At 41.8% G+C, this 128993-nt stretch overlaps 1 protein-coding gene across 1 annotated transcript; it reads left to right on the plus strand.

Moving 5' to 3' along the window:
* The first annotated feature begins 332 nt into the window (after nt 1-332).
* MTNR1A (melatonin receptor 1A) lies at nt 333-60986 on the plus strand. Its single transcript, XM_060246430.1, has 3 exons — nt 333-456; nt 9044-9240; nt 59916-60986. The coding sequence occupies exons 2-3, from the start codon at nt 9177-9179 to the stop codon at nt 60782-60784; spliced, it is 933 nt and encodes a 310-aa protein (XP_060102413.1). The 5' UTR covers nt 333-456; nt 9044-9176; the 3' UTR covers nt 60785-60986.
* Nucleotides 60987-128993: the final 68007 nt, after the last annotated feature.

Below are 128993 nucleotides of genomic sequence, written 5' to 3' on the forward strand. Positions count from 1 at the left end.
CACCTGGAGGCAGCGAGGCGGGGCTGACGCTGGCTGAGGAGGGGGCGGAGAGGCGGCGGGGCCGGCGACCTGCGAGGAGGAGAGGAGCCGCTGCGGCAGTCACCGGCTGGGGCCGGCGGCGGCGTCCACACGTGGCGCGAAGGGGCGAGGAGCGGCTGGCTGCGAAGTGCGAGGGAGAGGAGGAGAGGAGGGGCTTCCGAGAGCCCCGAAAGTGGCGCCCGCGCAAGTTGGCCGGGGCGGCTGGCAAGTGAGCGGCCGGGGCGGGCGGCATGCCGGGAGGCAACTGGAGCGGGCCCGACGGCTCCGAGCCGCCGCGAGACTCGCTGGCTTCGGACAGGCCCCCTTGGGTGGCTTCCACCTTGGCCGCCATCCTCATCTTCACCATCGTGGTGGACCTCCTGGGCAACCTGCTGGTCATCCTCTCCGTCTGCCGGAACAAGAAGTTGAGGAACGCGGGTGAGCAGCGGCCGGCCGGGGCACGAAGGCTTCGCAAGCCCGGGACACGCCCGCGAGCAGGAGGAGACGGGGTGGGGGAGCGGGCCTTGGGAAGACCTCTGCCCCCCCCACCTCCCCGGGATCGCCCCTTTCCTCTCGCTGCCTGCTTCGGGGGGAGGCAGAAAGCCTTCTGGGTCGCGCGCCGTCGAAGTTGGTGGGGAAGCGGGGTCGTGGGAATGCAGCCCGGGACGCGCGCGCTGGCACAGTCTGCGGCCCAGAAGCCAGCAGGGGAAACAAGGAGGCTTATCCCCGCGGACCTCTCCTTTTGAGAAGTTTGTGTGTCTTCTGAGCTCTGGGAGAGGGCGGTGTTGTGCGGCGACTTCCGCGCAAGCAAGGCTGGCTGCTTATGGCAGCCCCGTGGACTTTTTAGCACCTAGTCTTCCCCGTGGACTTCTTAGCAGCAGCCGCGGAGCCGGCGCTGCATGAGTGCAAAGAAATGTGTTTTGCTCTCCAGCAGGAGACGAGCAAATATTAGAAGGGGGGGGGGGGTGCTCATGCTGTTCTTTGGCGAAGGAGCCGAGACCAGGCTTTTCGCTGGAGAGAGCGCGGCGTGGAAAGTTCTGTTCATAAAACGATGGGACCTGTCAATTAGTCAAAGGGTGCTGGGAAAACGGTTTGGGGGAAAGTCAGCGCTCTTAAACTCTTTTTGCCCACTATTTACTGCGTTTACAGACTGAAAGCGTTTGATGGCGATATAGGTTTCTCTCCTTTTTGTGTTGCTTTAAACTGTGCTGTTAACAGATCCGTGGCCATCTCTTGAGAGCAGAACTGCTGCTTTCTGGGTTGGCTTGAGAGGCTTCCAAGTCATCTTGCTTTACAAATTTCAGACCATGTTCCTGTAACCATTCTGAAACTAACATTTTGGGAAGAGAAGGATGAAAACATGAAGGGCATTGAATCGCCAAAGCGGAGTGTTTTCCACTCCAGCTACAGTCTTATGAAGGAAGGAGAGTCTTCTGCCTTTAATGGCTTGCAGGATTTTTATATTTTTGGTTAATGCTTTGGGACCTCAGCTCTCCTTGCAACTATGGGGCTTTATAGTGCAGTCCTAAATAGAGTGAAATTAGAAGAATGTACAAAATCTGTTTAGGATTGTGCTGTTAAAATGTGGTAAAACAAGTTGGCTTAGGCAAGCTGAGAACAGTTCTGAAACGTCTATTTGCATCCAGCTGGGATGTGCCCTGTCTCAAATTCAGGATTCTGTGCAGTCCTAGAATAAATCTCATTCATGCACCGGGTGAATGGGTTTTTGGTCGCATTCTCGTATGAAGGGAATAGTGTTTGTTATGTAATTACCTGTCAGTTGGGATATCATCTGTTCAGCAGGATCCAAAGTCTTTCTGATGTGCAGCAATTCTGTTTTAATTTATTTCTCTGATGTATGACTATCCTGTGACAGGTCTATGAAATAAGAAACACAATAAGTGAATCCCTTTTGGAAGAAAGATTGGTTCACTCATTTGTAATCTTCTTAGAGGTGCAGGATGCATAACATTTTTTTTTTTTTGCTATATGAAAGCATTTCCATGTAGCAAATGAAACACAGAGTGTGTTGGCTCCTTGTATGGGTAATGCAACATCAGCTGGACACTGCCTGGATATTTGTGGTTGCTTGCAGTTTAGGAAAATACAGAAATGCAGTGGGGGAACCACACCTGGGATAATCTTTTGTGGCAATTTAAAGTGTATTGTTTGTTATTTCCTTCATTCAAGTGTTTAATTTCTAGGGGAAAAGTCTAATGAGGGTCTTAGTGAAATTAGTAAACACATGTGGAAGTTTATGAAATCTAAGCTACCTGCATTCCTGAATTAGCCTTCTAGACTTACCCACTCAGGCATCTCCCATATTGAAAGGCCATAGCATAATGAGGAGCACAAAATGCTGGGTTCCAATCCTGGCTCCACAGTAAAGATATCAGATAGCAGTTGTGAACTTGCAGGGTTAGGATACAGTCTGTTGAGTATAACTGTCTTCACTTCCCTGTATAAATTTACAGCCATTTCTTGTGGATCTTGATAAATCAGATGATTCTTTGGGCTTTGGAACATTCTGAATGAGACATAGATCACACCTGTGGGATCCTGAGTGGGGTTACTATATCTTGGAACTCAGACTTGCCTAGAAACTATACTGTTTGCATTGTTCAATGAGCAGATCTGCCATATTCAGAACTAGGATTCCTCACAACATTCTGCTGCTGTTATCATGCATGCCTCTTTTCTCAGTCTCATCCCTTTTTCTTGTTCCTTTGATTTTATTCTCACAGCTGAAATTGAGGATAGACAGGAGTTGTGCTAACTTACTAATTGTGTACCATTAGGGAAAATATGAATTCCTGCAAAGTATCATTTGGCAGGTTTGAGGTCAGACAGGTGACTAGCTACTTTAAACAACTAAACTGATAGAGTAGGACTTTCACCCCAGTATAATTTTAAAATTAAGCATAATATAGTAAAATGATGCAGAAAGTTTCCAAGCCAGTTAAACTTTTTTTTATGAAATCAAGGCTGTGCTTTGTTATGAAAAACATTTTTCATTGTCAACCACTGAAAATGGGAATAAGAGTTGGATTCATCCAGTTTATGGCTAAATCTCATCTGAGTCCTGTCCTCACTATGGGCCCTCCTCCATGTGGCTTTTGTCCATTCAGGTCTCGTAATTCCCTCCGTAGTCTTTTTGGTAATCAAAGTGGACCCCTTCTCCCTTTTGGAAGAGTGGAAAAACAGGTTAAAGCCAACCCACAGACTCTACACTAGTGAAATTTCACACCTATGAAAAGGTAACTGAGGCTGGCCATTATTTATTGTTTTGTGTGTGTAAGTGGGAAAGAGAACAAAGTTTCTTAATCATAATTATTTATGTATACATATATATATTCAATTTGTTCAGTACAAGACAAAGTACAACTGTTTGCAGAGCCACAATGGAACCTTGCGTATTAACGTTGTCATCTGGTGACTTTTCTTTTGGACTCTGGCTGGAAGGTCTGCCTGGATTAGGTGAGGGAGGAACAGAAGAGGCCTCCTGAAGAAAATAATATATAACTGAAGATCATTTTGCCCAAAAGTGGATCTGGTGGTGGTGAATGGGGAGGCTCTCGTGTGTCTCTTTGCAAAATGGTTGGAAGACAACTTCAGAATGGATTATTGGACTTCTTAATGGCTCTGAAAAACAAAAGACCTGTACACAATAGGATGGCCTTTAAAAGACCTTGGCAAGAAATGGCAACCTTCTGTTTGGCAGTGAGAAGGTTAGTGAGAGCCCGTGTTCTCAAAGCAAGAGAGGAGTATGTCATCCAAAGGGCTCCTTCCTAGTCACATACATGGCTTCAGTAGATGCTCTTCTAGACACAGAAGCTGGTGATACTCCTGGTAGGACCTTTTTACTTCATGTGCTTGACTATAACAAGTTTCATCTGATTTTTATTTTATTTTTTTTGTTTAGGATTTTACATCCTCTGGGAGAAAAGTTCAGTCCCTGATGCTAGGACAGCTAGGGAACTGCTTATTGTCATATCCTGATCCTGATATGTACTCAGAGAAGCCCTGGATACATAAGCTGTCCTGTTCCATTCAAGTAAGAGAGAGCAGATTTGCACAGAAGGCACACAAAACTAATGTATAAATGTGTTGCCTCCCCTGAAATGCCTGGGGCAGCCCTTTGTGGCAGCAGACATTCTGTGTGTGCACACAGCCACTTCCATTTGTGGAAATTATTTATTGACTTCATTTTGTCTCCCCACTTTATTCCCCAGGCAGTGGTGACCCAAAGTGGCTTCCATCAGTCTCTTTCTCCATTGTATTCTCACAACAACCCTGTGAGGTAGGTTAGGCTGGGAGGCATGACCAGTTCAAGGTCACCTAGCAAGCTTTCATGGCAAAGTGGGAATTCGAACCTGGGTCTCCAAGATCAAAATCCAACACTAACCACTGTACCACATTGGCTCTCAGGATGGATCAGGGTTGAAATAATAAATGTTGTCCTATATGGGATTTAACTTTTCTGTAAATTGTTATAGAAGGCATAAGGATTTTAGGATGTGAATTACAGTCATCTGTATCGTATCATTCTACTGTCCCTTTGGAGTAAACAGACTTTGGAGCTCTTAAGTGGCTCTTCAGCTGGAGAAAGAGCTATGTTAAGTTGGAGAAAGGCTAACTAACCTAGTTAGTTTCAGATTTTGCAGGGTTAAGATACATTCCGTTGAGTATAACTGTCTTCACTTAACACTCGTCTGTAAGTTGATGTCTCTTGTCATGGATGATTCATTATTATAAAACATCAACATATCATAGAACATAATTATTTTTCTTTAGTCAGTATCTCTCAAAACACAATAGATTCTTCTCCCTTAAAGTTCTGTAGCTTTGTGCTGTCTTTCTTTTTTAATAAGCATCCTTGCTGAAGGGTAATCCCTGTTGAAGACCAGAGTCTCATTCCCATTAGAGCTTTGGAAGCATCCTTACTATGTTTTTGTCATATTTTCCCACTTTTTCACACCACCAGGGTTAAGAAAGTTTTGCAGCTGGTCGTGACTTAACCCAGGGATGTCTTAGAAAGCAGTTCTATTTGGCAACCCTACCCAGTTATAATAAGGAAGAGAAATTGTCAAAGCTGGCATGAGATTCCACATTTAATGTGAAGTCTGTTTTGGGATTGTTGTTCTTATATGTTGCTGTTGTTATTTATTCAATTTATTAATCGCCCCATCTCTGAGCGGTGTGCATCAATAATGTGGGAATACATAAATTTAAAACCAATAAAACAGCTCAAGCGAAAACATCTTAGATCTTTCAAACTCCTAATGGTGCCCTATTAATTTCTTCTGTTCCAGACTGCTGGATGTCGCATAGTAGGAGTGCCAAAGAGATGTATTCTGTAACTCTAAAATGTTTATGGTCTGACCACTCTAAAATGTTTATGGTCTGACTGTGTACTACAGATTAGAGTTGAGGCCTATGGGAAAGGAAATAGCCCCTCAAAATACAGCGCTTGGCTATTTTTTTCTATTATAACTTTTGCAGTTATGTGCCCTTCTCTTTTCCTCTTGTCTCTGTTCACACATTACTTCTAACTGAGCCAGGAAATGAGGGCCAGCACACAAGGGGCACACGTGTCCATTTTTCTGCACTGAGAACATTTCCATGTGGGAAAATTCTGTGCCTGCAGTGTATACATGTTAACATGTGACAAATGAACATAGCCTATTTGTGGCTTCTTCACTCCTCTGACAGACATGGTGAAACAGACATAAATGAACATATCATACATTATGGTGTGTACTACAAATTAAACTTGAGGCCTACGGGATACCATCATGAAAGGAAATAGCCCCTCAAAATACAGCGCTTGGCTATTTTTTTCTATTATAACTTTTGCAGCTATGTGCCCTTGTTACATAGAAGTGATGTTAGTGCAAGATGTGTGATGAAGCCCTGAAAAGCTGGTATACTTGTGTGAGCAATCTGTGATGTGGCAGGAGTGGTGTTGAGGAGTGCTTCCTTTCCCCCAGAATGCATTTGGAAACAGATTGTTTGGGGATAGGTCAACAGGAAACCAAAGCAAGGTTGGAGATAATGAAGTTCTTCAAGAAGAGAAAGCTTTGCTATTGCTATAACATTACAGCATTTAGCAAAAAAGGGGGCGGGGATCCAGTGTTGCACAATCCTTGCTTATTTATAGGATTGTTTCAGTGTTTTACAGTGATTTGGAAGAATCAGGATCAGATGGACAGGTTAAAAAAACCAGTAGTTTAACAACGTGACCGAGAAGGTATTGTGAACGAAGGACAAGCCATCAGCTACTTATTTCAGCCTTCTAGGGATCTGCAGTCTTCCAGGCTACCTTTCTGCTGAGGACTCAAAAAATGGGAGAGATGCAGATCAAACCCCTCTGCAAGGCACAGTGCCTTGCCTTTGAGGTTGTGTTGGGTTAGGTGGAGTTGTGCAGACCTGCAGTAGGGTAGACCACACACTTGCTCTTTGAAATGAAGATTGACACTAGAAGTCTATGAATTTGAAAAAGCATGCTAGATGTATTAAAGTGCTTCTCTCATTGATTATATCCTTATGCCTTCAGTGCTATTTGTGCAAAGAAAACAATACATCAAGAACAAGGGAACCGAACAGTTGCAAATCTTGATCTATGGAACTGTAATTAAAAAAAACAAAAACAAAACCACGTAATCAGAATGCAAGGTCAGAACCCTTATGATAGCTAGCTGAAATGTTATACAAAAGGTTTCTTTCGTGCCCCATCACAAAAGAAGTAGTTTTCAGGTATTATTTTAATTTAGAAAGAAATTAGAAGAAGCCACTAAGAAACAGAAACTTTGCTTGCATTTTTAAAGTAAGGATTTGAGACAGAAGACCCCAATTTCACAGATCACTGCTTCCTTAAAAGTCTCTCTGTATTGCGTTATTGTTGGCTAGTACAGAATGCAAAACTGGACAATTAACATTTAGGCAGCACCGTGTTCTTCTGTATGAGCAGCACTTAAATTTTCTGGATTATTTCTTATATGTATATTGCTGAATTTAACCTGCACCTGGCAAAACAACAAGATACAGTTAGGGTGCATTCACACTACACTACACTAATGCATTTTACATCCGGGTTTTTGCTGTGTAAGAATAGCAAAAATCCGGATGTAAAACATATTAGTGTAGTGTGAATGTACCCTTATCAACCAAAACATAAAATGTTACAAAACTAGTGAAGCAAAGTTTTTTGGATGTGTAGGATCATTAAAAGCAGCCCCGTGGTGCACAGTGGTAAAGCTGCAGTTCTGCAGTCCAAACTCTCTGCTCATGACCTGAGTTCGATTCTGCAGAAGCTGGGTTCAGGTAGCCGGCTCAATGTTGACTCTGCCTTCCATCCTTCTGAGGTCGATAAAATGAGTACCCAGCTCACTGGGAGAAAAGTGTAGATGACTGGGGAAGGCAATGGCAAACCACCCCATAAAAAATCTGCCGTGATAACGTGATGTGATGTCACCCCAGAGTCGGAAACAACTGGTGCTTGCACAGGGGACTACCTTTACCTTTTTTTTTTTTTAGGATCATTAACCTTCTTTTGACTCACACCTTACCATGGTGCTGTACAGATGTTATGCTATCTCCCCATGTTAAAATCAGGTAGCAGTCATGGGATCCATACTCCTTTGCTCCTTTTGTTTCATGTTCAGATGTCTGTGTTAACAGAGGTTTGGCTTTACTTTCTTCACTGTCATTTGATCAGCTGTAACTGAGGTCTCCTCTTAGCCAGGGCTTGCAAATCCATTTCTGACCCTTATTGGTGTTGATGGTGGTTAGTGTTGCTGCAGATACTAAGCATAGGAGAGGATGACAAGGAAAGAGAGAGTTGTCTGTGGTAAGTGAAAGCCCAAGGAGCCCTCAGTCTGCGCATTCCCTAGCCTGCTCTCAGTTTCCAAACCATGGTTTGTAGAGAAACAAGAGTTCTCCAAGCCTTTTAAAACAGTATTGTGAAAAGGTATCTAAGCCAGGGGTGTCAAACTCATTTGTTATGAGGGCTGGATCTGACATAAATAAGACCTTATTGGGCTGGGCCATAAAATGTAATGCTAGGTAACGGAGATATAAACTTTATAAAAGACACAGACAAACACAAAAGATTTTTTTAAAACTCCTAAAATGAAACGTGCTTCAAGGATTAGCATTGCTGCAATACTGTGGTCAGTATCAAAGCAAGCTCTTCCTCCTGCTCCACTTCCTCCCCAAGAGAGGAGCCTCAGCTAATGGGGAAAATAGAGGCTTTGCTCTGTGGCTTCTGTGCAATTGAGAAATCCTGGCAAAGCAAGCTGTGATGCGGAAGGAAGCAAGAGAGAGGGAGAAGGAAGCAGACCTGCTTGTGGGCCTGATAGGAGCCCACAGGCCGCACTTTTGACACCCCTGATCTAAGCTGTATGATCAGCATGATCATGTGAGGCAGTTGTGCTGGATTGTACCACTTCAGAACTCAAATGGATAGTGGAATGGTTTCACATCTAAAAATGTTCCTGTCACATAGAACACTAGCATCTTTTTCTAGTATTATAGTTTTGTATGTCCAGGGAGGTGGGGGTTTTTAGAAACAATGTGGAGCATTTAGTTACCCATCTGCAGTCTAGAGTAGTATAGTCTGCTGAGGACTGCACCATGTCATTCCACTGATTGTCTAGCTTGGCTCTCATTGATCTTTGTATTTCAAAAGGCTGAATAAGTACTTTAAAGCCTACAGCCCTTATAGTCAAGCCCTTAACAACATTCTTGATCTTCTGGGCTTGCAGAATTGGATCTTGGTTTCTTGTAAAATATAAGTGATATAATAATCTGACTGATGAAAAGTCTTCTATTGCAGGGTAAGAATGCTCTTCTGATAATCAGTCTGCCACTGTTATCCATGTTGTTCTTGATGGTTTGTTTTTAAATTGAACAAATTGGTTTCTGTCAGTATTTTTCATTGCCTGATTTTTTAAAAAAAACCCAAAATACATAGATTTTGTTGTTCTTTGAGTTTTGAAGTAAGAAAGGCCTTGTCTTGTTACAGGTATCTTTTGAACCCCTTCCGGATGGCCTAAGGCCACATAGAAGACGCATGGAACATCTAGAGCATTGGAAGTTCAGTTGTCCTCCAGCAAGACATCTAATAAAACACAGATTCAGGATCTGATGAAAAATGGATGGACAGTGGGATGGCAATGAACATTGCTATTTCAATCTTACAAATATCAGGTAGCAAAAATGGTAAGCAAATTGTATACAGCAGAAGTGATAGTGGAAACGTCTGCTTGATTTGTAGAATTTCATCAACTGTATATGAAAAATGAAATCCAAAGTACATTTTTATATGCAACTTTATGTCTAATTCTGTATTTCCTGCTCTTTCTCAAATTTGAAGGATCACTATAGCTTATAATGGACTTCCTAATGTACAAGCAATTAAATATAAAATTGTTCTGTGCCAACATATATATGAAATGTGTCTTGATTTCTGAACTGATCACAGAATTGAATTGATTTTCGTCTGTAACACCAGAATGTCTATCTACTTTCTTTCCTTCCACCTTTGCTGAGCTGTACTTCTGTTATCCTTTATACCTTTAATGTTCTGCTTTCAAAAATGCTTTTTGGACAATGACTGTTATGGAACATCTTAATGATAGAAATGTTCTCAGCAATGCACATATGGCTGCTGGGCTTTCCTTGTCATGGGCAGTATAAATTGTGCATTTTTTTAGCTGGGGGGGGGGATTACATGTTCTTGTTCTTGGCAGGTTTTTTCTTTATGATCTGATCAAGGTATCATCTTGGTTGTTCCAATTTTTGGTGAATTATGGGGCACAGGGAACTATTTTTAAAAAAATACTTTTTTAAAAAAATGTCTTTTATCATATATACACATTTATTGTTGCACATTTTTCTCTATATATGCAAAAATACATTACTGTATATGTCTGATGTAGTTTCCCCATGAGAGTTTTATGTTTGGACTAATGGGCAGGAGTTGGTTATGACTTGGTCTTATTGCAAGCACAGTGATTTACTTATGTGTGTTCACTTAGTGCCTAATGATATGATACACTGTCCTCGTGATCATCCTAGGTTGGATCAACCAGCCATGTGCTGGGCATTATCCTCAGCCCAATTCATATGGAGATTACAGTGTACAATAGAGTGGAGTTCAATCTCCCCTTCTTTTAAAATGTGAAAGTTTCAGTGAATCTTGCACTTTGCCTGTGAGTATGCATGTATCCTGTCAATACACAGTGCAAACAGCTCACCCCTTGAGCTGTTTCAGGTCAGGAAAATGGCATAGGGTTGAAGTAGGATTGCCAGGCCTATCTGGCAAGCCTCTCTTCTTGCAGCTGCTCTGAGAGGCAGCCAAGAAGGGGAGGGGGCGGAGGAAATGCTGTCAGGCCAACAGTGTGATGTCATTTACAGGTTTCCCCTGGACATTAGACCTTTTAGGAATTGCAGGGAAGTCTGTGGTTTTATCATAGAGTTTCAGGAGATTCCAAGGGAGGTGTGATGTCACTTCTGGGTTCCCTTCGGAAGTGACAACATGCCATGAGGGACAGAAGGCAGTCCTGCCTCTGACAGGAATAACAGCCACTCTGTTGTTTCATCCTTGAGCCTGTGGGAGTGCTTCTCCAGTGTCTTTTAAGGGAGGAGTGGAAAGTTGGAGGGAAGCACAGCGGGAGTAAATTTTTGGTCTGTTTCAGCAAGAGAGCAAACAGTTTGACAGGTAGCAGTGCCTAGTAGCATGGCATACTTCTGGGAGAGAACAGAATACCCAGTTGTGATGCCTCTCTCTCGTGATAAGCAGACCTTGTATTATTTAGTCTGAGTCTTGGGAAAGGGCATTCTGGTGTGCGTGTGGAATCCTATAAGTGTGAAAGGATCCAACCCAATGGCTAGTCAATTAAAGCCTATTTGTACCTGAAAGCATTAAAGAGAACTCAGACCACAATCTGAAGCCATAACTAACTTAAATTCATGTGCCTTAGCCAGGTTTCTCCTTTGACTACCTGAAGACCTGGGCTACTTATCTGTTCTTTTAAACTAATCGGAAATAAATAAATCTTTGTTATTTGCATACAACTCCTGCCTCAATGATCTTTGTGTTCTTATTGCTCACCACAAAATTTACTTTACAGCAGTGACCCTAAAGCCTTTCCACTTGCTGCCTTAGGAACATCTTGTAACTGAGAAAGATACACAGTTCTAAACAAATCTGGTTCCCCAAAATCATAAGAGGCTGTGTGGTCCCCTCAGTTGGTAGAAAGGGCCTGTCACCAATGTCATGTGGAAGACTTAAGCCCCCCCCACCGTACATCATGATCTTAATCTAGATCAACCTTAAAACTCCATACACCCCTAGGAATTCAGTTCTTAGTGTAACTTCTAAAATCAAAACTCAGAGAGATTTCAAAAAGATCTTTCTTAAGTGAAAGAACTGAGGGAGTTCAATTGAGTTAATGTCTTTGGACAGTTTGATCCCACCTTGTCTTATTTATATTAATGAGATTAACAATAAACAAACTTCAGTTATCCTTTTCTCCTGAGATGACGAGGTATACCAAACAATGATTAATGTAAAATAGTTCAGCCCAAACAGACCATGGATTTTACAATCACAGTCTCTTCCAACTTTAATCAAGCCAGTCTCTTAGAGTTGACTGTAACTGCAGTTCTTCTCTGCTTTGGTGTTTCCATTCTTTTTTTTTCTGAGGGTTCCTTGCTGTCATAAAATAGTGATGTAAATTTTTATAAACTGGAGTCCTCCTGAGAAAAGCTGCCTGCAAAGATTGGCCTTCCAGTTATTCAAGGAAAACTAGTCAGGGTTTCACAAGTTCAGAAATCCCAGCACACATCTGATTAATTGGAGCCTGGGTGGGGGTTTTGTGTGTGTGTGATAAGTGTGAAATGGCACAAGAGCAATCTGTCATGCAAATGGGATCTCAGGGGCACAGAGTTGGAAGGTACCTCCAGGGTCATCTAGTCCAACCCCCTGCACAATGCAGAAAAAAAAGTAAGTGTATTCAATGGGTTTTGCTCCAGGAACATGGGTTCGCAGCCTTAGTCAGAATTAAGTCCTGCGCTGTTCCTTCTAGGGGTGTACATTCAGCTAAATCTGAGCCCCTCCCCCCCAATTCCAAAAACTACCTTATCGGTATTTTCTGGATAGTCTTCCGGCCACATATAGATTTGGCCATTTTTCAGTTATTGGGATTTTTCAGGACCACCAGATAATGGAAGTTAAAGGGAACATGGTCCCTTTAAATGCCTTCCAGGTGAACTCATAGTTTGAAGAAGGTTTAATGGGCTTGTGAGCCCTTTTAAATGCCTTTGGAGTTCACTCTTAGAATCATGGCTTGGAGAAGGCATTTAAAGAAACTGCAAAGCGTTTAAACACGTTTTGGGTTTTTTTCCTCCATTGAAAACAGTGGAGAATGGGGGCACCATCTTTGGGACGCATAGAATTGGAACCCTGGTCTAATCTTTTGGAAACTTAGGGAGATTGAGGCAAGGCAACAAATTGGCAGCATTTAAAGCAGGGGTGTCGAACTCATTTGTCATGAGGGCCAGATCTGACATAAATGAGACCTTGTTGGGCCAGGTCATGTCGGGTTGGGCTGGGCCATGTGTGTACCTATTTAAGATTAGGTAGCAGAGATATACATTTTATAAAGAACACAGACAAACACAAATATATATATATTTAAAAAAAACATGCTTAAAACTTTAGCACTGATTGGTCTTAAAGATACTTTCTTTGTATCTTTCCCATGGCATCCAGGGAACTGGGCAAAGGAAGCTCTGACTTTTTCCTTCCTTCCCCAGGGAACCAGGAGGGAAAGAAGCCTCAGCCAATGGAGAAAATAGAGGTTTTTCTCTGTAGCTCCTGTGCAATTGAGTAAGCCTTGTAAAACAAGCTGTTATGCAGAAGGAAGCAAGATCTAGGGAGAAGGAAGCAGATTACAGCCAGTTGCTGGGGGGCCTGATAGGAGCCCTCTGGGGACCTGATTCAGCCCCCGAACTGCATGTCTGACACCCCTGATTTAGAGCCTCTAACTAAACAAAAAACACAACAGCCCCCCAACCCGTTCATTATGAGGGAGTGTACACCAGCATAAGAACATGGTGATGCCAGCATTATGTTACGTTGGTGTTGTGGGTTACTATTGCTAGTTGGACTGGAGTATCACTCTGCTAAATTTTGAAGGTCATGATTTTTACTTGAAAGTTTTATGCCAATAAAGGTAGTTGTTGTTGTCATCGTTACTTGAAAGTTTAAAATCAGCTCTTCTCAACAATTTTGACAAAAAAATTAAACCGGAAATATTCTTAACCAACCTCAAGGTCTTATGCAGTTGAAATGAATTCACAGACATTTACCATCCTTTGGTCTGGATAAAATTGTAACCAAAATAACATTTTTTACTTTTGATTGTTCAAAATAATCAGGAGTTACTGTAAAACAAGTTAAAGGGATATTATTCTGAACAAATAAAGTTCATATCTCCGGTACCTTGTGTTATATTTTATGGAACACATGGCCTGGCTCAACAAAGTGACAATCATGTCAGATCCGTCCCTCAGAACAAATGAGTTTGACACCCCTGCTTTAAAAAATTGTTTCACTAGTGATTTGGGAGTAGTTATGTACATGTACAAAATACATTTCAGATATCCACTTCTGGTTCTAGCTTGGAGAGAGCAAGACACTGCTGTGTTCTCATTGTAGAGCTTTCTATTTCTTTCTTTCTTTCTTTCTTTCTTTCTTTCTTTCTTTCTTTCTTTCTTTCTTTCTTTCTTTCTTTCTTTCTCTCTCTCTCTCTCTCTCTCTCTTTCTCTCTTTCTTTCTTTATTCATTTATTTATTCTGTCTTTTCTGCTTTTCTTTGCTAGCAGTTTATCTTCCTAGTCTTTTAATTTAATTGGGCTTTCTTTCTCTCTCTTTTTCTTTCTTTCTTTCTTTCTTTCTTTCTTTCTTTCTTTCTTTCTTTCTTTCTTTCTTTCTTTCTTTCTTTCTTTCTTTCTTTCTTTCTTCTCTCTCTCTCTCTCTTTCTTTCTCTCTTTCTTTCTTTATTCATTTATTTATTCTGTCTTTTCTGCTTTTCTTTGCTAGCAGTTTATCTTCCTAGTCTTTTAATTTAATTGGGCTTTTATCTGGACCTGGAAGGGAGGAAAAGATGGAGGGATTTCCTGGGTTGTGTTTTGTCTGCGCTCCACAGAGTGGGGGTTTTTTAAATGCTATTTTACCTATATAGTATATATTTTAACTTATAAGTCCCCTGTTCCTGGAGTATGAGATTTATAGAAGACAGTGTTTTATATTATTGGTAGTTGTATTCCTTGGGACTTTCTCACTTTGTGTAGATAAGGCTAACGCTGAACTTGTGGTTAATTGCTACATCTACTCAGCATTACATCTGAGCGGGGAGGAATAGTTAGTAATTGAATGATTGGTTGGTTTTGGTGGGAGGAAGAAAGGTTTATTCAGATTGGTTGAGATTGTTTTACTATTTGGTTTCTACTTTTTATACTTTATATAAATTAGTAAGACTGATAAATAAGCTTGGTGCAGAACTGTGTGACCTGGGAAACTGAGAACAGAGAATTGTGATGAGGAAGTTTATTTAACTCTCATGTCACTATGTGACTTTTTTTCCTTGCAAGGGATAGGTTTAATTAATTGCAGCATCTTTTTATTGCACATTTAACCCACATATTAAGAGACTGAACTGATAGAGACCTTTTGCAGGGGTGTTGAACTCATTTGTTATGAGGGCTGGATTTGACACAAATGGGACTTTGTGGGGCCAAGCCATGTGCATCATAAAATGTAATGTCAGGTAGCAGAGATATAAACTTTATACAAATAAATGCAATTAAAGATTATTTTTTTAAACTTTTTTACTTAAAATACAAACATGCTTAAAACTCTTGTGATGTTTTGTTTAAATTGGAATGGAGAATAGTGGGATTTGGCAATGAAGTCTTTAAAATAAGACATCAAGAAAAAGCACAAGGATCGCTGCAGAAACTAAAAATATAAAATGCTCTGAGTCTGGGAAAACATGAAATAGCTGGGCATTGCGAGCTTCTCCCCCCCCCCCCCCACCTTCCCAAGGTCTGCTCAGATTGGCAATGGCTCTCCAGTGTAATATCCCTCTTGACTGTGGGTTCCCATGTTAGAGTACTCACTAGGCTCCTTTGTTTGCAGGGAGCTTCAACTGGCCATAAACACTGCAAAAGTGAAACTTTTAGCTCTACAGTACTGAAATATATTGTGGCACAGACAAAGTTGCAAAGAAACCATAGAATGGATCTTCCATTAAGGTCTCTGGGCCCAGACCAATCTATCTGGGTGCAAAGACCTTAATGGAAACTCTGTTCTGCATTTTCTATGAAGCTTTGCAAGCTCAGAAGAGCTTCCTGCTGAAGCAGGCAAAAACAAGGCAGAAGGAGCTGGGGATTTTGGCAGCCTTGGAGCTTCAAAGAGTGAGGACAGAAGGTGGGGAGAGAAAATTGCCATGGGTCTAATTGAAGCCCTGGGTGGCCAGGTGTTTGGCCCTGTTTGACAGTCTTGTATTTTACTACAAGTTGATATCATATTTTGACTCTACAAGTTGGTAGCATATTTTGATTCTACCAGTTGATACCATGTTTTGATTCTTGGTTAAATGTGAGAAAGAATATAGAATGTCCTTTTACAGGCTCTCAACCGATTAGTAAACAGAGCAAATTAGATGACTATTTTGCCCATGTTTCCTCATTAGTAATGAATAGGATTGCAGAACTGAAAAGGGGCATATTAGCACCTGATACTGAAGTTAAAAAGATCTGTCCTCAAATCCCTCAGATTTTTTTACTTGATACTGACATTGACACAGGTTTGGAAAAGATTATTAGGAATATAGAAAACCTGAAACAATTAAAAGATCAATCTGGAGATTTAACTTTGTTGGCCAATCAGACTCTAATAATTGCTGACATCTTAAGTAATATATACTTATTCGATAAACTTTCTTCCTAAATAGTTTTTTAATTCATTATAGAGAAGGTGTGATACACAAGGTTCACTCTAAGGTTAATCTATTAACTGAGAGTGATGAGCTGATAGATATCTGTAAGGTACCCGTTTTCTCTGGATCCATACAGGATTGTAATTGAACAATCTGGTTCCCAAGGTCATTAGCAAAAACACATTTAAGGTTTTTGCACAATTTGCATTATAACTCAGTTGATTTGAAATGTATTAATAAATTTCCAAATCCTCATGGTAATGATTGCTATTTGCTTTTTACTCATTAAGAATTCCTCATTGAATTATGTCACTTGAATAGTTATGGAATATTTCCCTCTAGATCATACAAGCAAACTGAGATTTTGCCTCTGTTGCATCTGAAGAAGTCTACCCAGCTTGCAAGCACCTCAGATACTGGACTTCATCAAGAAATTTATCTAGAGGGGGTAAAAGAATTCCCCCCCCCCGCCAAAATATAAAGTGGAATACAGGAACAGAGAAACATCAACAGTGAATGAACTATTGAAATCATTTAGACATCTTCCATCATCTTTTTTACACAGCTACAGGGACTGTGTGGCACCTTCGAATGTAACATTCATCCATCTTTTCTGATGAGAAACAGCTCTTCTGGCCACATTGATAACAAGGGGTCTTTTCTTGATATTAAAGTTCCACTAAGAACAATGCAAGTCAAATGATTAAATGCCAAGCCTTCAACGGTGACATCAGTAGATCGTTTGCATAATCTTTCCCCCTTGTAACGGGACAATTTAAACAGGAATTGGCAGGAACTGGACTTATTAATACAACTAGTTTACCAGTATGCTGAAGTGTCAATTATGATTGTAGGGGATCAGGGGTCATTTTGTAGAAAAAGAGGTGCCTGAGCTCATTGGTACAGCTCATTTGCATAATTAATTTGCATATACCACACATTCCTGACATCACCAGAAGGTATACTAAATTATATTAGCTCAGCATCTACCTTAAAATGCTTCTTGAATTATAATTGTCATAAGAAAGCCTTATTCCCATCATACTTTTTAATTACTGTCTTCCGTGTGGCCACACTGGCATGATGTCTGCATTATATATTTTGCTTATTTTCCCATTTTTTGTGGAGGGAATATTAAAGTTTGTCAAATCTTGGAGTTCAGCAAAATTCTCACAGGGGTTTTGAACAATGGAGCCTAGAAGCAAGTATTTGGGGGGAGGGTAAGAAAGAAAGCACAATAAAATTTAGAGGTTCTGGAGCTCCACTCCTGTGAGCTCCTGCCCAAAATGAGGCCTGCAAGTTATTATAACAGTTGAATTGAGAGCTGCATCAAATACTACTTTAGACTAACCATAAAAGATGGGAATCCCCTTGGAATTTTGGATAATCTTTATATGGTGTGAAACTCTTTAGATGTGGTGCTTAACAACGTTGGTCATTATCTGATGGTCTTTGTCTTGAAATGGGGGTTAGGTATTGCTAACAGATGTTTCCTTTTTGATAGAAAAGGTGATTACACCTTTATAAACTCCCAAACAGCAAGTGTAGTTGATTATTTTATTCTGTTTCCTGATAACGTTTTCATTGATTAAGAGATTGATGACTATGTTTTGAGTGATCACTTACCACTAAATTTAATCCTTCAAATAAAACGATGATAACATGGTTATTAAATGTAATCCCCAGATTATTATTGGGGATTCGGCTGCATTATCATAGATGGGCAAATGAAATATTAAATAATGTAGCTGAGACGTATCTTACTCCAGCCTATACCCAGTTAAAAAAGGGAATCAGGTTTTCATCTTCTGTTCAAGAGAACATAGAGAAATTATTCATGCTACACTAAGTTTTTTAGCACTAGAAAAATTACTGACCAAAAGTGGTTTAATGAAGATTGATGCATGTTGAGATGTGCAGTGTGATATGCTTTGGGGCAATTTAGGAAGTGCAATACTCAGGAAGTAAGATAGCTATCTTACTTTGAAGCGAGACTACAAAAGTCTTAATAGTGAGCTTCTCTTGAAGGAAGCAAGTTGAAAGTTGGCATAATTTAATTCATTAAATAGAGACAAATAGAATAGCTTTTTGGTCCTTAATATCTAATGGACTTTTAAAAACTTGACTTTTATTTTTTCATATATCCTCAATAGTTTGAGAAGAATTTTATAGGGATTTGTATAAGGCCACCTCGAAGTCGCTGGGAAAGTCTAAGATTAATGAGGCAGGCTTGCCAACTAGGCCACCAGTATCCAAGAAACAAATACGTGGATTGATTCAGTCCCTTCCTTGGGGCAAGGCATCAGGGAATGTCCGTATTCCCACCAATTTATATAAATAAAATCCAGAATGGTGGGCAGATCTTCTATCTCTTATATTTTTTCAGATTACATTCCTGCTACTTGAAAAGATTCAGTTACGTTACCTATATATATTCAGTTATGTTACCTATATATACAAAAGCAAGGCCTAAGAACTTTGAAGGAAAGCTGAGAGTCCTGAACCTTTCAGTGGGTAATTCCTGCAAAACGTCAGGTGGCAGCAGCCAGTTACCAGACAGAGAGAAAGGCATCTCCAGGTATTGGAAAAACTTTGGAGGAGGGTGGAATAAGGCCTATAGATCAAAGCAGGTCTGTTCTGCCATAGGTTCCTAGAGGAGAAAGAAAGAAAAGAAAACTTTTTTATACGCACATACCCCCCCCACACACACACACACACTCATAGCTAGGCAATGGGTTATATAAGCAGGTTATCTCCTAAGCTACCTTTACCGCTAGGATGTTTGGTCAGAAGAGAACATTGCTCAAAATTCACCAGGTGCCCTAAATAAAAGGCATTTCCTTCTGCTCCCATATATGATGCCAGAATGTGACTGGATGAGCACAATATTTCCTTATATTGAGAGAAATTCATAGACTGATAAATAAGAGCTGTGAATTGATTTTTGAAGATCCTTTTCTATATTATCTCTCCAGGCCATATTTGTTCAAAATCTTTCTCAAGTGACAATCTACAGTGCTCTAGCTTTGGCTTATTGGATTTCTGGTGACAAAAGAGCAATGTTAGGATTCCTATTTTATTTAGTAGCTATACATGAACATATGAAGCTGCCTTATACTGAATTAGACCTTTGGTCCATCAAAGTCAGTATTGTCTTCTCAGACTGGCAGCGGCTCTCCATGGTCTCAAGCTGAGGTTTTTCACACCTATTTGCCTGGACCCTTTTTTGGAGATGCCAGGGATTGAACCTGGGACCTTCTGCTTCCCAAGCAGATGCTCTACCACTGAGCCACCGTCCCTCCCCAATGCTCTTCCTTCAGACCTGCTCATCAAACATACACTGCTTTCTGTCTTTCATGTTCTGTGGCCTTGGTTTAAAGATTTGTGTGTGTATCAGTAACATCTGTAGAGAAGGATCATATGAGTCACGAATAGAACATGATTATTTTCCATGGTAGCACTACCCTTTCTGGTGATGCTCTCATAGGAGGAGAAAAAACATGTATATTCATCTCTCCCGGGATCTCCTTACAGATGCAGAATCCGGCCATAGGGAAGCATCAACTGCAGTCATCTAGAAGTCTAAGCACCCCAAATATAATCAGCATGATTAAAGTGGGCTCAGTCTGCAGTTTTCTGTAGCAGCCATTTGAACAAGCAGATGAGAACATAGCTGTATAGAATCTCTTCCTATGTGGAAGTCTTCCTAATACACTTCTTAAGCGTTTCCAGACCTAGGACTAGGGGTGGAACTCTAGCAGAAGCTGCTTTGCATATTAGGCCACACACCCCTGATGTAGCCAATCCTCCAAGAGCTTACAAGGCTCTTTTTTGTAAGCTCGTGGAAGATTGGCTGCATCAGGGGTGTGTGGCCTAATATGCATAAGAGCTCCTGCTAGAATTCCGCCCCTGCCTAAGACCCACTTTTAAGCCCTAGGCAGCAATGTGGAACCCACTCTGTACATGCCATCACAGCAACGTGACAGGAAGAAGGGAAGCCAGGGATTACAACCTTATCAGTATCAAAGCCAGGACAATTGGCGGCAGCAGCAGATTAAGAAAGCAGGAGACAGGGAAGAGATGCTGAGCAGCAGGATTTATACCATAGTGAGGGATAAGGCAACGATTGGAGTCAACTTGCCACTGTGCTGCTTCTTTCAGTGTGTGTGAAAAGGCAGGAGGCGGTGTGGCACCCTTGATGTTTACATATGCACACCAGCAGCAGATCCTTCTTAAAAGTAAAACACATGGCAGTTATTTAGGGGCTTACAGCCCTTTGGGAATCCTGATCCATGGGCTGAACACTTTCCTAGGGGGATCAGGTTTACTGAACACACATTGCACTGTGCTAAACATTCAGAATTGTAGTGCATGTCCTGAATATGAAGAAGAAAGCCACTTAGCTGTCCACAGCTTTTACATGTAGAGGATATTGTGAATATAATATATGTTTTTCTAGTAAGTTCCATAGTGGCTAAGGAAAAAGAAGAAGAATTGCAGATTTATACCCCGCCCATCTCTCTGAATCAGAGACTCAGAGCGGCTTACAATCTTCTATATTTTCTCCCCTCACAACAGACACCCTGTGAGGTGGGTGGGACTGAGAGGGCTCCCACAGCAGCTGCCCTTTCAAGGACAACCTCTGCCAGAGCTATGGCTGACCCAAGGCCATTCCAGCAGCTGCAGGTGGAGGAGTGGGGAATCAAACCCGTTTCTCCCAGATAAGAGTCCACACACATAACAAACTGGCTCTCCACTACACCAAAAGGGTTGGAATTTGTTAGAAGATACAGGATGATTATAAGAAGTCTGTACATGATGCTATACAGTAACAGGCTTTGGAATTTTTTGAGTCATACAGTGGCTTGCGCTTCTCCTTCCTGTTTTGAGACTCCATCTGCAATATGAAATAAGTCCTTTTTTAAAAAAAATGAAGGCAAGCAAATTCACATGTATGAGTTCCACATGTATTCTCCTCAAGTGACTTCTATATCAAATCAATTCAGCGTGTAGGTCATTGAAGAACCCCCAGGAATAATTAGTCATTTGCCTCACTGGTAGTATTGGTAACAAGTATTATGCTTACAGTTGCAATAATGACTGTATCATTATTTTGCCTTGATTTAAAAGGGTCAGAAGAAGAGAGTTTGGATCCTAAGCCAGGATCAAAGGCCTGTTGCTGGTGGGACCATGAAAAAAATCTTCATTCTGGCCCCTGCTTGCTCAAGACATTGTACAAGTAATTTCTGGGGGAGATGAAGGACAGTGCAATGTGTTACACAAGTGGAAATTTCTGTTTCTGAGTTGATGTGTATGCATGTGTGAATCTGTTTTAAATTAACTCTGTCTGGCTCACCTGTTTTCTAGAAATTTACTGCTGTGAGATTTGAATTTGGGGCTAGGACTGGGAAGGCCTGGGTTCAAATCCCTGCTCAGTTGTGAGTCTCCCTGAATGACCTTGGGTCACTTCTTGAGTCACCCTGTCTCCATCTACCGTGCCCTACTGAGGGCTTTTTTGCATACTTAACTTATTCCTGATTTTCTTCGCTGTTGATCCATAAGCACTGGAATCAGTTTGGACATGGTTCTTCTGGACATCTGCCCTGCCTCTGCATTTTCACAGTTATGGCATCAATTTATTTTCTTCCTCACATGCCTTAAATAATCAGGATTTTTAAGAGAGGGTGCTATTGTCATCAGTAGCATATATCCCTTTTATTTTTTGCATATGCTTATATCGGTACATCACTATCATGGCTGAATTTTTTAAAAAAAAAACCAAAACAGTAAAATACCAATGTATTCATGTACCATTGTATTGATAGATTAAGCAGATTCTCTGAATTCCCAGCTTTCATTTTCAGCAAAGTAAGTCTATTGTGTTTTTCCTCACACTAGGGAAAAGGCATCTCTCCATAAGGGAAGGTGCTAGAGATTCACTTTTTTTTATATAAAAAATGAAAACTGGGAATTCAAAGAACCAACTTAATCTATCATTACAATGGTAAATAGTTTAGTGCCTTAAAAGTCCAAAATGACACCATTCATCTTCAGGATGGGAAGACCATAATTAAAGTAGAGGTGGGTGGGACAAAAAAACACAACTGAAACATTATGCATGAGGAAAAACGTGACTTAAAATCAGCTTCCAGAAAAGGATCAGAGTACAAGTGGTCTCAAAAGAACTGAAGGGAAAAACAAAACAAAATGAAGTTATAGGCAGAAAAATGTCTGCCGAAATTGGGAATAAACCCAAGCAGTATGGGGCCAGAACCAATGAGAAATAAAAATCTGGAAAAGCCCAGAGTTATAAGGATAAAATGATGGCAGGGGAACATGGTATCAGTTGCCTCCAGACTTTGTTCAGCACTTGTGGGCTCACTCCTTTGCCAGAATAGGAAACTGCACGCCTGGATCGTTGCATTTTGAACTGTGCACATTTTTAATCTGTAATGGCAGAATGCTATCAAATTCAGGGTCCAGTAATCCTGTGTCATGTTGCCAAGGATTATTGGACCTTGGGTACCATTCTGCCACAAGTTTAGATAGCAGGAGAAGTATCAAGAAGTGTCTGTGTCTCTAATTATGAGGGGCCATTCAATTCAGGGCCTCTGATTATGAGGGACCATTCAATTTTTTAAAATATACAATTGGCACACTCCCAACTGTTTTGAAAAAAGTGGGCAGCATCAGATGGACTTGCACAGAAGGGCTTCTGAATGGCTGTGCAGATTTCTAAAAATGTTGCTTTGACAGCAGCTGCAACCACAACACAAGCCTCTTCACTGCATGTCTGAAGGTAAGTTATATATATATAAGAAATCTTAGAACAGTAAGTTCTTTCTACAAGGTGTCCTGTTAAACAGAGTTACTGTTTGAGTTCTGTATAACCTCACCGTGACACTTTGTGGTTGGCTCTGCCTCTCACAGAAGCCATTTTGTAGTTGCACCCATCACACTGTTCCATAATTACAAAGGCACCCACAGGCCCAAAAGGTTGGGGACCCTAGTTCTGTACTTTAAAAAAAAAACCCTTTACCTTATCCAGATTCTGTTTTACAGTCACTGGACAGTACAGGCAGGCCATTATCTTTGCACCATTCAACCTGTCACATTTCATTAGCTGCCTGTCTACAGAGAACTCCCTCTGTAACCAACTGCTTGTTAATTCATCTGCAGAAAGCTCTAAGGAATTTTCTTTAAAAGCCATTTTAGGCAAAGTATTTGATTTATACCTCCTTTGGCATCACTTAGCAAAACTCAGCAAGCAGATTTTGCCCTTGCTCACAAGAACATTGTATGAGTGTTCTCAAAAGCTTACACTGAAAAAGAAACACCATGTTTGTATGGAGGCTGGGGGGGCAAAGGTTACATTATTAGAATCTGTTCTTCTCTATGATGTTATGCAGGATACCACTTAGAACGCCTCTCTTCTTTCTGTTGGTACTCATTAAATTCTAAGTATAAAATGACTGCCGACGCGTTGCTTGAAAATGTTGGCCAGAATTGCTTGAGACAATATGTTTCTTTTGGATTGCTACAGAGAATTTTGGAGCATTGTTTGAGCTACTCAGCTATAACCTTTTGATGCTGTTGTTTAGCTTTCTGCCTGATCAGGTCCTCCACCTCAGTTAGCTTCAGCAGCTAGTACACTGGTAATAATACTGCTAGTACACTGAAAATAATAATACAGCTCCCTTAGAACATTATAATATGGGTTATTTGGTATGCAGAATATATATTTTTCTTATTATCCAAAACTTCTTGACTAATTCCTATATTTAAAAAATGGAAGTCTAACAAGTCAACTGTTTGACAGGGAAGAGGAGGTAGGGACTGAATCCAGCCTCTATTTGCTCCCTCCCAAACAGCAGCTTAAATAGATTAGTTTGTTTTGTTTTTTAAAAAGGGGGGGGCTACATGTACCTTAAGATGTACTCTAAGAGCTGCAGCGAGCTGTTGAATCGTGTTCGTAGTATCTATGTGTACAAGTCATCCATCTTACCTGTGTTAAACTGGCCAGCAAATGCAGCCTGTTTGTTCTTACTGGTTATGTCCAAAGTCATGTTTCGAGACTAATAATAGTTGAATTAAAAAGAAAACGAAAATTCTAAACCAGAAAAGGCCCATGGTATTGAAGAAAGAGTTGGCACAGTGGATCTTTCCCTGCCTCCCGCTCCCAGCAACCTGCTGCAAATCCTGGAAATCCTTTGAAGGTCAGGGTGGCCAATCAGATAGATGTAGTCGCCCTTTCTTCTCTGTTCCATCAGCACAAGCTGCCATCAGGAAGCAGTGTTACCCTTACTGGAGTCTCCTATACTGCGGTGCATTTTGTTCCCCATTCTCAAAGAAGATGTTTGGAACAAACTGTTCGGGAATGTGGATGGTGGGTTGTAATCCACTCCACCAGTTCCTTCTGTGAGCTTTTATATGGGATCCAAAACCACATAGGTAGACAGAGAAATGCTCATTAATATGTCATTTCAAGTGAAAATATGCTTTCCCTTGGGGAGTCTCAATAAGACTGAACACCCTCCCAAACAATTTTCAGCATCCAGAATAACTTAAAGCGTATGGGACAACCCAAATTAAGTATTTGTAAATCCTGCACTAAGTATGGGTTTAACTCCCTTGTTTAGATCTGTTTTACAGTACTTGAAATAGTTAACTTTGGTTGGATGATGCCTAGAGCACCTTAATAAGATGAAGAAGTAGATGAAGAAGATATTGGATTTATATCCCGCCTCAGAGCAGCTCGCAATCTCCTTTATCTTCCTACCCCACAACAGACACCCTGTGAGGTGGGTGGGGCTGGAGAGGACTCTCACAGCAGCTGCCTTTTCAAGGACAACCTCTGTTACTTCCAGGCAATCATTTTAGGGTGTTGTAGTAGTCTTGTATTTGTTTAATCAGGCCAATGAAATTTCCCACTACCATTGCTAAATTTCTGTAGAGAAAATGAGAAATCTTCAGTAGCACAAAGATAGTGAACTGAAAATGTACTTTTTCTAGACATGCCACATACTTGATGTTACTTCTTAATCTCAGCAGTAGGAGCATGAAAAAGGATTAAAGGCTTGGAAGTAACATTAAATACTCTGGTAAAATTTGGCAGAATACTATAATAAAGTATGGAGTATTATAAGTCTTCCAGTACCAGCCTAAATCTGCCAGTCTAAGCAGATTTCAATTGATTTAGAAGGGTTAATTCTGCTTAGAATGGCGCTGTTTGCCTAGTAAATATTCTCTGTTTTCTATATTATTTGAGGAGATTTGCAATATTGATAAATGAGATATGGCTTAATTGAATTATCTATCATTATCTACACATCACTTACTCTCATCCTGGAGCAGCAGTTGACGATCAGCAAGATGAATGGTTTTCCAACAGCATTAGACTAATTACTGCTTATGTGCCTCCATTGCTGGTATGTTAATGGTGAGCTTTTGATGTGACTGAATGTTCGTACATCATTATACCTCAAGGAATACAAGATGGATGTAAACTGTGCAATAATGGATTTGCTTATATATTTCTGTGTACTTGGGGCCCTCAAGTGAATAATACCCTGTCAAGGAAATGCACACACATAGACAACGCTTAAAAGAAGCATGCTGCAACGTTTATTAAACATAACAATGTAACATTCCATCAACAACACTGCAGGGGCTTACTGCCAGCAAACAAGTACTTGGGTTAATCTGTCAGGCTGGAGTGGGACAAGGTTGATGCGGGTTCATATACTCAAAATTATGAGGAACAGAGACCATATGTATGCTCTCCTTCCACTTTTACATATTCAAGATTGAGTATTTTTCCTGGAGTCCTTTAAACATCTACTTATTTGCTCTTTGCTTTAAACATCTACTTGCTACATAATTATCCTCCTTTATCATACTGCAAGAAGTGTTAAAATTTGTTGAGAGGCATAGCTCATTGGGTGAATACATGTTCTGATCAGAAAATCAAGCCCAAGCATTTCCAATTAAGAAACCTCTAGTAGCACACCTTGGTAAGACACTGTCAGTTTATGACCAGTATACAAGGTAAGCACAAACCCTCTCCTTGATGCATACTTACAGCTGGAAGGATAAACATTCTTGATACCCTTTTGCATGGCATTGGACTGAGAATCCTCTATTGCCTAGTATACCTTCTTGTAGGTAGAGAGATTCTTGGCATCTATCAGGGATGAGGCTTCCTTTCTTAGTGATGTTAGCTATTTCCAGGGTTTCATCCATATAAACTAGCATATAAACTATTTTATGGGTTTTTAATCTGTTGTTCTTCTACCAAGCTGTTCATGGAAAAGCTCATTTTATCCTCACATTTGTGAGATTGGTTTGGCTCAGATGCAGTGACTGGTCCATGAGTTTCAATGGCAGAGTGGAGACTTGAACCCACATTTCCCTGATCTTAATCCAGTACTTTAACCACTGCACAGCGTTAGTCTATGACATGTTCTGTCTGTCTTGATCAAACCTACTGGGACCTGACTGGGACTTGAATTTCTCAAGTAGTTTTACCTGAAGTTTGAGGCAGAGAATATATTATTATGAGGTCAATGCCAACAGTCTGCAGTTCTGCCAAAATGTGCCAACAAACAGCTGAAAAGGTGATGAGACACCTGTATCTTTATTTAAATACATGGAATTTTAAGCATATTATATATAAGGTAGCGAAGCACACAGCCTCTGGGCTTTCCTGCTTTTTCATATATCCAGTATAAGTTTGAGTCTTCTGTCTTCTTTCATTTGTCTGGCCTATCTGAACCAACAGCTCTTGCCTTGAAAACTCTATGGGGTCACAGTGACTTGCCAGCACTTTTCACCACCACCCCGTGAACTGAATGCTAACTTTGAGCCAAGTGGCAACAGTTAGGTTATTTCATGATGATGATATTGCAGAGAGACAACTCATTAGCCCTTCTTCCCTTGTTAACTAATCTTCTTTGCAGGCCTTTCTCCAGAAGTCTACCCTCTCACTTACACTAATGAGCAGATATCCCCACAAACTCAGCAGCATTCAAATTAAAAAGTCTAATCTGGAGTTAGCATCTTGTAATTCTGCTGACTCTCAAATCTGTCCAGAACTTGAAAAATGCCTCTACCTATTAGCTATCGCCACACATTCCAAATGACCATATAGATAGAACCTTTTCTTTAAAATTTTAGTAAGCAATCAGCTTGGGTAATGCATGAATCTGTTTTATTTGGGCATAAAATCTGACAAAATCATGCTTATACATGGGCATTGTCTCAGTTTGTATGCTTCATCTTGGTTATAGACACTGCTGGCTGGATGTTTTTTGTATTGTCATTTTTTCCCCTTTAAGACTATGTATACAGATGTTGCTCGAGCCCATCCTTCAGAAGTATCACTATTTTTCTGTAAGTGTCATGAATATTGCAGTGTTACAATGTGAACTGTAGGACATTTCTGGATTCATTTTTGCATGATTGGAACTACAGTCCATCTTGTTCATTGTTTTTTTTGCAACTGCACATATATAGTTATGTGTTTGGCAAAACAAGAGAGAACTTAATGCAATTTTTCACTATATCTTCAGGACATTTGTCTCCTTATCTGCTTACAGAAATAGTGATGAAGGGTATATCTAAATGAATAGTGAGCCGGGCCTCAAGCAGCATAGCTTCAGTCTGAAACTGGAATCCATGGGAACTATGTCAATGCTTCTGCTGCAAGAAGAGTTTGAGGTCACATAGAATGGATTCAGAATTAGCTGTCTGCCATAATCTTCCTATAACCAACATCACACATTTAACCAGATTGTGCTTGATTGGTTACTGGAGTTTGAAACTGGCATTTTGCAATTAAAATAATCAAGCAGATTATTTTGTGCAATTTTTATGTGTATTTATTTGCTTAATGTATAGTGCAGTTTTCTCAAGAGTGAGAGCCATGGCACATTACAAAATGAGGAAAAATGCGATAAAAAGTGGATTACAAAAATTAAAACAATACAATAAAAACAAGGTGATACAATAAGCTACAAAAACAAGGTGATGCAATAAGCTAAAACTTTACTTCCTTAATAGAAATGCCCTCATGAAACATCTTGTGCAATGCACACAGACTGGCCATTTCACCAGAGAATGGATGGGAATGGGAGGAGAATGTGACTTCTTTTGTTAAGGCAATGCATGTAGCTTATCCTGTCTCCATGAGACTACTGTGCATGTGTTTTATCCCCTGCCTCCTGCAGCCTGCTGCTTCCCATGCCAATTATATGGATCCAGGTATGCAGAAACAAGCTGGTTTGTTTTGCAACTGCCCTCTTATTTTTCCTTCCGAAAAGGAAGAGGAATAAAACTTGGATAAAGAAAGGGAGATGGAGTTCTTCCTATCATTATTGGCTAAAGACTGGGAGATGAAGATCTATGAGGCTTGGAGCCTTCAACTGAGTGAGTGTTTCTTATTCAATTAGTCATTTATAGGGCAACAAGATTCTCTTTCTAAGAGTTGGACCATAAGGAAGGCCGAGCGCAGAAGAATAGATGCTTTCAAGCTGTCATGCTGGAGAAGAATCTTGAGAGTCCCTTGGACTGCAAGAAGATCAAATCAGTCAGTCCTAAGGGAAATCAACCCTGAGTGTTCCCTGGAAGGTCAGATGCTGATGCTGAAACTCAAATACTTTGGCCACCAAATGGGATGGGAGCACTCATTGGAGAAGACCCTGATGCTGAGAAAGAAGGCAAAAGAAGAAGGGGATGGCAAAAGATGAGATGGCTGGACAGCACTACTGAAATAACTAACAAATTTGAGCAGACTTCAGAGGATGGTGGAAGACAGGAGGGTCTGGCGTGACTTGGTCCATGGAAAACAAAGCGTCAGACTCGATTGTGCGACTGAATAACAAAAAAGATTCTCATACCCTGTCTTATTTTCCAAGAAAAAGCTTTGTGGAAAACAAACTGTAGGAAGCAGCCTGATCCCCTCGTCTGATGAAGTGTGCTTAGAGAGCACACAAAAGCTTACGTTCTGAATAAAACTTTGTAGGTCTTAAAGGTGAAACTTGACTCCTGCTTTGTTCAGCCTTAGGCTTCTTAGGGCTTATTCTATGCACATCTCCAGCCACATGGTTTGGATCCAAACTAAATTTTCCACTAATGGAAGGTGCTTCAAAGTGGAATGGAGCTTCCCTGTCCTCAGGAACAGCATGAATCACAAATTGGGGATCTACAGCAAAAAAGGAGAACTTTCAGGACTTTATTCCTCCACTAGCAGAAAATTTAGTCCAGATCCAGCCCTAAGCCTTAGAAGGAAGCATAACTTTACTGTTAGTGGTAGTGGTGATTTCAGTGGTGCTGTGTGTGTGTGTGTGGGGGGGTGGAATCTCCTGCTGCATTCATCAATGGAAGTGCTGGCTAGATCCAATCTTCTGTGACTTAGGTTTTAGTTAAATCTACATTGTGCTCTGAAGCAATATTTCAGACTTTAGAACTCATTAAAACAATGGCTTAGAAATGCATTCAAGCAACTGTAATTTATAGCATCAGTCACTAGAGGGAAAAATGGTCCACAATTTTTGGGATTCTGAAGCACAATGCGACATCCCACCTTCTCCACTGAAACTTTGAGAACAATACAAATACATTAGTTTGTTAATTTATTTTATATTTATTGTTCACTTTTCTTTGTCTTCCCCTTTATTTGAAGAGTTCAGATATGGTAAATGTTTAAAAATATATGTGGCAATTAACCATATTATTCACATTTTAATATTGCATATTTAATCAGCACTCTACAGAGCTGTAGTTAAGATGGGAGAACAGGCTAGCATTAGGATGGTTAGCACTTGGTTAAGGCTAGCAAGGGAAAAGAGGTCAAATGGGTCAGAGGGGAATCACATCAGCCCAAACCCAGTGCAGAGTGTGCTGCTTATGTGTCTGTTTCCTCTGGAAAGCTTTCCAAATTTCTCAACTGAAAGTTGTCTTTTGGAAGGCTGTGGTCTTCAGGCCACATTTTAATTCTTACGTAACTTAATTTACAATTAGATGCAGTGGTTATGCTCTTCAAATCATTTTATCCTCACTTTGCCTTGTGTTGATTGTCTATTTTCCATTAAATCCCATACTGCAGAAAGTTGCGCTATAGCAGACGCAAGGCTGTGTTGTTTGCTAGGGTTTCTACGCAATCACCATTATCATTTGCACAGGGGAAATCATATAATGATCTTGATTTCTGGGTTGCATTTTGCATGCTGTTGTTCATTCACTGGGCGGTGGGGGGGGGGCAACTCTTTCCAAAAATGACCCGTGCCTCTCACAGAGCAACCATAGGGAGGTTAATGGTTTTTGTTCTGTGGACAAGTGTGAGGAAGTTTTGATCAGGCACTCCATTCTGTGTTAGGTCTTCCACTATAGCAATTTACTTCCATGTAATCTGCAAGAAACAAGGAGTGCTCATTTCGTTAATCCGGTCATAAGATGAAAGGCAATTTAAGAGAGATTAGCCCACATCATTTAAATCCTCTGTGTACAATGTCAAGCTAGGTGCCTCAGAGCACGGAAAGTAATTCTTAATGAGCAAGAATGTTACCTAAAGAATCAGAGAAAGAAACATGGTCTGTCTTTTGCTTTTTTTTTTTTTTTTAAGACAGAATCAATACTTTACAAGATCAACACTGTTACAATAATTGGTTTGAATTTACACAGTAATGTTAAGAACAATTCTCTTCCCTTTGGTAATTTAGTCTGCTTTTCAACAAATGCATTCACAAGCCAGTGATGTGTTACTTTTTCTATGATTTAGGGGTGTGTGTGGGGGGGGGGAATCTTAAATGAATCATCCCGTCAGAAATTGCCTGTTATGTCAGCGAAGCCTCAGGGTTTGTTTGTTTTTCTTGCATATACCTGAACCAAGGCAGTTAACAGTGATGGTAGCAGAAATTTTCCAGTGGATGCCTGTGGCACAGCTCTGTAGGTGTGTGGAATGAGAAGGGAAGGGACAAAAGACTAGAAAGTGAGAATTTCTATGCAATTCCATAGTAATATGCAAAGTACTGTCACATCACAGCGAATTTATGGCAACCTCAGCAAGGGGCTTTCAAGGCAACTGGTAAACAGTGGTAGTTTGCCAATTGCCATTGCTTTCCTCCGCAGAATCTTCTAAGGTGGTCTCCCTTCCAAGTACTAACCCTTGCTTAGCTTATGAGATCAGGCTATACCATGCTGCCCCCTCTCTCCAGTTATAGCAGTAACCAAACATAATTAATGGCCCCAAATGCTAGCATACAGAGAGATAACAGAAGAGATGGAAACAGCTGTGTTAAGTATATTTTGTTATATATAACACCACAAAATATATGTATGAGAGATTCTGCATTTTAATTAAAACAATTTATTTAGAACATTAAAAAAAAAGAACAATTGGCAGACATTCAGTACAATCCTCTGCAAATTTACCCAGAAGTAAGACTCATGGGATCTAATGGGGCTTACTTTCTAGAAAGTGTGTTTAGGATTGCAGCCTAGAAGTTTATTATCCTAATATCTATTTAAGATCTCTGTTTTCACCAACTTGTAGTCTTTCTGTTCTGTCCTGTTACCTGATTCCAAATCTGCTGTTTATCAGAATGAAACACATGTTCTCATCTTAACCCTTACAAATATATTTAACAGCAACTCCGATTGTTTGAAATCCAATTCGCCCACTATGATCTATCTACACCAATACATTTTTCAGAGTTTAAATAGCATAGTTTCCAGTAAACTTCTTATATATTCTCTATATGTCTGCAGGTATGTCTTTTCAGTTTCTTCCATATAAGTGGGAGAGAGGCTTGCCAAATGGGCTGCAAAATTTCTGGAGATTTGGTGTTGAAGGCCAGGGAGGGTGGAGTTTGAGGAGGGGAGGGACCTCATCAGGGTATATTACCTTAGAGACTACCCTCCAAGTCCACTATTTTCTCTGGGGAACTTATCTCTGTAACCTGGAGATCAGTTGTTATTGAAGTAGAACTCCAGATCCACCTGGATGTTTGCAACTCTAAGCATCAGAAAATAGTGAGTATGGGGAGTTTCATACTTGAGGTAGTAGTAATCTTAGGTTTGAATGTCAACTATGTGCAAAAATAATATTGGGCCATTCTGTCCTGCCCCGCCTTATTTCCATTTCCCTCATAGTTACCTTCTAGTATCAGTGAAGGCTAACCTCAGGCCTTCAGTAGCCCCCTAAAGTCTTACCCATAGTAAGTTTCCAATGGAGAGACCACGGGAAACTATATTTTGTCAGGGATTCTGGATCCTTACTAAGTAGTCTGGGGACTCAACAATGGAAAAGAGCAGGAAAACCAGGTGCAAGGAATACTGAAGATAGTTGCTTATTGGTAGGGATGTCAGTTTGGATATATGCCTCTCCCTTGATGGACCCAAATAATTGTTTTTCTTGAAGAGCAACTCCTTATGCCACAAGGAAAACTGGTTTTGGTTACTACAGAAGCTTTTAAAAAGCATGATGTGGTTCTTGCTATTCATAATATGCTATTCAAAGAAATGGAACCTCCGGCATGGCTGCCGGGGAGATTGCTTGGAATCCAGCTGGGATAGAGAGGGCTCGTTACAGAGCGAATAAGGAGATTCGCAAGGCATTGGAGGGTGGTTTGGGCCACTATTTGCCTCATCCGGATATTTCTTCGGAATGTCTTGACCTCTACAGAGGGGATGGGGTGCATCTCTTGGAAAAGGGTAATATGCTTTTCCTGAGGGATCTTCGGCAAGGGCTTGTGTTGGCCTTGTGCCTTTCGGTGGGTGCTAAGCCCTAAGCAGAGACTTGGCCTTAGTTGTGACAGGTTTTGCTGGGTTTATGGCGCCATGCGGCCTGGGGAGGTACGGTTAGCCTCCCCCTTTTGGGGAGTTAGGGGTCTGGCAGGATCAACCTTTGGGTATTGGTGACCTGAGGTGTGTGAATGCAGACTCGATTGGATGGGTGCCTTTCACTAAGACACGCGTCTGGTGTCTGGGCCCTCCGGTGCGAGTCTCCCTGCTGGGCCTGCCTGATGGAAGCTGTGACACACAGCTCCAGCTGGGGGGGCTGGATCTCTTGCCCGCTGAAAAAGGCAGGGGAGCGGTCTGAGGAGACACCTGGCCCTGACCTGGCCGCAGTTTGGTTGCCCTTGTCGTTGCAGTGTTATTTAATAAAGTGGCCCATAATTTTACCAATATATTTGTGTCCGCCTCTTTATTCCGCCTTCGGGGGGCAATGGAACCTCCAGCAGCCCGCCACATCGTGGCATGGCTGCCGGGGAGATTTTGCCCCTCCCGGTGGAAAGAGTGGGCAATTTTGTGTGCTTTAGGTGCATCTTCAGGGGGCGGGGCTTCAGCGTGCCTTCTGAAGCTTCCGCTCCCTTCTTGTCAGTCCTCATGTGGTGCTCGGCCCTCCCGCCAAACCTGTTTGTTATGTGGGCAATTGCTGGTCGCCTCTTTTTTGAGGGGTCGGGTAGGAATGTTTTACTCCCCGGCTGTTTGGCTGATGACTGGGGTGTGTTTTTTGCCTACCCTTCATAGCATATCAGTGGATTGAGGAATTGGCTTCAGGATGGTGCCTTCTTTTAGATTGGTCACTTTTTAGGGCAGGTTTTGCTGGGTTTATGGCGCCATGAGGCCTGGGGAGGACTGGTCAGCCTCCTCCTTTTGGGGAGTTAGGGGTCTGGCAGGATCAACCTTTGGGTATTGGTGACCCAAGGTGTGTGAATGCAGACTGTCCTGGAGACTCGATTGGATGGGTGCCTTTCGCTGAGACGCGCGTCTGGTGTCTGGGCCCTCCGGTGCGAGCCTCCCTGCTGGGCCTGCCTGATGGGAGCTGTGACACACAGCTCCGGCTGGGGGGTGGGTCTCTTGCCCACTGAAAAAGGGAGGGGAGCGGTCTGAGGAGACCCCTGGCCCTGACCTGGCCGCAGTTTGGTTGCCCTTGCCGTTGCTGTGTTATTTAATAAAATGGCCCATAGTTTTACCAATGTATTTGTGTCCGCCTCTTTATTCAGCCTTGGGGGGTGGGGCAAATGCCCTTGTCCCTAGGTCATTGGTTCATAGCCTACTGGTTTGTTCATGCCTGTTCATAGAATCATAGAGGGACCTTCCAACTTCTTGCTGTAATAAGATAGACTGTTCCTGGCTCATTCCTGATATCCATTTGGTCAGCCTCTTGAAAACATGCAAAGAGCTATTCTTTGTGAAGCAACAGTAATCCATCCTGCAGTATCAATTTTGCATCTCTTAACAATTTTAAAAAATGTTATTAGTCATCATACAAGCAATGTCGTTATTCTCTCTTGAGCTCAGTAGGCTGCAAGAACAATCTTGCTGAGGACACAGAAGGGAGAAAGGGAATTCTTATGTTTTATGTTTTTCATATGATATGACATGAAACTTGTGTTGAACTGGTCATGTTAAGAGCCTGGTTCCAGTGCAGTTTCTCCCTGCACTAGGTTTCCATAGTATTCACTGCTGATTAAAAATATCAGGATGAACCTATAACGCAGTGGTAGAATCAGGCATCTATCAAAATGCTGTGTGACTAGAATATCACACTTGGCTCTGGGAGACCCAGTTTTGAATCCCAACTCTGCCTTTGAAGGTTGCTTGGTGACATTGGGCTAGTCTCCCTTTGGGAGAAAACTAGGGTATAATTATGCTTCCTCTTGCTTTATTGCATGTGTGTGTGTTATGTGCCATCAAGTTACCCTTTCCACAATTTATGGTAACCCTCTGAATTAAAGACCACCAAAACTTTCTATCATTAACAGCCTTGCTCAGGTCTTGCAAACTGAAGGCTGTGGCTTCCTTGATTGAGTCAATCCATATCATGTTGGGTCTTTGTCTTTTCCTGCTGCCTTCAGCTTTCCCTAGCGTTATTGTCTTTTTCAGTTATTTTTATCTTCTCATAATGTGACCAAAGTACAATAGCCTCAATTTAGTAATTTTAGATTTGAGGGAGATTCCAGATTTGAGTTGACACAGGGCTATTTTTGTAGGGAAAGCCCAGCAGGAACTCATTTGCATATTAGGCCACACACCCCGACATCACCATTGTTTCACACAGGGATTTTTGTAGAAAAAGCCCAGCAGGAACTCATTGCATATTAGGCCACATCCCCTGGCACAAAGCCAGCCGAAACGGCATTCCTGTGTGTTCCTGCTCGAAAAAAGCCCTGAGAACACACATTAGTCTGTTTGGTGTTCCACAGTATCCATAAAACACTTCTCCAACACCAATTTCAAATTAATCAGCTTCCTTTCTGCCAGCTTTCTTCATTGTCCAACTTTCACAACTATACATAGTAATGGCGAATATTATAACATGTATAGTCTTGATTTTGGTCACCAGCAGCACATCCTTAAACTTCCGAATCTTTTCTCACTTCTTCATAGCTGCGCTTCCCAGTCTCATTCTTCCTTCTTTACACTAATGGATCTTTTCTAGCTCCTTCATGACTGCCCTGCCCTTCCCAATCGCAACCTCCTTCATTATGTTTCTTGGTTGAAGTCTTCCTTTTGGTTGATAGAATAGAATAAGAATAGAAAATCTTGAACAATTTCTATTTCCTCATTGTAAAGCTGTGTAGTTCCTCTGTAGTCATTTTATCTTCTTCACGTTCAGCTGTAATCCTGCTTTAACCTTCATCAGTAGACAATTCAAGTCTTCACTGTTCTCTGCCAGCAATATGTGCTGTCATCTGCATATCTGCATATCATTTCATTTTAGCTGCTACCTTTTCTCCTAGAGGCTACCTATAGAAAAGATAATGGGGAAGAACATTCTGTCCCCTCTGTCTTTTAACAGCTGAGAAAAGGTTGATCTGTTACTCTTCTATATTTCATTGCTTACCATAACAGTTTGTCACTGAAGCAAAAATTTATTAATTGGCCATTTTAGTGGACTTCAGGTAGATTTGTTGGATGCGATTTATGCCACCCTCATCAGATGTGCAAAAACTGAGAATGTGATTACACACTTCTGTTGCACCACTGACCTTTGACTACAGTAGTTTGCAGTCAGATATATGTATGGCTGAGCCTCTTTCCTGTCAGGAAACTGCCTTGATTTTAATCTTACATTTCTTTCCAACTCACTAGCATCAGGTACACTGCATGGAAAAGAATACCTTTTAACTATTCAGTCAATCATTTTATAACATAATCTCTCCCCTCTTTTTGGAGGGGGAGTTATAAATTTGAATGAGTAAAGGAAGAGGATGTTAAGTAGGGATACTAGACGTGAATCAGAATGACACTGAAGACATCTGCTTTCAAATGAATTGCTTTTGTATAATATGAAGTATTTAAAAATCCACTTTTTACTGTCTCTTGTCAGGATGTACACCTGTGAGAAATGATGGAGCACTTTGAAGAGCCTATCATTATTTGATTAAAAGCAGTACATGAGACTGTGTTTGATTGTTTTACTAGGTCTAATAGATCCAGGAGTTCATCCCAATTCATATATAAGTCTGGACCAAGCATTCAAACAACTTGACATCCTGACACTCTTTGAAGCATTATAGAGGAGTGCGCTAAATAATTGCTAGTCACACTGTCCTCAGCTCGATTCAGTTTAGGTGAACTTTCTCTAATAACTGCTGGAAAAAACTTCATCTGATAGTGCCGCAAGTGTATAGCTTTCCACATTGCTCTCTGGGAACTGCAATTTTAATAATAATAATAATAAACTTTAATTTGTATCCCGCCCTCCCTGCCGAAGCAGGCTCAGGGCAGCTAACAAGACATGGTTTCCCATGATTTACATAAGACAATTTTAAAATACAATTGATACATACATTTAAAAACAGTTACATAAGGTTAAAACTACATAAAAGTTAAGACTACCATAAATTAGGTGCTATTCAGTAGATATTTTTCGATGGCAAGGTATCGTTTTCAGGAGTCCTTATATGCTTGCATAAAGAGGGTAGTTTTGCAAGCCCCGCAGAACTGACTAAAGTCCCGCAGGGCTCGCACTTCCTCTGGTAATTGATTCCACCAGTGGGGGGCCATTACGGAGAAGGCCTGCTCTCTTGTTACTTTCAGTTTGGCCTCCTTTGGTCCAGGGATCCTTAAAAGGCCTTGGGAGCTAGATCTTAGTGCTCTCTGGGGAACATGTGGGCAGAGGCGGTCCCTAAGGTAGACAGGGCCTCGGCCATATAGGGCTTTAAAGGTAATAACCAGCAGCTTGTAGCGAACTCGGAATATAATTGGAAGCCAGTGCAGCTCCTTCAGCCCGGGCCGCACGTGTTCCCACCCATTTTCAACTATCCCTTAATACATAAGAACATAAGAGAAGCCATGTTGGATCAGGCCAATGGCCCATCCAGTCCAACACTCTGTGTCACACAGTGGCAAACATTTTTATATATACACACACACTGTGGCTAATAGCCACTGATGGACCTCTGCTCCATACAAAGGCACCCAATAAGGGTGCTTGCAAGTTGTGCAGAAAAGTGAGTGACAGTGCTCTGGTGCAGGATGAAGACAACATTGGATTTATATTCCACCCTCCACTCAGAGTCTCAGAGTGGCTCACAATCTCCTTTATCTACCTCCCCCACAACAGACACGCTGAGAGGTGGGTGGGGCTGAGAGGACTCTCGCAGCAGCAGCCCTTTCAAGGACAACCTCTGCCAGAGCTATGACTGACCCAAGGTCATGCTAGCAGGTGCAAGTGGAGAAGTGGGGAATCAAACCCGGTTCTCCCAGATAAGAGTCCACACACTTAACCACTACACCAAACTGGAAGGAACCACAAGTAGCATGTTTTGCTGTTTTGCACCAGTACAGGAGCGCAGAGTAAAAGTAAAATGTGAAAGTTGTTTATGCAAAGACAGATATGGAGACCTGCAAGGAAATGGAGGAAATGTCACCCCACTCCTAACCACTTGCTTTATCCCTAAGGTTGCCAGACCCCCAGTAGATGTAGGTGTTCCCCACTGCCAGGCAGGCTGGAGGGGGGACTTACCCGAAGAAGGAGAAAGACCCAGGCCTCATGGCAGCGTCACACAGGAAGTGACATCATCACACCAGCAACATCTGGGTGAGTAAGTTCTTAGAGGATTGACTAGATCAGGGGTGTGTGGCCTAACATGCAAAGGAGCTCCTGCTAGAATTCCACCCCTGAGCTGGACAATTATGTATTCTGCAGCAGGTAATACAGTGCTGCACTACATGTGATCTGAGTAAGATAATGGAATTCTGAAGAGTCTTCTCCTAATTATAGCAAATCTATTTACATGTATTTTCTTCCTCCAAATGGCAATTTTCTAAACTTTCGCCAGATGCATCAGGTATCCATATTGTGTTTTGCTTTGAACACACCAGTTAACATTATAATATCAGCTCTAAGCAGTCTTTCATTTTTTCCACATAGGTGGGTTTTATTTAAATTGTCTCTACACTATTACAGCTGGTGATGATGTTCTGATCCATTTCACTTGAAGCTACTTTCTTCAAAACAGTTTCGCTTCTCACATAGAAGGTTTGGGTTGGATCCATCTAGTTACTTAGTTTAATTTCACACATTTCTTCTTCTCATTACTACACCCCATTCCATATTTTTTGTCCAGGTAGTTCCTGTGATCTTCAGACCTCATGTCTGTTAATGCAGTATGATGCCTGATATGCAGACTACTATGTTTTGTAGCAAAAAAATATGTAGCCCATGACTATTTTTGTCTAAGGGAAGCTTCTTATGGTTTATCAACCCTCTCTGCCCTTTGTATTTTTCTGAGAACGTGCATAGCTTCTCTGCCAGTGGTCCCAACTAGAAAATAAATTCAGTAAGCTTAAAAAGAGACTAAAATAAATGTTCCAGGTCATCTGGCTCATACTTGGTAAAACAGGATTGTGTTCCTATTCACCAAACAAACATTATTAAATGAAGAGTGGTTTAGCATAAATCCACTCTGGGACTCAGCTATTTTTCAGACAAAACACCATATTTTTTTCAGATGTCAGCATTACTTTTGACTTTTCTTTGAGCAATTAAATTTGTAGCACATGCCCGCCTATTAGTCTCACATCAAATGAGTGCCTTTTGGCAGGTGCATTAAAATTGTGCATAATTTATTGCATGAGGAAGCAAGGGCCTAGAAGAAGTGCTTCCTTGGCTTTTAACTCATGACTCAAAGCAGGTTAAGGCTTAGAAAATATATTAGTCTTGTAAATTAAAAAAATTCACAACACAGTGGGAATCTGCTTAGGGGAACATTATTTGCTGAAGTAATGAGACATCTGAAATGGTAACTGAAATGGTAATGGCATGTGTCCCTAATAGCGATCAGCAGAATGTTTACCATTTCCCACACACATTCAACTCTTAAACGTGCAAATTAATATCTCTAAAAATGACTTTAAAATTTGAATTTGCTTTTGCAGAAGAGAACGTTATTGTTTTCAGCTGTTCAGAATGACAATTTTTAAAACCAATTAAAGTAGCACACCAAATGGAGTCTACTTCCCAACTGACAGATGATGCCCTTGTTTTTTGCTAACACCATTTTAAGTGGAGCCAGTCTCCTGGTAACTTTAAACAGAACTGAATTCCAGGTGACATTTTTCAGAGCAAGTCTGTTCTAATGGTATTACACAAGCATTTAACTTGTAAACAATCATGACAGTTGTTCACTAAATTATCCCTTTGGAAGACTGTTCACAAAACAAAATTTCAGTCCTCCAGTTGTATCACACAGGTAAAATTGGTCATAGAGTACCACAATAACTTTGTATTGTATGCTTTTTTTGTAGTACATGGCAAGGTAGTATTCAGATGGTAGACAGATGTACATACTTGCTTTGCAAGAAATGGAGCATTGGAATCCATGTCTGCCTACCACTTAATAACATGCTTTTATTTAACTATTTATTTATTTAAAATTTTTGCATTCCGTGCTCTTAATGTTTTAAATCCAACCTGCAATATCATTAAAGCAATAAGTAAAGCAATAAAACCAACAGCATAAAGTGTAAAAGAAGCAACCATGGACATTGTTTAAATCTGCAATAAAAGCCAACAGATGAAATGACAAAATCCGTGAGATTTGAATTACATGTGATAGCTCAGCAACCATGAGAACCAGCAGAGATAAAACATTAGATCAGCCATAATACATTCCAGCAACTCAAGAGGAATGAGTCAATAAGAAACAGATTAAGGAGACTAAAACAAATGTTAACCTAAAAGGCAACAGATTTAGCACCAGCTGACTTTGTGGGGAGGAAATTCCACACAGAAAGTCTTGCTGCTGCTCTCCCACCTGGAAGCACACAGAGCCTTAGAAGACAATATAGCCATCAGGCGGGTTCATACTGTCCTTTGAGTATCCCAGGTTCAGAATATGGGACATGGAATGTGGGATCCTCTGGTTTGGAGTACTTCCCCTCACTTCAGGGTTATCAGAAAGCAGGGGCAGGGGAGGGAACAGCCACTGGGCACTCCATTTTACCCTACGGAGACCAGTCCCCATAGGGTATAATGGAGAATTGATCTATGGGTATCTGGGGGGGCGGTTAGGTAGAGGCACCAAATTTTCAGCATAGCATCTGATGCCTCTCAACCATCATCACCCCAAGTTTCAAAAAGATTGGACCACAGGGTTCAATTCTATGAGTCCCAAAAGAAGATGCCCTTGTCCTCCATTATTTCCAACAGAAGGAAGGCATTTAAAAGGCATGTGATCTCTTTAAATCTGATAGCCAGAACTCCTTTCAGAGTTCAGTCATGCTTGTCACAACCTTGCTCCTGGCTCCACCCTCAGAGTCCCCAGATATTTCCTGAGTTGGAACCTGGCAACCCTAAACTCATTCTTGGTATAACCTTGCATTTGGCTTATCTGAGACAGTGTGGGCATAAACACAGGAATAGCATTTGTTTGTTTGTCTATCAAACTTATATCCCACCACTCCTTTCGCAAGAAAGGCTCAAGGTGGCTTACATCAAAGTAAAATACAATTGCTGACGTTCCTCAGAGTTTCTTGGGTTCAACACACTGACTGTTGTATAGACATTCCACACATCATTTACCATTATTTAAAAAATAATAATTAGGTTGATCGACTTGGTATATCCTACAATAGGCAAAGATAATCCCTGGCACATTCAACAGAGAGCAATGTGTCAAACCATTTGGCTCAGCATGAAATAGCAGTTGGAGAGCCAATTTGGTGTAGTGAAGTGTGCGGACTCTTATCTAGGAGAACCGGGTTTCATTCCCTGCTCCTCCACTTGCACCTGCTAGCATGGCCTTGGGTCAGCCATAGCTCTGGCAGGGGTTGTTCTTGAAAGGGCAGCTGCTGTGAGAGCCCTCTCCAGCCCCACCCACCTCACAGGGTGTCTGTTGTGGGGGAGGAAGGTAAAGGAGATTGTGAGCCGCTCTGAGACTCTTCGGAGTGGAGGGCGGGATATAAATCCAATATCTTCTTCATCTTCTTCCTTCCGAACATCTGAGACTGCACTGCCAGCACCACTGGGGCCAGTGGAAGAGGGCAGGTAGTAGGCATAGCTAATGCCCATCAGGACTTCCCAGACCTGCTTTGCCATCATCCAGGGCTGAGGTGGGTTTTGGTTTGTTCTTGAGAGTCTTTAGCTCAGTACCACTCACCACCCTGCTTCAGTTTGCCAGCACATCAGCATCTTCACAAGTAAACATTTAATTTTTTTTCTCCTGGCACTTGGGCCAGAAAGCCTAACCGCATCCTAAAATGTCTAAATTTTCTGGAACTACATATCGGCAGTATTATTTTTCCTCACTATGCCGATATACAGACGCAAAGCACTGACTTGCAGAAGATGATGTTTTATTGGATATAGCCATGCACTCACTTGCTGATGAGTAATGAAAAGTGATTGTTTCAAGAATATATGCAAAAGCAGGAACTGCATAGTTACAGGCTATGGTATCTCAAGACACTGCACAGGGCACTTTTGTCAGCTATGTCATTCCCCCCTATTGTATTGCAGTTTTGTGTCCATTTCAATATTCTCTTTGCATACGAGAACTGACACAAATGGGACCACTAGCACAGAAGAGGGAGGGAAAGCATTTGAGAAATGCTTCAAACCAGAAGAAGATAAAACTATGTATGGGATTGTTAAGGATTACTGCAATAATTGACATAAACTGCCTTTGATGCTCCAAACTGTTATATACATGCTAACTGTTATTATTTGGTATGTTTTATCAAGAAGCTATGTAAACTTTTAATGTTAGACAATAAATAAGGTTAGTGTTGTGTCTGATAAATATTCACAGCAATTCGACTCAAAATAAAAACAAATGATTGGATCCCAGTCAATTTTTTAATTCAATCTGATTTAATTATCCTTATTATAGCCCCCCATCCCATACTACTATTGTCTCATGAACACCCTATTAGCATAGTCTTTTTCCTTCTGTCAGCAGTTGAAAAGCTGTTTAGCTCCAACACAGTGGCTGATTTCGCACTGTCCTTTTACTGGCGCGACCACCCTCCTCACGCCGGCGGATCTGCAGGGATTTCGCACCAGAAGCGCCGGCGCAGCCAAAAGAGCCGGCAACTTCCATCCCGAAGCCAGCTCAAACGGAAACCGCCAAGAAGCAGGAAAACGTTTGAGCGGGTTTCGCGACGGAAGTAGCCAGCTCTTTTGGCTGCGCCGGCGCTTCTGGTGCGAAATCCCTGCAGATCCGCCGGCGTGAGGAGGGTGGTTGCGCCAGTAAAAGGTCAGTGCAAAAACGCCCAGTGTCTTATAAGCAGCAGGAATTTTAAAGGGCAAGAATTTTAAGGAATGATTGAATTCTGGATTCAAATACAAGAGCTTGCTTATCTGAATGTCCATATTTATGACGTAGTTAGGAAAAGAATGACAGTCTTCTTGGTCTTCCACCAGTAACAGAAGTTGAAAAGTGTGGTCATTTATTGAGTAAATTCCAGTTAGAATGTTCTAGGGTTGCCAAGTCCAATTTAAGAAATATCTGGGGACTTTGGGGGTGGAGCCAGGAGACTTTGGGGGCGGAGCCAGGAGGCATTGGGGGTGGAGCCAGGAGACATTAGGGGATGAGCCAAGATCAAGGCTGTGACAAGCATAACTGAACTCCGAAGGGAGTTCTGGCCATCACATTGAAAGGGCCATCACTTTTTCAATGCCTTCCTTCCATAGGAAATAATGAAGGATAGAGGCACCTTCTTTTGGGGTTCATAGAATTGGACTCCCTGATCCAATCGTTTTGAAACTTGGGGGATATTTTGGGGAGAGGCACTAGATGCTGTACTGAAAATTTAGTGCCTCTACCTCAACAAACAGCCCCCCCCCAGAGCCCCAGATACCCGTGGATCAATTCTCCATTATTTTCTATGGGAATAAATCTCCATAGGGAATAATAGAGTTCCCAGGAGACATTTCCCTCCCCTCCTCCCACTTTCTGATGACCCTGAAGCGGGGGGAGGGCCTCCAAACTGGGGGATCCCCTGCCCCCACTTGGGGATTGGCAACCCTAGAATGTTCTATCTAGAAAATAGTGGGTGCATTGTCAGAGCCAGTTCCTAGTTCCATCTCAGTTTGTAGCTGTAGATCTAAAAATCCACAAAATCATAACTACATGGGTTTCTGTAAATCCAGGCTTAAAGAAAAACCTTTTTTTAATGGGCAGGTTATACCCCTTTCCCTACAAACCATAAAAGCAGTTATCTACACACAGGTTACAACCCCCTCAGGTACATCTAATACCATAATGCAGAATCTCAGTTGCCTTGACAACTCCTCAGAATTATGAGGCCTCCAGCATCATATTGTTTCACCAACGTAGAATAATGTGACAGCAGCAGTCATTGAGAAGCATCAGATGTAGGATGTAAGGGGAGAGGAAAAGTGGGACTGCATCCAGCAGGATGTGGGTTGCCAGAAGTGTGGGTTGAGAAGAGAAGGCTAAACAATCAAAAGTGACAGTGTGGAAAGTGGGCAGGAGGGGAGGGGCCAAAAAGGCAGAAAGAAGAGAAAGAAGGAATAAATGGGTGGGGAAACGCAGAGCCACAATGGAGAAAAATACGGGTCGGGGAGAGAGAAAAGCCAGAGAAAGGTGGGAAGTGGGTTCAGGGTTGCCACTTTCGGGAAAGTCAGGGAAATGAAAATTGGTCAGGGAAATTGGTCTGAAGTCAGGGAAAGTAAGGGAAATTGTGATTAAAATATATTCAAGCAGTGGGTTTTTGACCTGCTGCTGCAAGAGCGTGATCTGTTCTTGTGGCAACTAGGATACAGAAGTAGCAGAATACAAGTAAAAATGATGCCCTTTCCCAGCACCACCTTTTTCTCAGCTCCACCCAAAGCAACCAGCCTAATGTGTTTGTTGAGCTCTGTCCCTGCATGATTTCCAAGGTCTGCCTGTAGCATTTGCAAAGCAAAGCTAGTTTAAACGTTTAGCAATATACAAACTTTAAACATCTAACTGTTTTCATCCCTACCTGCTAGTACTGCATTTAATTTACATATAAAGATAAGCATGTTTTTGGGTCATGCTTGTGTATGGAATGGATGTTTTGTCTCCTGCTAAAGTTGCAAATGAGTTTTGCCGCTGTTGGATTTCATAGACAACTAGCACTTTCTACTCTGCACCATGCAAAGTTAATTTTGCAAATGTGATTGCTTTTTCCTGCTGGAGTTTACAGAGTATCAGCTCTCTCACCCTCTTTCCTGACTTCTTCCGGCCATAAAGGTTGCAAATGAGGGTTGTCTGCTTCTCTAGATTGCAGAAACTCTACCTCCTTTCTTGCTGCTGATCTGCTCATAACACTTTCTGGAACCAAGCTAACTGCTTGTTATCATTCAGAGTTTACTTGAATTGAAGTTTGTATCTTGGTGTAATTTTTGGTGCAATTACAAAACAGAAGTTGCTACAGTTAATGTTGAAAGAAGCTGATATTAAATCTCTTACTTTGACAAATATTTTTTCAGTTGAGACTTGTGTAGTTGTAGAGTGGAACATTTCATTAAGCCTTACATTGATGCAACACAATGTCATTTTTTTAACTTGTGGTTACAATTGAATGGTTGTCAGGGAAATTGACAAATGTTGGTCAGGGAAGGTCAAAGAAATGAAAAATAAATGTTTAGTGGCAACCCTGGGATTGTCTAAAGGAAACAGGAATTCTCTGCTTATGAGTCTTTGCTAATGAGTTTTGTGGTTCTCTTATCCCTCTTCTGACCTAGGTCATAAATACAGAGATCAGACTAACAAGCTAATTTCTCATGACAGTGACGACTGTTCTGCTGGTTTTACAGTACATTCTTCAGATATATCTCCAAAGAAGCACTCTTAATAATGCCCATTTCTGTCTAGCATTTGGCATTTTTGTCGGTTGTTATAAAATTTGTTTCAGCATTGACCTGGTTCATGCTTCATTTCAAGCAAATTTAAAAGTAGTCTAGTTTCTCTATCCTTTGAATTAATGTACTGAATAATAACCCAAAGCTACTGTCCATAAAAGCATTTCAAGTGGCCCTCATGAAGATGAATGTTACACTGGAGCAAAATCTAACATTTTTATTCCACTGCTTCAAGGCATACTATTCAATGATAGAGCATCAGAATTCATCCTTAGTATTTTAGTACTGGAAATGAACAGTTTGGAAAAAGCAAAAACATCCAGAATAAAACGTTTTCTGAACCTCTGCCAAAGGCAAAGCCAAGGAAGAGATATGTTAATTACACATGTGGTAATTACACAAGTGGTAAAATAAATGATTTACTTTTTTTCTTCTTTAATATATTTGTTTCCTGCTTTTCTACAAAATTGACTCCTCAAGATGACTATTAATAGTCTCACACACACACATAAAAACCCAAGCAGATGCAGTAGCCAAGCAAAAACAAACAATAAATACAAGTGCTTCCAAAATCTCAGGTGAGCTGAATGTTCATAGTTCATACTTTAAAATTCACACTGTGTGCATCCGGAAAAAAAAAATCTAGAAAGAGTATTCCAAAACTAGGTACCACAGTGAAAAAGGCCCTGTCTTCAGTAGATAGCTGCCTGACTTCTGAAGTTGGTGTACCTGCAGCAGGGTCTCAGCAGATCTTAATATACTGGCACCAGATCTTGAATATGGGATAAGGCAGGGCCTTCAGATGCCTTGTCCTAGAAAATTTAGAGCTCTATAGGTCAAGATTCCTTTATGGATACGGATCCCAATCTTTGTCTTGTATACAGTTTGCTTCTATGTCCTCCTTTCACATTGCTTAGACCTTCAGTCTCTTCTCCACGTGGGCTCATAGCTGGAGGCTCATGGCCAGGCATGCTAGACTTCTGCAGCGGATCTACATTGCATGCCTTTAATGGGGAGGGACCATGGCTGGGGAAGGTCTGTGGCTCAGGGAGGGGCCATAGCTCAGTGTTAGAGCATCTGCTTGGCATGCAGAAGGTCCGAGATTCAATCCCTGGTATCTCCAATGAAAAGGATCAGGTAGTGGGTGATATGAAAGACCTCTGGACAGCCACTGTCAGTCTGAGTAGTCGATACTGACCCTGAGGGACCAATGGTCTGATTCAGTACAGCAACCTCCTGTACTGACGTGTTCATTTTTTGTTTTTCCAGTCTCATTACACGCACACACATGTCATATCTTCAAGGTTGCACCATGCATTATAGAAAAGATGGGTTCTTAGTTTTGACAGCGTGTTGACAATGTTCTGTATCATTTGAAGGGTGCTTTTTTATACTATGAACTTATGCTGCAGGAGTGTACCAGGGTATATATTATTGTAACATGTGATAGAAGCATCAGGATATACCTTCTTGTAACATGTGGCAGTGCTGGGAACCTAGTGTATCCCCATGTGAAGGGAAAGGTCATGTCTAGTTTTTTAGATACTTCCAAGAAAAAGAATACTTGTTCTTTGTAGGTCAAGGCAGTAGGCCTGAAAATAGGGGGAAGGTTTTGTTGGCTCACTATACTGGCTTCAGCACCAGAGCTGCATCAATGGTAAAGAGAAGTAAGTGGGCAGCAACCAGAAACCAGTCATTTTCAGTGGCGGCATTCTGGTTGTGATCCTTCTCCACAGATTTTTACCTGGTGACTAGTCTGTTTGCATTTAGGCACCAGGTGAAGATGTTTTCCCTCTCCCAGGCCTTCTGATTTTATGTTGCTGGGAGACTTGCTGACATAGTTTGTTGCTGAAACAATTTTATGATTTCTTGACTGCTTTCTTGACCAATTCAGCGTTGGTTGTTTTGCTGCCAGAACTGTTTTACTGTGATCTGAATTAACGGTGTTATTGTACTTGCTCCTCATAATATCTAGATTGATTGACTGATTCATTAAAACATTTATATCCCACCTTTCCTCTTATCTCAGGGCATCTTACAATAATAGATAAAACATTCCCAGCTAAAACCAAAGATAAAATAGCAAGCCTCAAATCCCTCCCCTCCCTTCAGGAGGCACTACAAGGCCTGACATTTATAGCCCCTGCCATTTACACATCGGGGGGGGGGGGCCCTCAGGAGGGCCTCCCCTCTTCAGGAAGCCCATTATACAGAGCCATGATGGAAAAGACCTGGGCTCTGGTCAGTGCCAGACAGGCCACCTTAAGTGGTGGGATAGCCAACAGGTGGCTGCCTGAAAACCAGAGTTGGAACACAGGAACATATGGAAGGAGATGGTGCTTCAAATACATGGGTCCCAGGTCATGAAGGGCTTTTAAGGACATAACTTGCATCTTGAATGGAACTCGGAAACAGACTGACAGACAATGTAGCTGTTTGTTGCAAAATGGGCAATACATGTTCTGGACCAGCTGTAGTTTCTGAGTTGCCTTCAAGAGCAGCCTTACTGTGTTTGTATTTATTCCTTACACTTGATGTTTATATTTAGTAGCTGCTCATTTTTTGCTGTGAATTTGCTGCTTTATTGATTTCTGTTGTTGGTTTTTATGCATTCCTGAGTGCTGTTAGGCCCACCACTTGCCTACTTGACCTTTGTCCCTCGTGGCTGGTTAAGGCTGGCGATGAGAGGATCCGGGGCCTTATAAAGGAAATCATCAACCTGTCCCTAGAGACAGGGGTGTTTCCAGAGGGCCTCAAGGAAGCAGTGGTTTCACCGCTCTTAAAAAAGCCATCAATGGATCCTTTAGATCCAGCCAATAACCACCCAGTTTCAAATTTGCCATTTCTGGGGAAGGTAATTGAGAGAGCCATGGCCGAGCAGCTTCAGGGCTTTCTGGAGGACACATCGGCACTAGACCCATTCCAGTCTGGTTTCTGCCCTGGCCATGGGACTGAAACTGTCCTGGTCACTCTAATGGATGACCTCCATAAGCAGCTGGATCGAGGCAGGTTGGTGCTTCTCTTATTGTTAGACCTTACAGCAGCGTTCGACACAGTTGACTATGCATTGTTGACTCGCCACCTCGCCAAAGTGGGAATATGCGAGGTGGCCTTGCAATGGCTTTCCTCCTTTCTGCACAGTCGGGGACGGAGGATGGCGCAAGGTGAGGATGTGTCCACTAGATATCCCCTTTTATGTAGGGTTCCACAAGGGGCACTCCTCTCCCCAATGTTATTCAATATCTACATGCACCCCCTTGCCCAGCTGGTATGGAGCTTTGGGCTGGGATGTCATCAATACGCAGATGACACCCAGCTATATTTGCTGTTGGATGATCGGTCGGCTGCGGTCCCACCAAATCTGGCTGAGGGTTTGTAGGCCGTGGTAGGCTGGCTAAGGAAGAGCAGTTTGAAGCTGAACCCATCAAAAACGGAGGCTCTGTGGTTACGGAGAGCGGGGTTGAAGCTGGAGCATAGACTGCTGACTCTTGATGGGGTGCTACTAACACCAGCGCCTACCGTCAAGAGCTTAGGAGTGACACTGGATACATCACTTTCAGTGGAGGTCCAGGTCACACATATTGCCAAGGTGGCATTTTTTCATCTTCGTCAAGCCTGGCAGCTGGCTCCCCTCCTGTATCGCTCAGACCTAGCCACAGTAATCCATGCAAAGGTCACCTCCAGACTAGACTACTGTAACTCGCTCTATGCTGGCCTACCCTTGAGTCTGATCCGGAAGCTCCAATGGGCTCAGAATGTGGCAGCACGAGTCCTGACAAGAACGCCACGGATGGCACATATTCTACCTGTGCTGCGCCAGCTAAGCTGGTTGCCAGTTGAGTACCGGGTCAGATTCAAGGTTTTGGTTATGACCTTCAAGGCCTTGAGCAGTCTGGGATGATGTATCTACGGGACTGCCTCCTCGACTATGTCTCTGGAAGGGCGTTGCGCTCCAGTAGTCGAAATCTGCTGCTGAAAGAGGTCTGGCTGTCCTCAACAAGGGCCAGGGCTTTTTCAGTCCTGGCCCCAACTTGGGGGAACACTCTGCCAGAAGACATCAGGGACCTGCGGAATCTTTTACAGTTTCGCAGGGCCTGTAAGGCAGAGATGTTCCGCCAAGCCTTTGCATGAGGACAGCAACAGTTGCTGTGCTGGCACCTTTCCTCTCCCCGATCTCCCCACCCCTGATGTGATCCAATAACTGAATAAGAGCACTTTAAAGACGGCATCAGGGTTTGTAATTTTTAATGTAATCGATTTTACATATATATATATATTAATGTAACTGATTTTACTGTTGTACATCGCCCTGATCCTGGCACTGGCCAGGATAGGGCGATTCATAAAATACAATAAATAATAATAATAATAATTTTAGTTGAGTGTGTGCTTACTGATTCCCGTTGTAAATTGCCTCAGATTTCTATATGGAGTAGGCTTACCATTTGCTTTGAGCAGCCTTCTGGGGGATGGCTCTTCCCGCCCAACCTTGCTTCTAGGTAAATGGGAAAAATGTGGGTGAGTAGTAGTGGTGGTCAGAAATGACACCATCATCCTATCAGGCAATGTTCTGGACTTTCCCCAAAACTTCCTTAGCGTTGACTGATTTCCTGATGTCACATCCAGAGTTTCACCCCAAAGTGACTGCGGCACATCACACAACATCATTTCCATGTCTTGCCCCATCTCCATCCCTAATATGGAGAGAAGCCGTGTTAATACTCCACATAAATAAATAACAAAAGCTCAAGACTACTTTTCTTGGAAAGGGAATAGATTCTGCCTTTTAGGCCCAACTAGTTTGTGTTCAAGCAGTTTTGATGAGTCACACCATCTAAAGGCCAAGCATGCAGGTCCAGTTGCTTGTTCTTAAGACCTACTGACTGTAAGACCTACTGACTTGTTCTTAAGACCTACTGACTTGTTCTTAAGACCTACTGACTTAAGACCTACTGACTTCTTCTGGCTTTCTGTTATTACTGTAAATGCTGCACCAGCTACTTAGAAAGTATTTTAGAGTTTGCATTTTCATAAGTAGATGATCAGTACCTATGTAAGAGCTTCTGCCCTAAATGATCATAGTTACAAAATATTATAAGACCAGCATTTCAGAACCACATTGAATAGATCCAATTTTAGATCAACCACTTCTTTCTTCCAAACAGAACTAAGTGGCCAGAACATACAAATGTAACAGTCTCCACAGTCCATACAAACAAGAAATTCTTACCTTAACATTGCTGAGTCAAGAATTGTCAATGGCTTCTGTACCTTATGGCCATCATATGGTGGTGGCTTTAGGGTGCTCCAAGGCAATCACTACAGAGTTTACAATGGCTGAACGAGCAGTTTAGGCATTTTTTTCCCTCATGCTCCTCCAGCTGTTATATTTTTAAGCTCTTCATAATGACACATGACTGCAAGTCATTTCAGGTCTCCATATAGGAGGCCATAGGACACACACTGATTCTTCTGTGTTTCACACAATAATATTTTTGCGTTGCCAAGTCCCCCCGGCCACTGGTGGGTGGATATGGGGGTAGGGTTGCCAGATCCAGGTTGAGAAATTCCTTGAGATTTGGGGATGAAGCCCACTGGTGGGTGGATATGGGGGTAGGGGTTGCCAGATCCAGGTTGAGAAACTCCTTGAGATTTGGGGATGAAGCCTAGGAAGGACAGGGACCTCAGTGGGGTACAGTGCCATAGTGTCTACTCTCCAAAGCAGCCATTTTCTCCAGGGGAACTGATCTCTGTAGTCTGGAGATGAACTGTAATTCTGGGGGGATCCCCAGACTCCACCTAGAGGTTGGCATCCATAGTCCAGAAGTTCATTTTCCCCACTGTTGGATACATTTCATTTCTATCCCTCTGTCTTTTAACAGAAAAACTCTCACTGTTTGTTATATTTGTTTAAATTTAAAATATGCTTGCAGTCCTGAGGCAGTTACTGTGAAGGAGTCAAAGAGCATTTGTTGAACTGAGAAAAATACCTTGGAGACAAGCTGTCCACAAAACTGCCCTGTTGACATTATACCATATGCCAAAAAAGAAAGGAGTTTATCAAACGAGATTTGATGCCACATTATTACTGGGTGCCCATGCATCGCCACCAGCACATTTAACATGACTAAATGTCACCATAATTTACTTCCCTGAAGTGAAATTCTCAGCCTTTATAGAAATCCTTTTGTTATCTAGTAGTTTTCCACTTCATGTCTCACAGTGACATGCATTATTTGAGGACAAGAGAATTGGAGCTCCCAAGAGGGAAATTGCCAACAACTGTTTCTATGGCCTAAGTCTCCAGAGCAGATTTCATTAGATAGGGACCAAAAGCCTCAGATGATACCACAGAAGACATCCCATCTCTGAAAAATGGTTGTATGTATTAATTCACATACTTTCTCACAAGAGAAGTTGTAAGACATAAAGTGTATAGTGGAGAGTATAGCCTACTTGCAATTGGAAGGTGCTGGAGGCATACAGGCTTGCAAATCACTCCCCCTCATCTAGAAACTCATCCCCTAACACCAGGTAGGAAAACATGTATGCTTACTGTAATGTGAGGAAAAGTCATTCTGTGAATGCCCAGAACATTCTCTTCACCTGCTTGCAGCACTGACTTTCAAAATGGGAATGGATTTTAGAACTTCCCAAAGACTTTTTTTGAAGTGAAAGGTACTGTATAGTAGATACGATATCCACTCAGTCCTTTGCCCTTCTGCAATGAAGCATTCTTGTTTTCTTAAGTGACAGCTTCTGGGGTTAAATCTGGCAGAATGTTTTATATGTCTTTTAGCCCTCATTCCAGATCTGGGGGGAGATGAGGATAGGAGATTAAAAGGGGATTGAATCATTTTGCGCAGGCTCCACATTCTTTCATTCAAGGAAGTTGCAGAAATATGGCTTGTAATAAATGAACAAGAACAGGTGTCAGGCTGGGCATTTTCTTTCTTGTGTGTGTGTTTTGTGGCCCCACCCATCTTGTCCTTAAGCAGGGGGGGGGCACGTACCAGCACGGGGAAAATCCCCGGTGTTACTGACTGCACCTTTCTTCAGCCTTGGCTTGGATGGGGAATAATTATGCTCACAGCAAGCTTTCGCCCTGGCCATTTTGCTAACTCTGTCCAGTAGATTATAGCTTGACCACACTGCTAATAGGCCTGTTGTGTCACAGATCATAATTATATACAGAATTCAATCAAACAGAGAGTTTGGCCCCAGAATGTCTTTAATGTACACACTGTGCTAATTATTGCAGTTACTTGTCATTCATTTCCCCCCTCCTTTTAGCTACATAAGTGGTGAATGGCCTGGTTGTTTTCTGCAGTGTTAGATCTTCTTCAATAATAAAGCAGGTCTCGTAGATCCTACATGTGCAGCTATAAAAAGGATGGTGAACTCAAAACTAAGGTAAAGAGGGAGGACAAGTGATTTCTTACTGAATATTTCAAAGGAAACTATCTTTAGCAGTCTATATATAGACCTACAGAGTTTAAGGGGGGAGTTTTTTGCAGTTGCTGCTTTTTTTGGCCTTCTGCTTGTATTTATTGCATAAGACACAATTGGCTCATCATCTCACTGCTTTAAGCCAGGGCAATGTTGACTAAAGCAGGACCTGGTAAGTGGGAAATCAAAGGCCTTGTGGCTGGGTGTTTTGAAAGCTGGAGTTCCCAGGTCCAATCCCTGGCATCTCCAGGAGCTGGCAGGTTTTGGGAAAACCAGTTTTCTGCCTGTGACCTGGAGAGCTGTTGCCAATCAAAGTAGATGGCATTGAGCAATGGATTGACTTGTTTTGAAAAAGTAGAAGGAAAAGCTGGTTCTTTCCCATCTCACCCCCCACAAGTTCTTCTCGGCAGAGCCTTGTAATCTCTTAGCTCTGGCCTGGGAAATGAAAGAGAGGCTGGAAGATCTAGGTTCAAGCCACTGCTCTTGATGATTTCAGTTAGATAACCTTAACTCTTTTGTGGTCTCAGTTTTCTTGTATGTATTACTGGCTCAAGTTGTCCACACAGCTCTCGCTCCTTCTCCAGCTGACCTAATGGCTCTAACTGCCAGCTTTCTTCCCAACATGCTTGAGAGGCAGAACTGGATCTGTAGGTCACAGAGCCGAAGACTCCCTTCCTCCTGCTATTAGTCGCATTCTCAGTTACAGCCTCCACGCCTATATTCCATTATAAAACCAGTGGGGGAAAGAATTGCACCACTGCATGTCACATGGACTGGATTTCTTCATATTGGTTACAAACTGAAAATCTATAGAGCTATGACATTTTCTGCATGCTTCTAACATGAATCGCTGAGATAAACAAAGGAAGGCAATAAACTATTCACACTGATTGTCATAACAGTTAGAGATATACACCTCAGTACTTAAAATATCTGTCAGACAGTAATTAAAGTGTGTTGTCAGTGATTAATGCAGCGTTTGCAAGGAGTCGCTGGTATTGGAAGCTTTCAGAGGGGACTGGGAAATTCAGAGTACAGTTTAATTAATATAATTAATTAAACTGTACTCTGTCCCCCCCCCCAAAAAAAACACCTATTCTAACTATTCAAATGTGAAGCAACTTTTTTTGGTAGTGGAGAAGTGGCACTGTGCCAAATGATGACAGTTTAGAAACATTTACAAGCATTGGGTGTTTTCTTGCACATTGTGCTAAAATTTAGCTATGCACCCATCATGTTTCTAATGCTTTCTTCAACACTTGGTCAAATTTACTGCCATCATCATTGTAAACCAAATGTCAGTATATGCTCTGAAAACTTTGCCTGATTATCTCTCATCAGACATAATGATTGCATATTTATTTGTATCCCACTTTCTCCACATTGGGGACCCAAAATAGCTTACATCATTCTCCTCTCTTCCATTTTATAACATCAACTAGATTAAGATGACAGAGCAGAAGTTGTCCAAGGTCACCCAGCAAACTTCTATGGCACAAGTGAAGATTCAAACCTATATCACGACCATGCCAAATGTGCTTATCAGGAGTATATGCTAACCGTGATCTAAAAAGCCCAGTTGAAGGGAGCAATGCATTTTGCATGCACATATAGCCTTGTATATGCTGAACAAAACCCTGATATCTCAGGGCTTGCTTGATGTGGAGTGTGGCGTAGTGGTAACACTGTCTAAATCAGGGGTGTCAAACTCATTTCCTATGATGGCCAGATCTGACAAAAATGAGACCTTGTCAGGCCTGGCCATGTCAGGTCGGGCATGTGTGTGTACCTATTTAAGATAAGGTAGTAGAAATATAAACTTTATAAAGGACACAGATAACCACAATTAACGTTTTTTTTAAAAAAAAAACAAAGGAAAATCTTAAAACATGCTTAGAATATTAGCACTTGTTGGTTTTAAAGGTTCTTTCTTTGTATTTCTCCCATGGGATCCTGGGAACTGGGCAAAGGAAGCTCTGGCTCAGCCAATAGAAAAAAGAGAAGCTTGGCTCAGTAGCTCTGCTGTGCAATTGTGAGATCCTGGCAAAGCAAACTCTGCCTCCCCCCTTTTTCCCCAAGGGAGGAGGCTCAGCCAATGTAGAAAACAGAGGCTTTGCTCTGTAGCTCCTGTGCAATTGAGAAAGCCTTGCAAAGCAAGCTGTTATGCAGAAGGAAGCAAGAGAGAGGGAGAAGGAAGCAGAGGACAGCCAGTTGCTTGGGGGCCTGATAGGAGCCCTCCAGGGGCATAATTCAGCCCTTGGGCCGCATGTTTGACACCCCTGGTCTAAATAATATTTGGAGACCCAGATTCCCCATTTTGCTATGGTTTTACCTGACATTTATCATAAAGTTTCCAAGAATTGCTAGAGTGGACTGATGTCACATCCTGGTTTTTCCCAAAAGTGACATAACACCATTCATTGATAATCTTTAGAACTTTTTTTCTCCCACCAGCTGCCATTGCAGCAGTAGGAAGGAAGAGCTGGAGGATCTTTTGCCCCGGCAGGAACCTGGCAGCTCTAATAGCAACCATGCATAGTAGGATTTGTGCTGAATCAGACCAGTGGTCCATCTCCTGTTTCACATAGTGGCCAACTAATTGCCCTGGAGGACCAAATGAACAAAGCACAGAGGCTAAGGCCTTCAGGAAATGGTTTTACTCAGTAGGGATCATTCTACTCAGTAGGGATCACGGAGTTTGAGCCTCACTCTTTGCCAAGCTCCCATTTGTTAAGTCTTCATCCTGTGCTTTCTTCAGTCAGCACTCCTAGCAGTTCAGTGATTTGTTTCATAATCCCAGCCTTAAATGTATGTGTGTGTGTGGGGGGGATGATCTGTCTATTCAGTATGTCCCAATTAGGGTTGCCAGCTTTGTGTTGGGAAATACCTAGGGATTTTGGAGGTAGAATCTGAGGTCAAGGTTTGCGGGGGGGGGGGGGGGACCTCAGCAGGGTATGATGCCCTGAAGTCCTGTTAGGGTTTAGATATACGATTAGCAGAGTAACGTGGAGAGAACCACAAATAACAGCCAGGCACACGGTTTAGCTTAAGAATAAAAGTAATTTACTTTACTAATGAGGAAAGGGATGACTGGGATTTCTAGAAAACAAGATAGGATTCAATATCCTATCTAGCTTCTAAGCTATATCTCGATTCTCTCGGGTCTTAACTTCAACTGCATGGAGATCTAATGGCTTAACACAAAGGGCAATAAAACTGACCAAATGTTTTCCCCCAGACTACCACCCAAATATATGGATTAGCCTATTAGGGCTCTCCCTCACTAGTCACTATGCATATTGACACCTAACCTTGGTGGGAAGTACGTGCAAACATTCTCATTGGCTCTACCAATCTCACTGGCTAAACATCAACATGCATATACGAACACTTAATTAACTCATGACAACAGGAAGTGAAATTGCATCAAAAACCCAACAAGTCCATGCTCTAAAGCAGCTGTTTTCTCCAGGAGAGCTGAACTTGGTCATCTGGAGTGCAATTGTAATAGTTGGAGATCTCCAGGTACAAACCTGGAGGTCAGCAACCCTAATCCAAATCAAAACAGTAACTAGCGTATAAAATACACTGTATTCTGAATTATTCAAAAGTCAGTCAATGATACACATAACAAAATGGAAATTTATGACAAGCAGTTAAGCTTCAAATACCATTAAGAGGCCTAACTTCAAAACAACTTGCTCTGGTCTATGATTGCTTCAGGTTAAACACTAGTACCATGTGGTTCCTCCACAATTTGATGATCTATTTACTCCAGGCATGAGGAATCCTTTGTCAGCTCCAAAGATGACAATCATAAGATCGAGTCCTATGGTTACTGATTCAGTATGGCCTTAAGAATGTGATCTGAGTAACATATGACCTCAGAATACCATCTCCCTATACTTTTCTCCATCTAATGATCAGAAATTGTTTCCAGTTTTCTTCCTTAACTAAAGTAAACATTATTAATGGTTCCCTATAACATGTTCCTATGGCTGCTGCTACAATCTAATCCTAGACTAATTATAAACTAGGATTAGCTATAAGCATACTACATCATACTTCCATGAAAATCTTACATCTATCCACAGTTTCTGCATAGGTTTCTGTGCCATATTCAAATGTTTAATGCTCTTTACAAGTCACATAGCACTTTCAGAGTGGTAAACTGCAGTAATGCAGCCCAAGCTCTGCTCACAACCTGAGTTCAATCCCGTTGGAAGCTGGGTTCAGGTAGCTGACTCAAGGTTGACTCAGCCTTCCATTCTTCTAAGGTTGGTAAAATGAGAACCCAGCTTGCTGGGGGTAAAGTGTAGATGACTAGGGAAGGCAATGGCAAACCACCCCATAAAATATCTGCCATGAAAACATGATGCAATGTCACCCCAAAGTCAGAAATGGCTGGTGCTTGACAGGCAACTACCTTTACCTTTTACCTCTCATTGCATTTGTTTAGAGGTGATTCCAGGACAGGAGACCTCCAAAACCAGAGTTCTAGGCTACTGTTGTTGTTGTTTAATCCTGTATAAGAAGAGCTTAAGATGCACTGGAATGGCCCTCTCCCTTTTGCATGGCTTTTCCGCCAGTCTGACCAAGCAATCTAAACTGGAAAGGTTTTGATCTTGACAGTTAGAAGTTTGCGTCTGGAGCTGTCCAGCTGTAGGTCCGTCTGGGTCACTTCCTTCAGGATACGCAAGGCCCGCTTCTAGCTTCTGCATCTAGCCACTTGACTGAGTTAATTTACTAATGTGACAGCTGCTACCACAGTGTAAAAGTCTCTTGGTTGAGCTACCAAAATAGAGCCTTGTAAAAATTGCTAAATAATGTAAGTGTTAAGACCTATTTTTAGATGGAGAGAAAGGAAGAGTTATTGAGGCATGCAAGCTCTGTGTTGTATTGTACAGTCTCTGGGCTTCAAGCCATTCACATCCTCTTGCATGGTTACCTGCAGTACCAGACTTAATTTGATAATCTGAAGTAAATCCCCTGCCCTCGCCTCTATCACATAATTAAATTTTCATATGCACCCAGAAGCCTTTTTATATACAAGCTAAGTTTATATTTAGAAACTTGCTTCTAAAATAGATATTTCACATCTGAGAAATGGCATCAGTAGATAACATTTCCAAGTGTTAGTGGCAAGGCTTTTTTTGTAGCAGGAAGTCCTTTGCATATTAGGCCACACACCCCTGATGTAGCCAATCCTCCAAGAGCTTACAGGGCTTTTAGCATAGGGCCTACTGTAAGCTCCTGGAGGATTGTTTGCATCAGAAGTGTGTAGCCTAATATGCAAAGGAGTTCCTGCTACAAAAAAAGCCCTGATTAGTGGAGTTTACAGGACCTATATATCTTTTGATCAGTTGGGTGCCATTTTAGAGGCTATCAAACCAGTTATCCCTGTCCAGCTGTGGCCACACATAGTTAAGAATGATTAGTGTAAAAATGTAGAAGAGAATGTCCATTTGAATAAAGATCAATTGCTGACATCATCCAACCTAGTTTACATACCGGATACATGCACATTCCCATCCACCATTTAGTTTGTTTATTTACAAATTGTATAGCCCAACTTTCTGCCATCACCAGGGCCACCAATGTAGCTAACAGATTTAAAACATACATAATGAAAACACATTTTTAGTTGTTGTAAATAACTATGTGTTACAACAACTGTTTTGAAGTGTATCAGCTTTCTTACTAGTGGTCACATACAGCTCTCAACTCAAAACAGTTCAACACGTCATCAGCAATTTAAACCTCTATGAGGTAATGACAGTTCTCTTTCACAAGTACTGTCTTGCCCACAGACAGCCCCCCCCCCAATCTTAAACAACTCCACACCTACAATAAATGCAACATCTAATTTGAACATGGACACTGGTACCAAAGCTTGCAGTAAACCCAGATGTCAACTTTGTTACTATATATACAAAGACAATTATTGGACCTAACAACATCAACTACACCATCTCAGGCTCATTCACTTGCTCATCTTCTAACATAGTACATGTTGTTAAATGCCAACAGTGCCCTTCAGTTCTTTATATAGGGTAAAGATGTCAAACCCTATACCAAAGAATAAATGGACACAAATCTGATATCAAGAATCACAAAATTGAGAAATCTGTAGGAGAACATTTCAACCACCCAGGGCACTCCATGGGGGACCTCAAAGTAGCTGTTTTATTGCAAAGGAATTCCAGAAACAGACTAGAACAAGAGATTCCTGATTTACAAGATATTATAACACTCAGGACAATGGAAGCCTCCAGGACTTAAGAGAGATCTCAAGTTTTCCTCTCACTATAGTCAGTCTCAGTTCTCATATCTGTTTAACTCTTTTATTATCTGTATGGTCATTTGCATATTAAGCCACACCCCTGATGGCACCATTGTTTTAAGCAGGGCTTTTTGTAAAAAAAGCCCAGCAGGAACTCATTTGCATATTAGGCCACACCCCAGATACCATGTCAGCTGGAACTGTGTTTCTGTGCATTCCTGCTCAAAAAAAAGCCCTGGCAGATTCTGATCTGGAGAATCAGATTTTATTCCCCACTCCTCCAATTGATGCCAGCTTGGTTACCTTGCGCCAGTCACAGTTTCTCTCAGAACTCTCTCAGCCCCACCTACCTGACAAAGTGCCTCATGTAGGGAGAGGAAGGGAAAGCAACTGTAAGCCACTTTGTGACTCCTTAGGATAGAGAAAAGCAAGAAATAAAAATTATTATTATTCAGAGGTAGTGAAAAGACTATGTCAGTTCAAATTCAAAATAAGGGAGCTGTTGAAAATATTTCCCTTTTTTTTTAAAGGAAATGAAACATTTCCTGCAAATAGAAAATTGCAGGGGAAGGACTGCTTAGATCTGTCTCCTTAATGTGCTACATTTTCTACACACGAAGAGCTTTTACTGTAGGGGAGGACTGACAAGTTATATTCTTCCTGCTAAAGTCTGAAGTAGTTCTGTCACATCTTCTACCTCAGTTCTACTACCTCTTGCTGCTGCATGATGTGTAAACCAGACCTATCATATGACAACATTGTTTCAGTTGCATGAAATAGGACATTCCACAGAAATGTGGCTTCATGAAAAATTACTGTCATAATAAGTCTGCATTCTTCTTTTTCAGGAAACATCTTTGTCGTCAGCCTAGCCGTTGCTGACCTGGTTGTGGCAGTCTACCCATACCCGCTGGTCCTGACATCTGTTTTTCGTAAGGGATGGAATCTGGGATATGCCCACTGCCAAATCAGTGGCTTCCTTATGGGCCTAAGTGTTATTGGATCCATATTCAACATCACTGGAATTGCTGTCAACCGATATTGCTACATCTGTCACAGCCTCAAGTATGACAAGTTGTACAGTGACAAGAACTCTTTGTGCTATGTCATTCTTATCTGGGTCTTGACTTTTGTTGCGATTGTGCCCAATCTCTTTGTGGGATCCCTTCAGTATGACGACAGGATCTACTCATGTACCTTTTCCCAGTCAGTCAGCTCTGCATATACAATAGCAGTTGTGTTTTTTCATTTCATGTTCCCGATAGCCATCGTTACATTTTGCTACTTGAGGATATGGATCCTTGTCATTCAGGTACGAAGGAGAGTTAAACCTGACAACAACCCCAAACTAAAGCCGCATGATTTCAGGAACTTTGTCACCATGTTTGTGGTCTTTGTGCTCTTTGCAGTCTGCTGGGCCCCTTTAAATTTTATAGGCCTTGCTGTGGCTGTCAATCCAGAAACAGTAATTCCCAGGATTCCAGAGTGGTTGTTCGTTTCAAGTTACTATCTGGCATACTTCAATAGCTGCCTTAATGCTATCATTTATGGACTTCTGAACCAGAATTTCAGACGAGAATACAAACGAATTATTCTGTCAATTTGTACAGCGAAGTTTTCTTCCCAGGACAGCTCAAATGATGTTGTAGAGAGGAACAAAAGCAAACCCTCACCACTGGTCACAAACAACAATTTGGTGAAGGTCGACTCTGTGTGAAAAGAGAAACACGGTTACCATCGATCCACAGAAATAGTACTGTACAATACATAAATGCGAAATCTGCTCATTTCATCACTGTAATGAAACACTCATCCCCTTAATGTACAAATACACTTAGATGAAGTTCTGTGTACAATGTTTTGAGCCAAAGTAAGTGTTTTCACATAAAGATCTTTCTATTGGACCCTATGGAATGTTGGAAACTGGGTATGGTTCTCTTAAAGTTAAGGATTTTAAAGTCCTGTTCATGCTAATGAGAAAATTGCTTAAATCTCCCACTGAAAGGAGGGAACAAGTGTTGTTCTTTTGTGGAAACATACCCTGTCATTCATTGATGATCCAAAATCATAGAATTACAGAATAAATAAGTTGCAAATGTTTTGTTTCATTTATTTAACAACTAGAGATGGATTAGGGCTAATCAAGACAGTAGCTGTAAAGAAGATATGGGGGCAGTGCCTCCTCAAAAATATGCCATGCCCCCTGTTTGAATTCCCAGTATCCATTAAAAAAGCAAATTAAAACTTTGTGAGGAAGGCCCCATTCGCATGGATGAGGAAAGGATTGGGCTCAGGGGGAAGAGCAAGACTCACCTGCAAGTACAACTCAAAGGAGAACCCATGACCCAGTCCAAATCAGAATGGATGTGAAAGATTTTAACTACAAAGTACTGAGCAGAACAGCCACAGTGGGCCACCAAGCAGTCCACCTCCTCCTGCAGGCCACATCCCAACAGGATGACTAACCGGAACAGTTAGTTCCAGTGGGAAAAGTGGGAAAGTGTTGAAAGCTGAAATCAGCTCCCCATTGCAGACAGAATTATGGTGGAAAAGTGTTGTTTTCTTTGCCTACATCATTGCCACCAGGGCTTTTTTTGAGCAGGAACGCACAGGAACACAGTTCCAGCTGGCTTGGCACCAGGAGGTGTGGCCTAATATGCAAATGAGTCATTCCTGGGCTTTTTCTACAAAAAAGCCCTGTGCGTAACAATGGTGACGTCAGGGGATATGGCCTAATATGAAAACGAGTTTCTGCTGGGCTTTTCTACAAAAGAAGCCCTGATTGCCATAGAGTATACTTGAAAATGAGCTTTACCCTGTGTCCTATCACAGGGGTGGCCAACGGTAGCTCTCCAGATATTTTTTTGCCTACAACTCCCATCAGCCCCAGCTAGCATGGCCAATGGCTGGGGCTGATGGGAATTGTAGGCAAAAAAACATCTGGAGAGCTATCGTTGGCCACCCCTGTCCTATCAAATTCATCTGGTCTTCTTCCATTGTCACTCTATCATATGTGTTAGGCTATGGGATAATGGCCACTTAACAAAGATGAAAAACTTCCCCCTCAACACTGACACTGAAACATGAAGAAATCAGACCAGTGACTAGTTTTTCAAGAACACAACTGCTGGTCTAAGGACAGTCTTTTCAGTCCTAGAAATTTGTAGGCAGAGCTCTATATGATGTATTGAAATCACTGATTAAGCAGAGATTACATATTAACTTCCACTGTGACCCTTTGGTTCATAAATGCCTTTTGATTAGACTAGAATAACATATGAACAAGCAGAGACCTACAGGAAACTTTTGGGAGTGGGGAAATCCCCCCATGCTAGTTCCCTCAATCTCCTTCTTGTTCATTAGCAAAGGCTCATGATAATCTTGTGGGGAAATTATCTTTCGCAGAGGTAGAACCACAGGCTGCCTGTCTCTGAGTTCCCTCAGCTCACACTGCTTTTCTCAGAACCCCCTTCTTCCTTCAAATATGGTTAACAATGCACCATATTAGTTCTATCCATCTCTGTGAAAGAAAGAAATAATGACTTTTGTTACATTAAAATTTTACAGGCAACTAAACAGATTTAGTTTAGCTATATCTGGTTTTCAGTACTTTGAAATCTGGTTTTCAGTACTTTAGATCCAGCAACGTGCAATAGGAAACATCCAAGATCTTGTGCAATGCCTTGTATGGTCTTTGCTACACAATATAGTGAGCAGAAACTGAATTGCACAAACTCTTGTGGAAGTGGAAAGAGAATAAGGGTACAACAAGTTTGACTTAGCGTAACATCCCCACAGTCTTGAAACCCTCAGTTACATTTGGGCAAACAAAGAGAATCTTTGTATCTTAAATTTGGTTTATGCTGTTTTTAAGTTTGTTATGGAATCTGTTAATAACAACAAACTTTACATTTTTAAACAAGCCGATCGATGCGTATCTCAAGGTACTTGACTTCATCTTTGTTTACACTCAATCAAACCACTGTGTAAATAACCCATGCTGACATTATGTGATATGACTGACAAAACAAAATCTGTGTTACAGCTTTCTTCACTGTGAATCCATCCTTAAAGGGTGCTTCATTGTGTACTGACATTACTTTGCATGTAGTGATATCAGACCAGTAAGGGTGGTTAGACCATCTGATTTTAATTATATAAAAATATGCTATTGAAATTCTTGCAGCAACTTTGCCTTACTGAGGATTATGCCTATTAATAAAATAATGTCTTATGATGCATATGAGAAAGTGGAAATGTTTCAGTAGCCTGATCGTTAGTGTTTTTAAACGAAGATTTTTCATTTCCTCTGTACAAACTAGGAACCCATATTGAAAGTGCACATGCCTTGAAATATTCCCTGTTATTGGCCCTCCTGAGTAACTCGTTCGTCGCTGTGCAAGACAGAATGCTGGACTGAATGGACCACTGTTCTGACTCATCAGGGTTCTTCTTATGTTCTTAAATTTGTTTTTAAAAAATGACAAGAACAGCAGAATGGGCCAAGATTATGTGTTGTGAAAAGGTGCATTCATCAGGACGCAGAGTAATTTATAATTTCAAACTATTCAGCTGCACAGCATCCATTAATCACCACTTGGTTGACTATGAGCATTGTTCTTTTCTTTTTTGCTCAGCGTGTTCAAACACTTTATTAAAGGCCCAAGTAGTGTAAGCAAATCAGTAACTAATTTGTCAGACAAATGAGTAAGTAGCCTACTGTGCAAATTGCCCTGAATTATGAAGAAAACAAGGGCTAAATAGAATATCCATAAAAATGAATATGGCAAATTGCAAAACTATTGCTGCAGTTCAGAGAATCATTGAATATAACAACAGATTCATGGACTAAAATGTTACTTGCTCAAACGATAAATGAGTAGTCAGTCATGTATACTACACTAACTGAACCTGATATGACAAGGGATTATTTGCATATAGAACACAGTTGTTCCACCTGGAGGAACCTGCTATAAGTGGGGAGGGGAGTATGAAATACCGAAGTTCAGGTGAACATGATATAAGTGCTAAAGTGTGGGATCAGAATTCCTAAGGGTATATTTACTGTTCAGACTTTAAGACATGTTCACTACACTTCTTCAATGCATGGTGCACAAACATACACCTAGATCATTTTAAAAAAATACAAAAATAAAGTTTAATAAAATACCAAAGTCATGATAGCTCCAAAACAACAATGTAGCATCATAAATGAACCCTACATGAAATCTTTCCAATACATGCAGTTGCCATATTTTTTCGTACCTATAAACACAAACCCTCAAAACACCTGGGACTCTAATCCACGTACTAAAGTTGGAAAATATACACCTTGGGTAACACAATATCCCCTTTTGTGAAGTTTGAGCACTAACATTAGACCTGTTCACAAGTTATGGAGAATATTTTTACAATCTGTGTAAAGAATGCCCTTGATTGTTCTTTGTCATGTGTGCTCAGTAATTCTCATTCTCTTGGTATTTGACAAAGGGTGTTTTGATTCTTGAAAGCTCATACCCATCAAAATCTGGTTGGTCTCTAAGGTAGTACAGTCAGTGCATGTTACTGGACTGGAATCTAGCAATAATTCTCATGTTACAGTCAATACTTGTTCAGATGAATGTATCCAGGTACTGGTCTCCAGTTTGATTAAGTGAACAGATGTTGGTTTTATCTTACAAACATTTATGCACATACAGGTACTGTAAGATATGAGCAGAACTACCTTAACTACTGAAGAGGTCTAGCAACGTTCATCAGTCAAGAGAAAACACTCTGAAACAGGACTAACTTGCAGTAAGATTGGTACACATTTTCAAGTAAACCATTACTTAGCATTGGGCAAGGTAGGAAAAATGCCTGCTTTCTAGCCAGGAAGGATTTCTGGCCAGAACGCCAGACACAAACACACCAAACATGTGGAGGGAATAATCAGAAGAATGTTGGAAGTGAAGGACTTTCTCTTAGCCTCAGACTTCAGAGGGAAGACTACAAGAGAGTCAGAGATAGGCCAGGACACTGATCATCCTTTTCTACTGCTCTGATGCTATCCCTTTGACGTGTAGATTGCTACTCTCAGGGAATCTTCCTTCCTTCCAGTCTGACACCTTTTTTCCACATTATGCTAGCTTTCTCCATTTTGGCACCATGGGGCAGAACATGCTTCCTACATCTCTTTCAACCCTAGCTAGATAGACTAGATTAGACTCCTATCCTATCCTGTCTATCCTGTCTAGAATGGAGTTCTTTACAATAAAGGACTCATAGTAGCTTTGCAAAGAGAAGGCGGCTCTGTGTGTTACTTTGTAAACCAGATAGTCTCCGCTGCAATACATGCCTTGGGCACTCCGCTAACCTAAATAATTCTTCAAAGAGAACATTGGGCAGATCTAAGACAGCTCATGGGTTCATAACAAGAATGGCTTAGATATGATTGATAGTCATTCTCTCCATCCAGAGAACTCTGGGAATTGATGTTCTAGCACATGTGGTGCTTATACTTTAGCTAGAGACTAAAAACTAAAGCCAGATCAATCAAAGCAGACGTAGTACCAAGCTGTAGAACAAAGCAGTAGACAAGTGCACCTTTAAGACCAACTAAGTTTTATTCAGAATGTAAGCTTTCATATGCTCTAAGCACACTTCATCAGACAAAAATGGCAAGCAGTCCTTAATATGGACTGGCAAGGAGTCCTTAATATAGAAAAAGCGGGCAGTGTGTTGGTATGTAGAATGGGAATGTTTTTAGCAGATTAAAAGAATCACAAATTGGGGTCTGTGTTTGTTAGTGCTGAACTGGGCTGAAACAACAGTGGAGGGTGATAAAAAGCAGATTGATGTCGTAGGTGTGAAGTGCCATAAAACTGGGTATCATTCTGGCTTTGTTAGTTCTGGGTTTAAATAGAAGGCATAGTTTCTCAAGAGGTTATCACATCACTATAGTTTGCCATTAGGAAAAAAGGAATACATTTAAAATATAGTTGAAGATGGGTTAGTATATGTAATAAGATAAACAGCCTCTATCCCTTATTTGAGTATGTCAATAAAAAAAAAACCACATTATTCTGATACAATGTCCTAAAAGAGAAATACATTGGAATACTGTGGATGTATACCTATACTCAGTGAGAGTTGGTTTAGCATATGTAATGAGATAAAAAAAACCCAATATCCCTGTTCAGGCCTGGGGAGGTGTTTGTTCCAAGTTTCATAATAATTTGTAATTCAGCAATTTCTCTCTCCATTCTGTTCTTCAAGTTCCTTTGCAGTAAGCTGATACCAAGCTGATATGGCTGTAGCACAAGTATATCTTTCAAATACTGCTCTGTTGAACAAATGGAAGACAGCAATAACAAAGACAGGATATTGGTGACTATATTCAAAGCTATATTGCCAGCTCTTTCTGGCTGTGCAGTTCAATGTGTGTAGGAAGAGTGGATTCATTACAGAAAGCATGGAAGTTGTTTAGATAGTTTGAGTTGAACAGCTCAGCAGGGACTGTCATCTGAAATTTAAAAGTAAGGTTTTGCAACAACCATCCTTGCAAGTTCAGAATTGCTCCTAATAATTTTACAAGTCCAGTGAAAGAGGAAAGGGAATAAACAGAAGAGAACTCTAGGCAGATATGTGGGTTAATGGATTCATAACAGGAATGACTGGGAAACCTGGGAATTCTAAATGTTCTAAAATGGGAGCTAGATTTTTCTGACATGCAGCTACAATTATTTGGCCATTGTCCCTTGTGGAAGCATCCAGAGAAAGCAGAAGAGAGAACAGCAGCTCAGGATCATATTTGAAGCTTCCAGACTCCATTTCAATCAGTCTAATTAGCTGGTACCTGATTCAACAAGGTTTGTAAGGGAGAAAGAAGAAACATATATTCCACTCGATGGGTAGGCAATGTTTAGATAACTCCCTGAGTCCTGGCTCTAAAAATGCAATGCAAAGAACACAGCTGACTTAAATCCTTGGAAAAGAGAAAATGCTGACTGCTGTCAGTTTGGCAAGCAGTGGCTTATATTTGCTTCAGGATATCACAGAATTGAGATTAATATAGCCCTATGAGTCCTTCTCCTTTTAAGAATCAAAGTTCAACCTTGGGGAAGCATGCAAATATATATAGCATCACAGTAGAGTGACATCACAACCAGTTTTGCACTAGACCTTTAATTCTGGTTTAGCCCTGTCCCCAAGCTGACATTCTACACTAAAATCATAGAATCATAGAGTCGTTTTCTATTATTCTAGTGCAGAATGTCAGTCTGCGGACAAGGCTAAACCAGGATTAAAGGTGTAGTGCAAAACTGTACTTTAAGAGGGTGGCTTTAGAAATCAGGTTACAGGATTAATGACTTTTGATGGTAGGGTCCTTTTACTTCAAGGAGCCTCACATGCAAGGGGGAAGGGGCAGAAAGCACAGGTTTAAATTATATGATGTGTGCCATCAACCAACAACTCCCCAGTGACATGACATTGTAGAGGGTTCAAAGAAAAAAACCTAAGAGGTTCAAAGTAAAAAAAAACAACATTGTGAGATATAAGGAAATGTCTTTTTAAAAATAATAATAAAAAACATCCTTCATTTATATCTGCCTTGGGATCCAAAGCAGTTTACACCAGTTTGGTGTGGTGGTTAAGTGTGCAGTCTAATCTGGGAGAACTAGGTTTGATTCCCCACTCCTCCACATGCAGCTGCTAGGTGACCTTCGGTCAGTCACAGTTCTTGAGAGAGCTGTCTTCTCAAAAGCAGTTCTTTAAAGAGCTCTCTCAGCCCCACCTACCTCAGAGGGTGTCTGTTGTGGGGAGGGGAAAGGAAATTGTAAGCCACTCTGAGAGAAGGGCAGGGTATAAATCCAGTCTCCTCCTCCTCCATCATCATCAACATTCCCCTTTCCTCTATTTTATTCTAAGAAACCTGACAATGTGTAACTAGCTCAAGGTTCCATGGCAGAACTGGAATTTGAACATGGCTTCCTCAGATCCTTATCTGACACTAGATGACCTTCAGTCAGTCACATAATGAGATATTGTGTGTGTCAGAACATTTAATGGTACTTTATTAGCCCATACTGTCCTGGGAAAACACTAAAATTCCTTTTATGTTTCAATTTGCACAGGCAAATTACATTTAATTACTAAATAATGAACAGTTCCTTTTAAATAAGGGACTGTAACAAAACTATTCATTGAATTAACATTTTCCAGTCTCCTGAAAGTGGCATTTTTGTAGTTTGGGCTTTAATTTGTAAGAATAAATAAACTGCAAATGCCACATAGCACTGTGTTTCTGTACATATCTACGCGGACATAAGCTGGAAAACACTGTAATGAATTTTGCCATCAGGCAGGATTATTCTAGAATGACAATGACATTCGCCAGTAATGATTTAGAGCCAGAACCTTAAGAAGAAATTTAAAATTCCTTGCTAACTCTCAGAAGCACTGAAAAAAAGGCAATGTTACTGTGTTACTTTCAAAAAGGAAGCCAGTTAACAGAGAAACCACAAGACCTTTTGATCTTGGGCTCGGTAGAAGAAGCAAGGGCTAGCTTTTCCACCTCCCCTCCTTCCACAGTCTTCAATTACCCCCAGAATGTGCTTCTCTGTGGACCCCCATATCATCATGGGCAGAAGTGGGGGGGCGGGGGCTGCACTGATGGAGGATGAGCAAAAATCACCCTCACCTATTCAATGTATCTCGATGGGCTTGGTTCAGACCCAACTCCTGCTTAGATCTGCTTTTCTGCCATCAGTCCAGAACTGCTTCAACAGGACACGGCTGCTGCTTTGAGGCAGCAACGCTTCATGCTGCTGCGGTTCAGATTTAAAACTGAATTCTTGAGGGGTGAGTTGCAGTGTACCTTTTCCCTTAGGATTTGACCTGGCTGTGCTGTAACACAAGGAGAATTCCACCAGCATATTAACAAGATGCAGAATGCGAAAATCACTAGGTACACATATAACTTCATGCCAACCTAATTTATTGCCTCTATCAAAAATGTGTTGGAGTGACTGCTGATTTTGCTCCTTCCTCTATCATGTTATCCCAGTGCCCGAGACAAGGTCATGCTGGCAAAAGAAGAAGATGCATCATCACTTATTTTTCCACCATGGCCTTGGGGTTTTCACCACACTGCAATGACTACCATGCCCTCTGTGACATTAAAAGCAGTCTATTCTAGCTATTGGTTGGAGAGCGGATATGAAAGTCATGACATTACATTAGATGAGAATATTTGCTTCAGACAAAATTTAAAATCATCCTGAATAACTTATAACTATTCTCTGAGGAGGCAAAAACTGTACCCTTTAACTAATTATTAGTCTTCTCACAGGGAGAAATATGTCTTGCCTGGCTCTGGGATAGCAGATGCCAAAAAGGGTGTTTACTTAATTTAGATATTTATACCCCACTGTAGATGACTGGAGAAGGCAATGGCAAACCACCCATTAAAAAGTCTGCCATGAAAACGTCATGATGCGTGTCACCCCAGAGTTGGAAATGATTGCTGCTTGCACAGGGGACTACCTTTATCTTTCCTCCCCTCTCCACTGGGAACCCAAAGTGACCTAGAACTTTTCATCTGCACAACAAAAACTCTGTAAGGTAAGTTAGACTGAGAGGGACTTGTCCAAGGTTACCCAGTGAACTTTCATGGCTGAGTGGGGTTCAAACCTGGGCCCTCCTGACTCTAGTCTAATATTATGACCACTGCACTTTCTTTCTTTCTTTCTTTCTTTCTTTCTTTCTTTCTTTCTTTCTTTCTTTCTTTCTTTCTTTCTTTCTTTCTTTCTTTCTTTCTTTCTCTTGTATTTGGCAGTCCATTTTGTGATCTGCATCCTTCCTCCAGCTACTTTGTCTATAAGCTTCCTGCCCTATTAAACATCCCACTTCTCCCATCCATGGAACAGACTTTTTCTCTCTTTCCATGCTTCCAAGATCCATGGTCCCATCCCCACCCTGCCATGCACTGTGTGATTTTTTCTCCACATTTATGAGTATCTTGTGCATAAAAGCCAACCAATTTATTTCAGAGGCTTCACCACTATAAGCACAATGCATTCATTATATATATATAATTAGGAAACACATCTTATTAGTGGGTGACTGATGAGGTTCCAAAACTTGGCAATAACAAAGACCAAGCAGTTTCCGGGAGGTAATGCATCAGGCCTCTAATGTTATTTGTCTTCAGAGAGACTCAGAACCTTTAATGGCATAAAAGAATGAAACAAAAACATAGGATCCAAAATGGGCAAAACGTGGTAAAAATTGTACTGTCCAGAAAGGCAATCAAGATGACACACAGAAAAACAATGTACAGGATGAAACCAATCAAATATTCATTGCCCTTGCCCCAAAATATGACAGCCTCTATGCAATAAAACAGCCAAACACCCAGCCACCAGCCCTACCAATCTGGGGGATCCACCAGCAAGCAACACACTGGATAACTCCCACTGGAGAGCTGGAAAGAGTAGAGACAACAGGATCATGTTCTTTGTCATGCATTTCTAAGGTTGCTGTCCTGTGCCTGGCAACTGCCAGGAGCTTGGGGACAGGGAAAATAGGAGGCACTGCATGCATCATTACATCACTTCTGGAAATTTAACAAAAGTGATGTCATCTCTAGAAATCAGAGAAAACTAGTAAAACCATAGAAATGGCAATTCCTAGAGCAGAGTGAGGCCGAGTTGGGTTTTTTTCTCCTGCCGCCACTCTCCTGTCAAACCTATGCACTTCTCTTGTGAGGTTCTGACATAGGTAACACAGACGATGTCCTTATAATATTTTTTATATTAAACACTGCAAAGTAAATGTGTTTTCATTTAAAGTTATCTGCACCTCTGAAAGGCTTAGACTAAATACAAGGTGGTCTGTAGAAGTTTTCCACCATCTTTAGTTGCTATGGCAATTGTTCGTAACTATCACAACAGAAATATTTCAGGGGAAAAGTTGACGTTTTGTTAGCTCTGTCTTGTCTGAAATACAAAATTCAGGAAAATTTTGACTTTCCCAAAATAAATCTTTACTGAGGAGATCTGAACTGCTATAGTTCTCATAGTTCTCATATGTCTTTAAAGACACTATATAGATTTGATCGGGCAATATAGATCTGTCCTTGTATTCCATCCAGTTTCCATTCCACTACTACTGAAAGGAAGTTGGAGATAAGCTCTTGATTCAGACAGGAACACTAGCAATAGATTAGAACAGTGGCTCTCTGCCAGTGTTATGTATACAACTGGTGGGATACAATCTAGTGTCAAGGGGCCTTGCCATTTGGCTGTTTCTGTGTATGGGATGTTGGAAGAATAAGGGGGCTAGCTTCACCTTATCCTTGGTAACAATTGCATGTATTCATTTCAGCCCTGTAGAAGCCTATACCTCAAGGCTATGGTTATCTTTTCTCAGAGACAGCTCAGCTGCAAAGTGTCTAGTGGAAACAAGGCGTTGGTGGTGTCAGACCCCAGAGTCAAGGAACACGCAGCGAGTTAGTTCAGACATTTTATTCCAAGCATCTTAAGGCAATGCAAGAAGTTGCTGAAACTGGGGTATCAGTCCAGAGGTGCCACCTATATTCCCTCAGTGGACCGTTATTAATTCAAGCAAAGTGCGGCAAAAAGCAGCGGGTACATTTGGTGGGCATTCTACGTCCCTCTTCCCCCTCTCCTCATTCTAGTTTAGGTGCCCTATCTATTTCTCCTGGTCTCCTCCAGCATGACCTTGGTTACCATGTTAACAAGCCGCAGAGATAACTGTTGGGGATGCGCTGTCTAGCAAAAGCAAAAGCAATGCAAGCGAAGCAGCAGACATATGTTTCAATTTAGAATGCAGATCCCCTCCCTTCCTCAGTACAACTTACTCAGGGTCATTCTAATAACAATGACAAATGGTTACATGACAAGAGGAAACAGAGAATACAATCTGGGGTAGACTCTTGACATTCTGTCCCCCCTAAGATCCCTTCCCCCCAGGTTTGACTGGATATAAATTATAGAATAAATAAATAAATATTTATTATGAAAGTCTTTAATCAAATTGTGGCAATTGGTCTCAGAGGCTGGGACCCATTCGGTTTGGCTGATTGGGAAGTGAGTCTACTTGATAAGGTAAAATAGGTCACCCCGTTTTACCTTGGAATCCAAAATCTCCTGCACCTCATGATGAATTTGACCACGTATCAGAGTCGGAGCTGGCGCTGGTTGCTGCAGGTGCCAGGGTGAGGAACCAGGGCTGTGTTTGAGGTAGCTGGAATGGAAACAGGGGCGGACATGTTTTAAGTTCTTAGGCAATTCCAGTTCAACAGTTACCTTATTTATAATCCTTTTAATGGGGAAGGGTCCCAGATATTTCATGCCAAGTTTTTTACAGTTTTGCGTGTTAGGCAGGTGCTTGGTGGAGATATACACAGTATCTCCCACTTTAAGGTCCAAAAGAACGCTTTTTGTCATATTGTTCCTTATACCCCTCTTCGGCTCTGACCAACTGTTTTTGGATTCTCCCCCCCCCCCAACCCTGAGAAATCTTAGACCACCATTCTGTAACGTCCACAGGGGCGGAGGGAGGAGATGGCAATTCAGGAAAGGGGTTTCCTTCATACCCATTCACAATTTGAAATGGTGAAGCTTTGGTGGCACTATGCACACTGTTATTATAGGCATGCTCTGCAAAGGGCAAAAGATCCACCCACCAGTGGATGCTTTGCTTCTTGTGTGTTTGAGTATAACTTTCCCTGAAGAAAGCATAGAATTTCCCCTCCCATTAGAAACAATAGCTACCTAAATAGTCTTCAGCAAATATTAACAGATCCAAAATTCACACATCTGAGTCCACAACAGTAGCAAAGACCAGCTGGGTCTCTCAAAACTGCAATAAACCTTTTTGTTAAGGTACACTTCAAAAATGAAATTGTATCACACTCCATCAGCAGCAGTCCAAAATGAACCTCCTCAGATTTTGGCAGATTCTGCTGAACATGGCATAATGTTCATGCTGTGAACATTGTTCATGCTTGTTCCTCTTTTTATGTACAAATATTAGAAACAAAATATAGGCCCCCTATTAGGGTTGACAACTTTGAGTTGGGAAGTACTTGCACATTTGGAGGTGGGATCTGGAGAAGTTGGGATTTGGGGAGAAGAGGGACTTTTGCTGGGTATAACATCACGGAGTGCACCCTCCAAAGTAATTTGTTGTGATTCAGGAGATTTCCAGGCCCCACCAAGACAGTGCAATCCAACAAACTATATGTAACTTTTAGGCCTGTCCTTTATTAACAATAAGCTCCTGCCTCCTGAGGTCTTGAGCCATATAATAAATCACAGTACAAATATCAGCAAATGAGGGGTGACATGATAGAGGTTTACAAGACTATGCATGGGATAGAGAAGGTAGAGAAAGAAGTATATTTCTCCCTTTCTCACAATACAAGAACTCGTGGGCACTCAATGAAATCGCTGAGCAGTCGGGTTAGAATGGATAAAAGGAAGTACTTCTTCACCCAAAGGGTGATTAACATATGGAATTCACTGCCACAGGAAATGGTGGCAGTTATAAGCATAACCAGCTTCAAGAGGGGATTGGATAAACATATGGAGCAGAGGTCCATCAGTGGCTATTAGCCACAGCCTGTTGTTGGAATTCTCTGTCTGCGGCAAGCGATGCTCTGTATTCTTGGTGCTTGTGTGGGGGGTTACAGTGTGAGGGCTTCTAGTGTCCTGGCCCCATTGATGGACCTCCTGGTGACACCTGGGTTTTTTTGGCCAGAGTATTGGACTGAATTGGCCATTGGCCTGATCCAACATGGCTTCTCTTATGTTCTTAATTATGATGGAATAATTAATAAAAAATGTCACTAGTTAAATCATGAGATTGTCATATTAATACTTAGTAGGGGAATATCTCAAAGATATTATAATAGACAAGAGTCTGGCCACTTGACCAGTCACATAACCAGGACTAATGTCAGTCAACAAAAAGGAAACTTCCTGAGGTTCAATGGCAAGTTGGTACTAATTTTAGAGCTTTAATTTTCTATAGTTGCAGGAAGAGGAATAAAAACCTGAAGAATAGTAAATTTCACACAGTGCTACCTGAGTTTTAACCCCACATCTTCAAAAATCAAATACAGATACAAAGTAGGAAAAGTAATCCAGCAGTAATGAAAACCAGAACATAGGAACTCTACCTGGTAAATAAAGATGCTGGAAGTATCTGCAGGGCATATTTGCACAAGTGGTTTTCCACTTTGCTTGGGATAAATGGGATGAAAGCTATTTCCTTCTTTTTGTGCCCCGTAGTTGACGGTGTATGTGCAGTAATCTGTTGACATATTCTGCACTATATGAGGGCCCATTGCCATGCTACAATTGTACTAATAGTAGAAGACTTTGTGGATCACTGCAGCTGACTTCATCATTATACTGTAGTCCTTGAGGAATTATAGAGATGCCATTGAGGTACGTACCATTTTTGATTGCATGCTAAGTTTCAATGCAGATGGGGACTAATTAACATATACAGAAGTAGAATACAATAAATTGTGGGTTTTTAATTCTGGGTCTGCTGACCACCATTTATTTAAGATAATTCTATTTTCATATGAGGGATATTCTTTTTCCTTTTCAATATAACAAAGTTTCAGTCCAGTGGCACTTTTAAGACCAACAATTTTAATTTGGGGTATAAGCTTTCATGTGCATGCAAACCAACATGGCTACCCATTTCAATCATTTTCAATATATAATTTCTACCAAATTACTTTTGTAAATTTTTTGTAAACTTTTGCAAACAAGAGACTGAAATATTTAACAGTGGCAAGGAGAATGAATATTTGCTTCATTATATCTGCACAGTAAAATAAGGTTATTTTTCAATTCATGTGTTTTATAATCCTGTATATTATAATCAACAATATACATGTGTTTCAAATGCCTTTTGGTAATAGAAACGTAACAGCGTAATTCTATGCAGTTACTCCAATCTATTCCTATTGATTTCAAGAAAGGTTAATTTTACAGATAGCCATGAGGAAGAGTCTACTGTAATAGATTTCTTCTTTGCACTGTTTTAAAAGATGTGAATTAATGTATTGCTTGTATGGCCACCATTTGCAAACATTATGTGAAACCATGGTTAATTTTAACTATGGTTAGCTTCTGAACTCAGGATTCATCTCACAGACACCCATTCAAATCTTTGAAAAATGCTAGGTTCATCAGTAAGAGAGACTATTAGTAATAGAAGGAGGAGTGGAATTTATAGCCCACCCTTCACTCGGAGTGACTATTAGTAATAGGAGGAGGAGTGGAATTTATAGCCCACCCTTCACTCGGAGTGGCTTACAATCTCCTTCCCTTCCCCAGTTTGGTGTAGTGGTGAAGTGAGTGGACTCTTATCTGGGAGAACTGGGTTTGATTCCCCACTTCTCCACTTTCAGCTGCTGGAATGGCCTTGGGTCAGTCATAGCAATCACAGAGCTTGTCCTTGAAAGGGAAGCTTCTGAGAGAGCCTCTCAACCCCACCCACTTCTCAGGGTGTCTGTTGTGGGGGACGAAGGTAAAGGAGATTGTAAGCTGCTCTAAGACTCTGGGATTCAGAGTGGAGAGCGGGGTATAAATCCAATGTCGTCTTCTTCTCCCCACAACAGACAAGTGAGGCTGAGAAAACAGCTCTGAGTGAACTGTGACTGACAAAGGTCACCCAGGAGGCTGCATGTAGAGGAGTGGGGAATCAAACCCAGTTTTCCAGAATAGAGCCCACCGCACTTAACCAGTACACTAAACCGGTTCTGGAAGGCAATGAAAGGGCACATGCTCTTGAGCCAATATAGCCAGACATCTCTGTAGCCTGGGGAGTATGGAAAGGTGGTTCTGGGGAACAAACCAGGATTAAGAGAAGACATCTGTACTCATAAATTCCACAAGACTAGCTGTAGTTAACAAACCATGGGTTCTGATCCTGGTTTGATGTACACTGAGCAACCATAGTTTGTAGAATCCATATTTATTTATTTATTTATTTATTTGATTTTTAAAAGTTGCCACTCATCAAAGTGGCATCATCAAAGACTTACATCATTAAAGCTGTACAAATAAGGTAAAAACAATATAAAGACAATTAATAAATTTAAAATATTAAGATTAAAATGATAAACTATTAAAATATGTAGCTAAAACCATACCTCTAATACAAACATCCCTAACATGTGGATTACTCTCCAAAGGCCAACCTAAACAATTTGTCCTTGCATGGCCTGTGGAAATTGAACAAGTCCATCAGGGCACTGGTGTCATCCGAGAGCGCATTTCAGAGAGCAGGGGCCACAACTGAGAAGGCCCTTCCCCTGGTGACAGCTAACAGAGCCATCCTGGGGCCATGCACCTGCTAGAAGGTGATTGAGGCGAATACAGGGGTTTGTAACGGGAGAGGCAGCCCCATAGGTATGAGGGTCCCAAACCATTAAGGGCTTTAGTTATTCCTTGAAAGGGAAGCTTCTGAGAGAGCCTCTCAACCCCACCCACTTCTCAGGGTGTCTGTTGTGGGGGACGAAGGTCCCAAACCATTAATGGTCCCAAACCATTAAGGGCCTAGCTATTACCAACAACCATAGAAACATCAGGACTTTTTTTGAGCAGGAACGCACAGGAATGCAGTTCCAGCTGGCTTGGTGTCGGGGTGTGTGGCCTAATATGCAAATAAGTTCCTGCTTTTTCTACCAAAAAAGCCCTGAGAAACATTGGGCGTCTTTGCACTGACCTTAATCGGCAGCGACGTCCCTCTTCACTGCGCAGGATCTGCGCGGATTTCGCACCAATTGCTGCGGAGCACCCAGAAGAGCCGCAAAGTCCCGCGGCTTTTGCGGCGCAAATGGAAACCGCCAAAAACCAGTTTCCATTTGCGCCGCAAAAGCGCGGGACTTTGCGGCTCTTCTGGGTGCTCCGCAGCAATTGGTGCGAAATCCGCGCAGATCCAGCACGGTGAAGAGGGATGTCGCTGCCGATTAAGGTCAGTGCGAAAACGCCCATTATGTGCATTTCTGCACTTATCTATACATCAACACTGCTATTCCTGTTGTGTTTCTGTGCAGTGGTTCCCTGAAAAATAAGCCACAAGCGTTGAATCTGCAGAATGCCAATAAACACAGAACATTGTTATGTCTTTCATTCCCTATAGCCCAATAGCAAAAAGCACTCTCTAGTTCTTCTTCTAAGTAAATAGTCAATAGCCTCTAAATTGCAATCATCATCAGTGAAGACTACATAATATATTAGGCATCTGAAAAGTAAACTGCTGGCTTCAATACAGAATAACCAATATCAAACTTAGCAGTAGGAGCAGTAAGAGAATGAGAAGTAATAACAATACTGTTACATATATGTCAGAGAACACAAAACTACATAGACACACTATAACCACATTTTGCTATGGAAGACTGAATTAGAAAGAATACAATATATTAAACCAAGACAGAAAGGAAGTACATTCTGCTGTGAAACAGAATTCTGTAAGTAGGTCAAGGGCTCCTTGGTATCAAAGATCACTAGAAAGGGCTCCAACTGAATCCCCCAAACACAAAGTATTTTTTTTAATATTAGCATCAGTATTCACTCTGTTATGAAGTAGGCCACTCTGATCTGAAGAAACAGATATAGTAAAAGGAGATTAAAACTATTGTGAAACCCTTTCAGCCATACTTTATTCTCAATATTTAATAAAGTTTTAGGTTGATAAGAAGTCTAGACTGCCAGCATTTTTTCCTTTTCGAGGGAAGACATCATTAAGAGTACGGTATATGAAAGAGATATTTTCAAGGAGACCACTCAAAATAATGTGGCCTTTTAGATGTTAAAATGTCCTTGAGTTAGTAGGGAAGAGCAAGATAAGACTGTTTCAACCTGTGCATGTATAATATGTTAGCTATGTCCACCAGCTAATACTCTCATATTAAAATCAAAGGACAAAATACATTTAACTGTATGATATCCTGACATTTTTCAGTCTGGTCCATTGATAAACCTCTTGGGCACTTTCATATTCTTATTAATTTAAGCTAAGGTGTTGCTTTTGTGTTAGTATATTACACGTGACCATTTTATCCTAATGCTTTTCATCAAATGCATGAGTTTTACAGTTTGTTTTAGAATGTATTGCTTTTGGCACAGGGGGGAAAATAGGTCATGGTTCTTCTTAAATTTAATGTGGTTAGCAGTTTTTTCAAAGCCCTCAGCAATAACTGTGGAGAGGGAAATGTCAGAAACGCAAGGAGCTCAAAACTAGAGATACAGACCAAGAATGTAATCGGAATAATGTATTTACATGAAATGAATACAAGGATTTTCCTGTAGGAGTATCATCAAGAGTAATAAGGGTTTGTCTTAAATGTGCATGTATTACAAGTTTGTAGTGTGATAAAAAAAAAAACTAGTTGTGTATCACCTTTGAAGGGGGAGGAGCTCTTCCAGAGCCAGTTTGGTGTAGTGGTTAAGTGTACAGACTCTTATCTGGGAGAACCAGGTTTGATTCCCCATGCCTCCACTTGCAGCTGCTGGAATGGCCTTGGGTCAGCCATAGTTCTGGCAGAGGTTGTCCTTGAAAGGGCAGCTGCTGTGAGAGTCCTCTCAATTCCACCCACCTCACAGGGTTGTTGTGGGGGAGCAAGATAAAGGAGATGGTGAGCCGCTCTGAGATTCAGAGTGGTGGACGGGATATAAATCCAATATCTTTTTCTTCATCATCATCTTACATTCACTGACGGTCATCTTCCTGTTAGGTAATGATGGTATATGTACTTGTGCAACCTTTCCTTGTGCATGCAGAAATTCTAGGAGAAATCTTTGTCTTTCAAGGCCAAGTTTAAGAAATGACAATTGCTGGCTTTCTCAGAGATATATAAATGCCAGTCTTCTTATCTTATGTTCTGCATGGGAAAAAGAAAATGGGATATCATGTGCTGTGCCACTGATGTGTCTAACCAGAACTGGCTTTGAATCCATGTTGCACTGGGAGTGCCACATTTGTTTCTGTCCAGGAGTAGGAAAATAAAACATCTGGTTTCTCGGGCCCTTATCTGCCAGTGTCTCCGGTCATTAGGGCAGACTTAAATTCTACAAAGTCCTCAAAGCAGCATTGGATCATATGTATCCTATGCTTGTAGGGCTGCCAATCTACAGTTGGGGGCATGGGATCCCCCGGTTTGGAGACCTTCCCCCCATTTCAGGGTCATTAGAAAGTGAGGGAGGGGGAACATCTACTGGAGGCCAATTCTCATAGGGTATGGAGGATTTATCTGGGCTCTGGGGGGCAGCTGTTTATTCAGAAAGAGGCATCATATTTTCAGCATAGCGGCTGGTGTCTCTCATCAAAACAACCTCCCCTCCAAGTTTCAAAAAGATGGGACCAGGAGGTCCAATTTTGTGAGCCCCAAAAGAAGGTGCCCCATCCTTCATTATTTCCAGTTGGAGGGGACGCATTTAAAAAGCATGCAGTCCCTTTAAATGTGATGGCCAGGACTCCCTTCAGAGTTCAGTCATGCTTGTCTCACCCTTACTCCTGGCTCCACCCCCAAAGTCTCTTGACTCCACCCCCAAAGTCCACAGATATTTATTGAGTCAGACCTGGCAACCCTTTATGCTTTCCAGGCATGCACTGAAGCATATGTGGAGAGGGGCTGCAACCTCCCACCTACCCCCTCCATGCCATTTCTTAACAGTCCCAGGGAGCCACTCTTTGCTTAATTAGGAAGTTTATCTGCAATGGCTGTTCCATGGCACAGTTGGGAAGCATGAATTATGTGATCCAAAGTCCTTGTGGCAGCCATGAGGTCTTTTAGAATGCATAAAGCAGGCTTATATATTATATCATTCTCCATGAAAGAAGAACAGAAGGCAATTAGGAAGTTTTGCAATTAACCAATAGAGTGTGGAATTACACTTTCATTCCAAAAGGAATAATTCAACTATTTTATTGCTGGAAAACAAATGACAAATGATCTGGTGGGAAAAGAGTAGCAGATCCCTTCAAACTGGTTATAGTAAAAAAAAACCAAAACCAATTTCACACAAATGCCTTATTTTAGGACTTGTGTCTATTTCCCACTCCATTTTTCTATGATTCTCTGTTGGTTGCCTTATTCTAGTGCCCAGCAATAATATCCCAGCTGCTTTGATTTCAAATGGCAGCATCTCTTCCACGCTCAAATAACTTTATCAGGTGAAAATTATCTACTGCTCACACAATCTCTGTTTCTTTCTCTCTCTTACATGCTCACATAGACACCCCCCCAAGCAATGAGAATATTCATTTATTTCATGCAGAACTGTCCTTTCAGCACATCTAAACATCGAGTTGTCAACATCCAACTGAATGTCAAAAGCACAAAAATATACATTAAATAAATCAGATATCATCTAATCCTGTTTAATATTCTTTCCTCAGCTCTGCCCCTCCCCATCAGGAAAGGGATTGCATTCCTGAGTTGGCTGGTTTTCTTTCACAAATGGTGATCTGATCACTGACTGTAACAATAAATATTTACTTATTTATTTTATTCAACATATCCCACCCTTCCCGCAAAGCAGGCTCAAAGCGGGGTCTATCAGAAAGTTAAACAATACTACTACTGCTTCACAGATGGTATTCCTATTTGATGCCCAGTCCTGTTTAGCTGTCGCCTTTAATTTTCACAGATGCCAGAGGGGTGCCAGCAGAATGCTTCAAAGGGCACACCATGTCAGTAGGTAAAAAGAATTCTGCACCACATCTGGAACTCCAAAAAACCAGTTCTCTGTGCACGAGAGAATGTTTGCAGCTGCAGTGCATAGTAACATCTTTCAGGGATAAAGAGATAAAGTCTGACTTAATCCTTGTAGCTGGAGGCATTTGCCATCAGTTTGGCAGTGGACTAAGTGGATCGATGTATTACTTCTCAGGCTTTCTGATGCAATTAAAGAAAAGAGAAAGAAATTTCCTCTAGTTATGCAGGTTTTTGGAAATAGTGAGGTAGTGTTGGAAATAGTGTTGGAAAGGGCCCACCCTCCAACAGAGGAGAGAAAGGAGCAAAAGCCATCTCTCTCGCCATGGCAGCTGCTCTCTTGCCATGCACAGGGCGACGGTTATGGGTACAAGGGTCACCCTTTGCTTGGTGGCCCTTGTGGAAGGACAGCCCCCCCCCTCCAACCATGGACCCATCAGGACTTTTCCTGGTGTCCTTCCAGTTGAAGGCAAGACTAGAAAAATTATCAGAAGCATCTAACTAGTGGAAGAGCCAAGTGGAGGAGTGATGTGCTGGTTTTACAGTGGGCAGAGGTTGTTCAAATCAAGCTGAATTCTATGGACTCAGTCCAGTATTATGCTGAAAGAGCAGAGCTATGCCAGATCTCTTTGCACCGAGCACAGCATTACTCCAGAGAGGGCAGTAGAGGTAGTAAGAGGGACCAGTCAGATTCCCCTCTGTCTTTCCCCTTGTCTTTTCTGCTGTCTCTTTGATTGATTCCTCACTAGCAGTTGCTCCGCCCTGGGCTTCTCCTTTCCCTGGCTCAAGCAATCAATTCCCCACCAGTTGCTGCATGGGTGCATTTTGATCTGCGGCTCCCTCCAGTTTCCCTCACAGTTTTTGCTCTTGTTTTTTAGAGATCCAGAAGCTACAAAGGAAATTGGAAGCAACTGCGGATCAAAATGCACCTACACAGCAACTGGTGGGAAATGGATTGCTTGAACTGAGGAAAGCAGAAGCCCAGAGCAGAGCAACTGCTAGTGAGGAATCTCAGTTTTCCTAGAATGCTAATCTCAGGTATTTCTTTCCTGCTAGCTGCCTCTCCTGCCTGCTGTTGCTCCCCATCTCTTACCTCTGTGACAGCAATGTATGCTTTCAGCACCTCTCTCCATTCGATAGTTATGCAAATAGATAGAATGCCTTTATTGCTTTTTTCTATCCCAGTATGGATTTCTTTAACAATAGAGAACATCCATTTCTTTCTTAAAGCACCCAGCATTGCATGGGCAGTATTCTAAAAGCAGCCCCCTCCTTGCTGGCAAAGCCAGCTCCAGATCATGTATTATGCTCCAGCTCACATATTATGCTTCTGCAGCCATGCCCTCTGCTTCAGACACAGCTGTTTCACATAGCTTTGTTCTGCTGCACTGCCCCCTGCCCACCCAAGAGCTAGAATAGCTACCATGTAGTCTCTAGATTCCCATTTGGGCTTTCCAGTCTTTTGAATCTTGTGAGAGTTCATTAAACTTTGTGGGTGTTAAGGGAGTTAGGAGTGCAAGAGCCTTTCCTGCAACTCCCATTCCCAAAAATGAAAAACAGGCAGGGACCCTAATTGCATCAGAGAGAGAGATGTTCCAAGGAATCTCTTATTTATTGAACTTCAAAACCACATTGCAGAAACTTTCAGCTATATAACATTCTAGTATGCAGCATACAACATTAATCAAATACCTGAATTAGAGTGCACTGTAGTTCAATAGGATGTATTATGTCAAGGATACCTCATGAGCTGAGTAACTGACATTCAGGTTTAGAGACGGGAACAATGGACTTGGGAAAATATAATCTGTTTTCTAGGGCAGGGTGCATCAAAGAATCCACTCTTGCTTGGAAAAATACAACACTTAGCCAGACTGCAAAGCCTTGTGGGACTCTCAGCCAAAGAACCAACAGACTAAAAGCCAGAGCTATTTCCACATGGCGAAGAGAGAAAAGGGATGAGAAAGATGTGGGCAAATGATCAGAAAGTGATAGCATATTGGGGATTGTAGAAAGCAAGCTAGTCTGTTCCAACACAATCACAGTGTAAATTTGTAACAAGGTTAAAAATGATATGTATCTCTACTGAATGGCCTTACTTTTGACTAATTTTTCAGCTCACATCCAGATCAAAGGTAGGTTATTGTCACAATTTAATGTTCAACACATTGTTTGGTCACATCCAAACAAACATTTTTTATTAATAAGCATGCACCATTACATATTATTGTGCTGCAGCTGTATACCCTCCAGCACTTTGGCTGCGGCTGCCATCTTCAATTTTTAAAAGGCCCGATGTTAAAGGGGGGGCGGAATTAGATTAGATGCTGCTTAGGTGTTCATGGACCCCTTATGGCATTATTATTCAGTGCTTAATGTCTGTTGAACTGTCTGGATTCATATTAATTCATGCATATGAATCTCAAATTGTCCTACATGCTACAAACCCTCCCATGCTACTTTGTAAAGTATTTCTTTACAACTTTTACATTACTAAGGGGGGTGTATCTTGGACCCTCTTTCTACACAGTCTTTCTGCTACACATAATCCACGCTGAAAACTAGAAGGGAAGGCAACCAAACTTTCTCAGTCAAGGATAAATTCACCATTGAGATTCCTCACAGTGCTTCATGGGAGTTTTAGGTAACCTGAGGAACAAAACTGATTAAATAGATGATAGACAGACGGACGGACAGACGGATGGACGGACAGACGGACAGACAGACAGACAGACAGACAGACAGACAGACAGACAGACAGACAGACAGACAGACAGACAGACAGACAGACAGACAGATAGATAGATAGATAGATAGATAGATAGATAGATAGATAGATAGATAGATTTAAATCATTCATATGCTGTCTCCTCAGAGGGCCACTCAAGGCAGCTCACAAAATAAAAACAAAATAAAATTATGAAGAGCATAGAACTGCTTGGTTTGGTCCTTGAATCAAACATTGAAGAACAGCATGGAAGTGATAGGATCAAGGGGCCTGACTTAAGTATGTAAGATAAGCTCATCAGTCTCTTGAATCAGGCCACATGTAAAATGATTATCATCAAAGAAATTTATGACAACATGGTTATCAGACAAAGAGTGTGGAAGGATACAGCCCAGTATTGATATGGGCAACGTATTCCAACACACACACAGAGTATAATGCTATATATATAAATAAATATAAGTTATACTCTTTGTGTGTGTGTGTGTTGGATATATATATATATATATATATATATATATATATATATATACACACACACACACACTTCAACAAACAATACTCAAGGCAAATGGAATAATTTTATGTCTTCAATTTATTTAAGAACTGGGGCCTTCCTATGAGCCATTCCCCACATCATTCAGACAGGCTTTTTAATTCCAGGTAAGCAAGGGGGGAAATAGTAAACATTACTTCTTAATCTCTGTTAAGATGAACCATGAGAGTTCCAAATAGGCACAAACTGCTTCTTGGATATAATTCAAATGACAAGTGAAAGGCCAATGTATCCTGAATGCTCCCATTGTGAAGAGTGCAAATATACTTTTTATATTGAAGAATTCATGCAAAAGGTAGCTAGAAAAGAAGATAAAGGAGATATGACCACAAATTGCAGATAGACCTGTTTCTGGAGTGTCCAGACCATAGTCAATTGCTCCTCCTTATACCTATAACATTTCCTGCACATATAAACTAGCAAGTCATGCACAAAGGTATGATGGAAGAATTCATCTCCCTGTACACTTTTTTTTTTCTGCATGACTTCCAAAATTTGGAGGAGCATTCAATGATGTGATTTCCCTGCCTGAAGTCTTAAGTGGTGCTGTCCAAAAAGAGTTTTACTCTATTACCTGCTCTTTGGGACAACAATAATAATACTATGCAGCATACTGAAAGCTCTTCATACATGTTATAACAACCTTGTATGGTAGCCTTAATGCGGATGGAAGATTTGGAAAGAATAATTTGCCTTGGAGGTTCCTGGTGGCAGAGAGATTTGAATTTCCCTCCATCTCTTTCTACTGTACACCAGCTCCAACAATCTGATCTATAACTTGCTATGAAAGCTGTAAGAATGCTAAAACTTTGTTCTCTGTTTCTGCTGTTCATTCATACTGAAGTATGCTCAAGATGTTTGTGCACAGGCTAAGAATTCTCTTGACTGCAAATGCTGCATATCAGTCAAAAAATTCATGTGGATGCCTTCGTTGAAGTATGATCCAGTTATCAACTTCAATAATGTGAATGCATATCACTTGTCTATACGGGTTCCTTGACTATACAGGTTTCTAACTATTAGATGCAACAGGATGCAAGTTCACAATGGTGGAGGTTTGCTTGTGTACACAAAGATGACAAAGTGGATGTTGTGGATATCTGATAATGTCAATTTAGCTGTTGCATTTTGAAAAAAAGAGAGAAATAAGTGTTTTCTGCTGCTCAAGATTTGTGAATCAATGAGTTTCTAAGGATACAAAAAGGAAAGGATACTGCTAATTGCTGAGGTTTGTGAAAATTAGAGTGCTCTTCCCATAAAGTTTGTGGCACATGACATGTTTTAAATAATAGCTTTCAGTATTCAAAGCAACAGCACAATCAGCAACCTAAAGGAGCACTGACCAAAAATGTGAAAGAACGATAAAGCATGGTTCCATGCACTCATAACCCTTTTTTTCAGTGTCAGCTATGGGCAACAGAGTCCATATTCATGACCTAAGGAGGTCATGGAGTGACAGTCCCAGAACAGTGATGGAAACCTGGAACCCCTGGCTTTGCAACCTTTTGGGTACTTGAAGCATTTAGGGCAACACAGCACCTTGTCTTATTAAGACTGCTTTGGTCACAGATAGCACAAAGCTAATTCCTCTCGTCTGCAACATTAGGCAGATTAGAGAGAATTATAAGAACATAAGAATATAAGAGAAGCCATGTTGGATCAGGCCAACGGCCCATCCAGTCCAACACTCTGTGTCACACAGTGGCAAATTTTTTTTTATATACACACACACTGTGGCTAATAGCCACTGATGGACCTGTGCTCCATATTTTTATCTAAACCCCTCTTGAAGGTGGCTATACTTGTGGCCGCCACCACCTCCTGTGGCAGTGAATTCCACATGTTAATCACCCTTTGGGTGAAGAAGTACTTCCTTTTATCCGTTTTAACCTGTCTGCTCAGCAATTTCATCGAATGCCCACGAGTTCTTGTATTGTGAGAAAGGGAGAAAAGTACCTCTTTCTCTACTTTCTCCATCCCATGCATTATCTTGTAAACCTCTATCATGTCACCCCGCAGTCGACGTTTCTCCAAGCTAAAGAGTCCCAAGCGTTTCAACCTTTCTTCATAGGGAAAGTGCTCCAGCCCTTTAATCATTCTAGTTGCCCTTCTCTGGACTTTCTCCAATGCTATAATATCCTTTTTGAGGTGCGGTGACCAGAACTGCACACAGTACTCCAAATGAGACCGCACCATCAATTTATACAGGGGCATTATGATACTGGCTGATTTGTTTTCAATTCCCTTCCTAATAATTCCCAGCATGGCGTTGGGCTTTTTTATTGCAAACGCACACTGTCTTGACATTTTCAGTGAGTTATCTACCACGACCCCAAGATCTCTCTCTTGGTCAGTCTCTGCCAGTTCACACCCCATCAACTTGTATTTGTAGCTGGGATTCTTGGCCCCAATGTGCATTACTTTGCACATTGGCCACATTGAACCGCATCTGCCATGTTGACGCCCACTCACCCAGCCTCAACAGATCCCTTTGGAGTTCCTCACAATCCTCTCTGGTTCTCACCACCCTGAACAATTTAGTGTCATCCACAAACTTGGAAGGGGGATTTGAGGTTGGAAGCCAAGCTTCAAATTACATCCAATGCTGCAGGGTTCTTGGAATTTGGCGTCTATTTTTGCAGACACTGGTGTGCGGAGGACTGGCCTATGGAATGGTTAGATGCCGGGTGGACCAGGGACTTGACCTTCTTAGAGTTCTTCCCGATCTTGATGGCCGTTTGGTTGTGGGGAAATGAGTTGGCGTACCACACAGTCCACTTTTGGTGTGACAATTTAGCAGTGGTGCATATCATCAATTCCCTCACTTCTAAATCACCCAGGGTTATGAGGTTAGTTCGGGCTTTCACACTGCAATGCCTGCGGTGGAATATTTTAATTTTTTGCCAGGAATGTGCCTGGGGTGGATAATGGGGTGGCTGATGCTCTCTCTTGCAAACAGATGCAGAGATTTCGTTAGCTCACCCCAGACACAGATCTTCTTCCTACAAGGATGCCCCTGGAGATTTGGACGATTGGCGGGTCGAGGCTCCTAGCACTAGAAAATCATACACAAGGGCAGTGAGCCAGTTTGAGAAGTTTTGGAGCACCATAGCTTACAGCATGGAATGGCCTCTTCCAGTGGAGCATTTACTCCACTGTTGCATATCATTGCAGCACAGGGGCCTGGCAATTCGATCCATTTGAGGCCGGTTGTCTGCTTTGGCTTTTGCCAGTAAAGCCATGGGGTTACAGGAACTAACTAGTGATTTCCGGAAGATGCTTGAAGAGTGGGCCAGAGAGGACGGGGTTAGGTCAGATGCAAGCCAGACGATTTCACCCGTAATTCTTAGGGGTTTATGGTCAGTCTGGGGCCAGGTGTGTCGGTTGGAGTATGAAACACTTCTCTTTCATGCTGCCTCCCTGGTGGCATTTTTTGGGGCTCTCCGGGTGAGTGAGCTGGTAGCTCAATCCAGAGGGAATGTTTCTGGAATGGTCTTATTGGCCCGAGACATTCGCATTGCTGATGGAGCAGCATATATCACAGTACGTCGTTCTAAGACTGACCAGTTGCAGCAGGGGAACACTATTAGTTTGGGTGCCTGTTCCGGGGAGGAACTATGTCCTGTAGTGGCTTTAATGCGCTATCTAGCTGCCCGTGGTTCTGGGGCTGGTCTGTTGTTCCAGCATGGAGACGGTAGTCCCCTGATGAAGCATCAGCTTTGGTCTCTATCAAAGCTCTCGCCAGGCTTGGCCTGGTGGGGATTAAGTTTGGCACTCATTCTTTCTGCATAGGGACGGCTTCTACTGCAGCGGCTCTGGGGTACTCCCCACCATCCATTCAGAAGCTTGGTAGGTGGCATTCCTCGGCCTATAAAGGCTATGTTCGCCCTCTGGCGCTGCAGTAACTGGCATCAGGTTATTGAGGGTGTGGTTATTCACTGTTTTCTTCTTTTCTCAGGTGCTGTTGTCCGTGGGGAGAGATGACACATCCTCATATGCAGGCACAGCTTCGTGTTCTGGGCTGCCCATAGGGCCAGGAGGACTTTGGCCGGGTCACAGCTGGGGCTCAGCAAGTGGGCTACCATAGAGTGGTGTGGACGACATGGTCTCTGTTGGTCAGGCCCATTGCCCTTGCTTTTTGAAAACATTCATGTTTTGCCACCACATGTTGTGTTGATACATTTGGGAGGAAATTATCTAGGCTTGCTCAAGGGTAAAGCCCTTGTACTGCAGGCCAAGGATGACTTTCAAATCATTAGGAGTCATTGGCCTCAAGTTTTGATTGTGTGGTTGGCCATGATCCCGTGCAAGGTATGGCGTGGGGCATGGGATCCATGGGCGATTGAGAGAGCTCACTGCAAAGCTAATTTAGAAATTTAAAAAGCCCTTGAGGGGGGGGGGGTTGGGCCACTTTCTCCCTCATCCTGGGGTCCATGCTGATTGCACGGATTTATACAGGTTTGATGGCATCCATCTTTCCAATAAGTGAAACAACGCTTTTTTGGATGACTTAAAACTTGGGGTTCGGGAAGTGCTAGGCATTTAGTGAGCACACCTGCCTAAACAGAGGCTTGGCCTCGTGGTGGCTGGGTTTTTTACCTAACTTTAGTTATGCAGCTCAGTGAGCACCAATAGCACCCCAGTTTTGGGGCATGAGGTCTAGCTAAATCATTCCTGGCCCATGCGGACTAGTTGAGTGATGAAGCAAACTGCCTCGGGTTTGCATGGATTGATCCACCCTTCAGCCGTGCGGGTGGGGACCTTTGCTAGGCCGGTCGGGTATGAGCCATGCATTTTGGCTATATCTAGGGGCAGGGTGGCTTGCCTGTCATGCAGCAAGGGAGGAGTATTTCGTCCCCTGGCCCTGCCGTGCTGCCCGTTATGTTTATAGCCCTTCTTGTTAATTTAATAATAAAGAAAGTGGCCCTTAGTTACCCAAACCCTTGTGTCCGTCTCCTCCTTCCGTCTGTGGGGGCAAATGCTGTATATATGAACATATGAAGCTGCCTTATACTGAATCAGACCTTTGGTCCATCAAAGTCAGTATTGTCTTCTCAGCCTGGCAGCGGCTCTCCAAGGTCTCAAGCTGAGGCTTTTCACACCTATTTGCCTGGACCCTTTTTTGGAGATGCCAGGGATTGAACCTGGGACCTTCTGCTTCCCAAGCAGATGCTCTACCACTGAGCCATCGTCCCTCCCCAAATATAGTTTCTAGTAGGTCTCTATTATGGTTCATTTTTAATTCCCCACCAAGACATTGACTTCAGCCACAGATAAAAAGTTACAAAAAACTGCAAGAATATTAATCTCTTACATTAACAGGTCAAACATATATTGTTAGATGCACATATTGTTAGGTGCTTTAGTGGTTATTCCTCTACAAGAAATACAAAATGTTAATCTTCAAGCCATATGTTGGGTAATACATACTGCCAGGCACAACTTACAAAAATGCATTTAGAAAAATAGCAGAACTAGTTGCCATAGTTACATGTGCTCTGCAATGCATAAGTATGCTTTTTTGATAAAGGCTGCAATTTTTATGCTGATCTAGCTTGTCACCTGTGTTTCCCACTTTCTCCCTGTACACAAGTATGTGTGCATGTGTGCATATGTACAAGAACCACTGCTCTAAGACCTGTTCATAAATGCACCAACATCACTTGGTATCTTTACAACTAACAGTGCAAGTCTATGCAGACTTACTTTAGTCTAAGCCCACGCTGAAATCAAATTAAACAAACAAAAAGAATTTTCCCTTTGAACTCAGCATTCTCCCATTCAAAAGGGACAGTGTAATGAGGCTTCCTCATGAGGTAGTAGACCTCTGAATACCAGTGCCAGGAAGCAGCTCTTATGCCCTGTTAGTTGGTTTTTCGGTACAACTAGTTGTCCACTATGTAGAACAGGTTGCTGGATTAGGTAGATCACTGGTGTGATCCAGCAGGGCTTTGGTGTAGTGGCGTACTGGTGAAGTGTGCGAGCTCTTATCTGGGAGAACTGGGTTTGATTCCCCACTCCTCCACTTGCAGCTACTGGAATGGCCTTGGGTCAGTCATATCTCTGCAGAGGTTGTCCTTGAAAGGGCAGCTGCTGTGAGAACTCTCTCAGCCCCACCCATCTTACAGGGTGTTTGTTGTGGGGAAGGAAGATAAAGGAGATTGTGAGCTGCTTTGAGATTCAGAATGAAGGGCAGGATATAAATGCAGTATCTTCATCTACTTCTTTTCTTGTGTTGCTGATATAAAGATGCCACTAGGATTGTCCCACCTACTAAAGGTGGAGCAGAAGCTGGATTTGGCCTTTAGTTCTTTAAAATATGCATTCAGTGGGCACAAATTTGTTAATCTGAGTTCAAATGGAAGGTTTTGAAAAAGCGGAAAATACTTTGTGCTTTCCTTAGAAGACTAGCAACAAAAAATCTGTAGAATTTTTTCTTTCCTTCCTTCTGTTAAAAAAGCAATGTGGGCTGAAACAGAGTGACCAAACTTAGATTATCAAAACAAAGTTGCAGAAAGCCTCTCCACTTGAAAAGTAACATCAGGACTGAAATCTGAAAGAAGACAGATAAACATAGATTCAACAGTCACAAGCAATAGAAATAGATGGAAAAATGAAATGCAAGTGGGATTTATTCTTAGCTTCTGCTCTCAGAGTGCAATCAAAGACAATGTGAGCGATAGTCTTGATCCTACTTTGGGAACACTGGCAGATTCTATCTGAATAAGGTGTCTGTGAATATTTCTCATTTAACACTGCAGAAGGTAAGGAGTCCATGCATGCCAACATAAAGGCTCTCTGCAGCTTTGGAACCTTCAATTTATAAAAATATAAATTTTCTGATGGAAGGACAGTCCAAGTGCAACTGGGATAACAGACTTGTTGAGCACATAAATATGCACCACTGTAGTTCAGTTCTGTAATACGATCCTTTATTAATTTACACAACTTGTTGGTAGGTACAGTTATTATCGTATCTTTTGGCAAGTTTAAGGCGGACAGCTTTAAGTCCATTAATTTATTCCACAATGATATAAATAAGTCATTATGAATCTCTCGGCTTGGCTTCGCGAACGAAGATTTAAGAAGGGTGCAATAGTCCACGTCTGCTGCAGGCTCGCTGGTGGCTGACAAGACCAATGCGGGACAGGCAGGTCCGGCCACAGTGGCTGCAGGGAAAAGTCTGATTTGGGGTTGGTGCTGTAGCAGTGTGATTCTTCCTCAATCTCCTTTTGTCCTCAAGACCAGTTATGCGTGCGTTCTCAAAAGAAGAAACAGCCTGGTGGATGGTGTGCCTCCATGCTTTGCGATCTGAGGCTAGGTCAGACCACTGGTGATGGTTGATGCAACAGGTGCCAAGGGATTTCTTCAAGGAGTCCTTGTACCTCTTCTTTGGTGCCCCTCTATTTCGATGGCCGGTGGAAAGTTCGCCATACAGGGCAATCTTGGGAAGGCGGTGGTTTTCCATCCTAGAAATATGCCCTGCCCAGCGCAGCTGCGTCTTCAGCAGCAGTGCCTCAATGCTGGTAACCTCCGCCCGCTTGAGGACTTCAGTGTTGGTCACAAAGTCACTCCAGTGGATGTTGAGGATGGTGCGAAGGCAGCGCTGATGAAAGCGCTCGAGGAGTCGCAGGTGATGACGGTATAAAACCCACGATTCGGAGACGTAGATGAGGGTTGTCATCACAACCGCTTTGTAAACATTGATCTTTGTGCCTTTTTTCAGATGCTTGTTGCTCCACACCCTTTTGTGCAGTCGGCCAAATGCACGGTTTGCCTTTGCCAGCCTGTTGTCAATCTCCTTGTCGATCTTGGCATCTGAGGAGATGATGCACCCCAGGTAGCTGAACTGCTGGACTGTCTTCAGAACTGATTCACCCACAATGATGCAGGGAGGGTGATAATCTTCCTGGGGTGCAGGCTGGTGGAGAACTTCTGTCTTCTTCAGACTAACTTCTAGGCCGAATAGCTTGGCAGCCTCTGCAAAGCAGGACGTCATATGCTGCAGAGCTGATACCGAGTGGGAGACGAGTGCAGCATCATCAGCAAACAGTAGCTCTCGGATGAGTTTTTCCATTGTCTTGGAGTGGGCCTTTAGTCGCCTCAGGTTGAACAGGCTGCCATCGGTGCGGTAGCGGATGTAGACACCATCATCATCATCTAGATCTACTGCAGCTCTTTGAAGCATCATGCTAAAGAAGACCGTAAAGAGAGTTGGCGCGAGAACGCAGCCTTGCTTTACACCTGTGCCTATTGGGAAGGGCTCCGAGAGGTCGTTGCAGTGTCTGACTTGGCCTCGCTGGTCTTCATGTAGCTGGATGATCATGCTGAGGAACCTTGGGGGACATCCTAAACGTTCCAAGATTTGCCATAGGCCTTTCCTGCTAACGGTATCGAAAGCTTTGGTAAGGTCGACAAAAGTCACATACAGAGCCTTGTTCTGTTCCCTGCATTTCTCTTGGAGCTGCCTGAGAACAAATACCATGTCGGTGGTGCTCCTGTTAGCTCTGAAGCCGCACTGGCTCTCTGGGAGGAGTTCTTCTGCAATGGTGGGCACCAGTCTGTTCAGGAGTATTCTGGCAAGGATTTTGCCTGCGATGGAGAGCAGGGTTATCCCCCGGTAGTTGGAGCAGTCTGACTTTTCCCCTTTGTTCTTGTATAGGGTGATGATGATTGCATCGCGAAAGTCCTGTGGTAATTTGCCTTGTTCCCAGCAGGTGACAAGTACTTTGTGAAGTGAGCTATGTAGTACTGTGCCCCCATGCTTCCAGATCTCTGGTGAAATTCCATCAACTCCTGCTGCCTTGCCACTTTTCAGTTGCTTGATGGCTTTAACAGTCTCCTCTAGGGTGGGGATCTCATCCAGCTCTGTTTTCACTGGTTGAAGTGGGGTGAGGTGGATTGCTGAATCTTGAACTACGCGGTTGGCACTGAAGAGAACCTGAAAATACTCCGACCACCGTTCAGTATGGATGCCTTGTCTGTGAGGAGCACTTGGCCGTCTGCACTTCGCAAGGGACTCTGAGCCTGATATGATGGACCATATACTGCCTTCAGGGCTTCGTAGAACCCTCTTAAATCACCAGTGTCTGCACACAGCTGGGTTCCCTCTGCAAGCTTGGTCCACCACTCGTTCTGAATGTCTCGAAGCTTGTGCTGGAGGTTGCTACATGCAGCGCGAAAGGTTGCTTTTTTTCCAGGACAGGAGGGCTGAGCAAGATGTGCTTGGTAGGCAGATCTCTTTTTCGCCAGTAAATCTTGGATCTCTTGATTGTTCTCATCAAACCAGTCCTTGTTTTTCCTTGTGGAGAACCCGAGGACTTCTTCAGAGATCTGCAGGACGGTAGTTTTTAGGTGTTCCCAGAGTGCTTCTGGAGAAGGGTCTGTGGGGCAACTGGGGTCCTCAATTCTTGACTGGAGCTTTGCCTGGAAGGCAGCTTTAACATCGGCTGACTGGAGACTGCCAACCTGAAACTTCCTCCGAGGGATACCTCCTCTCCTGGGTGTGGGTTTAAAGTGAAGACGGAGATTACAGCGTACAAGACAATGATCCATATGACATTCTGCACTGGGCATTACTCGGGTGTGTAAGACATCTCGAAGGTCTCTCTGGCGCACCAGAATGTAGTCGATAAGGTGCCAGTGCTTGGACCGTGGGTGCATCCAGGTTGTCTTCAGACTGTTCTTCTGCTGGAAGATAGTGTTGGTGATGGTGAGCTGGTGCTCCATGCAGAATTCTAGCAGGAGGCGCCCGTTGTCATTGGAGTTGCCAATGCCGTGTTTGCCAAGTACTCCTTTCCAGGCTTCCGAGTCTTTACCTACTCTGGCATTGAAGTCGCCAAGGATGATCACCTTGTCCTCTGTAGGGGTCTTCCGTACGAGGTTGTGTAGATCAGCATAGAACTTGTTCTTTTCTGCAGGATCTGCTTGAAGGGTTGGGGCATACACACTAAAGAGTGTTGCATGCTGCTTGTTTTGAAGTGGGAGGCGCATGGACATGATGCGATCTGAGTGACCTGTTGGCAGGTTTTTGAGTTTGGAGGCAATGGAGTTCCTGACCATGAAGCCAACGCCAGAAAGGCGGCTCTCAGCCTTTGACTTACCTGACCAGTAGAGGGTATAACCAGCACCGTGTTCTTGAAGACTACCTTCCTCAGGGAAACGGACCTCACTGAGAGCTGCTATGTCGATATTCAACCTGAGAAGTTCGTGGGCAACTAGAGCAGAGCGTCGTTCAGGGCGACCGCTGTCTATTGTGTCAAGCATGAATAAGCATGAATAAGAAGTAATAAACTGCATCCCAGTTTGAGAATCTTAATGCAATATTTTAAGGCTCTGAGCCGTGTCATCGCATCGAAAGAAATCTAACTTAACTCTTAACAAGTCCAGAGACATATTTAGAGGCACCTAAAATTATACAAAAGAAGCATAATAGTGGATTATCAAATTTATCAGATATAGTCTCGATCCCTTCAATCCAAATGGACACACCATATAACAACTGTGCGTCAATTTTTGCCACATAGGCCACAATGGCTGCCAGAATATCCTGCCTTCCGTCTGTATAAAAGATGTGAAGTGGCTACAGCTAACTGAATTGCCAGTTGGTTGAATGTGAGCTATGGGGGAATTTGTAGAATTGTGAGTATATAGGGACTAACATTCTGTGAAGTATCAGGCACACTGGAGTTATTGATTGAAAAACTGCTCAGTAATCCTGTCAAGCTGTTCCTACAAACATATTGATTCCCATAAGTGTTGCTGAAGGCTCACAAGAAATTGTTTACTGTGGCAGTCTTGTCGTATACAAGGCCGGTGAAGGCCAGATTTGCAACACCTAATTTATGTTGTTTGGTAGGGAACAGACTGATGTGGAAGCATTATCTGCTAGCAGAACAGAACCAAAGGGTTGTGTATGGGTGGAACTTTAATGTAAACTTGAGGTGTGATCATTCTGACCCCTTGGCTCTCGGCCTGCATCCCTGTGACTCACTACAAAGGGCAAAAGGTTCCAAAATTCTAGCAGATGGGGGGGGGGGGAGAAGGGAAGCAACTGCCTTTTTTTGTCAAATCTCTCTGCTTATTTTGCAACTAGTCTTTATGGAAGCACTGACCAGTGGCTATTCCATTCTCTTCCATGAAAGCTGTCTCTTTTAAGCATGCAAGATCTCTCTCTCTCGGCTTGACTTCGCGAACGAAGATTTAAGAAAGGTGCAGTAGTCCACGTCTGCTGCAGGCTCGCTGGGCGCTGACAAGACCAATGCGGGACAGGCAGGTCCGGCCACAGTGGCTTGCAAGATGGAATGCTCTGAATATGGGATATGTGAATAAAATCAGATTTTGAAATAATTTCAGTGATTTCATCATTCCTGTGAGTCATGAGGATGCACTGGAGAAAATCCATACAGGAAAAAAAAATCCCATTCCTGTGTTTCTTTCAAAAGTTCAGTGTGGCAGACTATTAAGAAAAAAATATTTGAAGCTACTTTAATCCTAAATTATCATTAAAAGACAAGTTGAAAAGGAAAAACGTCTGACCTAAAAAGGTTAAAGAAATGTTTCTCAAAGTTTTGACTAGTTTTGCCTTTGAGGTGAAATTTTGTGACTTTTACAACCGTGAATTTATTTCTTTGAAAATGAAAATTAATATTTCATAATGAATAAACTGCCAGGGCACCTTAAGAGGTCAATGATATCCTTTGGGACAAATCTGGTTTGAAATAATAACTGTTGAAAGCTAACTAGAATTAATATAGTTGCCTGCTGGTCTCTTGTGCTCCAAAGAATAAGCCTCAGAATGGGAAAAGGGGTTAGATTAGAATTAACTACTAAATAATGGAAATGTATTTGAAATAATGGCTCTACACACTCAATTTCAAGAAAAGCATTATTACAAAGTATTTTATCGGTACTATCTGATGCCAGTTAGGTTCCAAAAATGCACTTCCAATTTTCAGGCAGATAAAGGAAATGGAATATATGTAACAGAACTTTTACATGGGCTGTCTCTTGGGTTAAGATATAGAAAATGAAGGAGCAGTCTTAAGCAGGTTCCACTAAGCTCCATTTTATTAAATCAGTGATTTAATCCACATATTGCTGAGTACTGTATTATCATAACCACTTACCTCCTGGATATTTCTGCCCACATAGGAAAATCCAGGAGTGGAATGATTATGAAAGCATGGAAATGTAGGTCCTACCAAGGACTTCATCATTGTCAATAATATGCCTGTTATGCTCCCCCCCCCCCCACACACACACACTTTCTGGGTTTTGTTTATTGGTTAGGTACAGCCGGCTCATTATCAGCAACTAGGAAACAAGTTGAACATTGTTAATTATTATAGGCAGAACTGGAAGGACAAATGAATTCTGATACACATGAGTAAATAAACAGTTGGGGGGGGGGGAGGTGTAGCTGAAACAAACAAACCTGATGAGGGATGTTTGACATATACTTCAAGGATAATTTCTTTCCTATAAGAAATCCTCCATAAATTAGGATTTATGATCCTTTCATGTCAACAAGGATTTAGAGAATGCTGCAGAAACTGACCTTTTCTGCAGATTACGGACAGGGTGAGACATAGGAGCCATGTTCCCAAAGGATTACCTTATGAATATGTACTCTCAGAGAATTTTGTGAGGTTTCACTTTTATCAGTCCCTAGGGTGCCAACCTCCAAGTGGGATAGAATACAATCTGAGAGAAGTCACTATAATGGATTACACAACAAAAAAATGCAAGCTAGTGACCAATTTACTAAGAAGTATATAGAAATCAGTCCAAATGTCCAAAACATGTATATTCAAGTCCCAAAGTAGTGTGGTGACAAGCCAATCGATTAAGTACTTGTTTCTTTCCCGTCTTCATCAGACCTGGGACCAATATTGATTCAATTATATAGATTCTTTACACGATTTTCAAAAAAGAGGGACGCAGAGAGTCTCCAGCAGCAATTTCACATCGGCTACAGCTCGGTATGTGGCTTCTGAAGCTGATGTCCAACCTACAGAGATCCATTCCACTGGAGGAAATGGCAACTCAAAAGCTGGGTTCTATGGCATCAAATCCTCACTAAGCTCCCTCCCTCCCTCAAATGCTTGCCTCCCCATGGAACACACCTAAATCTCAAAGGTCGTTTTCGCACTCACCTTCCGCCGGCGCGACCCCCCTCTTCACCGCGCAGGAACTGCGCGGATTTTGCACTAAACACTGCGGAGCAGCCAGAAAAGCCGGAAGCTCCCGGCGCAAAAGCCGCTCAAACTGAAACCACCAAAAAGCAGTTTGGCGTTTGCGTGGCTTTTGCGATGGGAGCTTCCGGCTTTTCTGGCTGCTCCACAGCGTTTAGTGCGAAATCCGCGCAGATCCTGCGCGGTGAAGAGGGGGGTCGCGCCGGCGGAAGGTGAGTGCGAAAACGACCAAAGAGTTGGGAACCCTCTGGATAAGAAATGTGCCATGTATTCTTCTAATCCATAGAGATATCAGCATCTTTCTTCAGATATCCTAGTCACCATTATGGGTTTTGGGTTGTATAAGATGGCTAAACTAGCTCCAAATAATTCAGACGTCCATTCAGATTCCACAAATTGAGACTAATACCACGATGGCACAAAAAAACAGAACTGCCCATTTACTCTCCAAACACAGGAATCATACATCACAAATGAATGTCAAGCCTATATTTTCATACTGAAGTAGATGTCCAAGTAAATTTTTAAATGTTCTGTAGTCAAATTGGGGGGGGGGGGGGTGGAATTCCATGTGATTTTACTGAGAAGTAGAATTTTAAACAGTTGCTAAGGAGGGCATGGAGACATTTGTCTATCTGCTACCCACCACCAGTCTGCTGAACTGAAGCAAACATTCAGTCCTCTTGAAGGATATGGGTGTGGTTCCGAGTGGTAAAGCTGATGGGGATACCATACACACACTTCCTGAGGAAGAGCCTAGGACAGTTGGTGCAGCTTAGAAGAAATACTCTAGAGTTTTTTTCCCAAGACAGTTGCCTATTATCCTTTAAGTGGAATCCTCTTCATATGTTACAATAAACACACACATGCAACATATATACATCCAGCATGTTCATGCATACATCTATTTGTAAGGAAGGGCCAATGTGTGTTCAATTTACAAAGGAAACGAAGGTGGGCACAAATTCCTGGATAAATGCATAGTATAAATCAGGGGTGGCCAATGGTAGCTCTCCAGATGTTTTTTGCCTACAACTCCCTTCAGCCCCAGCCATTGGCCATGCTGGCTGGGGCTGATGGGAGTTGTAGGCAAAAAACATCTGGAGAGCTACCGTTGGCCACCCCTGGTATAAATTACACATTCAGCTGTACATGTGTTGAATATACTGTGACAACTAGGGTTGCCGGATCTGGAAAATAACTGGAGACTTTGGGCATGGATCCGGGAGAGGGCAGGATTTGGGGAGGGGAAGGGCCTTAGCATGGGACAGTGCCATAAAGTCCACCCTACAAAGCAGCCATTTTCTCCAGGGGAGTTTATCTCTGCCAGCTGGAGATCAGTTATAAAAGTGAGAGATCTCCAGACACCACCTGGAGGCTGGCAACCCTAGTGGCAACTACTCAATGCATGTGTATTAAAAATCAAGTATACAGGGAATATGGATGGTGCATGCATTCACTGAGACTTGTGAACAGGGCTTTGATGTGCCCCATACGGAACTTGGATGCATGCAAAGTGTGTAGTTTTGGGATCCCTTTCTCATACAAGATAAATGCTCAGGGAACACAGGATTGAAAGACCTTCTCTACTATTTTGTTCAGTAATCTTTACTAATGTGTTGATGGGTCAGTATGCTTTCAGGCTGCATATGTCACAGCAAACAAATGCTGGCAGGGACAGATAACAAATACCTTTTGCACAAGTAATGAGTAACAAAGAAAATTCATTTTACACTTCTGAGTATTATCAGAATCCCACCACCTATATTTCCCTCCTCTAGATATCAGTATGCTTTACAGGAACAAGCTCATTGATGTTAAATCATTTACTACTGGGAACTGCTCACAGTTTGGGGAAAACAGAGGAGGGCAGTCTAGAAAATGAATCTAATAAATAAAACAGCTGGTTTCCCATGAGCATGTCACTTTAGACCTAGCCAATAGACATATTCCATTTAGCTTGCCTCAATATCCATACAAGTTGTTTTTTTGTGAAATTTCATTATTCTCCCTTTCCTTATTTTTCCACTTGGGAAAATCTAAAATGGAGAATAGCTGGGAAGACTTATGTTAAGAAGTTTGGTGTAGTGGTTAAGTGTGTGGACTCTTATCTGGGAGAACCAGGTTTGATTCCCCACTCCTCCACTTGCACCTGCTGGAATGGCCTTGGGTCAGCCATAGCTCTGGCAGAGGTTGTCCTTGAAAGGGCAGCTGCTGGGAGAGCCCTCTCCAGCCCCACCCACCTCACAGGGTGCCTGTTGTGGGGAAGGAAGATAAAGGAGATTGTGAGCCGCTCTGAGACTCTTTGGAGTGGAGGGCAGGATATAAATCCAATATCTTCTTCTTCTTCTTCACTCAAAATGGATTCTGTTTCACAAAGTTTGGTCAGGTTGTTTGCAGCCTGCCTTGCCTGTTCATTTTTTCTCTAGATTCATCTTGTGTTGCTGGGAAGAAGCGCACAGTGACCTTGCACAGAGGCAGTAACACCAGCTGTGCCTTGTCTTCTCTGCCCGCTTATCTATTTTGTACATTCCACTCAATTAGCCACCTGGAAGGGGGAGCAGCAGTTGGTTGCAGATGACTCTGGTACCCTCTCCCATGCTCGGAGACTATGAGGTCATATGATCAATCATTGGCTAACACATTTGAGCACAGAAACTTGCTTGGAGCCCTGACTGGTGCAAAGGCCCAACAACACTTGGGACTCCTGGCAATAAAGGTAGCCTCCTAAATGCTATTCTTTAGCCTGGAAGGTGCCTGCACGCTGTCATGGCCTGTTGGCATACCACAGCTCATTTTGGTCATATTGGGACAGAGAACCAGTATGGTGCAGTGATTAAGTGTGTGGACTTTTATCTGGGAGAACCGGTTCTATTTCCTACTCCTCCACTTGCGACTGCTGGAATGGCCTTGGGTCAGCCATAGCTCTCATAGGAGTTGTCCTTGAAAGGGAAGCTTCTGTGAGAGCCCTCTCAGCCACACCTACCTCACAGGGTGTCTGTTGTGGGGGGGGGGAGGTAAAAGAGATTGTGACCCCTCTGAGACTCTGAGATTCAGAGTATAGGGCGGGATATAAATTCAATATCTTCTTCTTCTTCTTCTTCTTCTGGAAGTCAACCTGGCACTCATTTGCTGAACTCAAGAGAGTTCGTGCCCATCCCTATTTACAATAGGTGAATTTATCAAGCTTGAGCCCTGCAACTGGAAGGGTAATATCTTGTATTTGTGAATCATTATCTTTGAAGTATTTTAGCTAGCACCTTAATATTTAGCTTTCTCATTTTCTCCTCACTGTACTGTTTTATAGTAATCTCTGCACCTTAATACAAAATATCGTTTAAAATTTACATCTCTGGTTATTTGTCTTCACAGCTTGCAATATCTTCTAGTGCCTTAGACTGGCAAAGCCAACTACCACTGAAACGGAACTCTTTTGAAATCCTGCTGTGAGTCTACATTGCAGGAGGAATTCTTAGTCATTTCTGGTAAGACCTGGAGTTGGTCCTTTGGCTCCTGACTAGAGGGAAGAACAGAGGGCTGGGGGCAGCTACCAGTGTTGAAATGCTCACAGGTTTACGCCAGCTGTTCGTAATTTGTCAAAGCCAAAGATTACCCAAAGATTACCTGGCCAGGCTGTGTTGGTGATCTTTGTGACAACTTAAATGATAATAAAAAATGTCTGTTAGTTATTGAATTTGCCCACATGTTTGGTCTTAACGGTGTGGTGTTGATAATATGGTAGAAAGTGCTGTCAAGTCACAGCTGACTTGTGACGACCCCAGAGGGTTTTCAAGGCAAGAGATATTTGGAGGTGGTTGGCCACTGCCTGCTGTCCTATCATGACACTGATATCCTTTGGAAGTCTCTCATCCAAATGCTAGCCAGGCCCGATCCTGCCTAGCTTCTGAGATCTGATGAGCTCAGGCTAGCCATACCCTTGTAGAAATCTTTTTTCATCACTGAAAGTCTTGAAACCAGCCACACTCATGTCCAATTAAAATCAAATTCAGCAGCAATTTGAAAGGTCAAGAACGTTTTTATTTATCTTCAGCAGGGCTTTTTTTGAGCAGGAATGCACAGGAACGCAGTTCCAGCTAGCTTGGCATCAGTGAGTGTGGCCTAATAGGCAATGAGTTCCTGCTGGGGGGTTTCTAGCCCCCTCAAAAAAATTCCTGATCTTCAGTATATTTTGAAAAGGAGTATGGCCACTTTCATCTCTTACTGTGGTATCCTCATTGGATGAAGCACCCAAGAGAGGATTTCTAGGTAGAGATGGGCATAAACTGGGAAAACTGTGGTTCATGAGAAACCACAAACTACAGTTCATTAACCTCCACAAACTTTTTGGTTTGCCAAACTGGTTTGTGGTTTGTTAGGTTTGTGACTGAGTATCCAAAAGATGCTACTGGGCACCCTTTTCAACATGCAGGGGTCCATTTACCAACCCCACCTCTGCTGCAAGCAAACCATCCCCCTTTTCACCTTCTGCCCCCTGGATTAGCACCTTTCTGGGGTGTTGGAGGCCCCATTTTTCACTGCTCACACCTTCCGGCCTTCCTCTACCAACTCCAAGGATCGGCCCACCAGCATGACCACTACAATAATTGTCAAATCCACCATTCCCTCTTTTTCTCGTTGACAGCTTTCTTCCCCTGCATCAAACCCCATTGTCCTGGGGAGCTGGTGTCCAGACTGAGTATCCCAAGAATGTTCTTGGGCACCCTCTCCAAAATCCAGGGGTCTGCTTCTTGAGCCTCCCTTTGCTGTCACCACAAGCAAGCCCCCTCTTTTGCTTCTGCCCCCTGGATCAGTACCTTCCTGGGATTCTGGAGATCCTGCTCTTTCACTGCTCACACCTCCTGGCCTTCCTTTACCTCCTCCAATGGTTGGCTAGCTAGCACAAACCCCACAACTACTATCATATCTACTATACCCATTTCCTTGTTGACAGCTTCCTCCCATCCCTCACAGAAGCTGCGGCAGCTCTTGCAAGTGAATTCCAGGGCTGGATCTAGGGGGTGGGGGCAGAGGGGGATGCTTGCCTTGGGTGCCGACGGAGGGGGGGCACCAAATTGGGTATGGAGTCCATTTTATTCTATGGTCCCACAAGATAGAATGGCACCATAAGGGGGTGTTATTTTTTTTAATTTTGCCTCCCCTCAAAAACATGTAGACCCAGTCCTGGTGAATTCAGATGGCATCTAAATGCTTTCTGAGCTCACTGGAGAGGCATGCCACTGTGGCAGTGTAGCCCACCATTGCCCTGGGTGCTAGCATGTCTGGCCCACAAACTCAAACCAAAAACTAGGCCAGTTTGTGGGCAGTTCACAAACAACACGATTGCCCGAATCACAGTTCATGATCCAACGAACCATCCTGGTTCATCACAACATTTCATTCATGTTCATCCCTATTTCTAAGGGGTGAATTTATCAAGCTTTTCTATTTTAACCCTCTGTGCCACTAGGCTGATCTATTCAGCCACACCTTCCACTAGATTTCTTGTGCCTTTCAGCAATACACTTATTAATGCAAGACCTAGCCCAATAACTAGAGCACATGTAAATTGACTTTTTACCAAATACTGCCCCCATGTGGCTGACAGAAGAAAATATTTGTATTTCAAAGTAAACATTTGCTTTAAAATGAACAGAAGGAATACCAGAGCAGCCATAGAGAGTATATGTAATTGATCTTATCTCTAAGACAGTCAGATTTCAAAGAAATATCTCCTGCAGCTGTGTAAACCCTTACCCTCTCCCAAACACCCCAGGCTGGATAAACTGGGAAGACTAAACCTGGAGGATACATTTTCTAAAAAAAGGGTAAAGGTAGTCCCCTGTGCAAGCATCAGTTGTTTCCGACTCTGGGGTGACGTTGCTTTCACAACGTTTTCATGGCAGACTTTTTACAGAGTGGTTTGCCATTGTCTTCCCCAGTCATCTTCACTTTCCCCCCAGCAAGCTGGGTACATTTTCTACAACATGATTAAACATTAACCTGACCATATGGGCAAATGATGACAAACATTTCTCTGGTATCATATTAATTTGAGCATATGGGCAAATGAAGACAAATATTTCTCCAAATGGTGAAAAACATGTCTCCTAACATTTCTCCAGTAAACATTACAATGTAACTTCGTCCTATATACCAACTTAAATAATGCTTACCAGATCCAGATTTTATATTCCTATATACCATTTTTCAAAACTTGAGCTGAGCTCTTTAATATCAGATTTATTTAAGAAAAGCCATGCCAGCATCTATTAAAACAATATTCAATAAAACTCACAGTAACTAGTACTCAGTTAAAGATAATCATGCCAGAAAAATCAGTCTACTATCTCATTATCCATGCACACCCCTCCCATTTTGAACATGAACATGCAAAGTGGGGCTTCCTTGTGACTGCTTTTAGATACAGTAAAGAGATCTGAGATCATTAATTATTCTATTTTAAAGAGAATGGGATTATCCAGACCTTCATAATCATTGATCTGTGTGTGTGTGTTTCTTCTTGGCAATTCTAAAGTGGAAATTTTAAATCTCTCTCCCTTCTGTGTTCAGGTGGCTAATAGCTACTGATGGACCTCTGTGCCATATTTTTATCCAATCCCCTCTTGTAGCCACCACTACTCCAGCAGTGAATTTCATGTGTTAATTACTCTTTGGGCGAAGAAGTATTTCCTTTGATCTGTTCTAAACCTACTCCTCATTAATTTCATTGAGTGCCCACGATCTTGTATTGTGAGAAAGGGAGAAAAGAACTTCTTTCTCTACCTCACCTACCCCATGCATAATTTTGCAAATCTCTATCATGCATGTGTGTGCGCATGCCTGGAAGCCATGGCTGACTCCAGGCAACCTGGAAGTCATGGCTGACTCCTGGCTTTTTATTTCCTGCCTCTGCATCTTGGCCCTGGTATTCCTTGGAGGATTCCCATTTAAGTATTTTTCAAGGTTGGCTCTGCTTAGTTTCCAAGATCTGACAAGATCAGGCTTGCCTGGGCTATGCAGGACAGGGCTATCACATCCCCCCTCAATTATCAGCCCTTTCTACACTCAGGTTTGATCCAGATTTTGCAAGAACTCAATCCACTTGTTACAGATTTGCATCACCTAAAATGATTCTGCTTTTAAAAATTTGCTTCACATCTTTCCTAATGAAACAGTGTTATCTGAGGGGGTTTGCTTCTGTATTTGCATTGTTTAAGGTATTTCTGGGCTATAGTTTTCCTTTGAAATTAGCATTTTGTGGTTCTATATGTTGTGCACTAGATGGTGGTGCCTCTGCAATATTCCCCTTATGTTTAACAAAACTAACTTTGCCTTAGTTTTAAAGTGACAATTGTTTTCACTCTAAAACCTGTACAGGTTCTTTCATTGCATTTATCCCCATGCACATTAAAATTAGAAGCTAGATCACCATGGATCACACACTAAGATGTAAATTAACACAACAATTTTACATTTAAATGCAAACTATGAAGGTTTAGGGAGGAGTTTGGAAACCCGAAGGAAAAGTCTGTAATTAGGACTTGAGCTGATAAGAAGCACTATGTGCTATAAAGAAGACCTGAGACTGAGGGCGTTTTCGCACTGACCTTAATCGGCAGCGACGCCCCTCTTCACCGCGCAGGATCTGCGCGGATTTCGCACCAATTGCCGCGGAGCACCCGGAAGAGCCGCAAAGTCCCGCGGCTTTTGCGGCGCAAACGGAAACTGTTTTTTGGCGGTTTCCATTTGCGCCGCAAAAGCTGCGGGACTTTGTGGCTCTTCCGGGTGCTCCGCGGCAATTGGTGCGAAATCCGCGCAGATCCTGCACGGTGAAGAGGGGCGTCGCTGCCGATTAAGGTCAGTGCGAAAACGCCCTGAGCCTCCTGTAGGCCAGGACCCACTGGCATTCCCAAGCGATGAACTTGCTCCTTCAGAGGGAGTGCAGCCACCCCCAGGACAGTTTCACTCTGCAGTCCCCGAGCAACTTCTCCTCACACAGTTTTTTCCAATGACCAACAGCATCTCAGTCTTATCTGGATTGAGCTTCAGTTTATTGGCCCTCATCCCTCCACCTTCACCAGGCACTTATTCTGGACTTCCACAGGACAGCTTGGCTTAGAAGTTGAGCAGAAACAGAGCTGGGTGTCCTTTATATTGGTGACCAAATCCCCTGATGACATCTCCCAACGATTTCAAGTAGATGCTAAATAGCATGGGGGACAAGTTGGAGTCCTGCAGTATACCATAGACATTTGGTAGGAAAATCAGGTGTTCTGATTGAATAATATTCCTATCAAGAGCATGTCTGTGAAGTCACTTTTTCTCCTGACTGTTCCTCTGAAACCATGCAGTCAGCATCTGGAACAACTATCAGCTTGGAAGTTTCTGACTAATCAAGCATGTGAGAAAAAATTCTTTTTCGGTCTGGAGCATTTGCTATATCTATGAATGGGCATTATTTGGATCATGTGCTGATTCCTTAGGGTCAAACTATACATTTATAATGACAATTCAAGTTATGATATTTTGATTGTAGCAATTTTGCAAGGCTTCTGTTTCAGATTTTGAAGCATTACCAGACCATGAGATCTGCAATGTAAGCAAGTAGAATTCAACGCTTGACTTCATCTCTGCATTATACTGAGTCAGGTATTGGGGATACAGATTTATCCATCCCTACAAATCTAACTCAACAGGGAGCAGAACAACTGGGACTTGCTGACATAAACCTTCCTTAGAAAAAGGTTGTGAATCTGAAACTTAAGTAAATCAGTAAATTGTGAAACTGAAACAAGAAAATCAGAATTACTTTCTGCTTTTATAACTACAACATTACATACCAAAGTTGGTTTTCTTTGGCAGCTCTAGGAACAAGCCTCTTCACTGGCAAATATCAACACAGAATTAGATCCTTTTGAAATTTACACAAAAAGACACATGAAGTTGCCTTATACTGAATCAGGCCAGCAATGTCAGTATTGTCTATTCAGATTGGCAGTGGTTTTCCAGAGGCTGAGGTCTTTCACATCACCTGCTGCCTGTGCCTTTTTAAGTGTAGATGTCTGGAACTGAACCTAGAACTCTCCACATACAAATCAGAGGCTTTTCCTCTGAGTCATGGCCCCTCCCCATAAATTCTCTGCATTTCCCATCTTTCTAATAATGTTCAGCAGCTCAAGTATCAATGGAATTCCAAGGCAAAGCCAGATCCACAACCAGGATTCGAGAATGGAAGCCAATCTGACTTAAGAAGTTTGCAGGGACTTCAAGCCAACTTATTGGTAAACCTGACTAACAGAATCTATGGATACCTATCTGATGTCTTGAAAGAAAGGAGTGTTAAAGCTTTCAGGAGCATACAGGGGTCAACTGAAGATTTTAAAACTTGCTCTTTGGAATCAAGTAGCTTACTACAATAATTTTCTGTTGTAAGATTATTAGAGCTTTAAGTGGCACTTCAGTGTTAGATATGAGCTCAGACCAATCAAACCTATCCCACACCATCTCCCTCCAATCAGTCCACTCCCACAGAAGTTGTTTGTGGAGGAGGAAAGAGAGAGAAAAAAAGTGACTTCCTGCCGCCTCTTGGTGAGCCCCAAGACCACCCCCTTCTCCCCCAGTTGTTCTTGCATGAGGGACACTGCCTTCAGCATGAACTTGAAGGGCATACCCAAGAATATTCCCAAAATATAATTTCCCTGTAAGTGGTGAATCTGGATATCACTAGAAGAGACAAACTGGGGAGTGTGTGGGTGTTTATAGAGAAGTGTTTGGGTGCAAAGTGAAGTGGTCACCCTAGAGGAGTTTATGGAACTGAATTCAAGGACTCATAGCTAGGGAAGTTTGGCGGCAGATTGCGGAGTCAAAACGAAGCCATGTTGGAGTGCTTCTGATCCCTGAAGCATCTTCCTCAGCTTAACAACTTGAAAGATGCTAAAGAGTACTCAGAGGTGCCTTCCTTGTGTGTAAAGTTCAGACTAAAGGAACCTGATGAAAATGTATGCTAAACATAACAGATGTAACAGTAGGAATATGTTACATTGCATTTGAAAAATAAATGTTGTCCCCCAAATACTCAAACCTGTTATAAGACATGAAAAAGCAAATACAAGAAGACATGGCCATGCCACCATCTCTTCCTTCATCCCATGAAGCAAGAGCCTACCACAGAACAGCAGCCAGCTCTTAGTAATATAGTGTGGAATTGGGATTAGGGGGTGGGTTGTGAAGACATAACAAGATAGTCTTCTACCCAAAGGGGCTTCAAATGCTTCAGCATCTTTGAAAATCTGATTCTCAGTATCTCTGGCACTTTCTCCTTCCTAAATAATGGAGATGTATGGATGGATGGATATAGGGAGTTTGTGCTGGTCAGTTGACTAGGGTTGCCAGTTTCATGCTGGGAAATTTTTGGTGATTTGGGGGTACAGTCTAGGAGGGGGATGGACCTCTATGGCATATAATGTCATAAGAGCAGGGGTGGAATTCTAGCAGGAGCTTCTTTGCATATTAGGCCACACACCGTGATGTAGCCAATCCCCCAAGAGTTTACAAGGCTCTTTTTTTGGAAGCTCTTGGAGGATTGGCTACATTAGGGATGTGTGGTCTAGTATGCAAAGGAGCTCCTGCTAGAATTCCAATCCTGCATAAGAGTATACCCTCCAAAGGAGCAATTTTGATCAAGCTTGCAGGACTGTTTCCATTCCTCCACCTCTATTGGTGTTGAAGCAGGTGGGACCCAAAACGATATTGAAAGCAATTCTTGCCATTGGATTATATCATGCTCCATCAAACTCACGGAACAGCAGCCTGTATTTAGAAGCCCTTATTTCAGGAGGTCTGCAGGAGAAAGACTGGAGGAGTCTGGAGGAAGGGCTTGTTTAATGCTAAAGCCCTGGGGAACACATTGATCTCTGAAACAAAGCAAGGCATCCCAAAGAGCAATTCAAAAGCTGAAGAAATGGCTGATGGTTTTAAATTCTGTTAGCCTTTTTTGCCTGCAGGCCCATCTGTAGCAGCCTTGTATTCGCTGTGTGAAATTCATGGATGCACATTTTCCTATCTGAGTTAGTCATCTTGGCACAACAGTCACAACATAAGCAGCACATTTCTGCACAAGAGATTTCTAAGAAAGCTGTTCAGTGTCCCTGATTGGGGGGCAGGGATTGCTATTCGATTGGGAATTCGCTCTCCGAAGGCAAAAGTGTGGGCTTTAGTTACTGATTAGAATTTCTTTTTATTCTTCCCAAGGGTAGCCTTTTAAGTTTGTTATTAAGGGATTCATATGTTAATCCCTGGTTTGGGTATTTGGATGCCAAACTTCAGAAGCTGGGATTGGAAAATACTTTTTTTGTCAAATGTGTCCTTTTCTACAGCTTGCTCCTTGGTGGAAAAAAAAGATTGTTCCAGTGGGGCTTAAATAGTGCTGCTCTTTGTGCCTGCTGTATGTACTCTCCTGCTGTTTTGGGGTTCACATATTTAAATTCTTGTTGACAGTTTCTTAACCATCTCAGTTTATAGAAGAGCCTTCTTTTGAGACAGATTCAATGTACTACCCCCTGCTGTTCTGAGTGGGCGCTATTCTAAAAAGCCCTACTCCAAGCATTTATGTAGGTGTAGAACTGGCTCTATCAAAACTATGGAGCATGTCTTATTCTTTTTGTCAAAGATATAAGCAATGAAGAACTCCACTGACTGATCCGCTAGATTCCGATATAGACATGCCTGCAGCAAGCAAGTTCCAATCTGTGCTTGGTGATTTTGCTCCAGCTGTTATAGTTCCAGTAGTGAAATTTATTTTGAATATATTTGAATATGAGGAAGACGTAAAGAATCTATGTGTGACTAAATAAACAAATAATAGAAAATAAAATAATTACAGGGAATTCTGCCTTGCAGTTCAGTGTGGTTAGGAGCTGTGCTGCTAGGAGCTGTGCACCTTCCTCAAACATTTCCTGGAATTGTGTCTGGTTTGGTTTGGCTCTTCAGGCCACTTAAACGTAACAGCTGAGTGATGCAGGTGCACACCTCACCTACTAGGTTTAAATGGCTGGCAGCTTGGTTTTGCTTCCTTCTGCTTCAAAGTGGAGGAAATGAAATGGAGCACTGAAATAACTGCCAGCCATTTAAGCCTAAACGCAGGTAAAGTGTGTCCACCAGCTGTTAGGTTTAAACGGCTAGCAGCTATTAAATCCATCTGTTTTGCTCCCACCCCCACCCCCGCTTCAAAATGGGGAGAAGCAAAATGGACAAGTTAAATGGTTGCCATTTAACCCCTCCAAGTGATCCCCCCCCCTTTGTGTGCCCATCTCTGGGCCAGAATCTTCACGGGTAATATTTATTCAGTCAGTACTTTCATTTAAGTCATCTTTATTGTCTAGAGAACTGTGGAATAAGATTTTATGAAGAAGAAGAAGAATTGCAAATATACCCCGCCCTTCTTCCTGAATCAGAGACTCAGAGCAGCTTACAATCTCCCATATTTTCTCCCCTCACAACAGACACCCCGTGAGGTGGGTGGGGCTGAGAGGACTCTTACAGCAGCTGCCCTTTCAAGCACAACCTCTGCCAGAGCTATGGCTGACCCAAGGCCATTCCAACAGGTGCAAGTGGAGGAGTGGGGAATCAAACCCAGTTCTCCCAGATAAGAGTCCACGCACTTAACCACTACACCAAACTGGCTCTCTGTGGACTGATATTGTTTAGAAATTACTGAAACACTGTCCTTGGTTTTATAATCGGGGAAAAAAACCTATTTCTGCTATTTCTGCTTGCCAGATATGGCTGAAGTGATAATGTCACTTCAGTTCTATATGTCAGATATCATAACATACCCTACCCGGCCAGACTATGTCCATGTAAGTCTGGATCTATTGAAACCATTTCACATATTCTCCTGTATTGTCCTTTTTATCTAAGTATTCGTGGTCGATTTTTGGATCCTATTCTTTTAAATAAGATGGGTCTGGCTGATTCAGATAAGGTCCAGTTTCTTTTGAAGGATGTTATTCCTGACATAACTGTAAACACTGCCTTATTTCTGTACTGGGCCAAAATGATTCGTCAAGACAAGGAACAGTCTTGTTGTCCCATTTAACTGTGATCTTATGTAAATGTATTTTAATCCTGATGTCCAGTATTTTAACCAATCTTCTGTTTTTCAACCCATTGTTCTTTTAACCTGTTTTTACATGCCATTAAAGGTTGATTGATTGATTGATTGATTGATTGATTGATAATGTCATTGTCCTTAGGAAAGAGTGAGATGACCATTTTATTCCAATTGCTGGGCTACTATGTGTCCAAAAGACAGAATGTAAGACTTTAGGGTTTCCATATATACTGGCTGAAACTTAATGGCAAAAAAACCCCCAAAACGGAGTAAATGCTATAAACAAACCAGGATTCACAGTCTAGTATATAAATGAGGCTACGAGTTCTGATTTGTAGTCTTCCTACTAACTGGAGTTCATATGGTAGCCAGCATCTAAACATCACACAAAACGAGGGTTTAATCAAACCATAATATCTGAATGCAGTATACTGGATTCCATGTTATGGGAATTCACTGGAACTACATGTAGAAATTTAACTGGAAGGAACTCTGACATGGTGTAAATGTCTATTCCAAGTTATTTGGTGGAGAAAAAGTGGAAAGTGTTACACTGCAGAAGACAAATGCTGCTCTCCTTTTGTGCAAACCAAGATGAAACCATACAGAGGTTTGTTCTCTCTCTCTCACACACACACATACACACTAGAATAATTTAAGTTAGAGTTGTCATTGAATGTGGCTCTAGAGTAGGGGTGTCAAATTCATATGTTATGAGGGCCAGATCTGATGTAAATGAGACTTTGCTGGGCCCTGCCATGTGTGTCATAAAATGTAATGCCAGGTAATGGAGATATAAACTTTATAAGGAGAGCCAGTTTGGTGTAAAGTTTAAGTGTGCGGACTCTTATCTGGGAGGACCAGGTTTGATTCCCCACTTCTCCACTTGCACCTGCTGGAATGGCCTTGGGTCAGCCATAGCTCTGGCAGAGGTTGTCTTGAAATGGCAGCTGGTGTGAAAGCCCTCTCAGCCCCACCTACCTCACAAGGTGTCTGTTGTGAGGGAGGAAGATAAAGGAGATTGTGAGCCGCTCTGAGACTCTGAAATTCAGAGTGGAGGGCAGGATATAAATCCAATATCATCATCATCACAACCACAAAGTTTAAAAAAATTAAAATAAAATATACTTGAAGGATTAGCACTCTTACAATATTGTTTATTTAACAGTTTCTGATAACAGACACCTATTAATCTGAATTATTGCATCAAAATCTGGAGACAAATGTCTGTGCTATAACAATCTTGACTATGTTGTTGAGGTGTTGTTCAGGTGTGTGTCTGTATGTTGCAAACCTACTTTTGGTTTATTGACATTCATTACAGAAATATTATGGTTAATGCTCTGAGCCTAGGACCCAGAGGAAAGCATGAAATGTCTGGGCACTGTGAGCTTTTGTGCATAAGTTGTTTCATGTGCTGGTCAGCCAATGAAGAAAATAGAGCCTTTGTTCTATAGCTCCTGTGCAATTGAGCAAGCCTGGCAAAGCAAGCTGTGATGCAGAAGGAAGCAAGAGAGAGAAAAGGAAGCAGATGACAGTCAGTTGCTTGTGGGCCTGATAGGAGCCCTCCGGGGGCCTGATCCACAACCTGAGCTGCATGTTTGACACCACTGCTCTAGAGTGAATTTTCAAGGCAAACTGAGAGATTCTTTCTCAAACAAAAATATGAGAAATTCCATAGGAAGTGAGACATTTCAATATGGTTAGCAAGAGTCTCAGAATGGGAAGCTATACCACTAGCAGTGCATTTCTGAACAGTTATACCCTTTTAAGTCCATTGAAGTCAAATGGATTAGAATCTGTAAAACTGCTTAGAAGGGCATTGTAAGACGCCACCAAGTTTCACCTAGAGTAAAATTCTGAGGAGGATTTTCATGTTCAAGATAGAGCAAAATATCCATGGAATGCTCAGTCAATAGAAAACTTGACACTTGTGTGTGTGGGTGTGGGTGTGCTGCACATCCCAAATTCTATGTCAGTTAATCGTTCTTCACAGAAAGCCTTTAGATTCTTAACCTAAAGAACAGGGATTTCATTGTGTTTTCTCCATTGTTTTCTCTAGCACAGATTTAAATGGCAGGCAATGAACTCAGACCTTATAATGTCATACATGTTCCTCTGCTGCATAAGAAGACATCTTTAAAGTTGCTCTCAGTGACCTCTCACTCTGTGTATTTAAAATGAGTGAATGGTCAACTGACATTAAGTGACAGAAAAATTCAGTGCAGATTTCCAAAGGTTACTGGTTGTTCACGTGGCCCACACATATTTGGGATAGATCTGTGTCATGCCACTGGCTCAATACAGAAAAATAACTCGCTGCCCTTCATAACTGGAGAGACTGGTGAAATAAACAAATATAAGCCAAACTATTACAATACAAGGTGAATTTTCCAAAAGGGTCCTTGAAGCCATTACCTTTCATTGTTTTTGAACAGAATCAGTTTCATTTCTAGGTCTTGTGCCACAACTGTAGACACTGGAAATCTTTGCCTATTTCAGTGAATATGTGTGCTTTAAAAAAGAGAGAATACAGTTTGATATATGTTCTAAAAGAGAGAGAGAATACAATTTGATCATTTGAACTGTCATCTTAATATCTTCTCAGATAACAAAAACTAATATTAAATAATTCCCAGAACTGATGCTAAAATGGCAAGACAACACATTTCTCTCTGTCAGCCATCTAAGGTTAAGAAGCAAAAGCCATTTGACCATTTTTGGCTAATTTTGCTCGACAGATTCAGTTCATGCTTCAGCTGTCGGAACAACTGCTGCCTTCAAACTGTTATTGATCGTGGCATTCCTCTAAGCAACTGAAATATCACTAGCTCTGGGTAGACTAGATGGTGCTGGGGCTTGATTTCTGAATGAAAATGTTCAGTTATCTCAGGGGAAAAATCCTGTACTGATATTGATTTAACTTCTTTCTAATTGAAGTAAAATCCAGTGTGTTGAGGGAGGGGAACTGGTCAAAGCTGAGTAGAAATCAGTATGTGGATACAAATACAAACCACCAGATAAAAGTGAATTGTGTAAAGGATTGAATCCTGTGAAAATGATGCTTCTGTTGAATAAATTCAAATCTTCTGTTGAATAAATTCAAATTCAAATAAATTGTACCTTGCTTGTATTAGATATTTGTTCACATCATAATTTAATTAACTTCCTAAACTTCAAAGCCAGAGATGGAAAGAGAGAATATAAAGACATACAATGTGGAATGATTTTTTTTTGTATGCCCAATTTAAAATCTTGCGTGTAGTTTTTGAGCTATCAATAGGCAGATTTTAGATGTGAAATGTCAAGTAAATTCAATGAAAACTGACCATTTTCTGATAGGGCTTAAGGAATCTGCTGTGACCCAGTTCTGCACCACAACATCACCAATAAAACTAAAATGACAGCCTTAGGGCATAACTACACATACAGGTCACATGTGAAAAACAGTTGCCCTCTTGCCCGGTTTTTGCCAGTGGAAACAGTAGCAGGGGAGCTTTTCACCTGCTTTCTCAGATTCCTAAGTCCAACATGACGTACACAGAGCCAGCGAAAAGGAGCAAAAAGCCACCGCCACCACCCACATTGATTTTGGGATAATCGCAATATAGTTTTACAATAGTGCAATCCTAAGAAGAGTTCTCGCCTTCTAAATTAAATGAAATTGGTGGGCTTAAAGTGCAACTCTATTTGGAATAACACTTTAAGTACCTGCAGACCAAAACTCATTCATATCCTTGATACATAGGGGGCGGGGGTGGGGTGGTTGACATAACTTGATGTTTTCCACTAACTACAGTATTCAGTGCCTTGGAGGTAAGTTGTAAGCAAAACATAAGCATGACTTCAACAGAACTATGGAACATATCGTATGTTTGACATGGAGATTGTTTTTAAGCAAGACATATTAGCACCCTGAAATGGCATCACCCCAGCCTTCCTGACCCCATAACTGGCCCCTGGCCAAGCATAGCCCGGTCATCCCCCAGCCCCACAAGGGAGTTGACCCCTCCCTCTGTCCAGATGCCCATGTGGCTGGCCAGCAACTGCTGCTGGGACTTCTGCCCTTTCCCCCCAGCTGCAAGCTGCAAAAGGCAGCCATAGATGAGGTCTTGCAGCTGCTTCTTAACAATCCGTCCACTGCTCATGTTAAGTGGATGTCACCTGACAGGTACAATGAGTGGAGGAATGGAACTTGCTGTAAGGGGTGGAAAAGGTTAACATGCAGACATTTAATTTATGAATAAAATATTTATGGAAGTCAATCTTAAAATGAAATAGAAAAAAAATCAGATAAATATCAAAGTGAAAAATTGATTTGTGTTTACAACCTATAGTAGCTCTTCCCTACAGACAAGATAATGTTCAAGCTCTGTGTGAATATATAATAAAGAGACTCAAATGAAATCATGTTGTTTGCATCTATAAACTGAAGCAGAGAAGAAAAATATTAATCCCATAGATGCTTTATTTTTAGTGATTAAAAAAAATATTTTGGTGTCTATGTTGTCTGAAATGAATACCAGTGAACACAAATCCACATTAAATAACTACTCTTTAGGTGAAATTCAGCTCTTTACAATGCTGTCTATGACATTTTAAAGAAATCTCTCACACTCTCAGAAGACTATACGAAGATGAATGTTTCTGTTTGATATATTTCACTCTTGACCTTGACACTCTTGACCTTGACAATTTGTACCTTCATCTATAACACATTTGGAAAGGAAGGAACAGAACTCCAACTGAGTCCTATACCTTCCATTTGACCTCCTTTGGGGCTTGAATTTTCAGAGTATACTGTCCCAATTTGAAGGCAAAAAGTATTTTCTGGCAAGATCCATCCAGTTAGTTATTAGGGAAGTAGAGAAAACAATGGGTTCTCCATTGCTCAGCTAAACATAAACCAGAAGTGCAGTTTGCATAGACATAGATAGGAACAAGGCTGCATCACAGGGAATGTGCAACATGCTTCTTAATCTTCAGTGCAACACTCATGGCTTCTCCTCCTTCCATGGTTCTATTTTCTGCCTTCTTTACCATTTACTACAATGAGTATAACTCTAGTTAAGGCCTGACTTAGGGAACCCTCAAATGGAAGGATTTCCTGGGGAGACAAGAGGGAACACCAAGCACTCATAGGTATTTAAGTCCCATTATACATGCACATCTTATTACAGATTTTCAGACTTTGGATTCTATGCCTGCCTTATACACCAATCTTTTTCCTCTGTTGTATTTATTCTGCGGTTACAATTTTTCAAAACATACTGTTTTCTAAATTGGGGTGGAATGTCACTTGTGACATGTGGGGAGTGGTGTCCAAATGGTTTTTTAAAAAAATTATGCAACTGCTGTATCACTGATGCACAGCAAGCACCTTCCATTTAAATCTTCTAGGTTCAGGTTTTGCATATGTATTTTGGTATTAGTTCATTGAATGAAAGGGAATAGAAAGGATTGTAGGCAATAGGGGGAAAACCCACTGTTGAAACTGACCAGACTTTTTTTTTGAAACTGACAAGCAACTGCAAAGCTCTGTTTTCTATGTTACTGAACATTGGGGGATTCTCTGCTGTGTTATTGGCCACTGTGAAAAATGGGAAAGAGTCACATAAACCCATAATATGGGAAAATATGATTAGTTCCCTGCTGGTATTGACTTGAAAGGGAGGTTGGAGAAGAGGCAAATGGCAGCATCTGCAGTGCAAAGAAAAAAAGGGAGGGATTTCAGTGCTGCATGCATCAAAATAAAGCACAGGGGGTGGTCATCAGCATGGAATAAAATTGACATGAGATGTAAAGAGACACAGACAAAGGGATGGCAATCCTTGGAAGCCTAACATTAAAATGGTGACTGAGCCACATGGACCTTCTGTGAATGGCTGGACTAAAGAATTGCTTGGGATCGATCCATTTGGGAAAAGAGTGCAATCCACACAGGACAGGCTTTTAAAAAACTGCCAAGAAAATGACCTGTGTGCAGGATCAAACCAGACAATCACAAAGAGAAAACCATACAAATTTGCAAGGAAGAGCAGGAAATTAGCTGTGCTAGGGCATCAGCAAAAATCCCCCCTTTAAATTTAGTGGTACAAGACTAAAAAAGCTTTCCATAGCTTCTGCCAGGGGACTCCCCCGTACAAGTTGTAGCTCTGTGTAAAACATGGTGGAGCTGCAGCCAATTTTGCACAGGTGCATGAGTGTGCGCACAAACACACATTGCCAACTATCACAGCTTGCAATGCCAGTGTCAGCAGGCTCTACCATGCATTCTGTACACTCAACATGTTTCCTCATATTATGGGATTGTGTGACTCTTTCCCGTTTTTCACAGTGGCCAATAACACAGCAGAAAGCCCCTGGTGCTCTGCAACAATATGGAAAATGGGGCTTCAGGGCTGCTTGACAGTTTCAGGAAAAGTCTGGTCAGTTTCAACAGTGGGTTTTCCCCCTTTGGCTGTGTTCCTTTCTATTCCCTTTCATTCAACAAACTAATGCTAAAATGCATGCACAAAAACTGGACCATGAGGATTTAAATGGAAGGTGCTTGCTAGACACTACTGCACAGGTGTGATAAAGCAAATTGCATTTTTTTTTAAAAAAAAACTATGGACACCACCCCCACATGTCACAAGGGACATCCCACCCCTGATTTAAAAAAAAAAAACTTTGGATGCCACCACCACATATGTCACAAGGGACATTCCATCCTGGAAAAAGAATGGTGCATAGGGCAGGCATAGAATCTGAAGTCAAGATTAACAGTTTACTGCTCTGAAAATCTGCAGTAAGATGTGTAATCATAATGGACCTATGAGTCATTTTTTAAAAAATCAATATGGCTCAAAAGGCTTCTAGGTCTTTAAAGAAAATAATCTCCCTTCTTATCACAGTTTTTTCCCAAATATTGTAAGACTCAAAATCTTTTCATTTAACATACCATAAGTTACAAAAGTATAATTGTTCTCATCATAAACTACAACAGGAAGCAGGACTGCACAGTCATGTGAACAGGTGTTTTGACTGACACAATAAATGAGGACATGAAGGCAAAGAAAGAGAACAGAGCACATAATGTAGAAATAGCAATAATTTCTTTCTTCTATTGAAAAGGAGTTTTCAAGCCAATTTAGTTTCTCTCTCTTAGTCTCTCAATTGATTTCAACCATCAGTGCTGGCCTGCACAAGCATCAAGCTGGTAGACAATTGCAGAAGACCTTGATTTGTGCCCTCTTTCACTCCACTTTCACTCATACAGTCCTTGATTCTAAACTGTAACAATGCTTTGAGTAATAATTGACCATACTTAATATTATGTAACTTGGTTTAGAGACTATATAGCTATGCTGGTCACAGAGTACCAGACTCCCGAATAGCTGAGATTATAGGCTTATTTATTTTTGTGAAAAATGTATTCAACATATTTCCACAGAGCAGCCCAGTTCACAAAAGATTCTTAAAATACATTTCAAATACAATGAAGCAGATTTTCAGACAATTCCATTTTAAGCCTTCTGCTGCAACTGCTGTGCAGAGCTGGAACCTCAAGAGGTCTGAGCAGGATGCAGCAATGAGAACAAAAGGAAAGGCACCAGTTCTAAACCCCGCCCCCCAGCCAACACACATAGGTCTAAATAGCGAGGTCACAAAAATATCTTGCATCACACAATATAATGCCAGTCAATACATCATTAAGAAGTGACTGACTATAACAGATCTCTTCCCACTAGCGTTGCCAGCTCCCTGGTGGAGGCAAGTTCTCCACCACCAGGCCCCATCCCACATCTGGCCAGTGGGGAGTCTTTCCAGGAAAGAGAGGAAGGCCCATGTGACACCACCAGCCATATTGCAACATCATTTCTAGCATGCACAGGAAGTTATGTAATCACACAGGTGACATCTGGGTGATGTTCTGATATCTGGGCAAAAAAATGGTGGAAGCCATTTTTACCATAAAGTTTTTGCCCAAATACCAGCATCACTGTGTGATGATATAATTTTCTGTGTGCACCAGAAGTGATGTTGCCCCATCACCTAGACCTTCCTCTCTCCTAAGTCACCCCATCTGCCAACAGTAGCCAGGAAGGACCTGGTAACCCTACTTCCTTCCCACTGTTTGCTAATACATTTCAGTGTTGCCCTTTCATGAAATATGATAAAGTAAGCACACATTACAGGCAAACACACACACACAGACTTTTATAGTTGTGACTCCTTTATAAAGAATCCTGGCAGTTGCTTGGTTAGTGATCGCTAACAAAACAGACATAGTAGAGATGTGCAGCATTCACCTGAGAAATTTTGTTAATATTTTGTTTGAACAGGGCCCACCAAATTTATTTTGAAACATACACTGATTTTCCACTCACCTTACGCTGCTCTCACATTCCTCTTCTCAGCGGGGCTTCCTTCCGATTTCACACTATCTGCCCTGGAACTGCAAGTAATGTTGGCTTTTTTGTGTGGCAAACAGAAACCATTTTTTAGAGGTTTCTCTTTGCTGTGCAAAAATACCAACGATACTTGCAGCTCCAGGGCAGATAGTGTGGAATTGGAAGGAAGCCCCGCTGAGAAGAGGAATGTGAGAGCAGCGTAAGGTGAGTGGAAAATCAGTGTTGCTTTTGCACAGAACTCTGGGCTTCCTTGGGAGATGACAATAAATCCAGTTGACAATGGGAAGACCTCAGTTACATCACCCATTATGTGTATACAAAATGACCCACAGAGGCTGGTTTCACACTGTGAAACTGACAAAATATTATCCCAACACGAAAAAAACCAGGTTGAGTTTGGTTCATTTCTGGGCTGCCAGACAGGATCCCAGCAGCAGTCCAAGGTTGCCCATTCACACTGTTAGCGTGGCTCAACTATGGACCCACTGTGGAAAGGGTTTCTTTTAAAGTCCCCCCATGTGTGTGCTCAAGCAGAGAAGTGCACACGCGTTCCTCAGAGAGGGGTTTCGAAGGCGGGGGGGGGGAGGGAACCCAACCATGCCAGAAATGGCTTGGCATGATCACACAGCTCTTCCACTTATGAATCATGCCTGGGCATTCAGGTGGATTATGCAACGTAAATGTGAATCAGGGGGATACTACCGGGATGATCCAGGTAGTTTTTTAATATGGATAGGAGGCGTCTGGAGATGGGGTGAGAACAGGTGCAGCTCAGAGAGCAGATGTGCTCATGTGATCATGCACTTTTAATTGGAATGGGAGGTGGGGCTAGGTCGGGCGAAATCTCTTGTGTGAAAACACCCGGAATATGCAACTACTTTCCATTCTTGGTGGCCCATTGGTGGTTTAGGTGGATGACCAGGATCTAATGGAACATACTATTCACCTTGTGGGAGAGGAATGAAAGTGTGACCTTTGATAAGGAAGCCAGCCTTCAGGTGACATCTGGGGATCCCCTGAAATTATAGCTCATCTCCAGTCTAAAGAGATCTGTTCCTCTGGAGAAAATGGATGTTTTGGAAAATGGACTCTATAGCATTCTACCCCACTGAGGTCCCTGTTTTCCCCAGGGTCCACCCCCTAATTTCCATGAGTTTCTCAACCAGGAAATTACAAGCCTACCCCCCATCCCCCACTGGTGGCCACGAGGGACCTGGCAACACTACTTTTGAACCATGGAATAGAAGAAATACTTAGAAATTATTAGGAAACAGTTAGCTAATCTCTGCAATACAGATCCTAGGTAGACACAATGCACTGAAGTAAAAGTGTGAGAGCCAATATATGCTTTAATACGTTTGCTGACTCCATTTCTTCATATTCTCAGAACAAGTATTACTTTTTAATTTGACCGGGGTCAGTATTTGCTATCACGGAGTACAAAAGTGTCACTTGGCCAAGCCTCATGATTCCAAATAATGTGGAATGATTCATGTTTTGTTGTTGATTTGTCAGCATGACGTAATCACCACAATATGTTTATTTTTTACATTAAAAAAAGATGTTTGGTCTTTGCAGCAAATTATGTCTTTTAAGTAAAACACATATTGAAGCGTAACATATATAGTAAAAAGAAGAAAAATATTTAACATATCAACACTGATTTTCTCATCAAGTCCATCTCTTTATAGTATAAAGACACTAGGCTGGATACCATCTACCTGATCCATTAGCAATGGTGCCTATCTTGATGTAACATGCTTTTCTGCAACCAGAATAGATCCATGCAATCCAACCCATTTTAAAATTAGCTATCAACAATTCAAAGGCAAAGAATGTTACAAGTTGAATTACTCGTGCTTCGCTTACCATGAATTTAAATGACCTTTTCACTTTGTAGGCATTGAATTTTTGAAGACTCAGTTGTGCTAAACTGTCAATAATTCAAGCCCAGTTCTGTTCAGGTAGAAAGCACAAAGCTTTTTAATAAAAAGAAAAGAAGCTAACAACACATAGCTTGTACTTTCACTCTCCAAACTATACCCCCTAAAAATAAGGCTGATTGGCTTTAAATCAATGTCTTATTTAGACACAATGTATGAAATGACTTACCTTTAGAATTCTGGGTTCTTCTTGTACTGTGTCCACAGTGAACTCAAAAACTGAGAATCTATTATGTCCTACAGTCAAAGAACATTTATGACTTCAAAACTTCCATTTTCTTTTCTTCTCCCATTTCAGACAAACTCTTTTATCCCTGAAAATACAAGGGAAAAGAAAACTCTTGACAAAGATTCACTAGAAAGGATTTTTTTTTAAAAAAAAATGTAAGTGCTTCTAAAATGACTTTTGTGAAAATATGCCTAGTACTAGGGATAAGGCCCTTGCTGTCTTCCCACCCATCCAAGTGAAGGCATTTATCCACCTCCCCCTCCCATCTCCAGGGAAGCTGATCTCTGTCATCTGGAGACCATTTGTAATTCTGAGTGATCTTCAGCTCTCACCTGGAGATTGGCAATAGTGGTTCCCCAGGAGGAAGTGGCATTGTACCTGTCTGAGGTACCACCCATCTTCAAACCCCACTGTCTCCAGGCTTCACTCTCCAGAAATTTCCTAACCTGGAGTTGGCAACCCTATTTCCTTCCCTTTATCTGCCCCTCTGACTTTAGCTTTCCATTGTGTAAGGAAAGCCCCCTACTTTTCATACATATGGACATCGTGATGACCAGTATGGTTGCCAGGGTGCCTGGAGTTTTGACTCTCACACATCTGCTCTAAGAAGTGGACTTTGCTTACAGTTTCTAAGGCTTATGTGGATACTATAAGCCTCAGCTTTGCAGCAGCATTCTGCTCCTTGTGTGCCCAGTCTTGGCCGCTGCAGTGGAAGAAGCCAGGCCACCACGTTTCCAGCCTGTTTCCATGAACCAAGGGCTAACACCACCAGAATCCATCTTGCTTTCCTGATTCCATCTCCAGCATCTGCTTCAGCTTTTGCATAAGCTTATCCAAGCATACCCTGCCAGGCTGGACTCCATTCCTTCTTAGTGGGAAGCTCACGTACACACCCTGTGTCACCCTTGGCCCGCTAGCAACCCATATGCCCCATGAATGGATTAACAGCTCAACTGATGTTCCTGATTGTCTGGCAAAACCATAGACAAAGGCTCCTGCTCAGAAGATGATGGGAAAAGAGGAAGAACATCTCCTGTCTCAACCAAGTCTTTTGTCTTACCCGGGTGATACCTAGGCCAGTATTTGATTCTCTATTATCACCTTTTCAGATAATCCCATTTAACCTTAAGTATCCAGCCATTCCCATTCTTACCCGAGTCTAACACCTTGGAGCCGCCTTAGGCCATATTGCAACTTGGAAATTTCCAGGTTCACAGGACTAAGGTGAAGTTCATTGGTTAAAGCTGACACCCAATTGGATGTCACCAAAGGACTCACCATTGGCTCTGCTAATGTCCAGCCTTCATGGTCATCACAGAGCCTCCCATCTCTCCTCCCTCTGACCTCCCAGCCCCTGAGGGTCTAAGGGTAGTCTATTTAACCTCTGACCCAACTCCACTCATGTGTGCATCTAACAGTATCCCAGTTCCGCTGTCTAGATCCATCACCAATTCTGGCCACAGTTTTGGGTCCATTTCCCCTGTCCTCTTATGTCGCCATTGGAACCTTCCTCGAAGACTACGATGGTAAATATTACCCTGTCTGTTTACCCTTATATGTTCCCCTATCAATCTATCTGTGTTTCTTAGGCCTGTGTGAATGTGTGATTGTATTGTATTTTTATCTTGTGTGGAAAAACTATTATTCTAAATAAATCACAATTGGTTTTATTAAATTAGAGTCCTTTTATTGAGCATTACCCTTTGGATGGTTGAGCCTGGTATATATTGGTAAAAAGATTCCTAGTGAGCCAGGTGCCCACCTAACTAATTCCCCAACCTCGTTTTGAGGGCATTTTGGCTTACAATTGTCTCCACCCCTCCCTGCAGCCTCTACATAGGAAAAGGACAGCTATTCTCCACAGTGTGGGGGGGAGACAAAGCAGCTTACATCACCCTTTGAACTGCACCACAACCCTATGTGGTAGGTGAGGCTGGAACTGTGTGACTGGTCAGAAATCACCCAGACAGCTTCCACAACAAGAACTTAATATGGCCGACCCAGCACCTTTGACTCAAGATGTTTATGAATAGAGTGTAAAAACTTGAAGATTTGCACAACCCCAGTAAAAATACCTGACAAAGCCTCTGTGTGAAACGGCCGGCTCCAGCTTGTGGCCCCATAATCAATTATTCAAATTGGGGTACAGCCTTATTGCCACTGACAATCTCTGAAAAATGGCACTGGTTCTTGCCTCTGAACTTATAGAATGATTGCAGTGGAATTTATTGTATTTAAAACTGCTGTTTTATTTTCTCCTGGTTGTACCGGGAGCTTGTTGGGTGAAAATGAAATTTGTATGAACAAACACATATGACATTGTTTTTACTCTTTATGTCACACTTTTGAAATTTTGGAATAATTACACTTTTTGAATTTGTTATATGTTTTGCCAGTAATTGCAGCCATGAGCCTTAGAGGTTTTTTGTGGGTGTCTTTTCCATGACTTCCTCTGATTGGTTATGCAAGTCAGCAATTGACAAACTTTCACAGCAAGTGAAAAAAATGATGTTGACGATGATGATGAAGAAGAAGAAAGAGAGAGAGAAAAAACTGTAATCCCAAGGATAAAAAATAATCAAAATTTTGAAGTTTAACCAAAAGTACACTAAACAGCATGATTTTTGAGAGTAATAAAAATAAAATGAAACAGACTGGGTCAGTTCAGGTTTAGATGCATGACAACATGGTTTAAGAATTTCCTGGATATATGGGGGCTGTACCTGGTAGTGTTGCCAGGTCCAAGTTGAAAAATTCGTGGAGATCTGGAGGTGAAGTCTTGGAAAGGGAAGATTGGGAAGTGGATGGACCTCAGCAGGGTATAATGCCATGCCATCCACCCATCTAAAGCAGTCATTTTCTCCAGAGCAACTAATCTCTGTAGTCTGGAGTACTAATTCCAGGTGACCTAATTCCTGGTGATTGCCAGCCCTAGGCCCTAGAGATGAAAGTATTTGGGGAGGGGTGGGAGCTCAGTAGAGATGTCATAATGTTCAGCCAGATCCAAACCAGCCATTTCCTCCAGGAGAACTGATCTCTGTAGTCAGGAGGTTACTTGTAATTCCAGGTGATCTCTAGGCCCTAACAGAAGGTTGGCATCTCCGTTTCGGACCTTGGTTTGGAAAAGTAGTATAAACCAGGGGTGGCCAAACTGTGGCTTGGGGGGGCACATGTGGCTCTTTCGCACATACTTCGTGGCTCTCAAAGCTCTCACTGTCCTGTTGGCCAGCTTGGAGAAGGCATTTGTCTCTTTAAATCCCTTCTCCAAGCCAAACCAGTTGGCAGCTTGGAGAATGCATTTAAAGTTAAAGCTGCTTTCTTTCCACCTCCACTTCCCCCACCTACCTACCTTCCTTTCACATCTATATGTGGCTCTTACATTAAGCAACTTTGGACACCCCTACTATAAACAAAGGAAGGGGCATGCACCTATGTAAAATCCATACTGCCTAAGTTTTTCACATAAACTTTCTGCAAAGTTGGTCCTGAGGACACTAATATATATGAAACTCTTTTTCAGCCTGTTTCCAAACAACAAATGACCACAGGGAAAAGAAGAAATAGAGCAATTGCTTTTATAGTTAAATTAATTTTTATAAACCATCTCCTTGGGATTCAAACTGCACTATGTTCCACAGCACTAAATTTCCCCCGGGTTTTAGAGAATTAACATAGCAGGCATTTTGTGCATTTTAATGCACACTTAAGGCTGAGAATGAATCACCCACATAATGAGCTCTCTTATTTCCGTCACTGTATTTCAGGTTATCTCACACAATGACACGTGGCTGGGAATTGGCACTGGACAGTCCAGACTCGGTGACAATGCACTCCCCATGGAGCCCTTGAAATATATGGGCATTGTTTCTCTCTGGCACATCCTCCTACTGTAATAAAAGGCATTTTTCTACCTTGTGTTTATCAGCCAGGACAGGATCATCACGCATTTGGCCTTTTAGAATACCGATGACTATTAAAGTCCCCACCCCCCACCCTCGAGCTGATGGAGAGACAATCTTCAAGTACAGAAGGCAGTAACAATCTGGACTTCTGCAAAATAGCTGTGGATAGCAAAAATAGATATATGCCAGGCATGTCCAACTTCGAACAGGTCGTGATCTGTTTTTTCCAGACAAAAGTGCTGGTGATCTACCACCATGAAAATTAAGTTTCAAATTAGTTTTGAATTAGATTTTAACCCACCAAAGTTGGATTCCACTGCCCCCCCCCCATTTACTATGCACCTTCTGTCATTTACTGGTAAGCAAAATAAGCAAAAACAAAACAAAGAGACGAAGATCCAAAAAGAACTGCGAACAGTTTTTCTTAAATTTTTATTGTTATAATTTTTTTTAACTGTCTTAATAACTTTCTTTAACTTTTATTGAGTAATTTGTGTTAATTGTAGGTTAAGTATTGATCCAGGCTGATCTTGCACGATCTTTAAAACTTCGCTCTTGCTAATTAGTGAGATGGCTGAGCCTGCATTTCATCAACCAGCTTTTTGAAGTTGGGTGAATATTGCGTGAGGGCCCATCTCAGGGAATTCTGGAGATGTTCATCTGTCATATTGGAATGCTGTGTACTCTGTCATTTTCAGATGGGAAAACAAAGATTCACACAAATAAGTTGAACTGAAACAGGAGTGTACAGCTTCACTGCATCTTCTCAAGTTGGGAAATTTGTCTCTAGGCACTAGCTTCCAAAACAATTCTTGCTCAGCACAAGTCTTGAGAAAAATGTCATTTTTAACGGTTACTATTTCGTTTTTGAGAGATGCCTTGTTCAATGAGTAATTTTTACTGATAGCAGCTGCAATTTTGTTAATGGCCATATCTACTTTGGATGGGTATGACAAGTACTCCACAACTTTTTAAATTCTTTGGAAGTCACATAATCTTTTTTCGAATTCCTGGATAACAGAGCAGATTTCTGTCACATACTTCTCGTTCTGAAAAACAAAATTTGGATATTGTTCCAGATGGTCCTGCATATTAGGAAAATGATCAAAAGTGTTGTTTACAAGGTCAGTCATCATTAGCTCAAATTTGCTCTTGTAGGATGAAACTGTACTCATCATCTCGCCAATGCATTTGTTTTTACCTTGTAGTTCAATGTTCATATCACTTAGTTTGCCTGTAAAGTCAGCGAGAAATGCCAGATCACATAACCACTCCTCATCTTCCAACTCTGCTTTGTCATCTCCCCTCTCCTTCAAAAACCTTATTTCATTCAGCAAATCACGAAATCTTTGCAGAAATGTTTGCCTTCTTAGCCACCTTACATCTGTGTGCAGAATGATTTCCGCTGCCCCTTCATCAAGAGTAAGACTGAAAAGCCATCTTTGAAGTGATCTTCCATGAACTGAATTTACAATTTTGAAAGTGATGTCCATGACAGTCTTTGTATTGAGTCTCTTGCTTGCCAAAACTTGCTGGTGAATGATGCAGTGATAAGAAAGGAAATCTGGAAAGTTGTCATGGTGTCTACAGAGGCCTATGAAACTGTTAACCTCACCTGTCATTGCTCTTGCTCCATCAGTAGTGATAGAAACAAGTTTATGCAATGGAAGATTACACTTTGTCACAAAAGAATGGAAAGAGCTGAATATTTTCTGACCGGTAGTTCTCCCTTTTAAAGAAATCATTCCAAGTAGTTCTTCTTTAACACTGAAGTCTTCAAAAACCATCTCGATAAAGACTAGTAACTGGGCTATGTCTCTTATGTCTGTAGATTCATCCAGTTGGAGTGAGAAAGCAACACAAACTGAAACATCCTCCAACAATTGTTCAGTTGTGTCTCCACACATCTTTTCTATTCACCGCACAACAGTGTTTCTTGACAATTGTACATCTTGAACAGCAGCTATGCTCTGTTTCTTATTCTTAAATCCTTCAAAAAGATTGCTGCTTCAAGAAAACAATCTTTTACAAATTCTCCTTTATTGAAAGGTTTGCATTTCTTTGCGATCAGGTTGCTGACCTTGAATGATGCCATGGTTGCATTGACCAGATGTGACCTTGGCTTTGCCATCAACTGTTGCTGTGCTGCCAATTTAGATTTACGTTCTTTGAGCTTCAGTTTACGAATTTCACTTTTGGGTGGAAAATCAGCATCAAACTTATTGCTATGCAGAGCTTTATAATGACGCTCCAGATTACACTTTTTGGGCAAGGATACAGTGGTGTTACAAAGTAGACAACAACACTTGTCTTTCACCATGATGAAGAAGTAGTCCATTTCCCATTCATCATGAAAATGGTAGGTTTTGCTCTTCTTTGGAACACTCATCTTCATTATACTGGCTTCGTTAACACTGGCTGAATCTGGTCCAAAACTATCACTGTCCCAAAGTATTAAAGATCAACAGGAACTGAAGACCTCTGGATGATGCCAAAACCACACATGCAGTTCTAAAAGTAAAAATAAGAATTCATCATACTGGCACCAATAATCAAATACCACCAAACAATCAAATATCAAAAAATCCCAAACACCTGTCCAGCAAACCATGAGACCAAGTGGTGCTGGTGATCTACCTCTGACCCCTCCATGATCTACTGGTAGATCACAATCTACCTGTTGGACATACTTGATATATGCACATGTATATTGATATGTCCTGACCAGGCTAGCCCAAACTAGCCTGATCTTGTGAGATCTCAGACATTAAGCAGGGTCTGCCCAGGCTAGTATTTGGATGGGAAACCTCCATGGAGTACCAGAGTCACGATGCAGAGGCAAACAATGACAAAACACCTCTGAAGGTCTCTTGCCTTAAAAACTCTATGGGGTCACCATGGATCAACTATAACTTGAATGCAAATATATGGATAGATATAGATATAAAGAGGAATAGCTCAGTGATAAGAATGTCTTTCTTATGTCTTTCTAGCAAAATTCCCTGGAGACTGAGGGTCAAACTAGCCATGAGTGTTCATGGGTCCAATTTGTGGTCTATGACTTTATTTTATTTATTTATTTTGCTTGTGTCAAGGGCTGACTTTCAATAGATCGCAGTAAGGGAGCTACCCTGCTATGCGCAAAACCCCAACCCAGAATCAGGTTGCCTACAAATGATTTAGCAACAGGTTCACCATGAATGTGCAGTGCACTATGGGCAAGAGGCGGCCCCCTTCCAGCCGCACTCTGGTTCCAAGTGGGGAGCTCTCCAAACTGGACTCCTGGCAGGGCCCAGCTATCTGAGGCCAACCAAGGCTTCCCGGCATTGTGGTATTGTTATGCTTAGGGGGGTTTCTGACTTAGAGGCATTCAGTCATAATCCCAATATTGTAGCAGAAATGATTGCTGGAGTATAATTTTCAATACATGCAATTCCATCAACCAGGGCTTAAACAGAATCAATGTATTTCTCAGCTACCACAGGTGAAATTAGCTTAATATAATTTAGAAAGACTGTTTTTACTAGTTGTGAATGGTCACGGAAACAAATTTTTCTATGTGGCCATTATTTGTTTTCCATTTCGTTCCTCATATTCATATCCAATGTTTTTGTTACATATGCTTCATCCAAGCAGTACATGGCAAATGCATGTGGATGCTTTTCCATTCACATATAAAGAGGGATGGGAAAAAACACATTTCTCCAAAAAAGTAGCTACAACACAAAAAGTAGCTACAGCATATACAAGGTTGTACTATCTTCCAAAGTGTAACTCTTAGGGTCAACCTGTCATCCCACAGAAACAACTACAGGTAGGCACAGAAAGTAATTCCAACACTCACAGTAGCTGTCTCAGAAGACATCAACAGAGTCTGACTATATGTCGATATGTCCTACCATTAGGGTTTCCAAGTTCCCATTGCTCCTTGGCGGGGGACTTTCCCTGGAAGTGTACCATAGAGTTTCCCCTCCCAAATGGCTAGAGCATCTGAGAAAACCATAGAGTTTTCCTGGAAACGCCTAGAGTGATCACTGTGTGACATCGCTGTGCAATGACATCACTTCCGGGTGATGTCATCATGCCGATGATGTCAGAGGAGGTTCCCCCC

The sequence above is a fragment of the Heteronotia binoei genome, chromosome 9 (assembly GCF_032191835.1).
Source record: "Heteronotia binoei isolate CCM8104 ecotype False Entrance Well chromosome 9, APGP_CSIRO_Hbin_v1, whole genome shotgun sequence".
Taxonomy (NCBI): Eukaryota; Metazoa; Chordata; class Lepidosauria; order Squamata; family Gekkonidae; genus Heteronotia; species Heteronotia binoei.

Coding starts and splice junctions, on each gene's coding strand:
- MTNR1A (XM_060246430.1), top strand. CDS start 9,177: ATGGACAGTGGGATGGCAATGAACATTGCTATTTCAATCTTACAAATA. Junction 9,241..59,915: donor AATATCAGGTAGCAAAAATG/GTAAGCAAATTG, acceptor CTTCTTTTTCAG/GAAACATCTTTGTCGTCAGC.